Source organism: Triturus cristatus, chromosome 6 (genome assembly GCF_964204655.1).
Source record: "Triturus cristatus chromosome 6, aTriCri1.1, whole genome shotgun sequence".
Lineage (NCBI taxonomy): Eukaryota > Metazoa > Chordata > Amphibia > Caudata > Salamandridae > Triturus > Triturus cristatus.
The window spans coordinates 1167123771-1167267949 of record NC_140589.1 but is presented as its reverse complement, the minus strand read 5'-3'; positions in this window follow the sequence as shown (position 1 = coordinate 1167267949).

Here is a 144179-nt window from a genome sequence, read left to right as displayed (position 1 = left end):
GGATACATTTATGGCCAAACTGGAGTTTGATAACAATCATGTTTTTGTTGTGAAGGATGGGTTTATTTTATTATGCTTGGATGGTCAGGGGGACCTTAATATTATTCTGAATCCCAATCCTCCTGAACTAGTAATGACCAAAGACAAAATATTAGCTTCATGCTTGAATGCTGTTGCTTGGAAACAGGACGTTAAGAGGAAACAAGCATTTGCAATGCATCGATCTCGCCTTTGGGACCTTATATGTATTTAGCAATGCAGCATATTAGCCTGGGCATTGAAACATCTACTGTTCTTTAACCTAGAAGCTAACTTGCCTGCTGAGAGGGAAGGAGTGCACCACCCCTGCAGGATGTGTGAATGTTTAAGACGAGCCAGAAGCAGCTGACCACGGAGATGAGGGTCCATCTACCTAGAGAGAAATGTGCGCAGTCTTTTCTCTGAGCATCTGCACCACAGCACTTTTGTGAAGCAGGAGGGCGACACTTTTAAACACCCCTTTTTATTCGTGATTCAAAATAAGAAGCATTACCACTTTGACAAGTCGGAAAAGCTTTCCTGACTAGTAAAAGTGATTTAGCAGATAATAAAAGACTCTTTTGCACTTGAAAAACAAATTTATACATGATGGTTCCGACTACGAACGATGAACTGTTGAAATGCACCTATAAAATTAGCAAGAGTGTTTACTATCATAATATTCCTTGTAAATCTGTGTGGGCTCTAGCAATGCGTCCCTTCACCTTTTCCGGTTCCCAATTCACTCTCCTAGCACACAGCATCCATCCGATGTTGTCCTTCATGAATGCAGCCTCCCTCTCATTAGTTCAAAAGGACTATGTACTGTAGAAGCACATGATGCTAATCTGAATGCCCATATAGTCCAAAACATTTCTATTTCCCAATCCAGACCATTGCACTTAGCCAGCTGTATCGCTCCCTTTATCACTTGGTTAAAACATTCAACTGCCCCTTTTCCGGCCAGGGGTTAAAGTGAAGTGGAACCATGCTTAACTCCTATCGTGTTTCCAGAATTTCTCAAATGTGTCCGCTATAAATTGTGCTCTGTTATCGGTGATCACCAATTTAGGTAGCCCTTCCCGTTGAAAAATTCCATCTAACATTTTTATCATAGGGCCCGATTAACAGAACTAACTTAAGACAAAATCCTAACCTTACTACCATTTTGAAATTCACAGAAGGCACTTACTCATTTTGGTATTCACAGAAGGCACTTACTCATTTTGGTATTCACAGAAGTTAGGAGTCCTAACTTTAGGACTCCTAAATGCCTTCTGTGAATACCGAAAGTCTTAAAGTTAGGATTTTTCTCAGTTTAGGAGTAGTAAAGTTAGGACTCCTAACTTTAGGACTCCTAAATGCCTTCTGTGAATACCGAAAGTCTTAAAATTAAGATTTTTCTCAGTTTAGGAGTAGTAAAGTTAGGACTCCTAACTTAATGACTCCTAAATGCCTTCTGTGAATACCGAAAGTCTTAAAGTTAGGATTTTTCTCAGTTTAGGAGTAGTAAAGTTAGGAGTCCTAACTTTACTACTCCTAAACTGAGAAAAATCCTAAATTTAAGACTTGGGTATTCGCAGAAGGCATTTAGGAGTCCTAAAGTTAGGACTCCTAACTTCTGTGAATACCGAAATGAGTAAGTGCCTTCTGTGAATACCAAAATGAGTAAGTGCCTTCTGTGAATTCCAAAATGGTAGTAAGTTCAGGATTTTGTCTTAAGTTAGTTCTGTGAATCGGGCCCATAGTGCCTACATTAACATGCTCTATAACCACTACCTCCAGGCACTTCGAATAATGGTCCACAGCAACAAACAGGTACTTCTGCACTGGTCCATCCCTAATTTGACCTATAATATCCACGCTCAATTTCTCCTAAAACATACTTGGCCCACTAATGGGAAATAAAGGTGGTCTTAATGTAACCTTATTTTTATCAGCATTCTCACCTAACATACGCTCACAGACCTTCCGTTCAATAGATAGCCCCATACCAGGCCACCCATACAATTTCTTCAAACATTTTTTTGATTTTGCAATTCCTAAATGACCTTCATGACATAAGTCCATAATTCGGCTTCTTAGTTTTTCTGGTGGTACAACCCTGCCAATCCTCAGAATTTTATCATCCTCCACAGAAAGCTCCTGCCTCAATTCTGAAGGAACATTGCTCCTAGTAGGCCACCCTCCTGTGATCCCAGCTTTAACCTCTGCCAATCCTTGATCCTCTTCGTGTGCTTAACTTCATTCCTCTGGTAGGATTATTTTTGCACCTTCATTCAAACAGGCCACGCTAAAATGTTCAGTATCCTCATCATGTGTCTCTGTCAAAGGAAGAGGCAACCTACTCATAAAATCTGCCACCTTATTGCACACATTTAAAATCAAGGATAACTTCACTGACCTTGCTGGGAGTGCTGCTCCTGTTTGCCTGTCCGTTTTCTGGCCACTTCGCCACTTCGCCACGCCTCGCGGCCCCCGCTTCGCGGGAGCCGCTCGCAGGCAAGAGACCTTGTTGGGGATCCAGCCCTTGGTTTTCACTCGTGCATTGGAGCACCAACGCGCCTTCAGGGACATTACAGCTGACACCAAGGACAGAGGCGGGACTGCGAGGACCAGCGTGCTCAGCGGCGCTGATCGGCCGCAGCTGGTCCTCTTCCCGCCCCCTCGACCTGTTAAAATCACCGCGGAGTGGGAGCTGCTTGGGTAACTTCACTGACCTTGCTGGGAGTGCTGCTCCTGTTTGCCTGTCCGTTTTCTGGCCACTTCACCACGCCTCGCGGCCCCCGCTTCGCGGGAGCCGCTCGCAGGCAAGAGACCTTGTTGGGGATCCAGCCCTTGGTTTTCACTCGTGCATTGGAGCACCAACGCGCCTTCAGGGACATTACAGCTGACACCAAGGACAGAGGCGGGACTGCGAGGACCAGCCTGCTCAGCGGCGCTGATCGGCCGCAGCTGGTCCTCTTCCCGCCCCCTCCACCAGTTCTTCTCCCTGATAATCAGTGATAGCAACGCGCACGCGGGACGCGCGCGGGGCAAAGGCCGGGGCTAAGACTGGGCAAAGACAGGGCCGTTATAGACCGATTAAGACCGGACCGGGCCATCCCTCTTGGTTATATTTTTTTTATTTGCGTTGTTTAGTTGCGCTTGTGCTTTAATTTTAAACAACCTATAGTTTAAATAATGTCTGTCCGTGAAACTAGGAGTAAGTCTACCAAATCCGTGAAAAAGGCTACAGGGACCCTGGATGATTTTATCACAAGGACTACCCTTTCAATTGATAATGAGATTACTAAACTCCAGCACAGAGTATCCTTGGAGCTGGAGTCTGCAAGGAGGCTCTCTACCGAACTAGTATTAGGGAAAAAATCCTCTCTAGGTAGTATTGCCTCCTCAAAAACGCCTGAGCGCACTACTGGCCCCACACCAATTATCACCTTGGTCGAGGTTCACTCTACTGCTGAGGAAACAACTCCCTCTATTAATCAAGACTTTGTTCCCTCGGGCCCCTCTGTCAGTGTTGTATCTGAAAGCTTTCCATCTTCGGACCCACTGATAGGGAATATCGTGGGTAGTAAAAATGGTGAGAAGCAAAAGGTATTGGTGGAAACAGACCCGATTAAAAGCCAGGTGCCTGTTAAGACATCATTAAAACATAAGAGAAAACGGAAACATATATCTGCGTATGCTAGAAAAAAGGCGAAGGTAGCCTTTAGCCAAAATATTATAGGGGGGGCCCCGCAAACACTCAATGTAAGTATTGCTAATAATATGTCTGACCAAGCGCCTCTAATTGTTCAAAGCGTCAATGCTAGTACAGATGAGCAAAACTCGGTCATAATGACTGACCACTCTGTCAATGAGGGCCAGAGAAATTCTTTGAACATGGTAGGACAGGAAGAGGGAAGGGAAGAGTTTTTAAAATTGGTATGGGATACGCTTAAGAAACTACTCAGGCCATTAGAAGTGAGGTTAACTGGCATTGAGAATCAGTTGCTTGAGGTAGAAAAAAGTGTTATTACACTATCTAGCTTAAGTCTCAATTGCACTGATGTACCCATAGTGTCTATGCAAGCACCAGCTACTGCTCCTGTGATACCTCTAAATAAAAATCCAACTAGCATACAGCAGCAAAAAGAGGAAATAGTTAAAAGAACAAATAAAACATCGATAACAAATACATTAGTTACATCAAATATAATTCCCTCGACCTCGTCATCTGCAAATACCTCTAACAAATCTCTGCTGAAGGGTCATGTTCAAAGCAAAACGCCTCAATTACCAAATGTTGCTACTACCCATTCTGCTATCCCCAACACCCCTGTTCCACAGAAATCCACATCTAATCTACCTGTCAGCAATAAATCCTTGACTGATAGATCTTTTGCCAATGTTCCTAATAAGCAAAACAATCAATCTGGCCATGCTTATAACAACTTTAAAGGAGGGTATATAGATTTACCACCTGACGCAAGCCCATTTGTAATTGTTCTTACAGGGGTACCTGAATTAGAAAACCAATATGAGGAGAACTTTCAATCTCTAAAAAATAAAGTGATCTATTGGTTAAATTCGAATAAACCCATTCCGAATCATATGAAAAGTAAAATCCTCATGGTTCGTAGGGTGCCGTGGGTAGGACCCATGGCTAAATCAATTATGGGTGACTGCATAGTCATTTCTTTTGAGGAACCCCATAGTGTTGAACAGATTTGCAAATGGAAATCATATGGAGATACACCACCCATTGAAGCCAGGCCTCTATCGTTTTTTTACCCCCCACCTAGGCCCATACAATATGGGTCCAATTGGAACACTGTCAAACAGTGTCACGGCTATGTACCCAACTTGGCTAGACAGGCAGATCGAAATATGTGGTCTGGTATTCCCACCTTTAACAGGTTCAGTTGTCTAGATGCTGTCGATTGACTTGGGACTATGCCAGATTGTATTCCCAAGTTATATGACACCTACTGTACACTAGGTAATAAGTCTTATTACCACCAGAGCAAGGAAAGGTCTCTAGCAGCTGATAAAGTATGTCACGATCTGGATGTGGGTTGCCTAGATGGGGGAACCAATACTATAATAAGAGATGTGGTCATTGAGACAGAGAATCAAACTGCCGATATACAGTTAGGTAATGTTCATCATCAGCCGGTACTTATGCCGGCTTTTGATGATCAAACCTGTTCCAGTAATAGACTGACCCCACGTTTTCTCATTTTGTCTTGGAACATTGCTGGTGTTGGTAAAAATCTTAAGGATCCAGAATGGGCTGATTATGTTGATACTAGTGACCTTTGTTTATTGCAAGAAACATGGGCAATAGATGTTCCTCATAGAGTCGGATACAAAACCTATGGCACTGAGGCAGTTCAGTCTGATAGGGGGAGACCGTCAGGGGGGTTGATCATATGGCTTAAAATCACCTTGGTTATGAGGGTTGAAATTATAGAGACAGGAACACCCGATATTCTGGCCCTAAAAATTGTACCCCCAAATGGAAATGAATGTTACATTGTCAACGTCTATAATAGACCACTTGCCCATTCCAAGGTCTCACCTACTTTGGAAACACTGGATCTCTTTTTGAAAAAGGTAGTTGGAGATACCCCGGTAATTTTGGGAGGCGACCTAAACTGTAATTTCGAACCGGTTTCTGGTATTAATGACGTCTTTGAGGATGAGGACCAGGTGTACAAAATTCCCCAGCTTGAAACCTCAAACTTTGTTAAGTGTTCCCATTTGGCCGTTCAATTGCTTAGGCTAACGGCAGATCATGGTCTGAGAGCATGTAACGGCCGCCTTCCTTCGGACCTGACAAAACAACCAACTTTTGCGAAATCCAATAGTAATCTAGATTTCATACTTGTTTCACTTAACCTTTGGCATTATTTGATTGATTTAAAAGTGGCAAGTAGGGAGGAAAGTGATCACTACCCTTTAGAACTTTACATTGATGTGCAAATGTTTAGTGATATTACTACCAACCTAGCTACTCTATCATCTGAGACCACCAATGGCAAAATGTGTGAGGATGTACACATAAATAATAATAGACGTGCAGTAAAATGGCCCTATATTTTGTCTGATGGCAAGGCCCTAGCATCGGTGTACTCTCTCTTTGGGGAAATGTTTGGACCTATAGCTGGACAATCTTTTTTACCTGTCCACTTTGATCACTTTATCGAACTACACAATGTTTTCTTCAGTGAACTAAAAACTTGCTTGTCAAAAATGCCAAGGAAAAAGCAACAAAATATAAGAGTGGGAAGTCACGGAAAACTATGGTACGATCATTCATGCAGGTTGGCCAAGAGAAACCTCTTGCTTGCTATTAAAAGCAAATCAAAAGAAGGAGTCAAACTTGCAAGGGAGGCATATAAGTGTGCCCAAAAAACATCAAAAAAACTATGGGAAGAGTCGATTTGGTCAGAAATGCTAGTTGCTGCAAAAACTAATGATAATGTTGGGTTTTGGAGGTTGGTGGCAAATGAGGGGCATGCAGGCAGAGCTGTAAAAGACACGTTTTTGGATGAAATGACATGGGTGACCCATTTCACATCCCTTTATAAACAATATGATGGTGATGACAACAAGATATTATGGTGCCCCCCTCCTATTGAACCCCTTGACTTCACACTGGAGGAAACAATAAGGGCGATTAATGAACTAAAAAATAGCAAAGCACCAGGCCCTGACAAAATACCGGGGGATCTTTACAAACACGACATCGAAGTATGGGCTCCTTATGTAAATTGTTTATTTAATGTTCTGTCTACAAGCTGTTGCTTTCCAGATAGTTGGCGTGCAGCGGAAGTTGTGTTAATCTTTAAAAAGGGGAACAGATCGGTACCTTCAAACTATAGACCAATTAGTCTAATGGACACCCTGCAAAAACTCTATGCCAAACACTTACTGTTTCGGATTAATGATTGGCTGGAGGACTCAAAAATAATCTCTAAATTTCAAGCCGGCTTTAGGAGCAAGACTAGTACCATAGATCAAATATTCAGATTCTGTTGTTTGATCTGGAAGTACGTGCATATTAGGAAAGGTCATTTGTATGTAGCTTTCGTAGATCTGAGAGCCGCATTCGACCTTGTCCCTCGCAACTTGCTCTGGAGGACCTTAAGTGAAGTAGGCTTGCCAGGGTGTCTTTTGGCTCAAATAGTTGAGCTGCATGCTGGAAATTATGCAAACATCAGGTGGGGTCCAAATGGTGAACTGACACGTAACATCCCCATTGAACGTGGGGTTCGCCAAGGGTGTGTCTTGGCCCCTACCTTGTTTTCCTTGTTTGTTAATGATGCTCCCAACTATTTGAATGGTTGTACTAATGATTCCCCGCAGCTTAATGGAGAGAGGGTGCCTGCGTTGCTCTTTGCGGACGACACCATTCTTATATCCCAGACCAAGAAAGGACTCCAGGCACTCTTAAACTCCTTTAGCTGTTATTGCATGACCAAGGGTCTGGAAATAAACGCTGATAAAACGAAATGTATGGCATTAAACCCCAGCAAACCGGACAGAGGGTTTTTGACTTTGAATGGCCAGAAATTAGGAACTGTGGAAAACTTTTCCTATTTGGGCGTTGCACTTGATTCAAAACTAAGTTGGAAGGCCCAAGTTGAGAAAAGTAAGGTATCATATGCCCACAACGTTAAACCTATTATACGTAGACTGAACGCTAGCACAAGCAAGAGTGTAACCCCTGTCTTAGAGCTTTTTAAATTTAAAATTCAATCTGCTGTGTTGTATGGAGCAGAGATATGGGGACCTTGGGCTAGAGACAGCTTTCAGGGCTTGGATAATAAATTCATGAGAGCTATTGTTAGGGTCCCGAATAGTACACCTTTAATACCCCTCCAGCTCGATTTGAATTTTAAAAGAACAGATTACTTTGCCATTATAAGACCATTAATGTTTTGGGTTAGGTTATGGTCTACCCCAGAACTGCTCGAATACAGAAATGGCCTTCAAGAATTGTTGATTCTTGATTCTTTTAACTCTATTCAGTGGCTTGTGCATATTAAAAAATGGTTCATGCTTCTGGGATTGTACTCAATGTGGGAGAATCCTGACAATTTACCGGCCTTTTCTAAATCTATAGCAAAACGAGCCTTTTGGTCCTACATGAGTGACAGGCTCGTACATGAAAGTAGAGTTGGGTCTCTAATTCAAGGTTTTTTATCCTTTAAGGACGAACCCCGTTTCGAATCCTTTTTGGATGAAATTGAGCCACCTATTGCAAAGTCCCTTTACTTGAAGTTTAGATATGGGATCCTTATGCTGAACTATAATACAGAACGCTGGTCACAGAAAAGACTGGGAGGCCTGAATGACAAAAGCGGGTGTTGTCCTATGTGCTTAAACTCCTGTACGGAGAATGAGGTTCACATGTTGTTTGGTTGTAGTGCCTACCTGAAGGCTCGAAAGAAATGGCTAAAACCCATGTGTACTCTCCTAGGAACCAGATCCTGTTCTACAGCATACAGGATTATAAAAAGCAATACAACCCAGTTTATTGTATTTAGCATAAGCAGGTTCCTTTACTCTGTGTATATTATTCGCAGGAAACTTGGTCAGATACTCTGAGTAGGACCTCCGTATATGCTTATAAAAATCTGTTCCTAAAATGAAATGTGTTTTAAATTGAGGAGATGAAAATGTATTCCTGTATTACATTTTTAAACTTATTATTTTAAAGTGTTGCTGCATGTATGCTATTATGATTCTCTGTTTTTTTTTTATATACATGTGTCTTTTATGGCCAAATTGGCCGAAATAAAGAAATAAAATTGCAAAATCAAGGAGTTTGACTGATAACATTGCCAACCTAGGTGAGGCCTTAAACAACACTTTGGTAGATAACACCTTGGTGAGAGGTTTGTGGTCGCTCCTGAGCACTACATGACTACCCCAAATAAACGGCCTGTTATGCTATAAGCCCCACACACAAGCCAATGCCTCGCATTCTATTATGGGATATTTCTCTTCGTAGGTGTAAGAGAACGCAACCCAAAGGCCACCACACATTCTTCTCCCACTCCATTTATTTGTGTGATCACTGCACCAATACCTTTTCCACTCGCATCCATCGTAACAATTGATTTAAGTGTGTTGTCAAATCCGTGCAGGGGCATCGCCATACACATTTCATTCCTAATGAACACAAACTCTTCTTGACATTCTTTTGACTATACAAATTTACACTTATTTTTTAACAGCTGCATCATATCACAGGTTGTGCTAGAAACATTTTCAATGAATTTAGAATAAAATTCAACCAGGCCTATAAAAGTCCTTACTTCATCCTTACTACTCGGCACAGGAGATTTCTCTACTGCTTCCAGTAGTTCTCTTTTAGGCGTGATACCATCCATTGACACTGACCTAAGTATGTTACCTTTTGCTGGGAAAGTGTAAATTTTTTAAACTCTACTGTAAGTCCCTTATCCCTCAACACACTCAACACTTTCTCAACAGTTGCATAATGGACCGCTTTGGTTTTCCCCATCACAAGTTTGTTAACTTGAAAAAACATGACATTACGTTCATCCGTAATAGTTCAAACATAATGTGTTGAAACATTGCATTCGAATGCCAGCCCAATTGGCACCCTCCTAAATCTAGAACACCCAAAAGGTGTTACAAATGTGGTTAGGCTTCTACTTTTCTTATGTAAAGGAACCTGATAGTAGGCTGAAGTGAGATCTATTATCGTGAACCACTGTACACCCTTGGCAACCAAAAACCTCTCCCTTATTTTTGGTAACGGACCCTGATCCGCAACAATACTCCTGCTCAGATCCCTCAAGTCTACACACAACTTGAGCTTCCCATTGGTTTTCCTGACAATTACCAAAGGTCATACCCATTGTGCTACCTCTACTTTCTCTATCACACCTTCTGTACACAAATTATCTTATTCACTCTTGACTTCCTCCATCAAACCTAAAGGAATGCTCCTTACTTTGTGCACCTGTGGTACTGCATCAATCTTAAACACAATCTTATGATTGAATCCCTTCAATTCTCCAATCGCTCCAGTGAACACTTCAGGGTACTTCCTAAGGATATCCAGTTCAAGTTCACTATGCTGTACCACCATCACAGGTTCTTGGCTGTTTGGGTCGAAAATGATTGCTAACTCTCCCTGATCTCCCCAGCCTAGAATGGGGCAACAAACAATCTACATCTAGACTTCCTGCCCTTAAATGTGAACTTCAATATTTTCACCCCCGCCATTTTAATGTCCTCACCAGTGAAGGGCTTCGGGCAAACATCCGTAGGCTCCAATACATTCCCTAAGACAGGAACATACCTTTCTCTCCAAACCCTCTCATTAACAACCGTATAGGGTGACCCTGAGTCTGCTGTGACTATGATCAATACACCCCCTATATCAATGTCACATCTGGGTTTTTCCTCCTCTGCTTCCCCCATTGGGAGCCCCTTCCACGACATTCATTATACATAAATTGACATTGTCATCTGTAGACTCTTCCGAATCTGTTGAGGAATCCTGTGTATGAAGGTTCACGCCTTTGGTGTTCCCTTTCTGTTATCTGCACACATTCAGCAAGTGTCCCACTAAGCCACAACCTGAGCATTTTTGAATCTTGCAGGGCATTTCTTATCATTCGCTAGATGTCCTTTATTTGTACAACTATGGCATCTACCACTGAATGCAAAATGCTCAGCCTGTCCAAAGGTTCTCCCTTCTCTTATTTCTTTCTTTTGATTCTCGACTTTACCCATACTCTTGAATTTATCCTTTGTCTGCACCTGAGCTACGGCAACTTATTCCATGGCCTCTCGCATTTTATCTCCTTTCTGTGCAACTACCACTCTGGCACATCTCCCAGTCAGTTCAGCTTTTTTCACAGCATTTATCACTTCCAGTAGAGATGAGTCCCCCATAGTCCGTAATTTGTCTTGAATATTGGAATTCGCACAACACATGAAAATTTGACCCATCATGCAAATTTTCTGATCTACAAGTTAATGTTAAATTTTTTGAAGCAGCCACTTAATCTTCTTCTGACACTTCCTTCTCTTGCCATCTGCGAAACAATTTGTATCGATCTACCGATACACACACTGTGGGATTGAAGTGTTGAGTAGTTCCTATATTACCTATACACGATATGCGTGTTTTGGATAACATAAACTGTGAGATTGGTGACGGACTGATTCCGTGCACCCCCACCAGATACATTAGCCTGTCTGTATCAGCTAACTAACAATGCCACTAGGATCTCCCCTTATCGGGGAGAGAATAGTCTCTGGCAACCTCACAACATGAGAACCCTGATACCCCAGGATCGTGGAAACAATATACTATCTTTCGATCAGTCACTCATGCTCACTTAGTTTGTCTCAGAGACACACAGAATAAACAGTCTGGGCATTTCAATAAGAATTAATTGAACAGTTGTTATTCTAGTGTAGAATAGATGAGCTGCAACAACCATTAGACAGTAGCAGATATATATGATTAGCAGTACTACGAAAGTAAAGGAATGGTACAGTTCTACCATTTTGCAGTAATCATGAATATATCCAAGTACATAAAATACATGATAATAAGTGCATACTCCTACGATGCCTCCCTAACTAGTTGTACCTAAATGTACCTAGCATCTATGTAGGTGTTATGTCAAGAATCCCTCTAAGGTCTAGTCCACCCCATTACCTGAGAATTAGAGAATGTGGGACCCCATTCTGGTCTCGAGTTAGACACCCCACGAGGGATGTTAGACCACTGCTAGCTGCTGCGTCTGCATGCAGGAACCTCAGCGTCTCTGGTCAATGTGTCAGCTGTGAAGTCATTTTCTCCTCTGTCTCTCTAAGCAAGACATGATGTATACATACCCATAAGTCTCCCCAGGGGTCCTCCCTTGCTGTGTTACTGTGTCGGCCTAAAGGATGACGTCGGACCTGAACTTTATACTGAGATATTATACAGGAGATGTCAGTCCTGCTGTTAGTCTTGCTGTGCTTGCAAGAAGCCTCATACATAATGTATGAGATTCGAACTAGGGAAAAACCCGCGTTCTGAATGCAGTGTTGTATCTAGGTAAAAGGTCAGTGCCTAAGAACCGTTATGTATGTAATATAGGGAAGAATATAGGTGAAAGGTTGTGATGTTACATGCACCTAAATAAGGTACATATATGGAATATAACAGAAGTGGTAACCAACGTTTACCTCAAAACCTTTACCCCGCAGCAAATTGCAACACGGTCGTTACAACGACCGCGTTTTAATTCTGCATACCATTACTCCACAAGTCGGAACAATGACTTGCGGAGGGGGGAGAAGGTGTTGGATTTAAAATCCAACACCTTCCCTAATGTCCGCACAGACTGGAGTTGTAATAGTAAATTAGACTATTCCAACATCCAGCGCCCCTACCCTCCGCAAGTCGTTGTTATGACTTGAGGAGTAATGGTATGCGGAATTACAACGCGGTCGTTGTAAGTACCGTGTTGTAATTCCCTGCGGGAAAAAAGAATGCGGGATAACGAGGCATATTCAACAGAAGTACCTATCTAAATCCTCAAGGGCATGCTCATACTCATTACCCTGACCTTCTGGTCTGACCTTTTTAGGGCTCGAGCACTTTTGTATGGGGTTTCAAAACAGAGCCTGGAATCGCACACGCTCGTGCGTGTGCTTTTCCTTTTGGCTTCCGTGATTGGCCTTTGCGTGCGTGTTTTTCACAAATACGGCCTCCAATAGGCCAAAGGTGGGCGCATTGCTCCACCCATGGCCTATTGGTGTCTATTATGCGCACCGAAGGCCATGTGGTGTTAATTATCATGCCCAGACACGGGCGCGATAATTGAAAACACATGTTTCGCTGTGGCACGCACGCGCACCACTCGCGGGCGTGTATTTGTTTTACAATAGCGATCGCTTTCAGTGCCGCTTGTTTGTAGTTGAGAGGTGTTCAACGTAGGGCAGGAACAGAGCCAGATTTTTAGGGTACCCATGCAAGATAATAGCAAACTAAAAAAGGTGTGATAGACAAAAGACCTGTTCTGAGTGTCCCCTATGTTTGTATTAAAAAACATATTTTGTCACTAGTTTGAGGTAGGTATTGGGTAACATTGTTGACTTAATTTGTTTCCTAGTATGCAAGATCTTTTTGTAATTAAAGTGCTGTTATTTATAAGTTGATTAATGTATTGTTTGATAGCTTCCTTTCATTTCTAGTGCGCAGTGCTGAAAATGCACCATGTCTGATTTTACCTTCCACAAGAAAATGTCACTTGATTAAATCCGTTTGTCTTCAAAATAAAGCTACTGTTGTGTTGACAAGGACACGCAGCCGTCTTCAAAATGAAAATATTGAGGGTTTAGTAAACAATTTCACATCACCCATCATGTAATTGTGCAAACATAACACGGGTTGTGCTTTTTCAGTAGCAACCCTCTAAGGGCACAAATCAGTCGATAAATAATATTTGGCAGATTATAAACAAAACTGAAAGCCAGGGTTGTTGCCCAACACAGGAACGGAAGCTCTCTAGAGGAAGCAAGCGTGTCGTTGAAGAGAGAGATTGCAATGCGTCCTTGTGCGTTCACACGCGCGTGTCTGTACAAAGGCACGTGACCACTGCGCCCTCGGCCTGGTCGCCCCCACACCTCCCGCCTGCTCCATACCTGCTGAGCCTCCTGCTGCCACCTGCTGCCTGAGCCACCACAGGGCCGCCGAGCGCTGCCCCAGCCGCCACAGGGCCGCCGAGCGCCGCCCCAGCCGCCACAGGGCCGCCGAGCGGCGCCCCAGCCACCACAGGGCCGCCGAGCGGCGCCCCAGCCACCTCAGAGCCGCCGCCGAGCCCCCAGGTTTCCCGCCGCTACCAACGAGACCCCGCCCCCCGCCTGCCGATTGGGTCCCGCGCTCCCCGCCTCCCCGCAGACCCTCCCTCCCGGCTCCCCTCTTAAGGGGACACTCACCACTGCCCCAGGAGTGACCACTGTGCCCTCGGCCTGGTCGCCCCCACACCTCCCGCCTGCTAGTTACCTGCTGAGCCTCCTGCTGCCACCTGCTGCCTGAGCCACCACAGGGCCGCCGAGCGCCGCCCCAACCGCCACAGGGTCGCCGAGCGCCGCCCCAGCCGCCACAGGGCCGCCGAGCGGCGCCCCAGCCACCACAGGGCCGCCGAGCGGCGCCCCAGCCACCTCAGAGCCGCCGCCGAGCCCCCAGGTTTCCCGCCGCTACCAACGAGACCCTGCCCCCCCGCCCGCCGATTGGGTCCCGCGCTCCCCGCCTCCCCGCAGACCCTCCCTCCCGGCTCCCCTCTTAAGGGGACCCTCACCACTGCCCCAGGAGTGACCACTGCGCCCTCGGCCTGGTCGCCCCCACACCTCCCGCCTGCTCCTTACCTGCTGAGCCTCCTGCTGCCACCTGCTGCCTGAGCCACCACAGGTCCGCCGAGCGCCGCCCCAGCTGCCACAGCGCCGCCGAGCGCCGCCCCAGCCGCCACAGGGCCACCGAGCGGCGCCCCAGCCACCACAGGGCCGCGGAGCGGCACCCCAGACACCTCAGAGCCGCCGCCGAGCCCCCAGGTTTCCCGCCGCTACCAACAAGACCCCGCCCCCCGCCTGCCGATTGGGTCCCGCGCTCCCCGCCTCCCCGCAGACCCTCCCTCCCGGCTTCCCTCTAAAGGGGACCCTCACCACTGCCCCAGGATTGACCACTGCGCCCTCGGCCTGGTCGCCCCCACACCTCCCGCCTGCTCCTTACCTGCTGAGCCTCCTGCTGCCACCTGCTGCCTGAGCCACCACAGGGCCGCCGAGCGCTGCCCCAGCTGCCACAGGGCTGCCGAGCGCCGCCCCAGCCGCCACAGGGCCGCCGAGCGGTGCCCCAGCCACCACAGGGCCACCGAGCGGTGCCCCAGCCACCTCAGAGCCGCCGCCGAGCCCCCAGGTTTCCCGCCGCTACCAACGAGACCCCGCCCCCCGCCCGCCGATTGGGTCCCGCGCTCCCCGCCTCCCCGCAGACCCTCCCTCCCGGCTCCCCTCTTAAGGGGACCCTCACCACTGCCCCAGGAGTGACCACTGCGCCCTCGGCCTGGTCGCCCCCACACCTCCCGCCTGCTCCTTACCTGCTGAGCCTCCTGCTGCCACCTGCTGCCTGAGCCACCACAGGGCCGCCGAGCACCGCCCCAGCCACCACAGGGCCACCAAGCGCTGCCCCAGCCGCCACAGGGCCGCCGAGCGGCGCCCCAGCCACCACAGGGCTGCCGAGAGGCGCCCCAGCCACCTCAGAGCCGGTGCCGAGCCCCCAGGTTTCCCGCCGCTACCAACGAGACCCCGCCCCCCCGCCCGCCGATTGGGTCCCGCGCTCCCCGCCTCCCCGCAGACCCTCCCTCCCGGCTCCCCTCTTATGACGCCCCCAGAGTGACCGCACAGCGAACGCGCGCAGCGGGAGCACCGATTGAGTGCCGAAGGTGCGCCAAAGGTAAGCCCGTCTGCGCCCGTCCGCGCCTGGACCGCACCCAGCGCCAGAACCCCGGGCCCCCGCAGAGGCCACCCCACCCGCCGGACTTACGATGCCGCCACCCTCAACGCACTCAACACCGGCCGAACCCCCGGGTGCTACCGAGCCACTCCGAGACGCACCCACGGACCCTTCACCTGCCAGTCCTGCAAGTTCTCCTGCATCCGGACCTGCACTGCTTCAGCACCCACCAAACGGAACACCAGCAGCAACCACCTCAAGTGCATCCTGCTCAACACCCGCTCCGTCCACAGACACGCCGTTCAACTCTGGAACCTCCTCGACACCACAGCTCCTGACGTTGCCTTCCTCACGGAAACCTGGATGAACGACTCCTCAGCGCCCGACATCGCCATCGCCATCCCAGAGGGCTACAAGATCATCCGGAGAGACCGCGACAACCAGACTGGAGGAGGCATCGCCATCATCCACAGGGACACCATCCGTATCTCGACCAACGCCGACGACACACTGACAACCGCCGAACACCTGCACTTCCAGATCCACACCGACCCCAAGACCACCCTCAGAGGCACCCTGATCTACCGACCCCCGGGACCACGCACTCAATTCAGCGAAGACATCGCCGACTTCATCAGCCCGCACGCCCTCCCCTCCGCTGACTACATCCTCCTCGGGACATCAACTTCCACCTGGAGAACAACAACGACCGCAACACCACCACCCTGCTTGACAACCTCGCCACCCTCGGACTCAAGCAGCTGGTGACCACCCCCACCCACCTCGCCGGACACACACTCGACGCCGTCTTCTCGTCCAGCAAAGACATCTCCTTCAGCCACGCCACTGGACTCCACTGGACGGACCACAACTGCATCCACTTCACCTTCAAAAGAACCACGGTCCACCACCACCAGCAACAGGCTGCACGAAGAAGCTGGAACAAGATCACAGCCGAACAACTCGCCGCATCCCTGAGCCAGCACCCTCCCGCCAGCTCACCGAACCCCAGCCAAGCCGCCGACAACCTCACGAAATGGATCTCCACCTGCGCGGACGAGCTCGCCCCTCTGAGGACCCCGTCCAGCAGACCCGGAAGCAAGAAGGCCCCGTGGTTCACCTACGAACTCAAGAGCTCCAAGAAGAACTGCCGTGCCCTCGAGAAAGCCTGGAGAAGAGACCCAACGCCGGACAACATGACTACCCTCAAGTTTGCCACCCGAATGCACCATCAACTGATCCACGCCACCAAGAAAACAGCATTCAAGGACCGGCTGGACAACAACACACACAACAGCAAGGAACTCTTCAACATCGTCAGAGAGCTCTCCAACCCCAACGCCGGAACCAACGACATCACCCCATCGCAAGACCTCTGCAACTCCCTCGCCTCCTACTTCCACAACAAGATCGCTGACATACACAACAGCTTCAGAACACAAGCAACGCTCCCCACGACCAAACCAACGCCCCCCACCACCACCCTCAACGCCTGGACACCGATCAACCTCGAAGACACCATCAGCACGATGAACTCCATCCACTCCGGATCCCCAACCGACCCCTGCCCTCACCACATCTTCAACAAGGCCGACGCTGTCATCGCACCCCACCTGCGGGACATCATCAACACCTCCCTCGACACCGCCACCTTCCCTGAGAGCTGGAAGCATGCTGAACTCAGCGCTCTACTAAAGAAACCAACGGCGGACCCCACCGAACTCAAGAACTACCGCCCCATCTCGCTCCTCCCGTTTCCAGCCAAAGTCATCGAGAAGACCGTCAACAAGCAACTGGCAGCCTTCCTCGAGACGACTGGTTCCCTCGACCCATCCCAGTCAGGCTTCCGGGCCAACCACAGCACCGAGACCGCCCTCATCGCTGCCACCGACGACATCCGAACCCTGCTGGACAACGGAGAAACAGCGGCCCTCATCCTCCTGGACCTCTCCGCGGCATTCGACACTGTCTGCCACCGCACCCTAGTGCAGCGCCTCAGCAACGTCAGGATCGAGGAGAAGGCACTGGAATGGATCATCTCCTTCCTCACCGGAAGGACACAGAGAGTCCGCCTGCCCCCGTTCAGATCAGAAGCCACGGAAGTCATCTGCGGCGTCCCTCAGGGCTCCTCGCTCAGCCCCACCCTCTTCAATGTCTACATGAGCCCCCTTGCGGCCATCGCACGCCAACACAACCTGAACATCATCTCCTACGCCGATGACACCCAGCTGATCCTCTCCCTGACCAACGACCCCGCCACCGCCAGAGCCAACCTACACGAAGGGATGAAAAACGTGGCCGAGTGGATGACGACCAGCCGCCTGAAACTGAACACAGACAAGACGGAAGTCCTCATGCTGGGCTCCTCACCCTCCGCCTGGGACGACTCCTGGTGGCCCCCCGCCCTGGGCAACGCACCCAAACCGACAGACCACGCACGCAACCTGGGCTTCATCCTGGACTCCTCCCTCTCCATGACCAGACAAGTCAACGCCGTCTCCTCGTCCTGTTTCAACATCCTGCGCATGCTACGTAAGATCTTCCGGTGGATCCCCACCGAGACCAGGAAGACGGTCACCCAGGCCCTCGTCACCAGTCGACTGGACTACGGCAACGCCCTCTACGCCGGTACCACCGCCAAGCTCCAGAAGAGACTCCAGCGGATCCAGAACGCCTCGGCGAGACTCATCCTCGACGTCCCCAGACGAAGTCACATCTCCAGACACCTGAGAGACCTGCACTGGCTCCCGATCAACAAAAGAATCACCTTCCGACTCCTCACCCACGCGCACAAAGCCCTACACAACCAAGGCCCGACCCACCTCAACAGCCGCCTCAACTTCTACGCTCCCAAACGCCACCTCCTCTCGACCAGTCACGCCCTCGCCGCCGTCCCCCGCATCCACAGAGCGACAACAGGAGGAAGATCCTTCTCCCACCTGGCCGCCAAGACTTGGAACGCCCTCCCGACCGACCTACGCCTGACCCAAGACCACCTCTCCTTCAGGAAGAAGCTCAAGACCTGGTTGTTCGAGCAGTCGCGGACCCCCCCCAAGCGCCTTGAGACCCTCCGGGTGAGTAGTGCGTGTTATAAATGCCTATGATTGATTGATTGATTGAGGCAGGTTTAGACATCCTGAGCTCCGTCAGCCCAATATGGCGGTGTACCGTGGCCCGGTGCTGGCTGCGCTTTACTCAGGCACTCGAGGCAAAGGTTGGCCCGAAGAGCTCGCATATAAATAGTATATCTCTTCATATGCCATGTGATATTCTCTGTATCACTGCAGAATTAGTTAGCTTTGTCCTGTGTGGTGACAGGACATTGGAGCTCCCTCTGGGCCCTTAATCCCGATGTTTTCCGCTGTTGTGTTAGCGGTCACTGTTAAAAGGCAGCCCTGCTGCACTCCTGGCGGCCGTCCTGTTGTCTGTCCCGCCGAAACCTAACCTGCTTTTTAAGTTTCTCTGAGGTCTTTCCTAAGAAGGGCTCACGAGCGCCCGGTAACCTTTAGAGAAGCAGAAAGTGATACGTCCTGCTCCCCTTCTTAGCGTGACCTGTATTAGTTTAGGCAAAGGTTCGAGGGTTGACGTCTCTTCAAGGGGCTTACCTAAAGACACTGCAGCAGGTGTAGTTACACCGGGGCCCGGTGTGTGACATGCCTGCTGTATCTGATTTATTGTGCACCCCAAATAGTAATGCCACATTTCCCTTGCTAAACATTGGCCCCTTTAAAACTGCCAGGCACTCTGAAACAGAATGATTTTTCCTAATAGAGGATGACGCATATCCGTTCCGATGAGAGGCATGGCCCACAAACCTCAATTGCTTTTATAAAATTTGTTTTTGAAACTCGGTGCTCCAGTAGGTAACTCGCGCTCACATAGAGGACAATTTTTTTCTTCATGCACCTCACATTATTAGAGTGGATGGAAGAGTATATTTGAGTGTTAAGACTGTTACTGGTTGGTAAAGAATAGGAGCCATTGCCGTTTAAAACGAGCATTTGCAATGCAATAGGTCTTGCATTTGCGAGAGTTTAAGCTATTGGCATTGGAAATGGCAATGCCTTTTATTTATGTTTTAAAAACCAACATGTAAATAAAAGGCATCATCATTTACAATGCAAACAGCTCAAACTCTCGCAAATGTGAGACCTATTGCATTGCAAAGGTTTGTTTTGTATGCTGTTGTGAATTTTCAATCCACCTGCACCCAAACGATGCAGCCGAATTTTCTTCATTTTAGCCGGTGTCAAATCTTCATCAAATATAGTTCGCAAAATACTCCTTTCATTCATTCCACTTTAATATAGGTTCTCCTTTGCCTGCCAAGAACTCTTGCAGTGGAGATAAATTCCACACATTACCAGAATCCAGACTAATCAGTAGGAAGGATGGAAAAAAAATAATGAAGGGTTCCTAGAATGGGCAGCACGTATTTACCACCTTCACTAATTTATACATATGACAGATGACAGGCAATGTTCCCGCTCTAATTATCTAGAACTCTAGATTTCCCTTATTTAGTCACCTCTGAACTTCAAAAATGTGTCAGTCACTGCATGGAATGTAATTTGACAGGCAAACTAAAAGCGTGCATGTCGCTCGGTACACCACATACTTCACAGGCTATGCATCTCTTTTTTCAGGGTGCCCATCGCAGTGTTTACTTTATTTCAAATTCTTTTTATTAGAATCTTCCTTTGAGATTGAAACAAAAAGCAATATACATGCAACAGTGGTCAAGAAACAAAAAAACCGCCCAGAGTTACAGGTCTCACATGTGGGTTACAGCTTCTTCACAAGGTCTGTGGCGAAATCGTTTTATGAGCATTTATCTACCCTCCCAGGGGAGTAACAGGAAAAGGAAACTTAAACATATCTAAAAACCGAACAATACTGCGATGTCATGGTGCAAATTAAAGTAAGGTGATCATGGTGGTTGGGTTACTGGGGCCTCTACTCAGCTCTACTCAGGTGTCATGTGCCCTGCTCGGTGCCCCCATGGCTGCGGTGTGCTTAGATATGGAACAGATTGAGGGGCCTAAGTCGTGGGGCGCAGGCCGTCAATGGAAGCCCCTCTGAAAGGTAGCTCACCAGCGGAGACCAAATGTAATCGAAGCCTTTTCTGACGTCATCCACTATGTCAGCCATGCGCTCCAACGCCAATGCCCTCCTCAACCTCACATGCTATTGGTTTAAAGATGGTGCCTCTTGTTTTTTCCATGCAGCAGCAACTGCCATTTTGGCAGCCCCCAGACAGAGCCACATAACAGGCCTTTCACTCTGTGTTTTGCGTTTCAAGGAAGGGTCCCTTACCCCCAGCAACGTATGTTCCAGAGAGCTGGAAAGAGGATAGCCTAGGATAAGTTTAATTTGGGACAGAATTTCTTTCCAGAATGGTTGTATGGAGGGACAGTCACACCAGATGTGACGGAAGTCGCCTAACAGACCACAACCCCACCAGCACCTATCCGACGAGGTAGGGAAAATCTATTGAAGTTTCTGAGGGTATAGGTACCAATCATACATAATCTTATAGTGCGCCTCCCTTAGAAACACTGGAGCGAATGTGTTTCACTATATCCCTACTATATCCCTACTTAGATGCGTTAAGGTAGATGCGCTGTTTTTTATTCTCATTTTCCTGATATATACGAGCATTATTTGTGTTTATTAATTTTTGCTAATATGGGGAAACGTAAACCTACCCCGTACCCAAACCAAGTGATAGGACCTTAGATGGATTTTTACGAAAAGCGGTGGGAGCATTGAATAAAGAAATTGAATTGGCAGAACAGCAATTGTCTCTAGTGCCTACCCTGGTGTTGCCACTTATCCCTGATGCTACGGAAAATTTGCATGAGGTTAATAACGGGAATAACATTGGACCAGGAGCATCGCTTCCATAATCACCCCCTATTATTATTGCTAGCCAGGGCAATACACTTGCCTTATATGACAAAGATGAGATTGCCATACCAAGCATGGGTGAAACTGGGGGCCCCAGTGTGGTAGGTGGTAAAAGAAAGCGACCTGAAGTGGCAGGGGCTGATTTGAAAGTGGAAGGCCAGTCTCCAAGGGTTAAGCGTACTAAACAATCTCACCCACCATATGGCGGAAACAGAACTCGTAATGTAGGAGGAAAAAATACGCAGACTAATCAGGACACAATTTTGAAAAAAATCAATAAGCCATTTACAGTTGCCCTGGAACCCATTTTCTCTCGTTTGACGAAGATTGAAGAGCAATTTGTGTTACTTCAGCAGGAACAAAGGGCACATTTATCAGTTCAAGATGCGAATGTAACAAACTCCCTACCTAGTGAGAAAAATCAGAAGGGAAGGGAGGAAGACCCTCGCACCTACTCTGCGCCATCGGATAGACAACAAGTCCAACTTACTACAGACAGTTGGACCTCCTTACCCTGTTTTAGGAGCAAGTTAATTGATATGGAAGATAGGGAATTTGGGTCTTCTGGGTCTTCTAGTAGGAGTGGACGAGGGGGAGTGGACAATGGGCAAGGTGGACAAATTGACCCAAGAAGTGATTTGGATACAGGGTATAGAGGACTTGCGGGCCAAGGGGAGGGTATTATCTTAAACCTACTCCCTGACTGCACCCCCTATATAGTCGTCTTGACAGGTGTTCCTCATCTTCCTCCAGGGCAACAAGGAAGCTGCACGAGTCTGATTAAGACGGCAGCTCACTGGTGCTCAACGAGAATTCCATCCCCTTTTAATTGGCTCAATGTTATTATTATAGCTAGGAGGGTGGGTTGGTTGGGTTCTACAATTAAATCCCGTGAAGGGATTGCATTGTTCTTAATTTTAATGATGCAAGGTGTGCGTCTTTTGCCCTGAAACATGTTACAACCTCATTTAACAATACAATAAAAGTTTGCCCTCTGTTTTTTTTACCCCCCCCAACAGGAGCCAAATGGGTGGCAACATTCTCTGGGGCATGGCCCAAAAAGATACCCTCCTCCCCACCATTGTTCATTTATCCATCTGAATCGCTTTGGTGTTCTCTCTGGCTCAACAGAGATTGACTGACTGCGTGCTCAATCTGGCGGTCTATGAGATCGGGGAAGGATATGGTGAAGGCCTTATGTCTTAGAGAGAAACATAGGAAAAAAATGGTTGTAGGAGTAGGCATTTAAGGGATTTACCTGCTTCTTTGGTGCCAAATTCTACTATCCCCAGTATGGTTTCAAGGACATCAGACGCGTTTATTGGACATCGAAATCCTGTTCATCATATGAATAAGGGGAGGAGAGGTTTGTGGTGCCTTAATAAAGATGGTTTCATCACTAAAGCATTAAACTGGGGCAGGCACAGGGAGCCAGGTTACAATTGGGAACCAGGGTTATGTAGCTTCTTGCGATGCTGGGTGTAGTAATGTCCACGTTTTATCTCCAGTTGCGCCAAATAATACCTGTGATTCGAGCTCAAGGGAGTTAGTGTCCACTTATATGCCCCATGATTGGGTGGGCACTATTGATACAACAATTCAAGTTGGAAGACAGGGTTACATCAATGTATTCTCATTAATTCCATCCCCTTGTGATTTGGACAAGAATCCTATTGATACTAGGTGCAAGTATTCTTATGTTGCGAGTACTAATCCTAGAGAAAAACCTGACCAAGCAGAATTACTAGTCATTAAGTCTGGAAATGATTTGATCGGGCAGAATAGCATTTTCCCCTTCTTCAAGATATTCTCCTGGAATATTGCTGGCTTGGGACTAAAACTAGTCGATCCAGATTGTTTGTCATATATATCCAATTAAGATAATTTTTTGTGGTCGCGTGAGCAGGCTGTAGGGCACGCATGCCCTCTTCACCAGCCAAATAAATTTGGTAAGCATGTGTCGCAGCTCCCTGAAGAGACCTCTCTCCACAGAGATAGGCAACCTCTGAAAAAGGTAAAGCAAGCAAGGGAGTACATTCATCTTGAAGGCATTAATCCTGCTCAGCCAGGTGATGTATGCCATGCTCCATTTACCCAGCTCCATTTTCAGTTGGCGAAGAAGAGGGGGAGTTAGCCTTGTAGAGATCTCGTATACGGGGTGTGAGCTTAACTCCTAAATAGGTGATCTCCTTTGTGGTGCAGCAAAAAGGTGACGCATCTTCTACCCTCCGCCACTCTTCTTTGGGCAGGGTTAAATTCAGTAACAAGGATTTAGCCAGATTAACCTTAAATCCCGCTACTTGCTCAAACATCCCAAGCTCTTCCTCAGTTGCCGGTAGGGAGATCAGAGGTTCTTTGACTGGGAGAAGCACGTCGTCCGCAAACAATGAAATCTTATGCTTGTCTGTGCTGAAACGTATCCCCCGTATGTCCGGATTCCCCCTGATCCTGTGGGCTAGGGGTTCTATGCTCAGGGCGAAATGGAGGGGGGATAATGGGCATCCCTGTCTCTTCCTGCAGGCTAGGCCAAAGGGGAGAGAAGCAACTCCATTGACTAGGACCCGGGAGCTAGCAGTGTGATAATTGGCGCGAATCATCCCTATAAAGGTCTCACTAAAGCCTAAGCGCTGAAGCACCCTAAATAGAAAGGTCCATTCCACGCGATCCAATGCTTTCTCCACGTCCGGCGAGAGAAGCGCTGCTGTAATGTTTTTCTTCCGGGTCTTTCAATTAAATGGATGATGCGATGCAAACTATTGTGGGTCTGTCGTTCCTTAATAAATCCCGATTGGTCCGGGTCTATAAGACCGGGAAGTATTGATTCGAGACGGTGGGCAGAAGTTTGGAGTAAATCTTGGCATCGACGTTCAGAAGAGCTATCGGGCCATGGGAAGAGCAGGCCGTGGGGTCCTTACCTGACTTAGGATTCACTGTCACAATCTCCTCACCCCTTGAGGGGGTGACTTGTTGTGTAGAGGCAATGATGGAAAATAGAAGAGTTAAAAAGGGGACTAACCCCTGCACAAAGGCGCCATAAAAATGGGCTGAAAAGCCGTCTGGTCCCGGCGCTTTCTGGAGTTTAAGTTAGTCAATCGCATTCTGCACGTCCTCCATGGATATGGGTTTTGCCAAATCTTCATTGGAACTAGCCGCGACTTGGGGGAGATCCAAGGACTCTAAATACCCCGCTTGGTCTTGTGTCCTTGGGAGTTCCGAGATGTAAAGAGTTTGGTAAAATTTCTCTAAGGCCTGCACCTTCCCCTCTCTGTCTTATGGGAAATGCCCTTGCCCTCTACAATGATTTTGATGTATTCCCTTTCCTGTTTGGCCCTTAGTTGACGTGCTAGTAAGGAGCCTACTTTGTTACCTCCTTCATACCCCCTAATCTGTTGGTGCAAGATGGTTTTTTCAGCTCTATTGGTATAAATAGCCTGAAGTTTCTGCTTAAGGGCCGTTACCTTTCACATCGTCTGGACCAAGGGACTGGCCTTATGGGCCTACTCCGCCGAGATTAAGTCCCGTTCTAACTTGAGGCATTCCTCGCATTGCTTTGATCTCACGGTAGTGGCCAGCTCAATGGATTCACCTCGGACTACTGTTTGAGGGCGTCCTAGGTGATTGCATGGGAAGTGGCCTCAGGGTCATTCTGCTCGAGGAATTCCTTAATAGTTTTCCTGAGGTTGTCACGTAGAAGTCTATCCCTGCAGAAAAAGTTGGGGAAATACCACTGTGCATGCTTTGGTCGCGGATTCAGCCAAGTGGGCGTCATCTCCAGGGGGGCATGGTCTGACAGGCAAATCGGGTGAAAGTGTGTTTGCAGCATCGAGGGGAGCAGGCATTGGCTCACAAAAATGTGGTCAATGCGGGAGTAAGTTCTTTGGGAGTGGGAGAAGAAAGAATAGTCATGAACCGTGGGGTTGGCATCTCTCCATACATGTACCAACCCCAAGAGCTGGAGCTGTGACTTAAGTGCTGTACCAAAAACCCCACCTGGTGCTCTCTGTGGGGGTGTCGAGTCCAACCCCTGGTCCCAGATAAGATTGAAGTGTCCCAAGAGCAAAATATCCCCCTGTGCAAAATTATCCATAGTCATAAGGAAGGAGAGAATAAAATCCTGCTGGCCCGTGTTGGGTGCATAGATGACTGTAAATGTGCATTGGCAGCCCCTAAAGTCCCGCTGGACCATTATGAACCTCCTGTTTTTGTCTGATTTGGTATCCTGTGCTTGGAAGGGGACCCCTGTATGAAACAGCAGCACCACCCCATTCTGTTTCGAGGAGTGTGACAATTTCAATATAAGGGGATAGGCTTTATGGTGCAGCCGAAGTTCCTTTGATTTTTTGAAGTGCGTCTCTTGAAGAGCCGCCACTTGGACATTGTGATCAATGGTGCTTGTTAGGGGAGTTCGAACCCCGGGCATTCCAGGATATAGTCCTGACCGCCATTATTATCTGGATGGGATTTTACTCCCCTGTTGAGGGCCACTGTCTAAATGTCGCTCCTGAACCTCCCGCCACCACCCCCCGCCCATAAACTACATAAAAAGGGCACCATGACATCTAACTAAATAAACTAACCGGAACAAACTGTAAAAACGAGTGTGGAGAATCCTCCCTCCCAGAGGGGAATCTCCTTACCAAGATGCACTTGAGGAGCGTTACCATTCCCGTTCCCCCAGCCCCTATATTAGCAGAATGCAAGGCATATGCTTTGTATCAGTATAAACCTAATTAGCCATTAACATTGGGTTTAAGACTTCTGCAGTAGATAATCAGCTCAGAGAGTCCCGGAGGCACCACATGCGACTAGGGAAACGCAAGTCCGCTGCTTCCCCCCTCCCTCCAATTGGAAACCCCTTACTGCAGTGGAGATAGGTCAGACCCCACAACCTCTCATAGCAGGCATAGTGTCCCCATATGGCTCTGGTGTTAAGTTTCAAGACCGTGGCGTCGTGTAGCTCCCAGGCATCAGAGGCCCCCACAGGAACGTGGTTTGCAAGTCCTCACCTCCATCCAGCTCTCCACAGCTCCGCCATGTCACCCTCAGGGGAAGAGTCCTGTCGCGAGTTTGTCTCAGTCCAGAAAAATGCAAGTCCTTCGCTCCATCCGGTCTCAGTGTCAACTTAATGTTTTGGGATTTCTCCGTCCCCCAAAGGACTCGTGTTGTGCAGCATAGGGTTTAAAAGTCAGTAGCTTCACTCTGTGGTTTTCTTACCCCCTGAGCCCACTGTCCGCTACAGGCCCCGCCTTGTCGCCTGCGCCGCAGTTCACCTTGTATATCCTGTGGAGGGGTCTTGTCGTGGGAGGAGGAAATCACGATTTCCAGTAGGTCCACAGCCTCCTTTAGTTCCGTGCAATGGTGACATTTGTTGTCCCATTGAAAGGCTATTCCAAAGGGATATGTTCACTGACATCTGGCTCTTTTTTCTCTCAGGAAATTGGTAACCGGGTGGAACTGCTGGCGTAGCAGGAGCGTGGCCTGTGCCACGTCTTGGTAGAGTGCACATGTAGCATTTTGGAAGGTGATCTTATCGGTGACTCTCGCTTTTTGGAGGACCATTTCCTTGGTTTTGAACGAGCTAAACTTCACCAGCACATCACAAGGCCTTCGATTCTCACCCAGAAGGTGCAGACCCACTCTGTGGACTCTCTCTAGCCTAACCTCAGAGCGATCTTCCCCCAACACCGAGGAGAACAAAACCACTATGAACACCTCCAGATCTGGGCCCTCACAATCTTCCTCCAGCCCTCGTGCATGGATATTGTCGCGTCCAGAGCGATTTTCTAAGTTTTCGCACTTAAGCAGGGTGGCACGCAGTTGGTCACTTAGGTCCGCTGAGCCTTCTTCCAACGGCATGATATGGTCGGCCAGCTCTTGGCATTTTGCCTTAAGCTCCAGCATTCTGGTGCCCACCGAGTCCACATCTGCCTGCATGGATACCATTTTCTCCCTCATTTCTGCTCGGAATGACTCGAAGGACACATCCATATCAGCCTTGATGTCTGCCCAGAGTTCCTTTTTGAATTCCCGCAAAGAAGATAGGAGATCCTCTTTAGTGAGTGCCATGGTACCCGCCGGTGACAACGCCTCGCCTCCAGCCGCTCTGGCATTCGTGGTGGCAAACTAGTTGGAGACCTTGTTGTTGGGAGTTTTTTTGGTGGTATAAGGGGATCCGCTTACTGGTCAGCTCCTGGCCGCCACCTCCGTTTCTCAGAACCAACGCAGAGTGAGCTTGGTCACCGATGGGTCCCAAGCCCCCTCACCATTCTCGTAAGGGCTCCCCTCCAAATTCCAGCCCCGCTGTTGTGCAATTTGCCCCACGGGTCTCTGCATTGATTTCGCTGTGCACTTTGGTTGGGAAAGTACTGAGAGCACACTTCCCGTGGCAGGGAAACAGGGGGATCGGCTTATTGTTTCATGCAAGGCTGTTGGTGGTCAATTAGTGTTCTGTTTCCCCCAGCTCGGTAGCCATATTAGGGTCAGGCACCAGGAGTCTTGTAGTTCAACTGAATTGGGGCCTCTGGGTGTCTCTCCCACTGATTGCCTAGTGATTGCAGGGCCCCTTTTGCCAACACAACTCTGCACCCCTCATCTACTGTACTGGTCACACGAGCGTCATTGATTGAGTGTCCCCAAGACTCGCTCCAGTGTGGCTGCCGAGAGCCGAATTCTCCCCGCTGCCCTCTGTGGGCAACAAGTTTCTCAGTTGTGTCTCACGTGTGAGGGGATGCGGGGCCTGCAGTAGGGGAGTCGGCGCTTCTGCAGGCCAGTGGTCAGGTCCCTCGCTGAGTATTTCCTCTTTAGCAAGCCAAACCCGCCATTTTGCATGAAAGGGACTATACTCGCCACCTCTGCCTTCACTTTGGGGCTCCTGGACCACACAGGGAGCATACCGGGAGCGCCCTTACCTGCTCGTGGCCGCCTACCAGGCCATCCGATGGAGCCACCAGAGTCCCAGGCTCCTAGACAACATGCCGCCCGAAGTCCGTGGGTGCACAAGGTGCCAGTTTCTCTGTCAAGACGCCGAGCGCCATCAGCCCTCCAGCAGCAGCTTCTGCTCAGTTCAGAGAGGCTGCAAGGCTCCACCGATGATCTCTATCAGCCCCCCACGCGGGAGTGCTCTGCAGGTCCGCCAGGGTATGTCAAAGTTTTTATATGGGTACCTAGGCAACAAGGTGGTCGGGGTCCGCCGTTATGCAGAGCGCCGAACACCGTCGGCTCTGAAATATAATTTCCCGCAGAGATCAGTCGCACCTCCGGGCTCTGCAAGTGGTCTTTGTCATCTCCCGATCAAGGGTGCTGCAGAATGACTCCGGATTGTGTCATATATGCCAAATTTTAGAAGGTTTTGCGGTGCCTAGGACGGAGCCTATGTTGATTGGCCACACCCGCATTCAGTGTTTACTTTAAACTGACAGGTGTAATCGAAGCATGTCTGTTGCTGACTTTACTGTGTGTTATGTTCCTTTGTTCACTTCAGTGCACCTGAGCACGATGATGTGCACGTCACCCGCTACTGCTTGTGCCTCCAGAACTCCAACACTAAAGCCTGGTGCATACAGGCCCACTGCCTTGTAAAACCACCAATGTAAAACACAGTACTTTTTTTTTACCTTCAACAACGCGCAATTCCCAATACAGGCTTCCATTAGTCAAGGCTGAGATCCTTGCCTCACGAACACCACTTGCATCAAAGCCACAGTCTTTGAAATACGGTTCTAGAGCACACATCTGTACAGACTCTCCGCTGTCTTCATCCGCATGGGTAAACCGTGCCAGTAAGCTTCCGCTAGTCGCCAAATCGGTAAAGATTTGTCCAAATCTTGAGTTTCTTTACAATTATATTTATTAAAGTAAACTGACACGGTACAAACAGAAGATGCCCGCGCTTCAACTGGCTTCTCTTATCACACTCTCAGCCCCTGCCTACAACCGCACCAAATCACAAGAAACCTGTTTTCTGGACCAACATCTAGCTTTGTGCCAAATTTGGTGTAATTCCATTCAGCGGTTCAGGCTGTAGTCGTGTTCAAAAAATGAAAAAAATCCCCCTAGACATAACATGGGGAAAAAGCGTTTTGGTACCCCCTTTTTATCTCAAACCCTGCTTGACAGATCATCCCTGTCTTTAAACACAGCAACTGAACCAAAAAGGAAGTTTTGTGAAAATGTTGTGAAGATTCGTCGAGCGGCGTTAAAGTTATTGGCAAAAAGAAAACGCTTTTTCTATGGAAACTTTGGTCCTAACTATATAGATATATATATACATATATATATATTCACTGAAAAAACCATAGGTTTTACAGATGTTATAGTTAGGAATTAGCATTTAAAAAGCCATAGAAATTGACTGAAAAAAACATAGGTTTCAGGGACGTTGTAGTTAGTTGGACATTTGACTCATATAAAACCAGAGAAATTTGCCTGTTATAGTTAGTTGAGCTAACTATAACTCGCGCGCCTGCAATGCACTGCTGATGACGTCAGATATTACATCACTCATGACATGGTCAGTGACATCACTCATGACATCACTGATGACATCTCAAATGACATCACTGATGACATCATCCAGTGAATGTGTGTTTCTGTAAAGTTTAAATATTTTTCATATATATCTATGCCAAGGTCTATTCAAGAATAAGTCGATGTAAAAGTGCCTGAATACATTATTTAGTAGATGCATGACTGACTCTATAAGTCACTGATTGAATATATGCTACTGAATGCATGAATTAGTGACTAGACTGTGTGAATGTCTCTCTTACTCTCTCACTTGGTGTGTAAGCAGGTGCATGGCTTGGTGAGTAGCTACATCAGTCTGACTGTCTATGTGGGTGTGTGGGTGGTGTCTGACTCTGTGCATACATGTCTGAATGGCTGATTCACTGGTTCTATATATTCAAAAGTGCATCTCAGAAGGGCTATATAGATAGTAGGGGTTGGCAAAATTTGCGTAGTCGCGCTACGCAAAGCTCCGCGAAACGGTAAAAAATCTCCGCGAGCATGCAAAAGTTCCGCAAACACGCGGAATTGCTTGTACCGCCCTTTCGCAATGCTTTTTTCCTGTTCGCGAACGCTGTTTGCATGCTCGGGGAGAAATATTTTGAGAACACGCATTTTGAAAGCGCAAACAAGCAATAAATTCCACGAAGACGCGGATCGCGGAATTTTTGGCAATTCCGCATTCTCCGCGGAAGGCGAATTTGCAGCCCAGGCCTAATAGATAGCTGACTGTGTGAACAGGTGTGTTGATTAGTTAATTGATGTCTCAGTTGTATATATGTGAGTAACTATGTATGTTTTTACACCCTATATGTGAGTGTTGGGAAGAATATTTGACTACGTGAAAGACTGATTGCAAGAGTGTCTACATACACGAATGTGTACATGTATTAGTGATTGTATAAGAGAGTAAGTATGTGATAGTATCTATATAAATAAGGAAAGTGATGTATGTATAAATAAGGCAGGTGTTGTGTATATATCTGCATAGGTGAGTACATGGGTGTATGATTGATTTTTGGCATGACTGAATAGATGTGTGAGTAACTCTATGCATCAGTAGCACTGTGTAAATGTATATATACATGTATGAGTGGATATTATACTGATGTAATGATGAGTGACACCATGTGTGAGTGACTGTATCAGTGTATATCTGGCTCACATTATATAGATAGGAATCAGTGGATGAATATCTAGTATCTGGTATTGGTATGTCTATGCTTTTCAAAATGTTAGTCTGTATTTTAGAGTGTGTCTATCAAAGGTTATATTACAGTGTGAAGAGGTGTGTCAGAATATCACGTGGATGATGTCATCAGTGATGTCATTTGAGATGGCAACAGTGATGTCATGAGTGATGTCACTGTGTCAACAGTGATGTCATGAGTGATGTCACTGACCATGTCATGAGTGATGTCATATGTGATGTCATCAGCAGTGCATTGCAGGCGCTCGAGTTATAGTTAGCTCAACTAACTATAACAGGTGAATTTCTCTGGTTTTATATGAGTCAAATGTCCAACTAACTATAACGTCCATGAAACCTATGGTTTTTTCAGTGAATTTCGTAGTTTTTTTTAAATGTTAATTTCATATTTTAATATTTATAAAACCTATATTTTTTCAAATTGTTTTTTAATATTTTGCAACTCATCCTTTTTTAAACTTTACAAATTATGTAATCTTTTATATCTTCCCCACAAAATATGTATATCTTTATTTTTTTGGGGGAGAAAACTACAGTCCCGTACCGGTAGTCTACCAAGCTCGATCAACACGCAAATCCTATCCACCACATTTAAATGATGCGCATTTCGTATCCAATGGGTTTTTGGCACCGTGTCCCTCGTAACAACATGTACATATGTGGTCGGGCCAGCTGCTACTTTGGTATGCGATGGGTACGCACTACCAAGCCGCACGTTAAGTCATGTACGTATAGGGTCGCGCCCGCTGTGTGTTGCGTATGCGACGAGTGCACGCTGCCACGCCCTGTGTTACGTCATAGACGTACGATGTCGCGCCACATATGCCTTTCCCTCATTTTTTTATCTCAAAACTATATCAAAAAAACGTTAAAGTGTATATGAGAGCAAGCGATAATTAAAAATATTTTGAACAGTTACATATTTCTAACTCCAATAAACTTATATTATAATAAATATATTTTCTCAAAATCACATTGGGTGCGGTCTCATTGCGCACTGGCTGCGCGAGTGCCATGTAACCATAAAAAAAAGCATTTCATTAGTTCATAACATTTCCCATTGTAACAGTTCGAAAATGCCACCCATTTTAGTCAATATCTGTACTGCATTTCATGAGACACACCTCTTCTGCTTAGAGAGCTTTGTTCAAATCTTTATACAATATACACATATCTTACACTACACACAACATAAAACCATAATTTTCATCAATATTCATGCTCTGTATAGTAGCCTTCCACCTATGATACCCATACACCTAAAAGTTACATTACCAAAATGTTCTCCAATACCACAGGTAACATGGTTGCATACGCTGTCCACAACACAACGTAAAATAGTATGGCCCAGAGACAGTATCATACATAGATAATGAACACACGCACACAGATAGATAGTGGAAGTGGATATGGGCACGTACACTCGACTCCTTTTTATTACCATGATGACATATCCAGTGACGTCTGTGCTGGATGTGTGTGCGGTAAGTCTAAACCAGCCTTCAGACAAAGGTTGCTGCTAGCATCAACTACAACAGTAATCATTGGATCACACACAGAGATTCAATATTAAAAGAATCAATAATTTATGCTGCAGTAAGGTAGGGACAGCAGATGTGAAATAATAAAGAAATAATTCCATCGTAAAAGAACAACAACTTGTGGTATACTGACACACAATCAATAGATCTGAAATAATACGCAAAAAGATTATATCATAAACGCTCCATCAGTTCTAGTGCACTCTCATAACCACATCAAAAGCATTCAGCATGTGCACAGCCACCAATAATGCATGTGGGAGACAGGCCGTACTAGGAGCAATACCTGTTGCCATCAACACTGCATCATCTGCAATACCGACTCAATCTGAATTTTGAACACTGCTGTCTGCAGTCTAGGCCATAGAGAGCAGTCACAAAGGACCCACAGATACGTAAAGTGACTTCACCTACCCAGTTTGTCGTCAGCGAAGCAACAAAAAAGAGTGTGCAAAGCCTGCAATGATACATATGCATGGTGCAGACAGTACACACTGAAGCGATGTCTTTTCCTACAGGACTACCTCATCTACAATAGCAACTCAATCTCAATTGTGAACACTGCTGTCTGCAGTGTAGGCCAGAGTGAGCGGTCACAAGGGCCCACAGCCACATGGCATTCACTTGAGCTCTACAGTTTGCAATACACAAACTAAAAAAAAAACGAGTTCAGATCCTGCAATGATGCATATGAGTGGTGCAGACAGCGCGCACTGGAGCAATATCTTTTCCTACAGGACTGCATCATCTACAATACCGACTCAATGTCAAATGTGGACACAGAAGTCTGCAGTATAGGCCAGAGAGAGCGTTCAGCAAGGGCCACAGCCATGTGGCATTGACTTGATCTAAATGTGGTAAGTAATTCGGTAGAAATGACGCTGTAGTCTTCTGGAGGTTGTATGATAAGTTTATTATCATAGCATAGGTAAAGCATGCACCGCTCTCGCTGACCAGACACCAACTGTCAGGTCTCGAATCTCAACCACATTCGAGGCAGATGCTTTGGAATACATTAAGCATTCTAATACAAGAATCGGAACGGACACAAAGGAAGGGCTAAATCAAGAGGGGACAATTTGTGAATACATAAAGGAACATAACTATTTACAACACATCTTCTTCCATTACAATTACACAAATGAACTCGCCATAGACCCATTTGGACCTTTTATACATTAACATAAATAATCACTCAAATACACAGGAGGTCTACGAGATCTCACACTCCTTGTACTTTCAAATTGACTAGAAGAAGAACTGATACCTCATTGAGATTGCAAATCACAAATGTTAGGAGCATCACCACCACTAGCATCACCACCACCATCCTCCCTCTGATGAACTGCAACAGGAACAGGGTTACTAACCTCTGAGTTAGATAGCAAGTAACCACTACTGTGTTGCTCAACTTGCTTGTTGGACACACTAGAAGATGTGGATTTACTATACATTGCTACTCTGCGAAGATTCCACTTCTCATCATTGTCAAGTACATCATAATGTGGAAATATCTTTTTAACCACATGCGGCCCTCTAAATTTTGAAAGACCTTTTGTTATTCTGCCTGATTTAACCTTAACTAAATCACCTGCAGAAATTCTTTTAGAAACATTACTTGTTTCACCATTTACTTTTTCCCCTTGACAATCTTTAATCCAAGAGGGTGCAAGTTTAGTGCCTGGAAGTCTACCCTGCATTAATTCAAACAGAGATTTACCATCTTCTTTATGGACAGTGGTCCGGTAGGCCCATACCATATCCTTGACCAAATCACTGGCAAACCCTCCCGAGGCACAAGACATTTGAATGATCCCTTTAACAACCCTATTAGCCCTCTCACATACACCATTGGCTTGTGGGTTGTAAAGAGAAGTACGATGGTGACTCACTCCACACCCAGATAAAAACACTCTCATTTTTTGAGAAGTAAGTTTAGTCCCATTATCTGTGATTAGTACTGAAAGATAACCCTCATTAAGGAATATACTTTTAAGGAATTGAATTGTGCAATCTGTGGTGATGTCTTTGACAAATTCCACTGCCAACCATTTTGAATACAAATCAACAACCACTATGGCAAAGCGTTGACACACTGGTAATTCATCCATTGGACCAATGAAATCAAGACATACACTATGCCATGGTAAATCTGGAGTGACAATATGACTCTGAGGCATACTAGAACCAACTTTAAGTCTCTTCTCACTATCTCGACAAACGGAGCAATTTTCTACCCAAGATGCTACTTGAGCATCCATGGCTGGCCACCAAAAATCTACTTTCAGTCTCCGTTGTGTGAGGGTCTGTCCTAAATGCCCTTCATGAGCTATTTGCATAAGTTTCTTCCTCAAATTACATGGTGGGATGTATCTGTCACCCCTCATTAAAATACTATCTCCACATGTTGAAAGTTCATCTAACACTTTAAGATATGGACGTACTAAAGGTTGGACACAGCTTTCTCGCCTTGATCCCAATTTGACTAACTGAATGACGTTATTGAGGATTACATCTTTCCCCATTGCATCTAACCATTCATCCTTAGTAAAAGTTCCATCACTTAGAGCAACTACATCATTAATGATAGCAACAGCACCCTCAGAATCTACATCTGTTACCTCATTTGTGGTGTTCTCCACACTGATTGAAAGTCTTGAAAGACAATCAGCCTGTATGTTACGCCACCCTTGAATGTAAGAGATGTCATACTGATATTCCTGAAGTCTAGACGCTAATCTTGCTAGTCTTGGTGAACCTTTCCCAGCGCCACCTGGCAACAATACTTTTAACAAAGGTTTGTGATCAGTTTTCAGTTCAAATTTTGTACCCCACAAATAAGTTCTAAATTACTGCACCCCCCACGCAGCAGCCAATGCCTATTTCTCTATAACTGAGTAATTCAACTCAGAAGATGAAAGGGTGCGTGAGGCAAAAGCAATAGTCTTCTCACCTTCATGATGTTTTTACAATAACACAGCTCCTATGCCTGTGGCACTAGCATCAACCATCAACACTGAGGTGCACCTGATATCAAAAGGAGTTAGAAATTTAGCATCACACAATTCCTTTTTTATCAAATTAAAACATTCTGTGTGGTTGTCTTCCCAACAAAATTGTACCCCTTTTTTAAGCAACAACCTCAACATCAACGTTTTATCTGAGAAGTTCTTCACAAATTTTGAGTAAAACTCAATAAATTCCATGAATGACCGAAGCTGTTCTTTGTCGATGGGACATGGAGCTAAATTTATCACTTGTAAGAGATTTCTCTTTGGTTTGACTCCTTGGGCAGAGATCTCATAGCCCAAATACTCCATTTGCTGAACCAGAACACAACATTTCTCTTTGTGTAGAGTCAAACCAGCTTCATCTATTCTTCGTAACACATTCTTTAGGATAAGATTGTGTTCTAATACAGTATCTCCAAATACCAATATATCATCTTGAAAGAATACTACTTTCTTGATACCTCTAAAGAATTCTGTGACCATGCGTTGAAAAACACTTGCAGCAGAAATCAACCCAAAAGGAAGTCTTGTAAACTGAAATGTTCCTTCTGAGGTAATAAATGCTGTCAAATTCTTCGAATCATCATGGAGACGATTTTGATGGTATGTACTCTTCAAATCTAATTTTGTGAAGAACTTCGCTCCTTGTAACGTGGAGACTAGCTCTCCTATGTTGGGAAGAGGAAAAGTGTCTGCTACTACATATTTATTCAATGATCTCAAGTCCACACAGAATCTAATTTTGCCATTCGCCTTCTGCATGATAACAACCGGAGACACCCATGAAGAAACCTCAATAGGTTCAATGACACCACCCTGTAACATTTCTTCTATTACCTTTTTAACCTCCTCCTTGACTGATAGTGGAATTCTTCTTGCCTTGTGTTGTACTGGGATGGTGCTTGTCTTTATGAGAATCTTATGGACATACCCTTTCAATTCTCCTAATTCCTCTCTGAATACATTTCTGGCATCATACAATATGTTACTAAGATTGTGATCATCTAAAACCATTACTTGGTCAGGTGCTCTTGGATTGACTATTATATGTTAGTCATACTGATGAATCCGGCCCAGAATTGGTGGTCCATCTATGGCAACATATATTTTACCTTTGATTGACCTATCTTTGAAGTGGATATCCGCATCAAAATACCCTAGTAAATCTATTCTTTCACCTTGGTACCCCGTTGGAGAAATGTCACTCTCCTTCAATACTGTGTGGCCCCTCTTATCCTTGAATAATGATTCTGGAATGATAGTGTGTCTCGAACCAGTGTCTACCATCAAAGCTACTGTGCGGTCATTGACCAAAAATTCTGCCTTGGGTCTTATTTCTCTTTTTTCGTTGCAATACATTATGTCACATTCATTAACCATCAAAATCTTGTCTTTTTCACGTTTTATATCTATGGGTTTATCATCAACCATTGACACATTAGTAGTACCACCTTTACTCCTGCACATTCTCGAGAAGTGACCTAGCCTCCCACATTTGAGACATTCCTTATTGTTTGCAAAGCAAAACTTTGCATCTGAACTATGGGTATTGCTACCACATCTTGAGCAAATCCTGGTGTTGGGATATTTCTGAAAATTACTTTTCTTAAAAATGTTCTTCCCCATAGACCTTACTATACCTACAGTTTCTTCACTGCCAGACTCACTCTCATTCTTTGTCTTTTCAGACACAACCGAAACAGAAACTTGTTGGGAACTATACTTCTCTAACTCTTTCATACATTTTTCTGACTCTTCTACCACCTTGGCTAAGTGAATTGCTAATTTCAATGAAGGATTCTTAGCCTCCCATAATCGCTCTTGAATTTTCCTATTATTGCACTGTACTATTAGTTGATCACGTATCAACTCATCACTCATTGACCCAAACTTGCATCTTATTGATAGCTCTCTGAGACGTGCCACAAAGTCATCAATTGATTCTTCCACTCGCTGTTTATATGTGTAGAATTTGTATCTATTCATGACAAGATTCTCCTCTTTACCGAACCTTACTTCCAATCTTGTTATTGCTTCCTTGTACTCATTGGGTATGGGTTGACCACTGGCTTGCAGTGCCTGTGGAAGATACTGAAATTCACGCTGACCTTCTTTTCCCAAGGCACTTAACAGTAGAGCTTTTTTTCGTTTAGCAGAAAACTCTTCACCATCCAAGGCGTCTAAATAATTGTCAAACATAAGTATCCAGTCTTCCCAAGTAATTGATGGTGTACCTGGTTCACTCAAAAATTGTGGAGGTAAGGACACCGTAACTTGTTGATTAGATTGTTGAGCCATGTTGTGACTTAAAATAGATCAAAGTGTCCTGAAAAACTGAATTTAGTACACAAATCAATGTGAGTGAATTGTATTTAAACACGCAAAAGAACACAACAAACCAGTGCTTATATTAGAACATAACCCGAGTACTGTACTACCAAACAACCTTGTTGTAACTAGTTTTTGTCTCTTTTTTTTTTAATGGTGAAATTCTCACTGTGTGCAGTCAATTTCTCTAATATGACAAGCTGTGAATCTCCACTCAACAGTAAACTCTTTATTATTTTTTTTTCTTTGTTCTTCTCTCTCTTCTTTTCCTTAATGCTTCATACTACCATGAGGCAACAATTCCTATGTTCCCCTTGTGCGCACCACTCTATTACTTGTGTGGGCGTTAACACACCGATTCCAAGGCTCGATGCTGAAACGGATGTTTCATTTATTTCACAGCCATTCTCTTTACTACCATGGCTGTTTCGCTTCACTACGTAGGTAAGGAGCGTCTATGCGGGTTCACACGCTGACTTTAACTGTTGCCAGGCAACGCGCAACAATGCGGAAGTTCTCCGTACCTCGGCTAATGACGTTGCTTAGTCACGATGCCGCGTTAGAGGAATGTGCATGCACAGCTTAGAATACGCTGACTTTGACTGCTGCCAGGCAACGCGCAACAATGAGGAAGTCCCCCGTACCTTGACCAATGACGTTGCTTGGTAACGATGCAGCGTTAAAGTAATGCGCATGCACAGTGCTTGACTGACTCACGATTTGTTGAGTGACGTCAGCGCTCCTCGCAAAATCTCGTAGTCTCTTCTCACGCCTTCTTAAAATATCGCAATCACGAACTGGCTCGGTAACATCGATGTGGGAGCATTTCCGCGTGGATTCTTGTGGAGGGTGCCGCTTTACCCAAGATTGACTCGGTTGGTTCTGCTAGAGATGCACTCCCGTCAGGTCAGCACTGAAGATCGTCGCCAAAATATGGTAAGTAATTCGGTAGAAATGACGCTGTAGTCTTCTGGAGGTTGTATGATAAGTTTATTATAGCATAGGTAAAGCATGCACCGCTCTCGCCGACCAGACACCAACTGTCAGGTCTCGAATCTCAGCCACATTTGAGGCAGATGCTTTGGAATACATTAATCATTCTAATATAAGAATCGGAATGGACACAAAGGAAGGGCTAAATCAAGAGGGGACGATTTGTGAATACATAAAGGAACATAACTATTTACAACAGGCCCACAGCCACGTGGCATTGACTTGACCTCTACAGTTTGCAATACACAAAGCAAAAAAAATGTGTACAGAGCCTACAATGATGCGTATGAGTGCTGCAGACAGAGCACACTGGAGCAATGTCTTTTCCTACAAAACTACCTAATCTACAATAGTGACTCCATCTGAATTGTGAACACTGCTGTCTGCAGTGTAGGCCAGAGAGAGCAGTCAGCAAGGGCCCACAGCCACATGGCATTCACTTGAGCTCTACAGTTTGCAAACCACAAGCTAAAATAAAACGAGTGCAGAGCCTGCAATGATGCATATGAGTGGTGCAGAATGAGCGCACTGAAGCAATATCTTTTCCTACAGGACTGCATCATCTATAATACTGACTCAATGTCAAATGTGGACAGTGAAGTCTGCAGTATAGTCCAGAGAGAGCATTCAGCAAGGGCCCACAGCCACGTGGCATTGACTTGAGCTCTACAGTTTGCAATACACGAAGCAAAAAAAATGTGTGCAGAGCCCGCAATGATGCATATGAGTAGTGCAGACAGAGCACAATGGAGCAATGTCTTTACCTACAGGACTGCATCATCTACAATACCGACTCAATGTCAAATGTGAACACTGAAGTCTACAGTATAGGCCAGAGAGAGCGTTCAGCAAGGGCCCACAGTCACGTAGCATTGACTTGAACTCTACAGTTTGCAATACACAAAGCAAAGAAAACATGTGCAGAGCCTGCAATGATGCGTATGAGTGGTGCAGACAGAGCACACTACAGCAATCTTTTCTCTTGCAAGGCTGCATCATCTACAATAGCAACTCGATCTGAATTGTGAACACTACTGTCTGCATTGTTAATTAAAAGCAGTACTCACACATACAACCATCAATACTCTTTCTCACTCCCTCTTTACAAAATATATCAACATAAATTACAGAGGACAATACAATGAATAAATCAAAACAATTCGAATTGGGATTTCATCTCTCCACAGTCTACACTATTCACTTCCAAGATAAATTTGGTCATTTCACTAAACCTATAACTGATATAAAAAAACTTCTTGAAGCAAGTATACTAAATCAATATTGTGTATGTTGCAATAGACGTTCTAATTACTTAACTACTGGATTCTGTAATTAAACAATTAAACAATCACCACGCAATCTAAATTGTGAACCCTGCGAACTGCAGTCTACACCAAATCCAGTGGTCATTCACACCTCACAGCCACATACCGTTGGATTTGGAAGCACGGAGTTGGTTGCACCTGATCAGATGGGGTACACAAATATCATCACAGACTTTAACTTATGACATCCTCAATCATAGAATCAAGACCCATTTCACTGTTTGCACCTGTTGTACAGTACACAGTATACTCCACCGACTACTGTCAACCAAGCCCAATAATCATGTGCAGCAGTTAGCTATGGAATCAAAGACTGTGATGCACCTGAACACACGAACTTCTGAAAAAAGCAAGCAGCAGGTAATATCGGACATCATCCATTGTGGGATCAAGACACCGTTCCACAGTTGGGACCTAAAGTTGGATGAACCTGATCGAAGAGAGTACCTTCATCTCCACTTTCAAATGCAGTTCTAATATCATCCATTGTGGAGTCAACACACCGTTCTACATTTGGAACCTAGAGTTGGTTGCAGCTGGTAGAAGGGAATACCTCCATCTCCACTCTCAGATACAGTTCTAACATCATCCATTGTGGGATCAACACACCATTCCACTGTTGGGACCTAGAGTTGCTTGCACCTCATCGGAGGGGGTACACAGAAATCATCACAAACTGTAACTTCTAACATCCTCAATCATATAATTAACACCCCATTTCACTGTTTGGTCCTGCTCTACAGCGGTGTATTCCAGCAATACCAGTCAAATAAGCCCAATAACAATGTGTAGCACTTAGCTACAGAAGCACAGAATCTGATGCACCTCAACAGACGGAGTTCTGTAAAAAAAACAGCAACAGGTAATATCGGACTTCGTCCGTTGTGTGATCAAGACACCACTCCACTGCTGGTACCTAGAGTTGGTTGCACATCATCAAAAGCTATACACAAAAATCATGACACACTTTAACTTCTGACATCCTCAATCGTAGAATTAAGACCCCGTTTCATTGTTCGGACCTGCTGTATCGTGCTATAGTCCAGCAACTACAGTCAACAAAGCCCAATAATCCTGTACAGCAGTTAGCTACGGAAGCACAGAGTGTGATGCACCTCAACGGAGGGAGTTCTCTGAAAACTCAGCAGCAGGTAATATCGGACATCGTCCATTATGGGATCAAGACACCGTTCCACTTTTGGGACCTAGAGTTGATTGCAGCTGGTGAAAGGGAGTACCTTCATCTCCACTCTCAGATACAGTTCTAACATCGTCCACTATGGTATCAAAACACCGTTCCACTGTCGGTACCTGTCGGACTACTGTGTTACTATTATACAGAGCACTCCACGCTCCTGGGCCTCAGACTGGGCTCTGTGTGCCTGTGTCGCAGTAGCCAGCGTCAATCTTAGGAGCCTTCCGAGCTCGCAGACCTCGGCCCAGGACCTTCCGTCGGCAAGTGGTCGGCCCTCTTTCACATACAGCGGTGTCGAAAGGTGAACTGTGGGGCATATATGCGTCACAGCAGCCATGACGGTTTCTGAGTACCAGCAGGCTGAAAGAATCATTCATGCACCCACCTTCGCTCACAGCGTCAGCCTTGTGGCGGAGTAAGCTGCGCAGACCTGGCAGACAGGTTCGCCGATCCGGAAGAGAACCACACCCAAAGAAACGTGCCTTTTATTCATACCCCTATGCTAGCCTTGCGTACGGTGAGCCAGCCCACTTCCTTAAACATTTGGGGGGGAGGCACGTACGTGCTACCCTTCCGTAATATTCCCTACTGACTGTACTATCATGGTTGCATCCACTGTCCACTTCACTCAATAGACCATCAGTGTATGTTGACATGCACATGTCTGTGCTCTGCATACTCAAGTCTGTCCGGCACATCCCCTCAAGACTTTGCATTGTATAATTTTATAATCGAGAATTACTTGCCACCTTCGCACATACTTTTCTCTCATCTCTCCCCGCATTCTGCATAGTGAGGCAGAGGTGCCATGCCATGTTTAGTTTGTATACATGGCTAGCCACTGTTCCCACAGTATGTAGTGTCATTGAGTCTGCTACGTGCACACGTTGTTTGTCATGTTGAATGTCATTATATAAGGTAGCGCGTTTATTCACGAGCAGTGGCTTACTCCTTTTACATATCACTGTCTTAGAGAGCATACAAAAGTTTTTCTCACAGGTGAATAGTGCGACCACAATGGCAGTCATTCATTACTATGCAAGAATGTCCAACTACACGGCGCTTCTAAGCTTACAGCCAACAATCTTGCGCCCTTTCTTAAAAGGACGCCAACTCCCACAATCACACCAACATTCACACAGCTTTCTAACGATAATTATCTGCTTCTCAATAATATACACTCCTACGGAATATGAGCTGGCATACCACATGTCCTTACTGTTTAAAACACAGTAACTTCCTGTGGCAATATCTATTCCCACGCACACAAACTAGCTCACAAACTCCAACTTGACCTTCAATTCCTAGTTCGAAAACACATTTCAAGAAACAAACCAAACTAAAAGCACCTTTGTTCAGAACAGAAGTATCCCTCACTTCTGCAAAAAAAATGTATCGACTGCAGATACCACGAACTTCAAATAAAATACACTCCCTTTTAAATACGATCCGCCAATTACACTTTGTGAATTGTTACACAATTTTCAACACATGTCACACTCAAGGTCTGGCACACTTTTTTAACACGGTCTCCTACAGCCTTCTAACACGCTTTAAAACTGTTCTTCTTTTAATACCAGACTACATTCAGACATTCTTTCGATCATCTCTGGAATAACAGGAACAGTGCCCATAATTCTCACCCTCTTTGTGGCCATCCTACTACTAATTCTACTTCTAGAAATGGCCACGCTCTCTTTGGTAACAACTATGTCCGACAGAATATGCCTCGACGCCAAGCTACATCAATACTGTAAAAAAATAGAAAAACTTTTTGGCTGCCTGCCTCTATCTATTATCAGAGCTACCTACAACATAACATTTATCTACACTTATGTAATATGCGTACAACCATCGTTTGATTGCAAAACTTGCCCATTCTACTGGTGTATGGATGTATTCCTTGCCAACATCTCAACAATCGCTGCAGATATCCAGCAGGTAATGGTGTATCTTGAAAACCATGAACGTGATTGTTCTGGCAGCGGAGCAATGGCGAATGCAATGCAAAAATGAATCACAGCGCAATGGGATTCATGCGCAGCCATGAAAGATCTCCTGCAACGTGCGACCTTTCACAACATCGTAGATTGCCTGCCCATTCAAATTACCACTCCAACATTCGAGGAACATTACTGCCCCTTCGAGGATATGAATTGGATCGCTACGCTTTTCTCACACGATGGCAACAATAGCCTCTTGGAACATTAAGCATCTCAAGCAGCTGAAGAACTTCTGGACTGGAATCTCCAAGACTTGTAAGAAACTCACATTATTCTTGAATGGATATCTTTCCATCTTTTTTTACTTTTTCCTTTGATATAATAACTTTCTAAGTATACGCAGACATTTGAACTCTATCCTCATTATTCCTCCTTACGTCTCCAGTCTAAGCAAGAATCAGTGATGTATGGCCTATGCAAATACGCTATTTACTTCCAAAATTAACCTAAACCCGACACCCATTTAGAAACCACGTCTATTCTTTGTGCACACACCTCTCTGCCTGCCTGTTAGTCACAAAGTCCTTTCACACAATTTTACTCAAAGTCAGCCTCTGCTCAGAACCTCACGATAAAAATGTAAAAAGACGGCTTTGTTTAGGAACTGGTTGGAACAGTGTGGTAATCATAAACTACCTTTATTTTCATTATACAATGTATTTATTCATGTCTAATAGCTATTCTGTAGGTCACATAGAACTGTAACATATAATTTGCAATTTACTGATGCAGGAGCTTCGGTTTGACTACAGCAGAAGCAATTGGAGTTTGTCTAAGCTCGATTCCTTAGCTCTCTACACAAGAATGTTTTTTTGAAACAGCTGAAGACAATAATGTACGGTTTGACTACAAAGGTAACCAATGTACTTCTCAGAAGCTAAATGTTTGTATTCATCCTCAAAGTTCCAATGTGGGTAGAACTAGTACCAATTCTGACATGCACCACATTGAATCTACTGTACAATAGATTGCTAACTATTCTACTGTTGTTAATTTTCTGTTACAAAAAAGCACTGCCATGGTACATAAAAAGTTTGATGACTACATTTTGCAATTTCTTTTTTATTTATTTCTTTTCTTAAATGATACATGTGGTAATCGTATCCTACCTTTATTTTCTTTATAGAATGTAGAGTCATTCAAGTGTAATAGCTATTATTTATTTCACATGCAACTGTAACATGTAATATACAATTCACCGATGCCGGAGCTTACGTTTAAATACAGCAGAAGTGGTTCAACTTTGCATCAGCTGGATACCCTAGCTCTTACACCAGTGGGTCCAATAATGGCACTGAAATAAAGACACTTTCTATATAATTTTCAAACCCCATCCCTTTATTACACACAACCCCTTTCTTAGACACAACTCATTTTACCATTTTCCTTCTCTGGCATTGCAACATTCTGCATTATATTCTTCATGATTATTCCTTTATTCCTGCTTCCTAAAACACTACATTCGACTCTTCAGACCAATAGGGATGATTAGCTCGTTTCACACTCCCTGTATAGAATAAACGCACACTAACACTACTTACACAGGTATGCTACAGTGGCCAGTATCCTACAGCAGTCACAACACATCACTTCACAGCAATAAACTCATGTCTTACACTCACAGTTTCATCCCCGAGTCTTCATACCAATACCACTAAGTACTTTGCTTCCCACTCCCGCTATAATCTAAACGCATACTAACACCACCTACACAGATATGCTACAGCGCCCACTATGCTACAGCACCCAGAGCACATCACTTTACAGCACTCAGCTCACAGTTTAGACGCACGGTTTCATCCCAGAGTGTACCGGCACCTCACCTCAGCACCATCTCACAGCAGGCAAAACAGCACTTTCACACCAGTAGGGATAAATTATTCGCTTCACACTCACTCCATAGCACACCCTACAAACCTCACAGTGCTCCTATCCTCCTCTTTCCCACTTTTTTCTCCCTTTTTTCCCCTTACTCGCTTCAACGGAATCACAAAATGGCGGCCAACACTTCCTAGTTGCAACCGCTCGCACCGCTCGCAGCCAATCACCAGCAAGCTCGTGTTCGTAACGCCTTGGCCAATCAGATGGCAGAATTCCCAAATATCAATATCTGTAAATTTCGATATTTCTCAAAAACTACTGAATGGATTTACATCAAATAAACAAAAGCGTGCTTTCTAGACCAAGACCCTTCTCCCTTCCAAATTTGGGGTAATTCCGTTCACCCTTTCGACCTGTAGCCTTGTCTAAAGTTTCCTATGGAAATTGACATTGAAAAAATACGTTTTGGGACCCCCCTTTTTTCTCGGCCCCCCTTCATGAATCACCCCCAAACTTTCAACATAGGAGCTGATCACACCAAAGAATTAGTTTGGAAAAGTTCGCGAAGATTCGTCAATCCGCGCCAAAGTAATTGGGAATAGAATGTTGCCATTTTCCTATAGCAACTAGGTCCTAACTATAACTACCTACTGGCGACCGCCAGTAGGTAATACATATATATATATTCAATGAAAAAACCAAAGGTTTCACACATGTTATAGTTAGCTGGACATTTCACTCGTAAAAAACCAATAAAATTCCCCCGTTATAGTTAGTTCAGCTAACTATAACTCTCGCGCCCGCAATGCACTACTGATGACGTCACATATTACATCACTCATGACATGGTCAGTGACATCACTCATGACATCCCTGATGACATCTCAAATGACATCACTGATGACATCATCCAGTGAATGTGTGTTTTTCTGAAAATTAAATATGTTTTATATATGTATATCTCAAGGTCGATGGAAGAATAAATGAGTATATAAGTGTCTAAATTGATGATTTGTTTCTGAAAAATTGATTGTATAACTGACTGATTAAGTGTATCTTTTTGAATACATGACTTAGTGAGTAATGTTTACATGTGTAAATACCTGTATCAGTCTCTCACTTTGTATATAAGTGGCTGCATGGGTTGGTGAGTAGCTACATGAGTGTCTATATAGGTTAATAGTTGGTTTTTTGAGTATCAGTATGAGTGTCTGAGTGTCTTCATGGTGCGGTGGGGGGTATTACGTAGTGCATAGATGCATGAATGAGTGACTCACTGTTTGTATGTGTTGAAGACAGCATGTGTGCAGGACTGTATGGGTGGATGAGTGTGTGCATGGGTGTGTTAGTGAGTGAATGACTGTCTCAATAGTGTCTTCATAAGTAACTACATATGTTTTAAACTAGTATATGTGACTATTGTTTTTTATTAGTGAGTATATGTGAGAGTGAGAGATTGGAAGAGTTCCTGTATGAATAAGTATGTGTTTCTATAAGTGATTGTTAAAAAGACTAAGTATGTGTAAGTTTCTGTAAAAGTAAGTGTGCTGGTGTGTGTATAACTGTATATGCAAGTAAATGGATGTTTGATTCTTTATTAGCATGAGTGACTATGTGTGTGAGTAACTCTATGGATGAGTGGGATTGTGTTACAGGATGTTTAGGTGTATGAGTACATATGATGTGTGAGTACATGTATGAGTGACTGTATAGGATTGTTGGTGGATGAGTGGATGTGTATGTGGATCTTAGAATTACTGAATAGGTTGTTGTAACTGTTATTGGTATGTCCATTGTTTTGAAAATTTTAGTGTCTATTTTTGAATGTTTGTATCAAAGGTTATATTAGGGTGAGAGGAGGTCTACCACTCTGTCACAAGGATAATGTCATCAGTGATGTCATTTGAGATGTCATCAGTGATGTCATGAGTGATGTCACTGACCATGTCATGAGTGATGTAATATGTGACGTCATCAGTAGTGCATGGCGGGCGCGCGAGTTATAGTTAGCTGAACTAACTATAACAGGGAATTTCATTGGTTTTTTACGAGTGAAATGTCCAGCTAACTATAACATGTGTGAAACCTTTGGTTTTTTCATTGAATTTCTAAGGTTTTTTAAATGCTAATTCCTAACTATAACGTGTGTGAAACCCATGGTTTTTTCAGTGAATTTCAAAGGTTTTTTAAATGCTAATTCCTAACTATAACGTGTGTGAAACCCATGGTTTTTTCAGTGAATTTGCAAGGTTTTTTAAATGCAAATTTTTTTTTTTTCTTCTATTTTTTTTTACATATTTTTATTTTAATTTTCTATCCTTTTTTAAAGACTATGGTTAAATTTTTAAAATTCTATAATATGTTTTTTTTAATATATTTTATAAAATAAACAGGTAAAATTTATTAGCAATACATTTTTTCCTTTTTTTTTATTTTTTTTTTAGTACGCTTACGGTAAGCGTACGGTTTACGCAATGTCCGTAATTTATCTATGCTGTTTGCGTATAGTTACGCAATTTGCGTAGCCGCGCGTACTCCGCGTGGGACGCGTACGCGTGTACGCTACACGCGCACGTTACGCGGAAGTGTCGGGGAGTGACTGTTATGCGCATGCGCGCAAGCGCGTGTCTTTTTTACGCGCATGCGTACTTTTGCCGTAAGCGTACCGTAAGCGTACGGTAGGTCATGTGATCATGAAACACAACTTTTGATTGGTTGAAACTACTTTCAGTTCTAGAACTCTCCTACACCACACCCATTCCCCTCATTTCTGCTTGTGATCCCTTCGGAGAAGGAGCTGGGTTGTCTTTGTGATACGATGGCAGAACAGCAGAGCTCTTCTGAGAGTGAGGCTAGCAGCACTACCTTGAGGCAGAGAGCGAGGAAACAAAAGACCTCTTACGTATGGGAGTATTTTACTTTTCCAGAAGGCCAGCAAAAGGTAAATGCACCCTTAGTGACTTGCAAGCTGTGTAAGCGTGTACTTTCAAGAGGTAATCCTGACAGGAAGTATTCCTTTGGGAATCACACCATGATGAGACACCTTAAGGATGTACACAGAAGGACACATGCTCGACTTACTGAAGGTAACCCTTCAGTAAATCAACCAAGCACATCCACAGCAGCTCAGCCTGGACCATCATCTGCAGAGCCGAGTCCTTCTTCTGCAGGTCAGGTGAGCCCTTCATCTGTGGGGGGAGCATCTCCTTTTTCTGGTCCTCTGGAAATTAACCCTCGGTTTGCGAGGGTTGAAGTACGGTGCGCCCATTGTCACGATCTAATTACTTATAGGGAGACCAGTGTTTCCCTAGTGAACAGTAAAATAGATCAGCACACTTGTCGTACCGTCTAATATTCCCAATCTTTCTTTCCTCTGTCCCTGCATGAACACAACGGCTCTTTTAAGAGCCAACCTTACCTTTCATCTATTTTTTATATATTTTTTTTAAAACTTTTTTTTTTTTTGCTGTTTTCAGAAAATATTGCATTTCACTATAAATTGTGAAAGCAATTGCATTCATCATTTAACAGCAGGCAAAAAAAAATTAACAATCTCAAAGATTGTTTTTAAAAAAGCCCAGAATCTCTTTTTTCATAAACATAACTTTAAAGAAATGCATAATATTCTAAAAAAATATCATCTAATATCAATACTTATTTCTTTAAAATACCGTCTGATATTTTTGTTTCAGAAGTATAATCACAATAATATATGTCAAATAACTCCACAATACATCTGGTTCCATTTCCTTTAGGCCAAATAGTAATTTTAAAATTCTTTTTTTGTTTAATTTCCAATGGTAATCCAATAAAAAACAAAAGTTTAAATTGTACAGATGTCACCGTTTCTCTGTAACATTTTGGTTTCCGAAAGATTAATTAATAATTAAATAAGTCCACAATAGAATTGTTTACTTTTCCGCATGGCCAAATAGTAATTTTAAAAATCTTTTTTGAAAAAATTTCCAATGGCAATCCAATAACATTCCAAAATTTAAATTGTGCAGATGTTACCGATTTTTTCTAAATTTTTGGTTTTCCAAAGTTTCCTTAAAAAATGGAAAAATTCTACATTACAATTGGTTACCTTTCCATTAGGCCAAATGATAATTTGTTAAATCTTTTTATTTGTAAATTCCAAATGGTAATCCAATAAAATGGTAAAATTGTTTTCTCCAGATGTTGTCAAATCTCTCTAAAATTTAGGTTTCAGGAAGATTAGATAGGAATTTGCTAAATCAAAAGGCAAACGTTGCTTAAAAATCAATTGGGAATCATTACACAGTGTCCAGCCTTTTTCACATTTAAGATAAACTGTGTAATGACCAGAAGTTACAGTAGGTACATCATGGAAAATTATTGCAACTGTTACAAAAGTTTTTCCTGAAATTGATAATTGCTGTCCTGTAAACTTCTTTATTAAAGTATCCAATTTTGAACCATCAGCTCTACATCGTTGCATCATTAAAATTACATACTGTCTGTATTCCTTTAAAATTAATGTTGAAAACATGTCAGATTTACACTCACCGCATTGCATGCTATGATTAGCATCTTTAACTAATTTAGCAAAAGTGACTGTTTTACTCTCTGGCAATGTTAAATAAATAAACCTTTCAGAATCAACATTAGAGCCACATATATTATAACAGTTTTCACAACTATGTTCCCATTTATAAGAGAGACCAAATACATTTTCAATGTTAACCCCTTCTTCTTCCAGTACCTGAAGAAAATAAATCAAGAATTCCTGTGCGTCTTGCTGTACATTTTGAGAAAACTGTGTTCGTCCTGAACATACATCTAAAACTTTTCTAATTTCAGTAGCACTTTCTATTTGAGTTTTATCATTACTCAGCTTTTCAAAAAGGAGATTCAGCACAGTACAGAATCTTTTTCCCTGATTTACTATTATCTGCTCTTGCAAACTTTCCAGATAAAATGCAACATTCAGCACTACATTAGCGTAGCAGTTGACACCAGAGCTATTTTCAAAATAACATCCTACAACCTGTTCTTCATTTTCCTTATTCTTTTTGCTTGCAATTACATCACTCCTCTTTTTTTTCCTCCTCTCTACATCTTCATTACAGATACTCTCATTTCTCCTTTTACGAGAAACTACACGTTTCTCCAACACAGGATACTGACCTAAATGAGGAGCATAGCTTCTTCTTAATCTATTATACTCCTTTACACAGTTTGTATCAGCACTAACTTTTGAATCATCAAAGTCTATCATGAATTAACCTGATAATGTTTTCACTCGTGACAAAGCAACATATGCCATACCTTCTTTGAACACAGTTGAACCAATGTTCACAAATGCACAATCTACAGTCAATCCTTGAGACTTGTGAATAGTTACAGCATATGCTAGAGAAAACGGAAACTGCTTCCTACGTACATATAAGTCTTTCACAAGCATGAAACGAACTGTACAACGACAAATATCTTTAACTTCTTCTATCTGATCAAATTTTATTTTTAAACATTCAATTCCATCTTTTTTCTGATAATTAATAAAACCCACAACTCTTCCCATAGCTCCATTAACTAAACCTTTTTCAACATCCAAATTTCTCCTTAAAAATACTCTACAGTTCATGCAAACATATAGATTTTTTTCTAATCCAGCTGTTTTGGAAATCTTCTTCTCTAGTGAATCCAATTTATTTTTCAGTGTGCTTGTTAATGTGACAGTAATTCTTCCATCCTCAATTTTGTCCACTGCTTCCAATTTCCTGATATCTTCCTTTTCCAATTTCAAAAGCTCCTCATTGAATATTGAGCATTCACGTAGAGTTGGCATTAAGCAGATGACACTTTTGTTTTCTGCAATGTTCTTGTATATCTTCTCTGCAACTATTTCTTCCTTTGGAAATAAATTATGTAGCAGCCGAGTCTGTAATGCTTTTTTGCCAGCTTCTGTGAGTAGTCCAATCCTGATATCTTTCAGAATACTTCCATATTCTTCATCGTTTGCTTGCCTCATATTAGTTGTAAGTTCCTTGTACTCAAAGAAGGACCAAATATTTGTATTACCGATGCTTCCCAATGACTTCTTCGTGTCTTCATGTGTCACAGTATTAAACACTGGTTGTCCTTTAACTGGAGTAAGTTGCAAAAGATCTCCAAAAACTATGACGTGTTTTCCTCCAAATAACACGTCATAGTCTGACTTCAGAATTTGCTGCATTCTTAAATGCACAAAGGCAAGCATTAAGTTCGATACCATGCTCACCTCATCAATAATGAGAACTTGCATCTTCTTCAATACTCTTGAAACTTCCAAGCATGCTTCTCCAGTTAGCTTGTTGTATTGTATTTAGTTCTCATGCTCCGCTGGTAACATTAGCAAACGATGTAAAGTGATTCCTTTTATGTTATATGCTGCTAACCCAGTTGGAGCAGTAACCACACAAGACAAAGTAGAATCCGTTTTTTGCTGTAGGTAGCTTCTGATGACTTTTATTAGGAAACTTTTTCCAGTTCCAGCTTGTCCGCTTACATACATCCTGATTGGATGAAATGATGTGCATGAGCACTCTTTTTTTTCATGTAGAAATCCGTGATCAATTTTGTTTCTGATCTCTTCATAAATTTGTTGCTGCTCTTGATTCAGTTGTCTTTCCAAATTTTGTAAGTCTATAAATTCTTCTTGAGCTTGATTCATAGCTGTTTCCACTTCATTCATGGCTATTGATGCTTCATTTTCAACGATTGGTTGTCCTAGGGGATCTTGACTGAGTGTTCCTGAACTTTGGCTGTCCTGAGAACTGTCTCTAGCTATTTCTGCTGCAATTGTAGTTTCCTGTTCAATTTCTTCATTTAACATTTGCAGATAAGTTGTGAATGTTCTGCATTGTATGCTGTCTTTGCAAGCATTAAATGAATCTTCATAGCTTTGAAATTCTCCCAGTAGTTCATCCTCTGTACGCCATGGTTTAAACAGCTGTAAAAGAGGCAAGTAGTAAAATTCCTTTTTGTCAGTAGTGTCGCAACTCAGCTTCCGGTGATTTATCAAACTTCCTTTTGTTTGCTTCACCAAACATCCTTCCTCACCAATGACTTTATATTTTCCATTGTTGATGTCTTCTGCGGCTTTCCGTGAATAAATGTAGTTCTGCAGCACTTCATAGAGACACATGTTCTCCAGATGATGACTTCTCTTTGGGTAATATGTATCCAACATGTTTGATTTCAAAATATCTGTACTTTCTGGGTCATTCTCGGCCAAATATTCAATTTCTCCAACAGATTTCAGTACCCGATTTCTCATTGCTGCAAGGCCTAAACTTGCCCAAATTATTCTTCTTGATTTCGAGTAGAGACTTGCAGAAGATAACCTATCTGAACATTCGTAGGATCCAATTTCTCGATGCGATAACATCTTCAAACTGAAACTGTACAGCTTCTTACTGACAGTTTTCTCGTGAGAAATCTCTTCCCACATTTCCTTCAATTCTGTTTTTTCTGATTTCGTAATGTAAGACGTTACATATCGAGCAACAGCAATGGAATTGTCAGCTACATACTGTATATCCATGTTAGCGTTCCACATGGATAAAATCACTGGGTTGTAGTCATTTATATTTTTTGATTCTTCTTTTCTTTTAAGGTTGTAGGTATTCTTAGGTGATTTTCTTGTGATAGTATGTCTCACAGCTGACATAAAACTGTTAACTCTTCCATTTGAAAGAACAGGTCTAGGAAATCCAAATCGACATTTAGTGTAGTATTTATCTTTGCTCTTGTTTTTCCGTCGACAGTATTTTCCACACCGATGACTTTGGAAACGTAAAACTTGCTCCTTTAACTTTTTCTCTTCTGTGCTTTTTGGTATAGCACATGTTGCATATTCTTCAATGTCAGTATCTGTTCCAAACTTTGGGGCATCCTTGATCCACAACAGCATATGAATATGAGGAGCACCTCTTGCCTGGTACTCTTTTCTCCAAAAGAAATCCACTACTTCTCCTAGAGGTGGATTTTTTTTATTGCAGATGAAGGACATCATAGCCTCAAATCTATGATTGAAATATCTGCAAACATTAACCGGATCCAATGAGCACAGTTCTCCTGCTGTCTTGTATTCGATGTTTTTAATGTTTGAATTTGCCTCTCGTAGAAAATCCAGTAAATCATCCCAAGCGTACTCGGCACAGCTTAGGGTAAGGAACCATGTTGGAGTTCCTAAATTCCGTAACATGCATTTTAATTCACCATGGCGTCAGTACCAATATTCATTTGTCCCACGCTGACAAGCCATCAGATTGATCAGTTGTGTTTCCAAATGATCATCTCGGTGCTGCACTTTCTCCATAAAATCCTTAGCAGACACATTTTGTAAATGTACTCCACTTTTTAAAATGTGATTTACTGCATAAGACAGTGCAGACAAGTCGCTTTCAAATAAAAGATGGAACAAATAAGGAATACTTTGTCGAAATCTGGGATCTTCAGCATATAGTCTTGTAGTCCGATACTCAGAAGCTGGAATCTGTTCCGGACGTTCATCGTATCGTCCTCCTTTTCCTTTAGGAAACAGCTGGGGAAAACATCGAGCTTCCAAGCTCTCCTCCCATACACTCACGGGAGTTCCTTTTGCTTTCTTCATCTGAAATAGATCAATATTGTCTCCCATAACTTCTTTTGAATGAAGAGGATGTATGCTAAAATGTTCATAAATTTCTTCTTCCTTTGACTTGTCCACTTTTTCAATTTGTCCAGTTGGTGTTTCTGTGTCTTCTTGTAAATCTTCTTCTTCTTCTTCTTCTATATAAATTGATTCATACCATTTGTTATTCCTTTTCAAATACAAATTTGCTCTTTGTACTTTCCGTACATCTACCAGCTCCTGCCAAATCTTCTTATTCTTTGTAGGTACACCATTAACCAGAATAATTAATGGTTCAGTTTCCAAAGTATCCGCATCAATAGTTTCCATATTTTTTTTCAAATCCAAGGGCAAATACACCACTCTACCTTTTAAACCTCTCAGTAAATCTGAAGGAGGTAATTTACCAGTTTTGGGCTCCATACGTACTATGGTCTGGAACGGATGAACACATTGAATGAGTATAGACTCATATGTATTTAATTCAGAAAGTTCAGTAGGAATAGCATCCAATTCTAAATTATTATGTACAGCTCTGGTCGGCATTCTATTTTCCTCTAACTTGTTGTAACAGTATTTACAAATACGCTGAACTTCACCCAATTCAAAACAATTTTCAAGAAATATATAGGTGGCAAAATCCTTCCACTTATAATTATCTTCATTTTCACTCTTTCTGTAGAGATCAACATACCTGGTTTGTTTTCTATAATGAGTTCTGCGGCAACAAATACAAGTAATATTTGGTCTTTCATTAGAGATTATTGCAAATTTTGTTATGTGATCATTAAATGTCTTACTTACAGAGGGTTCTACATTTTCTTCCACTTCTTCCTCATTTACTGTGTCCTTCTTTGCACTGTTTTGTTCAGGACCAAAGTAACAAAACTGAATTTCATCAACAACCTTCTCTACATCTGATACCGTTCCACGGAACAGAGCCCTATTCAATTCATCTAACTTTATTGCTGGACTTTTAGCAAAATACAACCGTCTCACAAACTTTCTCATTTCAGTATGATGAACAGCCAGCATCCTAAAATGATGGAAAACACTATTACACACTTTTCTAGATAGACAAGCCAGAGAATGACCCTGCAAACCAATATTCTCTCTCACTCTGCATGGATCTAGACTTTGAAGCACCTTAATCTTCTGTTTCACACTTTTTTTGCTATATTCTCTTAGAAACTCACGAAATTTATCAATAGATTCCTGACGCACAGTGCAAATACTACTACAATTCCAAGTGTACACTGGGGCTTTAGGACGTCTCCCCATAGCCTCATCCGCCATCACTTGTACCTCATCTCTTGGAACCATTATCTCCTTCTCCATTATGCAACCATTTTTCACTTCATAAGCACGACCTCTGGTGTCAACTGCATGCAGCAAACTATTACTTTGAAAATAACTCTCTTCATTAAAAAAAGGTTCACTACTTGAACTATGCATCCATTTTCCTAAAAACACTTTACAAAAGTTTGTTCTGTTCACTACTCTTTTCCTTTTGCTATGTGATTTCAGCACATTAACCATTTTGTCTAATGTACGCATCCTATTCAAAATTAAAATGAATAGTTTCCTTTTTAATTCTAATGCCTTTGCTGCAATGGCTTCAATTTCTTTTTTTCTCTTATAAAACTTTGCCTTTTGCTTATATTTCTTCACATCCTTTATCAAATTGGACATAACTCTCCTCTGAAACATTTTTCTACGTATCTCTTTAAACGCTGTTTTTCTGTTTAAGTTTATCTTTTTAGTTGCAGAAGGTATATTTGCATTAACTAAATTCTCAATTTTTTCCTGTCCTTTTCGATTGAAATCATTCTTTCCAGTACAGACATTTTGTACATTTTTCCTTTTTTTGAATATGTTCCTTAGAAAATCTTTTGTTTGCTTACCAGAAGATTTTTTCTTCTTCCCAACATGAGCATCTTCAACTAACTTAGGTCCTCCAGTTGTCTTCAAATATAGGTTTTTTTTCTGCTCTTTTTTTACTCTGGATTTTGTAGGCATCTTAAATTTTGTTCACTGCTCTTCAGCAATACCTGAAAAAAACTAAAAAAAAATTCCTTTATTTTATTTAAATATATTACTACATTTGTTTTCACATTAGTCACAAAACGAAATTTCTTTGCCAATTTGAAAGCACACTTACTGCTCTTTTTTTTGGCAAGTGATAAACACTTTTACAGACTGACACATTATGAATCCACTTTTCAGATTTTTTAAAAAGCACATGTCCAAACTGCTTTTTCAGACCATCACCATTTGTAACCTGGGTGACTGCCTACACTCCAGCAAGGGCAACCAGCCTTAGTGATGCTGAATGTATTTGCATTACTGACTGAAACCTCAAATCCCACTCGCTTGTGAATACTGTGCATGATTCCACATGGTAAGCAGCTACCTGTGTGCTAAGAGTCAGCTTCTGCACCAAAAAAAGGCTCCCCCTTTCCATCTAATGCAACTGTGAAATCACCAGAGCAATACGCAATAAATCTCTGCCTGTAATTCCTATTTGCACACAGAGTCATGTTTTCACATTAGTCACAAAACGAAATTTCTTTGCCAATTTGAAAGCACACTTACTGCTCTTTTTTTTGGCAAGTGATAAACACTTTTACAGACTGACACATTATGAATCCACTTTTCAGATTTTTTACAAAGCACATGTCCAAACTGCTTTTTCAGACCAGCATCATTTGTAACCTGGGTGTCTGCCTACACTCCAGCAAGGGCAACCAGCCTTAGTGATGCTGAATGTATTTGCATTACTGACTGAAACCTCAAACCCCACTCGCTTGTGAATACTGTGCATGATTCCACATGGTAAGCAGCTACCTGTGTGCTAAGAGTCTGCTTCTGCACCAAAAAAAGGCTCCCCCTTTCCATCTAATACAACTGTGAAATCACCAGAGCAATAAGCAATAAATCTCTGCCTGTAATTCCTATTTGCACACAGAGTCATGTTTTCACATTAGTCACAAAACGAAATTTCTTTGCCAATTTGAAAGCACACTTATTGCTCTTTTTTTTGGCAAGTGATAAACACTTTTACAGACTGACACATTATGAATCCACTTTTCAGATTTTTTAAAAAGCACATGTCCAAACTGCTTTTTCAGACCAGCATCATTTGTAACCTGGGTGTCTGCCTACACTCCAGCAAGGGCAACCAGCCTTAGTGATGCTGAATGTATTTGCATTACTGACTGAAACCTCAAACCCCACTTGCTTGTGAATACTGTGCATGATTCCACATGGTAAGTAGCTGGCTGTGTGCTAAGAGTCTGCTTCTGCACCAAAAAATGGCTCCCCCTTTCCATCTAATGCAACTGTGAAATCACCAGAGCAATACGCAATAAATCTCTGCCTGTAATTCCTATTTGGACACAGAGTCATGTTTTCACATTAGTCACAAAACGAAATTTCTTTGCCAATTTGAAAGCACACTTACTGCTCTTTTTTTGGCAAGTAATAAACACTTTTACAGACTGACACATTATGAATCCACTTTTCAGATTTTTTACAAAGCACATGTCCAAACTGCTTTTTCAGACCAGCATCATTTGTAACCTGGGTGTCTGCCTACACTCCAGCAAGGGCAACCAGCCTTAGTGATGCTGAATGTATTTGCATTACTGACTGAAACCTCAAACCCCACTCGCTTGTGAATACTGTGCATGATTCCACATGGTAAGCAGCTACCTGTGTGCTAAGAGTCAGCTTCTGCACCAAAAAAAGGCTCCCCCTTGCCTTCTAATGCAACTGTGAAATCACCAGAGCAATACACAATAAATCTCTGCCGGTAATTCCTATTTGCACACAGAGTCATGTTTTCACATTAGTCACAAAACGAAATTTCTTTGCCAATTTGAAAGCACACTTACTGCTCTTTTTTTTGGCAAGTAATAAACACTTTTACAGACTGACACATTATGAATCCACTTTTCAGATTTTTTACAAAGCACATGTCCAAACTGCTTTTTCAGACCAGCATCATTTGTAACCTGGGTGTCTGCCTACACTCCAGCAAGGGCAACCAGCCTTAGTGATGCTGAATGTATTTGCATTACTGACTGAAACCTCAAACCCCACTCGCTTGTGAATACTGTGCATGATTCCACATAGTAAGCAGCTACCTGTGTGTTAAGAGTCAGCTTCTGCACCAAAAAAAGGCTCCCCCTTTCCATCTAATGCAACTGTGAAATCACCAGAGCAATACGCAATAAATCTCTGCCTGTAATTCCTATTTGCACACAGAGTCATGTTTTCACATTAGTCACAAAACGAAATTTCTTTGCCAATTTGAAAGCACACTTACTGCTCTTTTTTTTGGCAATTAATAAACACTTTTACAGACTGACACATTATGAATCCACTTTTCAGATTTTTTACAAAGCACATGTCCAAACTGCTTTTTCAGACCAGCATCATTTGTAACCTGGGTGTCTGCCTACACTCCAGCAAGGGCAACCAGCCTTAGTGATGCTGAATGTATTTGCATTACTGACTGAAACCTCAAACCCCACTCGCTTGTGAATACTGTGCATGATTCCACATGGTAAGCAGCTACCTGTGTACTAAGAGTCAGCTTCTGCACCAAAAAAAGGCTCCCCCTTTCCATCTAATGCAACTGTGAAATCACCAGAGCAATACGCAATAAATCTCTGCCTGTAATTCCAATTTGCACACAGAGTCATGTTTTCACATTAGCCACAAAACGAAATTTCTTTGCCAATTTGAAAGCACACTTACTGCTCTTTTTTTTGGCAATTAATAAACACTTTTACAGACTGACACATTATGAATCCACTTTTCAGATTTTTTACAAAGCACATGTCCAAACTGCTTTTTCAGACCAGCATCATTTGTAACCTGGGTGTCTGCCTACACTCCAGCAAGGGCAACCAGCCTTAGTGATGCTGAATGTATTTGCATTACTGACTGAAACCTCAAACCCCACTCGCTTGTGAATACTGTGCATGATTCCACATGGTAAGTAGCTGGCTGTGTGCTAAGAGTCTGCTTCTGCACCAAAAAATGGCTCCCCCTTTCCATCTAATGCAACTGTGAAATCACCAGAGCAATACGCAATAAATCTCTGCCTGTAATTCCTATTTGGACACAGAGTCATGTTTTCACATTAGTCACAAAACGAAATTTCTTTGCCAATTTGAAAGCACACTTACTGCTCTTTTTTTTGGCAAGTAATAAACACTTTTACAGACTGACACATTATGAATCCACTTTTCAGATTTTTTACAAAGCACATGTCCAAACTGCTTTTTCAGACCAGCATCATTTGTAACCTGGGTGTCTGCCTACACTCCAGCAAGGGCAACCAGCCTTAGTGATGCTGAATGTATGTGCATTACTGACTGAAACCTCAAACCCCACTCGCTTGTGAATACTGTGCATGATTCCACATGGTAAGCAGCTACCTGTGTGCTAAGAGTCAGCTTCTGCACCAAAAAAAGGCTCCCCCTTTCCTTCTAATGCAACTGTGAAATCACCAGAGCAATACGCAATAAATCTCTGCCTGTAATTCCTATTTGCACACAGAGTCATGTTTTCACATTAGTCACAAAACGACATTTCTTTGCCAATTTGAAAGCACACTTACTGCTCTTTTTTTTGGCAAGTAATAAACACTTTTACAGACTGACACATTATGAATCCACTTTTCAGATTTTTTACAAAGCAAATGTCCAAACTGCTTTTTCAGACCAGCATCATTTGTAACCTGGGTGTCTGCCTACACTCCAGCAAGGGCAACTAGCCTTAGTGATGCTGAATGTATTTGCATTACTGACTGAAACCTCAAACCCCACTCGCTTGTGAATACTGTGCATGATTCCACATGGTAAGCAGCTACCTGTGTGCTAAGAGTCTGCTTCTGCACCAAAAAATGTCTCCCCCTTTGCATCTAATGCAACTGTGAAATCACCAGAGCAATACGCAATAAATCTCTGCCTGTAATTCCTATTTGCACACAGAGTCATGTTTTCACATTAGTCACAAAACGAAATTTCTTTGCCAATTTGAAAGCACACTTACTGCTCTTTTTTTTGGCAAGTAATAAACACTTTTACAGACTGACACATTATGAATCCACTTTTCAGATTTTTTACAAAGCACATGTCCAAACTGCTTTTTCAGACCAGCATCATTTGTAACCTGGGTGTCTGCCTACACTCCAACAAGGGCAACCAGCCTTAGTGATGCTGAATGTATTTGCATTACTGACTGAAACCTCAAACCCCACTCGCTTGTGAATACTGTGCATGATTCCACATGGTAAGCAGCTACCTGTGTGCTAAGAGTCTGCTTCTGCACCAAAAAATGTCTCCCCCTTTCCATCTAATGCAACTGTGAAATCACCAGAGCAATACGCAATAAATCTCTGCCTGTAATTCCTATTTGCACACAGAGTCATGTTTTCACATTAGTCACAAAACGAAATTTCTTTGCCAATTTGAAAGCACACTTACTGCTCTTTTTTTTGGCAAGTAATAAACACTTTTACAGACTGACACATTATGAATCCACTTTTCAGATTTTTTACAAAGCACATGTCCAAACTGCTTTTTCAGACCAGCATCATTTGTAACCTGGGTGTCTGCCTACACTCCAGCAAGGGCAACCAGCCTTAGTGATGCTGAATGTATTTGCATTACTGACTGAAACCTCAAACCCCACTCGCTTGTGAATACTGTGCATGATTCCACATGGTAAGCAGCTACCTGTGTGCTAAGAGTCAGCTTCTGCACCAAAAAAAGGCTCCCCCTTGCCTTCTAATGCAACTGTGAAATCACCAGAGCAATACACAATAAATCTCTGCCGGTAATTCCTATTTGCACACAGAGTCATGTTTTCACATTAGTCACAAAACGAAATTTCTTTGCCAATTTGAAAGCACACTTACTGCTCTTTTTTTGGCAAGTAATAAACACTTTTACAGACTGACACATTATGAATCCACTTTTCAGATTTTTTACAAAGCACATGTCCAAACTGCTTTTTCAGACCAGCATCATTTGTAACCTGGGTGTCTGCCTACACTCCAGCAAGGGCAACCAGCCTTAGTGATGCTGAATGTATTTGCATTACTGACTGAAACCTCAAACCCCACTCGCTTGTGAATACTGTGCATGATTCCACATGGTAAGCAGCTACCTGTGTGCTAAGAGTCAGCTTCTGCACCAAAAAAAGGCCCCCCCTTTCCATCTAATGCAACTGTGAAATCACCAGAGCAATACGCAATAAATCTCTGCCTGTAATTCCTATTTGCACACAGAGTCATGTTTTCACATTAGTCACAAAACGAAATTTCTTTGCCAATTTGAAAGCACACTTACTGCTCTTTTTTTTGGCAATTAATAAACACTTTTACAGACTGACACATTATGAATCCACTTTTCAGATTTTTTACAAAGCACATGTCCAAACTGCTTTTTCAGACCAGCATCATTTGTAACCTGGGTGTCTGCCTACACTCCAGCAAGGGCAACCAGCCTTAGTGATGCTGAATGTATTTGCATTACTGACTGAAACCTCAAACCCCACTCGCTTGTGAATACTGTGCATGATTCCACATGGTAAGCAGCTACCTGTGTGCTAAGAGTCAGCTTCTGCACCAAAAAAAGGCTCCCCCTTTCCATCTAATGCAACTGTGAAATCACCAGAGCAATACGCAATAAATCTCTGCCTGTAATTCCTATTTGCACACAGAGTCATGTTTTCACATTAGTCACAAAACGAAATTTCTTTGCCAATTTGAAAGCACACTTACTGCTCTTTTTTTTGGCAATTAATAAACACTTTTACAGACTGACACATTATGAATCCACTTTTCAGATTTTTTACAAAGCACATGTCCAAACTGCTTTTTCAGACCAGCATCATTTGTAACCTGGGTGTCTGCCTACACTCCAGCAAGGGCAACCAGCCTTAGTGATGCTGAATGTATTTGCATTACTGACTGAAACCTCAAACCCCACTCGCTTGTGAATACTGTGCATGATTCCACATGGTAAGTAGCTGGCTGTGTGCTAAGAGTCAGCTTCTGCACCAAAAAATGGCTCCCCCTTTCCATCTAATGCAACTGTGAAATCACCAGAGCAATACGCAATAAATCTCTGCCTGTAATTCCTATTTGGACACAGAGTCATGTTTTCACATTAGTCACAAAACGAAATTTCTTTGCCAATTTGAAAGCACACTTACTGCTCTTTTTTTTGGCAAGTAATAAACACTTTCACAGACTGACACATTATGAATCCACTTTTCAGATTTTTTACAAAGCACATGTCCAAACTGCTTTTTCAGACCAGCATCATTTGTAACCTGGGTGTCTGCCTACACTCCAGCAAGGGCAACCAGCCTTAGTGATGCTGAATGTATTTGCATTACTGACTGAAACCTCAAACCCCACTCGCTTGTGAATACTGTGCATGATTCCACATGGTAAGCAGCTACCTGTGTGCTAAGAGTCAGCTTCTGCACCAAAAAAAGGCTCCCCCTTTCCATCTAATGCAACTGTGAAATCACCAGAGCAATACGCAATAAATCTCTGCCTGTAATTCCTATTTGCACACAGAGTCATGTTTTCACATTAGTCACAAAACGAAATTTCTTTGCCAATTTGAAAGCACACTTACTGCTCTTTTTTTTGGCAAGTAATAAACACTTTTACAGACTGACACATTATGAATCCACTTTTCAGATTTTTTACAAAGCACATGTCCAAACTGCTTTTTCAGACCAGCATCATTTGTAACCTGGGTGTCTGCCTACACTCTAGCAAGGGCAACCAGACTTAGTGATGCTGAATGTATTTGCATTACTGAGTCCAACCTCAAACCCTTAAACTATTCTTTTATTATACCAGTACACCTTAATTTATTGTGAAAACATAGTCCATATTATTTTACATGTTCCTCACATTTAAATTTCTCCCAAAACAGAAAATAATAAACACAACTTCAACAAAAAGAATTGCATTTCTATTATTCATTTCTTAATTTACCATATACATCCCCTCTCAGACTCTAAACTCACCTTTAAAATTAGTTAGTTGTGAAAGAAATGTGGCACTCAAACAGCAGATTATCAGAGCCAGGATCTCTGTTCTCTACACCTCTCTCCTCTCAGCAGAACCAGATAATGGCAAACTTTCCCTCTCTTTTTCCACACATATACATGTTAGTTTCAAATCTCAGTGCTTGCCCCTTTTTTTCAAATGTAATCACACATTTCTATTGGTTGAAAACCAACCCTTTTCCAAAAGTACCCTTCCCCCAACTTGACTTCTGCCTAGTACCCTTCCCCCAACTTGACTTATGCCTGCTACCATAGCAACAGCTCATGGAACACTGCTGTGTGGAGTCAGGTCAGAAGTTCGCCAAACAATGTTTCAATTCCACAGAGCAAGAGTGCTTGACTTTTCAAACCTAACAGCAAATCCATAGTACTGTTCTTTGGTAACACATTTTTCTGTACCAATACAAAACATGCTTCTATTAATTTACACATACAGCCTAGTTTTTATTCTAGAATGGTATGAAACAGCCAATCAGTTCTTTTTTTAAAAAAAAAATATGTATGCCTCCATTTCCAAACTGTCTTTCTTTTCATATTGCCATTCTACTGAAAGACACCTCCTGAGTGCATCCAGTTCTCCTTTGAAGATGTGTTCACAGTGTGGATTGTAGGGCACAGCTATGTCTTCTGGAGTGAAAAGTATGCAGAGAAAACAGATATGGTGAGAGACCTTGCTTTGCCAAATGTAGACATTAAATGGATTGGTCAGAGAGGGTTAAAGTGGCACCAATTAATGCCATTGGTGAAATCCTTCATGCACATCCAACACCCTGACCTCATAATAGTGCACTGTGGTGGCAATGACCTAGGCACTTTGACTGGGGTAGGTCTGGAAATGCTTATGAAGGAGACCTTTGCACAACTATTTTCACTTTTCCCTAAAACTGCCTTTGTGTTTTCTAACATATGCCAAAGGCAAAAATGGAACTGGTCCAATCATTTCTGTCCGCAGATTGACAAAGCAAGAAAGCACGTCAACAAATCTGTTTCTGCTTTCCTCCGTGACTATGGTATGGGTTCCATTTACCACAACAACTTGCGTTATGACATGCAAGACATTTATAGAGGAGATGGTGTACACTTCAATGATGAAGGGAACAGAGTCTTCCTCTTGAACCTTAGACTCTGCATCGGTACTTACTTGTAGGTACCACAAAAAAATCACTTCATAAACACAACGGCTCTTTTTAGAGCCCCCTAATATCTAAACACTTAAATCTGATTTTCATTTTTTTTTTTTTTTTTTTTTACCGTACGCTTACCGTACGCGTACCCCGTGATTTTTTTTAAAATCAATAAATGTTTTCTTTGTACTTTTCTGTCCTTCTTTGACCCCCTTACAAATGTTAGGGGGTCTGTAACTCTCCTCCTTGCCCCCTTTTCTTGTTATCACTCTTTTTTTTCTGAGTGAAACACACGAAATGGCGGCCGCCGCTTCCTGGTTTCGACCGATTCGAATGTTTACTAAGATCTAAGAGCCAATCAGAATCGCGCTCGCGCACGCCACCGTACGCGTACGGTAAGCGTACCGTAAGCTGGCTCAGATATATATATATTGATTTAAAGGCTATTTTCTCAGAATCTACTGAACAGATTTACACCAAACCTACAAAAGGCACTTCCTTGACCTGAGGACTACCTCTCTGCCAAATTTCTAGTAATTCTGTTCAGCCGTTCGGGCTGTAGCCCTGTCTAAACGTCCTATGGAAAAATGCATGGGAAAAACGTGTTTTGGGACCCCCCTTTTATCTCAGCCCCCGCTTGACGAATCCCCCGAGACTTTCAGGGAAGGAGCGGAGCGTAGCGCCCCACCTATTTTGAAAAATTCGCGAGGATTCGTCGACCGGCGCCAAAGTTATTCAAAATAGAATGTTGCGGATTTCCTATGGAAACGTGGTCCTAACTATAACTACCTACTGGCGACCACCAGTAGGTAATATTCCAAGACAGAGAGTCACTGCCACCGCACCTCACGTCGCTGGTGCGAATCTCCAGTGGTGGTGAGCCACTATATGTGCATCCACAATGGCAAACAATGCAATGTCGGCCGAAGAAGAGAGCACTCACGGGGGTTTGTAGCAAAGTGCTTTTAATGTGCAGAGCCTCCCAGCACTGACAGTACCCATTTCGGCACTATGCCTTTATCAATGTAATATATATATCTTTTTGAGCTGTGGATATTTTGTGAGTCCTACCATCACATCACAGTAGCACCCGCTGAGAGTTTAGCACCTATTTGGTGGGTTTTGGAGCAGAATGTGTTAAAAGGGTGCCTGAACCACCACAGAAAAAGAATGTCTGCACCTCAGCTGAATTATTTAATTCAAGGAGGTTCGGTTATTTAAACTGACCCCAGTAGGTACGAATTTTCAAGTTGTGGCAAGCGAGAGGTTTGTGCATGCAAAAGTGGCAGGACGGAGCCAATTTCACAACTTGGAGATTAATAAAATTGTCATGCCTGAAGTATTCTGTTGCATATTAAGGAACTAAAGGTGTATGGAGGCATTTATCCTACAATTGTGAACGATGAAGGAGGAATACTCAGGCTGCCATTTGGAATTTATGAAACAACATCAAGCAATCATGGAGACTATCATACTTGATGTTCAAAGTGAAACTGTAGTCCTTTGCCGCTGCCTATGATTTTTGAAACTACCAATAGGAGGGACATTGATGCATTTTCAATTACATTAATTTTGTATGCAAAGAGTTGCATTTAATTGGAGATCATTGAAAAAGGCATTGTTGCTGAAATGCGTCTGTTCAAATTAAAGTAGCAATGGACTTACCTCGTGAGTGCACCGTAACTTTTTGAGCTGTGGATGAATATATATATATATATATATATATATATATAGGAGCTTCAAATACCAGCATGCCTTGCCACAGCCCACATGGCCGGGACTTGTTAACGTGCAATAAAACAGGTGCGTGAAATGAAGTCTTGTCCTCCTTTTGTGTAGCCAGTGAACAAGGGCGGAATCCACGCCCGAAACACGTATGGCAAGTCAGAGGGCGGGTGTGGTCCACGCTGTTACACCACCGCCGGCAGCAAGTGTGTGTCAACCCTCTCGAGTGTGAGCCTCTCTTCTTGGGCAACCTGTTTCTACATATTACGCGACTCGACCGGTCGCTGGGAGGCCCCGCCGCTGCTTCTGGCGGATCAACACTGCTCAGCATTCAGAGCTGTGAATTGAATGAGAGGGGCCTGAGCTGTTGGTACATATTGGAGATGTTGCAGCAATGTGATCACATCACCCCACCCACTGGGGTAGACATTTGAACTTTGGGAGCATCAAGACACCCACTGGGGTTTGCACCTTGCAATGTTTGTGGGCAGGAACTTCAAATACCAGCATGCCTTGCCACAGCCCACATGGGCGGGACTTGTTAACGTGCAATAAAACAGGTGCGTGAAATGAAGTCTTGTCCTCCTTTTGAGCAGCCAGTGAACAAGGGCGGAATCCACGCCCGAAACGCGAATGGCAAGTCAGAGGGCGGGTGTGGTCCACGCTGTTACACCACCGCCGGCAGCAAGTGTGTGTCAACCCTCTCGAGTGTGAGCCTCTCTTCTTGGGCAACCTGTTTCTACATATATATATATATATATATATATAATTTTTTTGACTGGGCACCACGGACGCCTACGCCGATGTGGTGAGGTTTGTTTGGCGTTATCATTTTGTCCAATTGGTACCTCTCAATCCCCAGTCTGTGTCTCAGCACAACCGTATTCTATGCCGTTTGACCACTAAGACACTTTGACATTTGCCTTTGTCCTGACTGTATATACTTGGACATTGATTTCATATCAGACATTTATTTGCAAAATTTTGTATATTATTTTACCAACGAAAGGCATTATGGGAGTGGTAGTCTTCAGGAGGTTTCAAGCATGTGCTTGAAGACAAGCATTCATGTCGAGATTCCACACTTTGTCTAGATTAAGACCTAGGGTGCGGCCGCAATTATCCTGTCCCATGCCTATAGATGGTTGATGTTCGAGATCGTGACATTTGCAGCAAGGCAGTTGTCAGACTGATCCCACAGTACAAGGTGAAAGGTCATCAACCCGTGGACTTGGTTATCTGCTCCTGAAGAGCACTCGGGGACTGAGAATGTTTCAATCCCCGAATCCGAAGAGCCACCACAGGGGGACGGTCCTTCTCCTTCCTCGCCACCAGGACGTGGAACTCCCTCCCGACCCACCTCCGCCTGACCCAGGACCACCTCGCCTTCAGGAAGCAACTCAAGACCTGGCTGTTCGAGCAGTAGCGGACCCCCTCCCCTAGTGCCTTGAGACCCTCTGGGTGAGTAGTGCGCTATATAAATGCTTTGATTGATTGATTGATTGATTGAATTTAGGCACATTTGGTATAGCGGCTTGTTTCTTTTAAAATATATTCAATACATTTTACATTTTATATTCTGGCAACACAGGATGAGATGATTGGCGGTGCATTTAATACACCAACAGTGTACCAATTACGGCAGGTGATGTACATTTTGTGAACATACTGAATCATTTGCCCATGCAATTTGTAACAAAGAAATTTGATGTTAACTATTCACATGCACTGTGCAATTTATCTATATTTGAATATGCTGCACCTTAAACATTGCTGATACCCAGCTGTAGGAAACATGGATCTGTATGCTGCATACGGCCCACATTGTGGTAGCATTTTTAAGTATGTTTTATATGTTTAGTAATGTCGTAATTGGGAGGGGCTATATATTATGCTTTCGTAATGGCGCCAACTAGATTGATAAAGGCTTCTAGCAAGCCGCAACGCGTCTCTCTTTTACCTCTGGGATTGAGGGTGACCCAAGAAAATAAACAGATGCCGAATCCTAACTACCTCGAGTCCGTGCCTTCTTCCGTGGATGATTCTGTGGATGATTCTATGGGGGGCTGGATGGAGTGCATATATATTTCTATTTATATGTCCAAAGTTTCTCCGCTACTACACACAGCGGGAGGGTTCACAGCACCAAAACAAGAGGTAATATTTTTAAAAGAGTGTTTATTTAGCACACCATAGTGCAAGTCAAATGGTTAAGGACTGTCTACGCGTTTTGGCTCCCAGCCTTCTACTACACCAATATATATATATTTATTCATTGCAATAATTTCAGCATGACGCGTTTCAGTGTTTTTGCCTTCTTTGAATGTCATTCATTGAGTTCAACTTGAAACACTGCGTAATATTGGCTAAAATGCGTTGTTGACCATCATTATTGGTCGGCTCTCGGCCAATGACAGAACCTTGTGAACCCTGCACACCCTACCAGATACAGAGGTGTTATGACCATTCAGGTCCAATATAGAGGGGGTGCAACTAATATTTACAAAGTAATTAACCGCAATCCTTTCCTAGGCACCAGGTGACATTCATCCAAGGCCCATCGGCGCTGAAAGCCAATGAGGCATTGGGGCCCATATAAAAATTGATTGAAGCGTGAATGGGGTGACGAGGTCACAAGGGAAGGAGAGATGTGGTACTAAAACATTGGGAATTTGGTTCTCTCAGCTGACCAATGAAGATGTTTGACACAGCATGTTAGGCAATATTACGCAGTGTTTCAAGTTGAACTCAATGAACGGCATTTGAAGAAGTCAAAAACGCTGACACTCATCATGGCAAAATTTTTGCAATGACTAAAGATCTTGAAGGATCAAGCGAGTCCTCCAGAATCCTTTATGAAGTTGCTGTGTAGCACGCAAGTTTCCCTCTCACGTTTGGTAAAAAGCCTCCTCCCTGAGTGCAGAAGCCCAGTGGGGAATGTTTGATGAAAGAAGATAATCTCAGGCTGCTGGCACCGTCACTTGGCATTCTCCATCGACCACATGAGGGCTTGAGTTAGTCAAACTTAAGGATGTCGGGTCATTGGACTGACACCTACTGCTGTGTTCCCACATCAACATCCAGTGGCTGAGGCGAGGTGTCGCTTGAGAACACTGCTCGGCTTACCAAATACAGAGGTGCCATGACCATTCAGGTCCAATATTGAGGGGACCCAACCAATGTTACCTCTAATTTTGTTCCTCTGTATGCAGCAGAGTAAGGTCTCTTTGTGCTGCAGCCAAAATTGGGTGGTCTCTCCAAGGGGCATGACCGATGCAATTAAGGGTGTGGCTTAAAAGCAATTAAGCTAAAAATCTGTGCTTAGCATAGTGTGCCGCACAACTGATCTTTTGCTTCTTCTGTCATTGCAATCAAACACATAATACACGTAAAAATGTACCCCTACTACAAGCCTGGACTATTGGCTTTGTCAATGGTTGTTTGTTGCTTAAAGTTGTATATATTATTGAAAATGCTTGCGCTCATGTGGTAGAGGTGGTGGCTTAATGCTCAAGCTGTTGACTTAGGAGAAGGGTTTTGAGTATCGGGTAAGACTAACATCCTGTGATTCTCTGCAATCAATTAATCGCCCCATGCACACAAATAAGTAAATAAATCATGCAAATTGCTCCAATACTTTTGGGTTAAGTTAACACTATATATATATTGCTGCATTTCTTTTCTAAATGCATGGCTGATGGTTTGCCTTTTGAAAGAATTTATGTTAAATGCAGCCATGACGGACGCTGTGATCAGGGGAGAAACTAGACCCAAACTTTGGAGGTGGTGGTGAACACTCCCAGCTAGGGCTGGCCCTAGCACTGGTCGCACACTGTGCAACAGTCTTTCTTGGTGACTCCTCCCATATTCCATCCTTCTCCATGAATCCCCTCACTACCACTCACCAACAATGCACTTCATCTCTCTATAGCACCTTTCTGATAAACATTTCATTTTTTAATAGCGTTGCTCATAGTTTACTCACACTCAGTTCTGTGATCTGCATGGTACAGGTTCCTTGTCACAGGCACATTAACCCTTTGTGCTGTGTGGGTAGCAGGAGTGCCCATGTTAGTGCATGGTGAGTGATGCAACAGTGTGAGAGCAGGGTAAGAGGAGTGACTGCAGAGTGGGTGAGGAGACCATAAGATTTTGAGTGCAGATGTAAGTGCAGAGTGGGACGTATGAATGTGTGGTTAGTGATGAGCTTGTATGAGTGAGATTGCAGATTGAGCAGTGAGGGGGACAGGTGAGTGAAGTATCACATGAGTGCAAGGTGAGTGGTGTTTTTGTGTGACTGCAGGGTTAGGTAAAAGGTGAACAGCGCAAGTGTATTTTGGGCGCAGAGTGATAACTGTGAGTGCAGGGTGAGTGGGCGAATAATGTGAGTAAATGGTGATCAGTGTAAGTTAATTGTGATCACTGTGAGTGCAGGGTGAGTGGGAAAGTGAAGGGTGAGAATGAGGAGTGAGTTGTCTGAAAGCAGGGTAAATTCCCAAACACTTGAAGTAACTCAGCGCGTTATTGACAGCAGCGTAGGGTTTCAGATATACATTACACTATTGGTATTATGGCATTAATCAGAGATTGAGGGTGGAGGAAATAAATAATGTGCTGAACCTGCAACAAACTTCCAGTCTTATGATTAGGGTTGCCAGCTCATTCTTTTCATGTCCCAGACTGTACAAAAATAAGCAGTCACCTTAAGCCATATTTTCAGCACTTATCTGTGCATACTTTGAACAGTAAATATAAATAGGAAGCACTTTTATTTGTGTTCTAGGGCTGCCTGAATGATCTATGACTGATAATTAAATGGAACAAAGACGGAAAAGTTCCATTATACATGAATACATATTTTTTTCTTTTTAACCCTAATTAGTGTCAAGACTGGTCTTTGCAGGCTCCTTAAACAACAAATGACTGGCATTTTTCTTTGGCATCCCTACTTTATACTTCTTTTCATGAAAGCATTCTCACATTACTGGAGTAAATGTAAAATGCAAAAATGTAAGGAATAGGGAGAGTGGCGGCCCAGTGGGTATGGGAACCAGAATTTTAAAAAACTAAGCCTTGGTAACAAGTTTACAAAGATATGTAGATATGCAAATGGTCTTTAAAGAACTTTGAAAAACTCGGGTGTGCCGGAGTAAAGACTCCAGTCACCGCCCAGCTCGAGCCCCAGCAGCCTGGGCTGAGACACATGACGGGTGGAGGGGAGGGGGAGTTGAAGCGCTTTTAGCCCTATGGGCATTGAATCAAGTTTAAAAGCACAACATGTACTTTCAGGATCAAGGATCATCTTAAAGCACCGATATGTTTTTAAACTTGCTCTATTTCTTTTCCTAATGCAGCACAGCTGCGGGGCTGATTGTGGGCCTTTTAAAAGTATTTATGAAAATCAAAGTGCCCGTCAAGGGCTGCATTTAACATAAATACTTTAAAAAGGCAAACAATCAGCCGCGCTCTATTAAGAAAAGAAATACATCAAGTTTAAAGCACAAACGTGTGCTTTCAGATGATTCTGAAAGCACACCTCTCTTTTGAAGACTTGCTGCCTTTCGTTTCGAAAAAAGCATGGCTGTGGAGCTGAATGATTGCCATTTGAAAGTATTTATGTTAAATGCAGCACTTGATGGGAACTTTGATTACCATAAATCCTTTCTAAAGGCCCACAATCTGCCCGCAACCACACTCTAATTTGAAAAGCAAGGCAGCAAGTGCATGAGCACTTTCTGCCTTTCGGCCCATGAACACTCTCCCGGGATGTGCCTTGCTGTGTGTGCATGCTTCACACACAGCACTGTGCATTCGGGAGGACAAACATGCGTGCACGTGCAGGCAGGCACCTTGCAGGGAACAGTGGACCCAATTAATATTATGGCGTACATAATGGCAACCACTGTGCAGTTGCGCCTAAGGTAAGCCCGTCTGCGCCTGTCTACGACCCGACCGCGACCAGCGCCAGGGACCCTGGTCCCCCTTGTACCCACCGATACCACTCAGCAACCCTCCACGCTCACAACCCCGGAGGCCATGCCGACTGCGTAAGATCCTCGCCCAACACGACCCAGTTCTCAGACAGTTCTTGTGTCGACACTGCCGAAGATCTTTCACTGTCAACAAGATGCCCACAGCCACCGAAGGACCACCGACTGACCAACCCACTGAAACCCTGACTTGCATCCTCCTCAACGTGCACTCTCTACACCGACATGCCGTAGAGATTTGGAACCTGATCGACACCCTCTCGCCCGACGTCGCATTCTTCACGGAAACCTGGAGCAATGCCACCGCCGGCCCTGACATCGCCATAGCAATCCCTGACGGCTACAAAATCCAGAGAAAGGACCGCCCACACTGCCCGGAAGGAGGAATCACCATCGCGCACAAGACCCCTCTGTCACCCCTCATCCAGCACAAATGAACCCTCACTCCAACATAGAACACCTCCACTTCCAGATCCAGACCAGCCCCAGCATCACGCTATGTGGCACCCTCATCTACAGACCGCCGGGACCCCGCGCCAAGCATGCAACCACCATCGCCGAGCTCGCCGCACCCCACGCCATCACCTCCATGGTCTACATCCTGCTCAGGGACCTGAACTTCCACCTTGAAAACAGCCAGGACGCCGACTCCATCACACTCCTCGAGAACCTCTCCATCCTAGGACTGAAACAGCTCGTCAGTACTCCCACCCACAGAGCAGGCCACACCCTCAACCCCATCTTTGCAGGAGGATCTAACATCCACTTCAGCCACACTACCCAGCCCCTCTGGATAGACCACCACTGCGTCCACCTCACTTTCAACACCACCACCGCATCCAAGCCGCCCCCACGCCCACCGTGACAGAACTGGAGCAAGGTCACCGAGGAGCACCTGAACTCCGCCCTCCTCCAAGACCTCCCAAGGCCGCGGCCAACACCAACTCTGTAGCCAGGGAATTCCACCGCTGGGTCACCGGCTGCGCTGACAAGCTGGCCCCTCTCTGCCACACTGCCAAACAGCGCCCTCTGAGGGCCGCTTGGTTCGCCACCGACCTCCAAGCAGCCAGACGCACCTGCAGACGGCTGGAGAAAACATGGAGGAGTCAGAAGACCATGGAAGCATGGAACAACCACAAGAGCGCCCTGAAGGACTGCCATCAGCATATAAGGGACACAAAAAGGACCTTCATCAGAGACAAAGTCAAAACCAACTCATCCAACGTCAAGGAACTGTTCAACGACATTCAGCAGTTCGCAAAACCCACCTGCGAAGCAACCGACATCACACCCTCACAGGAACTCTGCAACAAACTCAGCTCCTACTTCCACCTGAAGATCAAAGCCCTTTACGACAACTTCAGCGAGCCAGCAGAGAACAGCACCACACCACCCACCACCGTTGAGAAACCGATCCTCACCTCCTGGGCACCCGCGTCCATCGAAGCCACGTCCTCAACCATGAATAAGAGGAACTCAGGAGCCCCAACGGACCCTTGCCCCCTCACATCTTCCACAGGGCTGCCGGAGACATTGCACCCGAACTAGGACAAACAATCAACTCCTCCCTCTTATCTGACATCTGCCCAGATGATTGGAAGCATGCAGAAGTGAAACCCCTCCTCAAGAAACCAACAGCCAACCCAACTGACCTGAAGAACTACCGGCCCATCGCTCTCCTCCCCTTCACAGCCAAAGTAACCGAAAGACTTGTGAACGCCCAGCTGACCGCCTTCATCAAAGAAAACTCCATCCTAGACCCATCCCAGTCTGGCTTCCGCAGCAGCCACAGCACCGAGACCACCCTCCTCGCCGCCACCGATGACATTCGCATGCTGCTAGACCAGGGACACACCACAGCCCTCATCCTCCTACACCTCGCCGCAGCCTTCGACACGTCTCAAATCGCACACTAGCTGCTAGACTCCACAACACAGGAATACAGGGATCCACCCTTGACTGGATCCAATCCTTCCTCTCCGGCTTAACCCAGAGGATCATACTCCCCCACTTCCTCTCCGACCCCACTGACATCATCTGCGGAGTACCTCAGGGATCTTCACTAAGCCTTGACGCTCTTCAGCATCTACATGGCCCCCATCACCGCCATCATCAGACAGCACGGGCTCCGCATTGTATCCTATGCCGACGACACACAACTCATCCTCTCCCTCACCAAGAACCCAGAAATCACCAGACTCAGCTTCCAGGAAGGAATGCGAAATGTAGCCGCCTGGATGAAGGACAGCTGCCTAAGGCTCAACTCCGAGAAGACCGAGGTCCTCATCCTTGGACCCTGCACCTCTGCCTGGGACAACACCTGGTGGCCCTCCACCCTCGGGACCCCACCCACCCCAACAGACCACGCTCAGAAGCTTGGCATAATCCTCGACTCCTCCCTCTCCATGAACCGCCAGATCAATGCCGTCGCGTCCACCAGCTTGAACTGCCTCTGCATCCTCCGCAAGACCTTCAAATGGATCCCACCCGACTACAGAAAGACCGTCACCCACACACCCATAACTAGCAGACTAGACTACGGCAACGCCCTCTACACCAGAATCAACAAAACTCTTCTACACAAACTCCAAACCTCCAGAACGCCGCAGCTAGGCTCATTCTAGGGACACCACGCCACAAACGTATGACCCAACACCTTCGAAGCCTCCACTGGCTCACTGTCGAGAAGAGGATCACCTTCAAACTCCTCACCCATGCCAACAAATCCCTCAACAACATCGAACCCAAATACCTCAATGACCGAGTTTGTTTCTACATACCCAAGAGGAACCTCCGCACTGCTGACCTCGCCCTGGCAGAGGTCCCCCGCATCCACAGAAACAGAACTGGCGGGAGAGCCTTCTCCTACATAGCAGCCAAATCCTGGAACAAGCTCCCGGTCAACATCAGATGCTCCCCAACCCTTCACATGTTCAGGAAGGACCTCAAGACCTGGCTCTTTGGCTGACCTGGAGATCTCGCCCTTCCCCCCAGCACCTTGAGACCCTCACGGGTGAGTAGCATGCTCTATAAACTACTGATTGATTGATTGAAAGTAGTTAACCGCAATTCTTTCCAAGGGACCACCTGACACACGTCCAAGGCCCATCGGGGCTGAAAGTCAATGGGGCATTGGAGCCTGTATACAAATTGATTGAAGCGTGGATGGGGTGACGAGGTCACAAGGGAAGGAGAGACGTGGTACTAAACATTGGGAATTTGGTTCTCTCAATGGCCGTGGGCCAACCAACGACCTCTGCAACTCCCTCGCTTCATACTTCCACAACAAGATCGCTGACATACACAACAGCTTCAACAACCAACAAACGCACACCAAGCCCGAACAACCACCCCTCACCACCACCCTCCACGCCTGGACCCCGATCAGCACCGAAGACACCATCCGCACGATGAACTCCATCCACTCCGGATCACCGACCGACCCCTGCCCTCACCACGTCTTCAACAAGGCTGACGCTGTCATCGCACCCCACCTGCGAGACATCATCAACACATCCTTCGACACCGCCACCTTCCCGGAAAGCTGGAAGCACGCCGAACTCAGCGCTCTACTCAAGAAACCCACAGCGGACCCCACCGAACTCAAGAACTACCGCCCCATCTCGCTCCTCCCGTTCCCAGCCAAAGTCATCGAGAAGACCGTCAACAAGCAGATGGCCGCCTTCCTCGAGACGAATGGATCCCTCGACCCCTCACAGTCCGGCTTCCGAGCAAATCACAGCACCGAGACCGCCCTCATCGCCGCCACCGATGACATTCGAGCCCTGATGGACAACGGAGAAACAGCGGCCCTCATCCTCCTAGACCTCTCCGCAGCATTCGACACTGTCTGCCACCGCACCCTAGTACAGCGCCTCAGCAACGTCGGAATCCAGGACAAGGCGCTGGAATGGATCATCTCCTTCCTCGACGGAAGAACACAGAGAGTCCGTCTACCACCGTACAAGTCAGAGGCCACCGAAGTCTTCTGCGGCGTCCCTCAAGGATCCTCACTGAGCCCCACCCTCTTCAACGTCTACATGAGCCCCCTCGTGGCCATCGCACGCCAACACAACCTCAACATAATCTCCTACGCCGACGACACCCAGCTGATCCTCTCCCTGACCAACGACCCCGCCGCCGCCAGAGCCAACCTGCACGAAGGGATGAAAGAGGTAGCCGAGTGGATGACGACCAGCCGCCTGAAACTGAACTCGGACAAGACGGAGGTCCTCATCCTGGGCTCCTCACCCTCCGCCTGGGACGACTCCTGGTGGCCTCCCGCCCTGGGCACCGCACCCAAACCGACAGACCATGCACGCAACCTGGGCTTCATCCTGGACTCCTCCCTCTCCATGACCAGGCAAGTCAACAACGTCTCCTCGGCGTGCTTCAACATCCTACGCATGCTACGGAAGATCTTCTGGTGGATCCCCACCGAGACCAGGAAGAACGTCACCCAGGCCCTCGTCACCAGCCGACTGGACTACGGCAACGCCCTCTACGCCGGTACCACCGCCAAGCTCCAGAAGAGACTCCAGCGGATCCAGAACGCCTCAGCCAGACTCATCCTCGACTTCCCACGAACCAGCCACATCTCCGGACATCTGAGAGACCTGCACTGGCTCCCCGTCAACAAAAGAATCACCTTCCGCCTCCTCACCCACGCACACAAAGCCCTACACGACCAAGGCCCGAGCTACCTTAACAGCCGAATCAACTTCTACGCTCCCAATCGCCACCTCCGATCAGCCAACCACGCCCTCGCCGCCGTCCCCCGCATCCGAAGAGCGACTACAGGAGGAAGGTCCTTCTCCTACCTGGCCGCCAAGACCTGGAACTCCCTCCCGACCAACCTGCGCCTGACCCAAGACCACCTCTCCTTCAGGAAGAAGCTGAAGACCTGGCTGTTCGAGCAGTAGCGGCACCCCCCCCACCCCCAGCGCCTTGAGACCCTACGGGTATGTAGTGCGCTCTATAAATGTCTTTGATTGATTGATTGAACACAGCATTTTAGCCAATATTATGATATTATGCAGTGTTTCAAGTTGAACTCATTGACCTGCATTTGAAGAAGGCAAAAACGCAGAAACCAATCATGTCGAAATTATTGCAATGAATAAATATCCTGAAGGGCCCCTCGAGTGCTCCAGAATCTTTTTTAAAGTTGCTGTGTAGCACGAGAGTTCCCCTCTCGCGTATGGTTAAAAGCACCCGTCCTGAGTGCAGCAGCCCAGTGGGGAAAGTTTGGCGAAAGAATATATATATATATATATTCCATTTAAAAACGTTCGAAAGCTTGAGGTGCCACACACAACGTCAATGATACCTTCTTTAATTGGAAGGACAGCAGCAAAACCAACATCGCCCTTCCAGCATCAAGTTCTTTTCCACTGCGCCAAACGCGTTTCAGGTCTGATTCCCTTGTTCACTGGCCTGGCAACGAAGGAAAAACAGCTGATCTCCAGTGAAATCGCACTCGCGATTTTATAGTCAGTCCCGCCTTTAGTGGGCGTGTTCATTAGATGCATCGTGGTCTTTGTAGTCATTAGGATGCTGCTGTATTCTTTCCTTTTGAATTGTTAAAATTACCTTGTTGGTTGCTCTTGCAGGCAAAGTGGAATTGCTGTTAGTTTGTGTCCTTTCAAACGGATGCATTGTTCCTCTTGTGAGCTGACACATTGAAAACCTCACAGACCTACTACTGTCTGCATTTGGGCTCCTTCGAGGCCGGAGCAGGCCGCCACATATTCCATTTGAAAACACTCGAAAGCATGAGGGGCCCCACACAACGTCAATGATACCTTCTTTAATTGTAAGGACAGCAGCAAAACCAACATCGCCCTCCCAGCATCAAGTTCTTTGCCACTGTGCCAAACGCGTATAGTATACCTATAGATTGGTGCCATGCTATGTCAGTGAATTATTGTGTGTTAATAGATGTGTCAGTGTATGTATCACTGTGTGCCTACCTGTGTAAATGTATGTGTAAGTGTGTCCCTGTTTGTATTAATGTAAGTGTAAGTGTGTGTTTCAGTCTGTCAGTACATGAATAAAGTGCATGGCCAGTGTGACAGTGAATGCGTCAGTGCGTGTTTCGGTCTCTTACTGAATGAATGATTGTGTCTATGGGTATATCAGTTTATATGTGGGTGTCCATCAGGGTGTGTCAGTGTATATGTAGGTGTGGCTTCCTATCTCAGTGGGTTTGTCAGTCTATGTATCATTGTATGCTTACCTGTGTCAGTGTTTGTTTTAGATGTCTCCCTCATTGTGTCAGAGTATGTCTAAGTGTATGTTTGGGGCTGCCAATACATAAATAACTGTATGCCTGGGTGTGTCAATGTATGCCTTTGTTTACACCTGGATGTGTCACTAGATAAAAAGGTGTGTGCATAGGTGTGTCAGTGTATGTTACAGTGAATGTCAGTGTTTTTAGTGCATGCATCAGTGAGTCTCTAGGTGTGTCAGTGTATGCATCTATGTGTTCATGCGTTTGTCAGTGTATGTATAAATGTGTAATGTGTAATAAATGAGTTAGATTGTCAATGCATCAGTGTGTGGTGGGGTGTTTTAGTATATCTATGAGTGTGTCATGGGGTGTTTGAGTTGATGTATGAGTAAGTAAGTAAGGAAGTCAATTAATGCATGAGTGTGTGCATGACTGTGTCAGTGTATGTATCACTCACATCTATGGTGTATCATGGTGTTTATGAATGAGTGTGAGCATGTGTTACCGAATTGATTGGTGTGTTTATGCTTGTACTAATGTATGTATGACTGAGTCCTAGAGTGTCTCACTGTGTGTATGTTGAGTATGTGAGTCAATGCATCAGTGTACATCTGGATGTATTTGTGTATGCTTCAATCAGTACTTGGGTGTGTTAGGGACCGATTCACAGAATTAACTTAAGACAAAATCCTAAACTTACTACTTCTGGTATTCACAGAATGCACTTACTACTTTTGGTATTCACAGAATGCACTTACTACTTTTGGTATTCACAGAATGGATTTATGACTACTAACTTTACGTCTGCACTCGGGCCGGAAATTCCGGCCAGGAGGCGGAGCTTCCGGCCCGGAGGCGGAGCTTCCGCCCCACAGGTGGAGATTTCAGCCATGGCTAAATCTCTGCCACCGGCCGGAATCCCCACCTCCAGGCCAGAAGCTCCGCCTCCGGGCTAGAAGCTCTGTTCCCGGGCTGGAAGCTCCGAGACCGGGCCGGAATTTCCGGCCCGAGTGCGGACATAAAGTTAGTAGTCGTAAATTCATTCTGTGAATACCAAAAGTAGTACGTGCATTCTGTGAATACCAAAAGTAGTAAGGGCATTCTGTGAATACCAAAAGTAGTACGTTTAGGATTTTGTCTTAAGTTAATTCTGTGAATCGGGCCCATTGTGTATACCTCAACTTTTAACTGGCTGTGTCAACATATACATCAGTGTTTACCTGAAAAGAAAAATCTATTAAACTTTTATAATTATGCATTATAAAGAATTGTAAATGTTACAATACAATAAGGTCAAAACAATGACAGTCATTAAAAAGGTAGAAAACAATCCAGTAGATAGACTTCAACAAACAAGTAACAATGACACCAAATATAAATAGAATAACAAATTTATTTGAACAAAACAATTAAACAACATTAATAATTTACATATAACTATTTTAACTGTATATACACATATATGCATATACATTTAAATTACATATATATATTATAACTATTATAACATATTTATAACTTTTTTAATGTGCAGTCAAATTCATGGAGTCACATAATAATAAAACTAAAATCTTCCTTTCTATCGGTTCTTGTTTAAACACAACCAAATTTTGAAAACACCTCACCCAAAAAGTCACTTTTATCCTGTGGAACTGTTTTATTTTACCTTCTAAAGAAAAGAAAGCCAGTGCTAGATACGTTGAATGTAAGCTGTGTGGGGAAACAGCGCGGCAGGTCTAGTATGGAAAAGTACAGTTACAGCACATTCTCAATGTGCAAGGCCATCAAGAGCAACTATGAATGTGCATATTTAAGAATGGTGAAGGAGAAAGCAATCTTCAAACAAATACGTGCTAATGCTATAGTTGGTAAAGACACCGGAAGTTCCTCAAGTGATGGAGTATCAGAAAAATGTACCATCAGCCAAAAATCTCCGAAAATTAAAATTCATCAGCCAGCATTGATGTTTAAATAGTAGTTCTCCCAAGACGTCATTTGAAAATATGAGGACATAATTTTCTTGTTGAAGTAACATAAGCTTCTCTATTGTTAATCTTTCACCTTTTTTGTTACTCTGATTTCGTGGAACATTTCCTACTTTGTGAAACGCATATTCCTTCCTTTTTTCCTCTTGATATGCAAATTCTATTTTTAGATAAGACTGTACTCTCATTCTACATTTTACAACACGTGTTTGGAGAATATCCTGAGTACTCTTACCACCTTCTCTTTTTTCCTCTGCACATTCTCCAACTTATTTTGTTTGTCTTTCTCACTTTGAATTTAATAATACTTTTTCCTCAGTTTCTTTCTTTTTTGTGTTTTGTCAGATATTGTAGTTGTTGTTCTTCTTCAAAACTGTATAACTGGAAAAGTAATAAACAATGCATTAAGGTCCAGATTAAATAATCTAAATATAAAGTCACTAAGTAACTACTTTATCAATAAAACAATACAACATAATAACTGAGGGGGTGAGCGCCTGTGTATAGGTATTTAAATGGGTATAACAGTATCTGTGCAGATATCTCAGAGGATGTGAGAATATCTCCATAGGTGTGTGAATGGTTGTGACAGAGTATATATAGCTATGTGAGAGGGACTCATGGTCTATGAATGGATATGTGACAGGCTGTAAAAAACAGTGTATGGGTATGTAAATGGATATAAGGGTCTCTACATGGGTATATCAGAGTGTTTGAGAGTATCTGCATGGCTATGTAAATGGTTGTGACACTGTCTATATAGCTATGTTACAGGTTGTGAAAGTCTCTGTGTGAGTATGTGACAGGGTGTGTGAATCTTTGTCTGGATATGTAAATGGGTGTAAGAGTGTCTACATGGGTATGTGAGAGGATGTAAGAGTCTCTATTTGGGTATGTGAAAGGATGTGAAAGTCTGCACAGGGGAATATAAATAGGTATGAGAGTCTATTTGCGTATTTGGATAGGAAAAAAAGGTTTTAATATGTATCTGACAAGCTGTAACAGTGTACATAAAAGTATGTAACAGGGTGTGACAATCTCTCTATTTTTTTTTAAAATATCTTTATTGGATTTTTCATTTTTTGGTTTGTCCCAATTTTATATGGGTCATTTGGAACCGCACAACTACATACATACACATGTATTACAATTGAAATCACATATTGTGGGATCCCGGTGTAATTATTATTGACAAGGAATATTAAAAATGTTCCTCATACATCATCATATGGTGAACAGTTGTATACAATGTCCATTATGTTCCATGTCACTTCGTAAGTCACGAGTTATGCTGCCATTGCGGCTCGTAATCACTCAGAGCATACATGTATTCCCAATATCAAAATGTAACACTTAATTCTGTGTCCCGTAGAAAAAGTCCACGAGAGGCCATCTCCATGTTCATACATGTGGATAATTGGGGATGCAAGTAAGACATATCTGTTTTCGTTTCAAGAATAAATTAACTAACTAAAAGTGCCATCTTTAATTCATTACACCCGGGTCAGGGTATCAATGACATGTGTGTGTTTAATCTGATAGCTCACTGGGATGGTTCGCAGGCTTGTCTGCACAGCTAGGGATCTGGTTCAACAGGTATTCGGTAGCTATCTTAGGTGTTGTGTACAGTCCATGGATACAGGTAGTGTACCCGCCTGGTCCTAGATTTGGGGGTGCAGTGTGCCTATGCATTTGAGGCCTCTTCACTCTCATTATTGTCCTGCGAGGAGGTGGCACCATCTTCCCTATTTCCATGTGTGAATTCAGTGAGGATCGTGTTCCAGTATTGTGCTATCGGGTATTTGCGTAACCCAGCTGTTTCCTCCTTATGTAATGTTGTGCACTCTGCTTGTGCCCACACCGAGAGAGACTTTTTCCAATTGTCCAATACTGGGGGAGCTGTGTGTTTCCATCTCTTGGTTATTAGTCGTTTTGCTACAATCAGTCCTAGGTCTCTAAATCTAGAGGTGACTCTGTTTTTTTTCGTTCTGAGATAAAGACCTAGAATACATACTTCCCATGTACATGCTAGCGGTTGCAAGTGCTGTGTTGACTGCATGCCAGTAGGCATTAAGAGAAGCGCAGAACCCTAGCATATGCAGGAGATCTGTGTTTTCTTGTTGTTATCGCGGACATGCTGAGGTGATAAGCTCAAAGTATCTGTTGATTTGGGCAGGTGAGAGGTATGCCCTCTGTATGATGTATGTTTGTATGAGTTTGAATTTTGAGCTTCTCAGTATTTGTGTAGAGCTGGCTAAAATCGCATTCCATTATTTCTCCATCCATGGTTGTCCTCTGTCTGTTTCCCATCGTTCACGGAGGGTCAACATGGGTTTTAGCGTGTGAGCGAGTAGCGCCTCTACTAGCCAGTGCACTATGTGTGATCCTTGTCCCATTGTATGTAGGTATTGTAACAGGAGATGTGTTTTCAGTTCCACTGTTAGGTCTCCCTATGCCAACGTCAGTGATCTCGTAATAGAATTATATAGGAGAAATTGTCCTGCCGGTAGTTCGTATTCCGTCGTCAGTCTCGAAAGAGAGCAGGGAACCGTCGGCATAGAGGTCACCCCGTGCATCTAATCCTGCCTTGTGCCAGCATGTGAGTGCCCCATCTGGGGTGCCTGACCCTCCTCTAGGCGTGCTCACAAGTGGTAGGGACGGGGCATAGGGGATCACTTCCCTGGTAAGATATAAACCTCTCTTATAGCATTTGTGTGCTAGTCCCACATGTATCTGGGAAGGGTGTGGGAGCTGGGCAATAGGGTAAAATAAATGGTATGACAATCTCTCTTTGGGTATGTGACAGGATGTCAGAGTCTGTGTATCAGTATGTGAATAAATATTAAGTGTCTGTATAAATATCTGACAGGGTGTAAGAGTAGGTGTGTGATTATGAGAATAGATGTTATACTGTCTGTATAAGTATGTGACTGGGAATAAAATTATTTCTCAATGTGTATGTGTAAGCATGTGAGAGAAACTGTGTGGGTATGGGAGAGGGTGGGAGAGTCTGTATGAATATGTGAATGGGTGTTCTCTGACTCAGTTCTCAATCTCAGTTACATTCTATTATCTTATTAGACTGGACACTGCAATCCTTGTGTGCAGGCTATGTGCCTTGGTGTTTTATCAACACGTCGGCTCTGTTTTCTGAATACAATCTCATGGATAAACAGATCAAACTGGCACAAAGTATACAGTGCTGAGCATTGAAAAATTGGAAAAAATGCCCTTTACGGTAGCAGAAAAACCAGCTACAGAATGGATCGTTCATGGCAAAATAACTCTGCCTGTCACAACTTTCTATTTTCAGTATTGCCTCAAACAAATGCAAGCAGGCAAATATGAAAGGTTGAGTAAAGAATACATTAAGACATCCTGGGATTTACCTTGCACACACAGATGTTGGAGTGGGGGGCTTGAAGTGTTTCTAAGCGGTACACACTGTGAAAATGCACTGAGCGGTTCACTCATATGTCGGGACATTTCTTTACACAGGGCTTGTAATAGGTCAGTGGCAAACTTGTCCTGCCACCTGCAAGGTTCACCAGCTGTTTTGATTAATCCAACGTTTGGCCAACTTTCAAATGGGAGTTACCTCATGTTGAATTAACAGAGTTGCTGTGGCATGTTGCCAGGAATCCCATATCTGGTAACGGTTAGCTCCTGGGTTACTTGTTGCATGCAAGTATTGTTCCCCCAAATAGACACAGTCAGGTAGTCGCCTCTATGGCCTTCATTGAATGTCTCTTTTATATGTTTTGATACTTTAAGCAGACTGAAAGCGATGCTTTTGAAACAAACCGTGCCTTTGACCTCGGCCAAAGAAACCTATGATCTGCAAGTTGCAAGGACTTCGGCGGAGATACAGGCTCTGTTACGTACAAACTGCACTATACATTCCGCAGAAACATGTGTGATACAAGCGGCATTGTACATGTATTTAAGACCATATGTTCAGGACTGTTAAGACCTTTTCAGGCAGTCCTCGGAATCATTCCAAACTTCATGCCCTCGGTGTTTGGTAGTCCGCCATTAATTCTAGCACTCGTTGCAGGAATCCTATTTTTATTCCTACTACTGCGCTATGGCAAGCCTATCCACCGGCATCACTCCCAGCAACTTGGAGAAAGCTCTCCTAGAACAGAAGTGCCTTGAGCATATATTGCATCTTTTGGGCATACCTCATCTACGAGAATTAAATACAACATGGTTTCTGTCATTCAGACCAATCTGACAAGATTGCATCTTACCTGTTCTACGCTGCCTGCTTTGCGGTGAAGAATGTGTGTTAGACATCTGTCTAACAATCCCATCAGTCATGCCAACGGATATCGATACTCTGCTGGACCCGATAACGGCCCATGCTCTGTGTTTTCCCCAGAGGTTACCAATCCTGATGACGGCATTCGTTGAGATCTCACAGACTCAACATGCTACTGCTGAGATACGAGATGGATCACCAGGCACACAGGTAACTATGGACGTGAACATTGCTGTAGCATCCAATGCTGAAGGCGATGCTTCACGTCTATGTGCAGTTAATCTTCTAAACAAGGTATTCCAACTATCACCGACATCGGTAGACGATCTTTTGTCTACAGGAATAGAGGGTTTAATGTTTTCACTAGACCCATACATTGACTGTTGATTCAGCTCACAGTGTACCAGGAAAGCTATGAATTTGGCCTCCATATTTTAAAAACAAAAACAAACCTTGGAACTTTTCCTAAAATTGATGGGGTTTTTTTTCTCTCTAAATTTGAATTTTCATGGCAATTAAATCTGCTTACAGTAGAACTATTCTTATAGACGGACGTCTTTGAATACTTCCAGAGACACATTATCACCTTTAATTACCACACTTTCATTTAAGTACCATGACATGAAATGGCTTTAAGTTTTGAATAATTGTGAACCATTTCGTCATATGTATATATTTATGTTCATTCATTTAGCATTACTGTCAAAATATGCTTAGAATGAAACATTGCTTTACTATATACAGTACCTTTGCATTTGATGTCTAGCAAAAGTTTGTTTTAATAGAGAAATTCTTTTAGTATGCGTTTACAAATGTTTTTAGCAACATGTGGTACTCAGTTTTAAATGTTTAGCATTTTATTGTTTAGCATTTAGTACTATCGTTCATTCCTTATATAGGCACAATTCGCATTGCCCTTATATAGGCATAAGATCCCAGTCCTTATTTAGGCATTAGCCATGCTATCCAAATACAGCCATGGTCACCTACATCCATCCACCCCAAAGTCACAACGAGTTCTTAGAAACAAGACCCATAAGCTCTTGGGAGTTTCCCCTGGCACAGGATTATTGATTTCTCCAAGAACTCATTTATTATGCATGAACCGCTATTCCTTAAGGGTTCATTCATGACGTCTTCCTCTGCCCGACTTTACGTCAATGCAAACATCCCTAAGCACCTTCCAGGTATAAATATACCTTCCCTTGTCACGGCAAGTACGGCAAGTATGGAGGAGACCTCATCTTTAGAGGAGCCCGTGTCTCGGCCTGACGCACTGACAAGAGACGCTGTCATCCCTGCTCCCAGAGAATCCAGCTTCCAGTGTTCTGACTCCCTTTGCGGGGTTTTAGAGTATGAGACCCGGAAAGAGATTCCCACCTTTCTCATTCTCAAGGTATGAAGCTGAATAGAACCTAGAGGAACTCTTGGCATACTATACTAAACTATAGAATACAGAACCTACTTCTTATATTGTACTACAATTAGGTTAGGTACACTGGGGTAGAACTAGTTGGAAAAGCATCTAATGAGTACTCACATTTTTAGCCTATGTTATTTATGTATATGAATATATGTGTCATAGATAAAAGATAATGCTAGCACAGTATTATTTCTTTCCACTGCTTACGCTGTACATAATTTATTTCACATACTGTCTTGTGATTATAACAACTCATAACTCTTACACGAGAAACAAGACTGTTCAATAAATCTTTTTCTTGAAATGCCCATCTATTCTTCCTGTGTAACTCTGAAGAAACTAAGCATGCACGATTAGCTGAGTGAAACTGTTATCTATTGTTTCCATGATTCTGAGACGTGTTCAGATTCTAAAGAGAAACAAAGTTGTCATGTTTATGCGGTTGCCAGAAACTACTCCCTTCTTGTTTACAAGGAGTTACTAGTGGCCTCTGACTTAGCTGGTACAACTTAATTAGGTTTAATATACTCAATAGGGGTATACTGACCTCAGTCCTTTGCCAAATCTATAGGGTATATTATTCCAATGCGCAGAGCCTATTAGGGAAATAGGAACTACTCTACAACACTATCTGTGTAAGTATATGAATAAGAATAAAGCAGATCGGAATCAGTATGTGAAAGAGTCTTGAAGTCTGTTTGTAGCTATATGAATGGATATAAGGGTGTCTGTATGGATATGTGAGAGGGTGTGAGAGTAGCTGTATAGGTATGTACATGGGTATAAGGGTGCCTGTATAGGTATGTAACAGGGTCTCACAGTGTACCTATGAATAGGTGAGAGGGTTTGACAGTCTGTGTATGGGTTGGCAATGAGCATAAAGCTCTGTACGTGGTATATGAAATATGTGTGAGGCAATGTGTGCATATGAGGATGATTATGACACTATCTGTTTGGGTTTGTGACAGGCTATGATAATTTTTGTATGGGTGTGTGAAAAGTTATGTGGGTATGTGAAAGGCTATGATAATGTATGCATGGGTATGTGAAAGATTGAGAGAGTCTCTCTATAGATATGTGACAGGATGTCAGAGTCACTGTATCAGTATCTGAATTGGTATTATAGTATCTGTATGGGTAAGTGAGACAGAGTTAGAGTCTCTCTCTGACTATGTGAATAGGTGTTACACTCTGCATACATATATTAATCAAAATAAAGAAGGTTTGTATGATTTTCTAAAAGGATGTCACTCTGAATATAAGTATATGAATGTGTATAAGGCTGCAGGTATGAATATGTGAGAGTGTGAGTATCTCTATAGATATGTGAATAGTTTTGACAGTGTCTGTTTAGATAAGTGACACCGTTTGACAGTTTATGAATGTATATTTGAGAGGGTATAAGATCTGTGTATATGTATGTAAATGGATATAACAGTCTTTATATGAGTATATGAGAGTGTGTAGAAGGGTGTGTAAATCTCTTTATGTATATCCCAATGGGTGTGAGGGTATCTAAATTAGTAAGTCAGAGGATATAAGAGTCCCTCTATGGGTATGTGAGATAGTGTCACTGTATCAGTGTGTGAATGTGTGTTCCAGTATATGTTATTGGTAAGTGAGATGGTGTAAGAGTCTCTCAATGAGGCTGTAAATGGGTGTCACAGTCTGTATACGTATTTCAATAAGAATAAAGAATATAGGAGGATCTGAAAGAATGTTACAGTCTAAATATAGGTATTTGAATATGTATAAAGGTGCATGTATAAATACGTAGGAGGGTGTGCAATTATATCTATAGATATGTGAATGGCTGTGACAGTGTCTGTATAGATATGCTAGAGGATCTGAAAGTCTACGAATGAATATGTGATAGAGTGTGGGAGCATATGTATAGGAATATAAATTGATATAAGGGTTTCTACATGGGCAGCTCGGAGTGTGTGAGAGTCTGTGTATGGCTATATGAATGGGTGTCATACTATCTCTGTGCCTATGTGTGCGGTGTGAAGGTCTATATATGTGTATGTGGCTGGAGGGTGGATCTCTCTATGCTTATGTTAATGGGTAAATAGGATGTTCACATAGGGATGTGAGAGGATTAATAGTCTTTTTATAGGTATGGGGAGACTGTGACAATATGTGTATGGGTATGTCTGAGAATGTCTGAATGGGTATGTGAATGGGTATGACGGTAACCCTGGGTGGTAAAATCCGCTCCGCTTACAGAATTTGCGGATTTTCGGCAATTTCGCGTTCCGCGGAGAACGCGAAATTACCCAAAAATCCGCGGCGTAGCTGAATTATTTCCTTGCTCACACTTTAAAAATGTGTGTCCGCGCTCGCAATATCGACTTACCGGGATCCTTGCATTCACCGACGAGTTTCCTGTCCGTTCCCGTGAGCCACGAGATTTTGGTACCCGGCTGCGCGATCCCGCAAGAGTGTGCAATCGCGAACATGTCATTCACTGCGCCAACAATACCGCGAGAGTGTGCAATCACAAACACGTCATTCGGGCTCGCCGGCGGCAGTTTGGTGAAGCTCGCGATGCCGAACATGCAAAATTTGCAATCTGGAGAAGAAGAATATCTCGAGCAGCATAAAATATTCTCTAAAATGAAGATTTGTATGAAAAAACTCCTCAGATGGACATTAGAATGTACTTTTTTCTGCAAGGAGTCCTTTTTTTAAAATAACCTTTTTTGGGGAGAGGAAGGAAGTGCCACAGATTCTCCAACTTTCTGTTCCTGCCCAGCAGGCTCCTCCTAGTGCTTTGTCCATCTCCTGTTCATTTTTCATTTGGAGTTGGAGCTGGAAGGATCACTCTTTGTGTCTGCTGCATCATATTTCATTGGATTTGAGGACTTTTGGATTTGAGATTTTAAGTAAGTTGTAGTTGTTTGTTTGATTGGGGCATTGCAGTTGCTGCAACTACAATTTTGGTACTTTTTAATCATCATTTTAAAACAATGTATTGTGGGTAGCCAGTAGGCCCAGAGCTAGTCATGGTGGGTGCATAATGAAACAACTGTTCCTTTGGTGTGTGTTGAATTGATTTTAAACATCATTTAGGGCATGGATGGCATTGAATTGAATTGCAACATGTGTTTTTGTGGGGTATCTCACTTTTTTTGTGTGTGTTAAATAAATGCCTTTGGTGTGTGTGGTGTGTTTGTTGTGTAACTTGCACATGTTGTTAAGCCCTGTGGGTTTTCGTTTTTGCATTTTATTGCATTAAAGCTGTATAGTTTAGCATGCCTCCTTTGCCTGGCTTTTATAGGCCTGTTTCAGTTCATTGTTTTCCAGGCCTCCTGCTTGTGACTGTGAGAGTGTCCATGTGGCTGGTGGCCATTTTGTGGTGGTACTTTAGTAGTGTGCTGCTTTTGCCATATATGCCTGCATGTCTTTCCTATGTTCCTCTTGGCTTACTGCTTCCATCCATACCCTTTGCCAGCTGCAGCTCCCTCAATGACGTGATGAGCAAAAAATGCAATGCCAAACAAACAGGTGCCACTTCCATTAAATTTGTATTTTTGTTTTTGTTCTTCTTCTTTCCTATCCTTCCTGAGTGTACACAGTATACCATGAAAACCCTTGTTGTCAAAGTCTCACAAATGGCTACAAGGTTATGTTTTTTTTTAACTTAAACAGAGTTAATAACATTTAATAATATAACACTAACAAGTGTGACCACAACACACTAAGCTATATATTATATATGTTTGTTTGTAGTAGTAGTAATTGAACCACAACAACAAATGCAACATTTTACTGATGTTCTTCTCCTGGCTTCTTTGCTTTTAGGTGCACAAAAAGACAGAGGAGGAGGTGTCATCATCACCCGTTGTACTGCCAGACAGAAGTCCTGCTGCGCACAACGTCACGTGACGTGTGGACACAGACATCTCTGCAACTTGTGCAACAGTGTCCTGCTGACATCTGAAGATGATGGCCCCAAAGAAAGTTACCAGGTCCTCCAGTACCAAGAAATTGCCAGTGAGAAGAAGGAAGTGGCACTTACCAAGACTGGTGTGCCGCCCACGATGTTTTTTGGGAAACAAAAAAGTACTCCTGCAGCAGCGGTGTCCAGGGGCCAAGCTGGGAGCAGCACCTCCACATCAGCGGGGCCACCCCACCAACCTAGGCCCAAGCCCATGAGTGTCGCAGAGGTTGCCAGTCTACTAACGAGCAGTGATGTTGAAATGTCATTATCGCAAAGTAGTACCCAATTAACGCAGAGGAATCTCAGCAGATTAGTGGGCAACAACAGTCACCACAACAGCCGCCAAGACAGCCACCACAACAGCTGCCACAACAGCCGCCACAACAGCCGTCACAACAGCCGCCACAACAGCCGCATAAACAGTCGCAACAACAGTCGCAACAACAGCCGCAACAACAGCCGCAACATCAGTCCACAATAGTAGTTGTTCCTCCTGAAGTAGGGGCAGTTCAGGAAATCGAGCTTCCTCCAGACAAAGAGGAGCAAGCCACTCTTTCAGAAGATCCATTGTCTTTCAGATCCCCAGAAAGGAAAAGGAGGGTTAGTCCATCAACTTCTTCTTCAAGCCCCGCTTCTGATGATCTAGATGCCACTTGGAATCCACCAGCTCAGTCTGAGAGTGATGCATGCCACAAGACAAGGCTAGTGAAAAGGAAGGTTCCAGAAAGCCTTAGAGTTATGGAGGTAGATGTAGAAGAGGGGGATGATGATGACGAGCCAGTCATCATGAACATCACTCCCGGCCCAGTGGAGATGGAGACCAACATTATTACCCTCTCCAAAATCGCTGCGGGGGATGTAGCACGGACACCACCATGACAGGTATCACCAGCTCCAGCTTCCATATTTGCATTTTCTAAGGGCCGGTAGGGACCTACATCAAGCTCAACCACCACCTCAGTAGATAGTGGTACTGTAAGTGCACAGAGTCAAATTCCACGCCCACCCTTCAGTTCATCTGGCATTGAAAGTTGCACCTCCAGCAGCACCAGAAAGTACACCTCCCCAGTTTGGGACTTTTTTCGGTTACCAATACAAAGGAGAACATTGCTATATGCTCACTTTTTCGGCACGCTGTTAGGAGGGGTAAGCTTGGTACAAACTATGGTACTGGAGGCCAAACAAATCATCAGGTGGGAGGCTCACCTACCTCGCTTACAAAAAAGTAAAACTGCACCCATTGCTGTTGGTGGGGATGAAAAATTAAAAGCAGATATGATCGCGGTGGAAGGTGAACAAGAGGGAGACATTTCGAGCCCTGTCCCCAGCAGTCTAGTAGTACCGCCAACATCCTCCGCAACATCTCAGTGGCACCGTAGTAAGAGTCAGGCTGAGACAACAAGGCAACAGAGTACTGCAATGAAAAAAAGTGTGTTGTTGAGACCAAGTGGGTTCAAGAAGACAGCTGCACCACAAAGGAAAATATTACAGCTTACCATTGACAGCATGCTTAGGTTGGATGGGCAGTACGAACGCAACCACCGAACTGCATGTTTGTACAATGCGAAGCGCTGGACCTTCTACTTTTTTCTTTTGTGGAAGGGATGGGTTTCCTTGAATTTGTGTCAGCCATCTGCCCTAAATGGATGGTCCCCAGCTGCTCCTATTTCGCCAGAGTTTCTGTTCCAGCACTATATCACGATGTGCTGGAATTGCTTGGACAAGCTTTGCAGCAGAATGCTGTTCACAATATCCACCTGACAACAGAAATGTGGACCAGTTGCCAAACCACTGATTACATGTGCATCACTACACACTGGATCTCTTTTGTGGGGGTTAGAGAAAAGATATCTGAAGCAGGTCTTGTTGACAGTGCTAAGATTTTTAATGCTACTCGGAAACATGCAACTGTAGCCATGTCCACCATGGAGAAATCTCATACTGCTGCAAACATTTTGGAAGAGATTAACAGCAAGGTCTTTGAATGGCTGTGCCCAGGAGGGCTTAACATTAGTTTTGTTGCCACGGATAATGGCAGTAATATACTTAAGGCCATGGAGGATGGTCCCTATTTCAGGGTCCTGTGTTTGGCGCACTGCATTATCATTATTGTTCAAGACTTTCTGAAAAAAGAAGCCATAGTCAACAACTTACTGACCACCTGCCGAAGAATATGCACACATTTCAGCCTTTCATTTAAAGCCCAGAAGCAGCTGAGGATCATTCAACGTGAATTTAGAATGCCAGTCAAAGCACTCATCCAGGAGGTGGCAACACGTTGGAACTCAGCTTATTACATGCTTGACCGTCTGATTGAGCAGTACAGACCAATCAATGAATATGTCATGCAAAGAGGGTATGCTACTGTGAGAGGCATGACCCTTCAGATGGACCAATGGTGCCTAGTTAAATGCCTGACAGAGATGCTTCTTCCTTTCGAGGTCTTCACACATGAAGTCAGCAAGGAGGACTCTACTATGGGCCAAGCTATCCCATTGTTGCACATGCTACAGCAACAGCTGAAGGAGGTGTCTGAAGCGTACATAGGTGTGGAGGAAAAAAAGGAAGCATATGAGTTGGTGGAGAGCTTATCCCGTCGCTTAGCTGGAAATACAAGGGTGCAAACTAAGATTGTGTCAGGACAATATTACATTTGTGCCACAATTCTGGATCCACGGTACAAATCGGCACTGAACAGTAAGACATTAATTTCTTTTTCAGAAGTGGACGTTGCTAGGTACAAATGTTGGATAGCTGAGGTAGCCGGTCACTTTAAAAATGAACGGCTGGTAATTAAAGGTCTGCTACTCAAACCCACAGCAAGTACTGCAGCAGGGCATCGGCGTCAAGTTGCACTTCAGAGCCTAAGGAAAGTACGTTTGGCTCAGAGCGGTCTCTGAGCCAAACGTACTCTATCGACAAAAACAGCAAGAACCGGATCATCAGCCCCAGTAAAACCTACACAGGATTGGTATTTACAGCAAGGGCTTGTGAGGCCCAGTGCTGATGCAAAGACAAAAGAGGCCAAACAAACTGTACCACCAATGAACATGGAGCGGATGGTCCAGGCCTATCTGGATGACCCAACAGAGGTCTACATGATCAAAACCCATTGCGGTATTGGTATGGAAAAAGGAACCAATGGCCAGTGCTGAGCAGGCTGGCGATAAACTATCTGGCTTGCCCTGTCCCAAGTATCTCTTCTGAACGTGTTTTCAGTGCTGCTGGTGCCATTGTAACAGTGAAAAGGACCAGTCTCTCACTAAAAAACGTGGAGAGGTTAACCAAGACCAAAATGAATCAGCACTTTATATCACCGAATTACACAATACATGAATCAACGCAGGAAGATGAGGACAGCAACTTAGGTGATGGAAGTAGTGTGTTAGATGATGATTACCTACTTCTGGTTGAACCCCTGAGTTTGAGGACGAGCTATACTTCCCTGACAACTAGGCTTGAATTTCTTACTTTCTTCCTCCCATATTTACTTTTATTTGTGTGTGTCTGTCTTTCTGGTTAGAAACTTTGAATCACAACAAATCCATCTCCACCGTCTTCTAGTCTTTTTATTGCCATAATGCAGTTGCAGCTTTCTGCATTTCACTGAAGTCCACTTCTCCGAGTCCTGCTCCTCCATCCTCTTGACTCGCCCTAAATCAATTTTCCTCAAGACAGACGATGATTGGATGTATAATACAAGAAAAAAGAAAATGTTGCCTCGTTGAGTGAATCCCTCTAAAATAACTAAGTGGAACATGATGACTACTATAGCTATCCTCCTTTCCGAGCCGAGAGAGACTGCCTCTTAACTTAAGGTGAGAAGAAACAGGTAATGAATGATGGCATGCATTGGATGCTGACTGAGTGATTTGTGTTGTTGTTGTTTGTTGTGCATGAAGTGAATTAATTGTGTACTATTATTTAATCTACACACTATAAGTAACTCAAGTCAATGTTTCCCTTCTTGTTTTTTAATAACAAAATTGTACTTCTACTGCAAGCCGATCCATTGCATTTTCAATATGGAATGTGGACTCACTCTGTACACTGCACACTGAGTTGGACAACACCATGATGATGACCACAGTGACATATATCTTCGCAGTCACTCACTCGGACCGGAGTTGATTGATGGAATAAGTCAGGGCATTTTATGAGTGGCATAAAAGGTAAACAACAAGTCAACAACAACCACACCAGACTTATATGTCTGTGTAGTGGTCGAGTCCTGTGTAGTGGTATGGCTGACAGCGGTGCATTGATTTAGTCACTTAATTTGGAAAATGCTATGTTGCTAAATATGTGCTTTGTCTGCCTCTGTCAAAAAATGTACGCTAAATGGAGAATGGGTCACGGGTGCCGTTGGCCTGCTCTGTCCTGTTGTTGTTGTTGTAGGTTAATGCTGGAAACAGAGTAGACATGATGTATCCTATCCATGCCGCCACTGAAAGTGTTCATGTTGCACTCCACCGTAATTTATGCATTTATTTTCTCCTTGATTTTTCAATGTCCCTTTTGTTTTTCCATCTACAATTACAGGCCGGACCTTACCCTGTGCTATACTGGGAAAAACAACTCAAACTTACCTTACCACTCCACATCCACCAAGCAGGCAGTGGCGTCACCCAAGATTGATGGACGGAGCGTCCATGGAAGGGAGGACCAGGAGGAATGCTGAGATGCAACTCCCCAATTTGACCAGGATAACAACATACAGTAACAGCATCAACATTCATCATCTTTTAAATAATTTGACTCATTTTTTATCTTCAATCATTACGACTGTATGTTGTTGTTATTATGTTTGCTCTCTGCTTATAATTCATCCCTAGAGCTATTTTTTAATTTTCTTTGCTATCTTTAAAAGTAAGCCTGGTACAACAGAACAAAAACTGTATGTAATTTGGGTCTCTCTGAGGGCAGACAGGCAAGGCACATTGCATATATACTGCTGCCCTGTACTGTGTAATTGTCTGGTAGTAGTTTGTAAGTACTACTTATCGTTAACCATCAAGTTATCAATATCATCATCATGCATGCATTTCCTTTTTCTCCCTTAACAGATTTATGGATATGGTCGTCTGCCAAGATTGTGTTTTGTTATTTGTCCATGCGTAGTGTTTTTTTTGTCAAACCTTCCCTCAAACCCCCCTTCCCAACCATTCATCAAACCTTAATCCTCTTACCCTGTGTGATTTATTGAGGTGTGACTAAATTAAATGTACACCAATAATTGATTACATGCTTGCTGGGGCAGATGTGGCTAAAGCAACACTAATTCAATTGCAAGGCAGGGCGAGTATCTTCTTCTGCTTGACCACCCATGCTCAGTATATTTAATTTGCAAGTCAATTTTCCAAAGGAACCTAATCCATCATAATTAATTTCCGGCATCGATTGGATTCATTAACATCCCCCTACACAGCACTAAAGGTTATGCTTCTGTCGAGTGACTCGACACAACTACAGTTTGTAACTTGTTGTACTAGGCTCTCCCCGCCACCATTATGTTTTATTTACTTTGTTCTACTACTCCTCCCAGGGTCTCTCTCAGGTGACTGACCGTCTCATTTTCTTTTTTTTCAAATGCTACTGCCAGTGTCTACTACTACCACCACAACCATGGCATCTCCATTCTTTTGGGAAACCCTGAAACCATCATCGTCATGCAGCCATCGCTGTGCCTAACTTAAACATCAATCACAGGTAAGAAAAGAAGTTTGGGGGAGGTATAATAATGTACTAGGAGGAGAGACTGACAGTACTAGTAGGACAAGTCACTCAGTGAGGGGTACTGCATCTATTTGTTTGTGTGTTGCAAAATCGTCAGATTATTTAAATCAAACACTGGCTGCGGCCCTGCAGCAGCAAGGAAGGAAACCATGTGACGTAAAACAGTAACCCACCCCACAAAACATTAACAATGTATGCTATGCTGAAGTATAAATAATATAATTTAATTCCCTAACAAAAAAACTATGTAAAAAAAAAAAACACCTGACCCACCCCTCTCTCTAACCCCAACCAATGTCCAAAATGAGAAAGTCCAACGGTGACCAATCCAATGTCCAAAATGTCCAAAGCCCAATGCCCAATTCCCACCCACCAAAAAAAGGATTAAAAAAGGGGCAATCAAACAGGGTCTTTATTAGCGGTGGGCTCTTTGGTTTTCCCTCTCCAGGACCTTGACCCTCTTATTCAGCTCCTCTACCTCCACCTCTAAACGCGCCTTCCGGAGGAGCATGCGGTGCGCATATGCCCTGCAGTCGCATCCATGGGGGGCAGCAGTGCTAGATGCTGAAGTGCGGCTGCGGGTGGCTGCCTGACCGTGGTGCCGTACCACTGGAGGGGCCTGGCCGGGGACCCGGAGCATTGGATGAGGCTGCAGCTGCTGCCGCCTCCTCCTCCTCCTCCGCCAGAACCACCGGCCACCGGTATTCATTACAGATAGCCTCCAGCTTTCGGCGCCGGCCATGGCTGCCAACTCCTTTCTGGTCTGTATTGCTTGGGTAGGAGGAGCTATATGAAGAAAGAAAAAAGGACTATTAACAATACTGTTAGCAAAACAGTAACACAAAATTAATTCAACACATAGTGACACAGTAGCACTAGCAAGCACATGCATAACATTTGTGGTATGTATCTGTCCTCCCACTTACCCGGTCTCTAACATTTTTGGGAGTTTCAGGCATTATACTAGCACTATGGCCTCGAGTACACAGTACACCAGTCTTCTTCTTCTCTCTTGTTTAACGAAATTACATAACCTTGGCATGCCAGCTCAGTCAGCTTGTGCCCAAGACAAACATACTCGAGCCCTGATGCAGACTCAAGTTAGTTTTATTTACTACTTTCTGCAGGTGGGGAAGGTAGTATGTTTCTATTACGGGTGGCACTGGCCAAACTCTCTCTGTTGCATCAAGGGCAACTGCTCAATTGCACTTTAACCCTGCCCCGACTACTGCAAAAAGGCAGATGATATCTGATCCAATGATCATTGCCTATATATGGGACGACATGAGGTACTTTGTTTTGTATGATTGTGCAACCAGCCGATAGGCCACCCATGGCAGGCTGGCTGACACAGTCGAAAATAAATTAACATAGGTAGGGAGTGGTCCTCTGACTACACTACATACATGCACAAAATATATATTTATGCTGTGCTTGCAAACTCCTGTGAGTCAAGGGTGTATTCTGAAAATACAACTTATATTCTCCTCGGCTTTGCTACTCTGGCGTGGTTTCTTTTACATTCTCTTCAAACTAAGACTCTTCATCCAGTGACAGTCTCCACCTATGCTATCTATGATGAATACATCCAGGCATCCATCCATTCAAAGTAACCATCTATCATTCTTCTCAATCTCTCTACAAACTTTAGTTTGTTTCACCAGCCACAAACATTTATTATTTTTTTTAACCACCACCCATGCGTCCTTCCTTGCTTGCCTTGGCTTTGAGTTTGACCCGAACACCACTGACAATTCTTGCTATCCACCCATACGGTTTCACCCACCTAGGCAGGCATCTTTTCTTTCACCTTCCACCCATCCTTCAACCACCCATGCATATGATTCCTATCAGCCACCTATGCATGCTTCCCACGTATCCTTCTCTGCCAGTCATATTACATCTCGCCCGTCCTTTCTCCTTCCACCCTTCTTTGCCTTTTTGTTCAACACATCCATCAAGGTCATTTGATCTGACTTTTAGACTTCTCCATAAAACATTCACAGCTGAATGGAAGTCAGATAGAAGAGGCCATTGGTTACTCAACTCCCGCAGCTAATGCTATTGCTAATGCTAAGTAAAGGGTGTCTTCTTCAACCGTTGTTCACTACAACTTCATACTTGCTAAGTCTCGACAGTACAGTGAGTATACACCCTTGCAGCAAGTGTAATGTCAATAAGTAAGGAATATAACTTACCACCACCCGCCACTGCTGCTGGCTAACCCCCTGTAGCTCCTGCAGGTGCCGCATCTCCTGCTCCCAGCGAAATGGCCACGTCGCCATCGCCGCTGGCCCCAGCACTGGTGGTCAGTAGTACGGCTAGAAAAAACATTACACATTTTTTAGATGCCATATACACCCCCCCATATTTATTATTTTTCACTAGCAAGATTGAAAAAAAAGTTAATACAAACATGTACAACATACATCTCTAGTAAAAATCGGGTACTAGAGTAGAGTAGACACTAGTAGTGTTATATGGTCCCTAGGGTCATTCTAGTTTACTCTTTGCTAAGTTAGGCTGAGCCATGCAACCATTTTAGCTCTGTGTCTTTTGCGCACATTACCTCGCAGCTTGTTGTGTAAGACGATTTTGAGCCCACATGAGCTCATACTGCTACTGTCTGAGTGCAGCATACAAGAGGTCGAAAAACAAGCCACTTTGTTATGGAGTTCTGGTCATTCCGTATTGCTTAGCCATAACATGCTACACTTTTTGGCATGACTGAGAAATGCTTGCATTATACTGTCTAACGCCCACCTTTTTTTTCATAACAGGCGGAAGATTCCCTTCTACGAACCAGAGCTTTGCAGAGCTTATGATGTAACCAGTACTTTTAGGTTCTAAGGTGAGGGGTCCCCCAGAATTCGCTCAGAGATTTTTTGTCTTCTATGGACTTGTAGTTGTAACAATGTTTATTGTTTTAATCTTATGCATTTTGCTGTTGGTGCTGGCTCGTATTATTATACTGCATTATAGAACAATGTACATAGCTTGTTAGTTGAAAATAAACCTTTTGAACTTACATAGACTCTGTGGTATTTGGTGTGGACTTACATGAGTGAGTGAGTGAAAGGGTGTGCATTGCTTCCTCAACTCTGAGAGGTCGGGAGTATTATGTTCTGGGTTGTCTAATCATTGGATATCTTTGGGGGGTTCGGGGAGCCAATGAGACACTATGGCTAGTGGGTCAGGGGATTGTGTGGGTTCAACTTCTGACTAAGGTGTGAGAAAGATCCAACCTCCCATCACCAACATCCTATTTTATTGTGCATATTTCTGTATGTGCAGAATCTCTGCAACAGCAGTAGTATGTACTATCCTATCAAAAATAGTAAAATATCTGGTTGGGCATTTTGTTGGTGGGAATTGTCGAAAAGCCTCAAGATTAAGAAGATTAGAAGAAGACAACCCAAAGGACTGAACTCAGTGGCTAGAGCTATTGGTGAATCTGAGTTTTATTTAAAACCTTTTAAATAAAGAGTGGGCAAATGGGCAAGCTTAGCTACAGACAGACAGTCAGAGAGTACAGTACACAGAGTTATAGCAGAGGCAGTTAGAGGCAGGGATAACAAGAATTTAGAAACAGATAGTCTAGATCGAAGAAGATTTTGTAAAAAATAAAATTAGGAAACAGAAATAATAGTTCGGAAAAAATAAGGTGCAGTAAAAGTTAGGGAAATATAATTATTAATATTAACCACTGGAGGGCTTACTGGGGCCAGCAGCAGAGCTCTCGGTAGAGGAGTGGTCCTGGCCCTAGGAGGTATCTTGTTCTTAATCTTGTCCCGCCGACTCTGACCCCGTCTTCTTGCCCCAGGGTGCAGATCATGTAAGATATAATAAAGAAAGAGAAAAACATTAATGATTGGTGTGAAACAAATAAAATATTTTTAAAAATGCTCAAAAAACATTTTAGGAAACAACAATTGCAATAAAATTGACCTATCTAATCTGATCGACTAGTAGTATTGCGAGATTCAGGGACCGTCATACCTATCATTTATGAACATTTACTCAGTGTTCCATTCTGATTCGAGATTACTAACTAAGCCCAAGTGCCACCTGACCTAGCCCACCTATTCCAGACGGGCCAATTGTTCATTAAGTCTGCATTTCCATTTATTTTAGCCCTCAAAAATGCATAGATGGAAGACACATTCATACGTTTTTGCATACACCAAATTGTTGGTTGGTTGCTACTGATTTGCTGCTAGTGATAAGCCAAACACACACACTCTCTGTATAAAATTTAGTGTACCTTTGATAAACACTGTACCTGATCTTTCGTGCCCCCAATCGTTGCAGATTCCAAGGTCATCTTTCCAGTTTACAAATTCAAATGGTATTACAGACTTATTTTATGCCTTTTTTCATACTAATATAAATTCTTAGGCTTTTCAGCAAATCATCTAAAAATTTTAATGTAAGGATTGTTAAAATGATTGTATATTAATTTTATATACCGATATTTTGTATTTTTTAATGGTAGGTCGGGTGCCTTTTTTTATTGTAAAATGTCTTTTATGATCTTAATTGATCAAAATAAAGATTGAATTGATATTCCTATTACCACTCACTAAACAAACTACAAAAGATTCTACTAAGGACTGGAGTAAGCAGCACTCTACTGTGACAGAGGAGGCGTAACTAAACCTATCAATCCACCACTATCTCTTCTTAGTGGCAGGAGGGCAAAGAAAGGACTAGAGTCTCTCTAGCATTACCTAACTTAAGTTCAATAAAGTAAACTCTTACATAATCAGGCCAAGCGAGCGCAAAGTTGCAAACAAGTAAGATTAGTAGCGACGAGCACCAGTGTCATAACAATCACAGAAGATTTTTAAATGCAATTTACCTGCAATGTAAGCAGCAGCATTCTTGCTGTTCAGAAAAAATATATATTCACAATATATATCACAGAGCATAAGAACACAAAGTAGTAATAATAAATAGCTACTCACCAATCCCCGGGACCTCCACTCCTAGCAGGTCCAGCAGGTCCTGCTCCCGGTCCAGGATATCGGACCACCGGTGCGTCAGCTGGGTATTGGTGTGCCGGACACCAGAGCAGTGAATCACTGCCTGGTGCACCTTTCTCCACCTCTGGCGACGCTCCCGGAGCCCGGACCAGGACCCAGGCCTGCCACCTGCTGCTAGGGTTGAGGGGAGGTGGCGCTGCACAAAAAACACAAGTGCGGCCAACTCCGCCTCACCAAATAAGGCCCGTGCCTGCACCCCTTGTGGGTGCCGCCTTCCTCAGGGAAGGCAGTCACGACTGCGGCTACTGGCAGCCTTGCCCTTTCCCTTGTTGTTGCCCCTGCTCTGTCCCTTGGGCATGGTTTTGGGACTCGGGGGGGGGATGAAAAGAAAAGTGAGGAATTAGAAAAGTAAGGAAATTAAATTAAAAAAGCAAGTTATAGAAAAAGAGTGAAAAAGTAGTAGAAAAAGTAAAAAAAGTAAATAAAACTTAAAGTATAGATTCAGGGAAATAGAGAGATAGATAATAAATAAAAAAGATTTTTTTGAAAGTGTACAGAAACAAAGGATTGCAAAGATAGAGGGAGGATAGAAAAGCAGGCCCAGAACCATAGCAAGAGAGTGAAAAACAAGATGGCCATGCACATTGCAACCGCAAGGGCAATTTTGCGCGATATTTGCTCCCCGAACAGGGAAAACTCATCGCGAATGGGTGAGAGCACGCAATAAGGGACCCGCAACAGGCAATAAGCATCGCGAGCGGGCGGGACAAGTGAAAAACAAGATGACCACGCCCATTAGCAACCACATGTGTAAGTTAGCGATATATTTCCCCGCGACCACCCAAAACACATCGTGAACAGGCAGAACTGTCCCTCCCGTTCGCGAAATTTCCACGTGGTCGCGGAGACTTTTTACAATTTTGCGACAATTTGCGGAACGTGACTACGCAAATTCCACCCACCCTTATATGACGAGATCTACATGACTATATGGGAGGGTGTGAGAGTCTCTATATCAGTATGTAAATGGGTGTAAGGATATCTACATGGGTATGTGAGAATCTATTTATGGGTATGTGAAAGGCTGCGACTCTCTGTATGGGTTTGTAAATAGGTGTTAGACTGTATAGATATGTGAATGGGAATAGAGGAAGTATAACTGGGTATGAGAGAGGGTGTGACAATACATGTATGGGTACATGAGAGGATGTCAGAGTCTCTGTATCAGTATGAGAATAGGTATATCAATATCTGTATAAGTATGAGAATAAAGGAGGTCTAAATTAGTACAGGAAAGCATGCACATATCAGCTTACTTCTGACTATCTAAATATATGCATCAATGTACCTTTTCAATTGTAAATATATGCATAGATATATTATTATAAACCAAAATCCAACTTGTCAGAAGCTTTTTGATGTACTGAAACTTCTAAAGCAGGAAACAGACACCAGTTAGTGCTGTTGCTGTTTATTCACGTGCAAGAAATGCCGCCATGACGCGTTTCGGGCTCACAAGCCCTTGATCACATGACATGCCATTTGCTTTTTTTCCCCATTTTAAAGTGCTAGTGCAATGGTTAACCATGAAGACAGACTATGTGTCTGTCTTCCAACATATCGATTCACGACATAATGCCAAGTGTCACAGGATTAATTTACACGCTATTGCAATTTATAAACAACTACATGCACTGTTTGAATACATTGAAATATATAGCGTAATTAATCTATTATTCCCAAATAACAAAACATTAAAGACAGATTATGGATATCTGTCTTTGTATTGTTCGGTTTGCGGCTTAATGCCAAAGGCAATAGTTGCTTATATCGCTGTATAAATGTAAACAATTTCACTCTCTGTATAAATACCATAAAAACAGTAAAAAAGTACAGCGGTATAAATGTGCTGATATCGTGATCCTATGGCATAAACACGGGGCAGGAAATAAATAAGCAGGCGTACAATTTATGGGTGTTAAAAACATTTTAGCACTCAAAACCTATTGAATGTTATTTGAAATTGCACTTCCTTACTATATCTTACAATAATTTCTTGATCCATGTTAAAAAATTCAGCGATATGTTGGGCTAAATCATATATTATACAGTGCTAAAGATATGTGCAACACCTGAATAGATAAAGTGCTTAAAAATTGATTTTGAATAGACTAATTATAATTCGGTGCTTAAAAGAAACATATTCCTTTTTTATCAAGAAAAGGAAAAAAATGTGATTTAAAATTGGATTATTAGGGAATCAGCTAGGATGTTTTGGGGATACCACAATTATTGTAACTGGAGTGATGTATATAGGCCATGTGGCTAATGCTGGCTGCCAATTGTCCGGATTGAAAAAATCCATTTAAAGGCAAATAAGACAATATGTTTTGCTTGATTCTTCTAGAGCCAAGTATATAAGTCTTCCGTTGTATCGAGGCCATTCGGATACTTGCTATAAAACTCTAAAATATATTTGGTCTCCAGTTTCCTCAATTGGGCCTCTCTGTTGTCCCCTCTCCTTAATGGTGGTATAGAATCCACAACATAGTACTTGAGATCTTGTACTAGGCTGTTGTGGACTTCCTTTATGTGTCGGGCCACAGGATAGCTTGGATCTGCGTTTGCTATAGCTCTGGTGTATTGAAGAATTCGCTTGTGGACTTGTAGCTTAGTTCTACCGATGTACTTCAGTCCACAAGCGCATTCCAACACATAAATTCCATACTCTGATTTGCATGTCAAAGATTTGGAGATTGTAGTTGGGGCTGATTTGAATGGGGTTGAAAAGGAGTTTTTATTTAAACCCAATTTACAGGCTTTGCAAGAGAAGCATTTTTTAAACCCTCTGGAGCTCATTAGCCAGTTTTTGTTAGCAGAGATTTCCGGACTGCTTTTGACTAAGTAATAACTGGACGATGGAGCCTTTCTATATGTGATAACTGGATTGGCCGACAGGTGTTCGCCAATTATAGGATCTGTGCGCACAATGTGCCAGTTTATCCTTATAACACGGCTAATAATATCTCTTTGCTTGTTATAGGTCATTATTAGTCTGGGATCGGAAGGCTCTTTTGTAATTTGACTAGAAGTTGTGAACGTTTCTATGTTAGGAAGGGGGAAAAGCAATTCCTCTCTGCTTAGTTCATTGGTTTTATTTATAGCCGCAGAGATTGTACGTATAGAATAACCACTTGCTAAGAAACGATTTTTACATTCTTCTTGTGCTTGAGTCAAATCCTCATCTCTACTGCATATCCTGTAACCGCAGCATTTCTCCATACGGAATGCTGTGTATAGTGTGTTTCGGGTGGAAACTAGAGGCATGTAGAATGGTATTGCCCGCTGTAGGCTTGCGATATAATCTGGTTTCCGAATTTGTCATTACGTGTAAAAATTAAGTCTATTTAACTAAACCTTGCTCCCTTACTAAAAGCATCAGTGTGAACCTTCTCATCTTAAACTACATATCTAAGTATATGTTATTCCATAAATGTATGCACAGTAAAATATCTTCATATTTCATTGCATACATTAGCATTTCACTCCTTCTGTCACTTCCTTCATTGCTGTATACATCTCTGTTTTCTTTTTCTGCATCAGCTTTTATTTATAATTCCTGATTAATACACTTTACTATATTTTCATATTCTACTCCCTCTGAACATTTCCTTTTACTATTGTCAAACATTTCACTTTCATCCATGTTGCTCACACTCAGTCCTTCTGTATCAATGTTTGTGTGATACAGCTTAATACACATACCTGTTGAATGTGATTGTTGTTGAGTGCTTTTCTTTCTCAATATCAGGTTGTAAAACTTGTTTCAAGAAAGCACAGAAAACCCGAGCAGAAGAATGGTAAACCACTCGCATACAAGGCAACCAGTAATGGCACTCTATTCACCTTCGCTTTCAAGGTTACAAAGAATGCAAACAAATAAAAACAGTGATTTCATTGTATTTTTCCTCCGTACTGATCACACAGCTCTTCTGAATGGTCACATTTCTTAACCCTTTGTTTAACTCCTCTAGAGAGAGCAACATTCAGTAGTAAGTTTGGGCAGGATCTGCGGATTTACGAAGGAATCTGGGCATGCCAGTGTGGCCCTCCATGTACTTTGAGGAGAATCCACAGATCCACTCAGTAAATCGAGAACTTTTTTAAAAAGTATTCCCAAACACTACAATCAATCAATCAATCACTGCATTTGTAAAGCGCCCTACATACCCGAGAGGGTCTCAAGGCGTTGGGGAGGGGGGGTGCTTCTGGTCAAAGAGCCAGGTCTTGAGGAGTCTTTCGAAGGCCAGCAGGTCCTGGGTCTGTCGTAGGATGGTGGGGAGAGTGTTCCAGGTCTTGGCGGCAAGGTAGGAGAAGGATCTGCCACCGGCGGTGGTTTTTCGGATGCGAGGGACTGTGGCGAGGGCGAGGTTGGCTGAGCGGAGGCTTCGGGGGGGGTGTGGAAGCTGAGTCGGTTGTTGAAGTAGGTGGGTCCGGTGTTGTGCAGTGCTTTGTGTGCGTGGATCAGGAGCTTGAGGTGATCCTTTTGTTGACGGGGAGCCAGTGCAGGCCTCTTAGGTGGAGTGTGATGTGGCTGCGGTGGGGGACGTCGAGGATGAGTTGGGCCGAGGCGTTCTGGATGCGATGGAGTCGTCTCAGGAGCTTGTTTGTAGTTCCTGAGTAGAGGGCGTTCCCGTAGTGGAGTCTGTTGGTGATGAGGGCCTGGGTAACGGTTTTTCTCGTATCGAGGGGGATCCATTTGAAGATCCTGTGGAGCATACGGAGGGTGTTGAAGCAGGAAGCGGAGACGGCGTTAACTTGCCTGGTCATGGAGAGAGTGGAGTCGAGGATGACCCCCAGGTTGCGTGCGTGGTCCGTTGGTTCCGGGGCTGTGCCTAGTGACGTGGGCCACCAATAGTCGTCCCAGGCTGATGGGGTGGGTCCGAGAATGAGGACCTCTGTCTTGTCTGAGTTCAGCTTCAGTCTGCTGTCCTTCATCCAGTCGGCTACGGCCTTCATTCCTCTGTGGCCACTTACAGATCACTTCATAGCAAACCCTAAATTTAGACCCAAACAAATCTTATTCACTATTTCTCGTATAAACAATGAATCCTCACATTAACATTCTAGCCTTTTTTCTTCCTTCCCCCATAGTCCTGTAGCTCTGTTTCCATGGTAACTGTTAGACCCGGGATCCCTGGTTGGCCACTGGGCAGGCCCAGGGGCTGCTGGATGGCTCAATCACCCCTAGCGCCAGCACCTTGGAAACCTCCTCCTTGATGCTGGCCCCGACCTTATCAGCTACTCTGTAAAATGTTTGTTTTACAGGTAGACTGTCTCCAGTGTCCACATCATGGATGCAAAAAACACAGAAGTCCCTACACAGTGTCTACTCTATTTTTAGTTATAATGTTATACACTAAATTAATGTCCGTGAAAAACTCAAAAAACCATATAGGTATACAATTCATTAAACAACAATTGATCAGTGTAACACAAAGAGCGAATAACAAGCTTATTATAAAATCAATATAGAATTTATTCAATGATAATATACAATAAAAAGAAAGCAATTCATAAAATCACAATACACAATTTAAAATTAAAAGGAACATTTCATTAATTAAAATACACGATTACATTATCGTTAAAAAACAGGAAAGTAGACGCTGCGTTTCGGTGAGTCTTTAGTTTGTCACCTTCCTCAGGACAGTTTTCTAAGTAACAGAAACATTTTATTATTATTCATCTCAAGTGTTGCTACTGAAATTATTATATACAAAAACCTAAATCCAAAGATTTCATGGCATTTTAAGTTCTTAGTTAAGACATACATATTTCATATTTATGTCACATCATGAATATATTTTATTTTAAAACTAGACAATCTATTTCACATCATGAATATATTTTATTTAAAAATTAGACAATCTAAAATCTCATGGTATTTAGCACCCTGGCAGTATAACATTCTAATGAGTAAACATCAAAAATATGTTGACACATACCTAAATAATAGTTACATTTTTGATTTGTAGAAGTGATCTTCTTGCAATAAGGGGCTGGAAATGTGCCACTTTATGAAAAGCCTCTAGATTGAAGAGAACCAGATCAATAAGGAGTATCTATCAACAATAGCTCCAAAAATAATTTATACATCTCATCAACAGCAATAGTCTGTACCTATTATATTAGAGGCCAGATTTAGGAAGTTGTGTTTGCTGTGGCCACCATTATATGATATTTTTCTTCGGAGAGGTCCATTGGTTCTGTATATATATGTAGGGCCTGATTCACAAAAGTAACTTAAGACAAAATCCTAAACTTACTACCATGTTGGTATTCACAGAAGGCACTTTTCTCATTTCGGTATTCACAGAAGTTAGGAGTCCAAACTTTAGGACTCCTAAATGCCTTCTGTGAATACCGAAAGTCTTAAAGTTAGGATTTTTCTCAGTTTAGGAGTAGTAAAGTTAGGACTCCTAACTTTAGGACTCCTAAATGCCTTCTGTGAATACCGAAAGTCTTAAAGTTAGGATTTTTCTCAATTTAGGAGTCCTAAAGTTAGGAGTCCTGAAGTCCTAACTTTAGTACTCCTAAACTGAGAAAAATCCTATCTTTCGGTATTCACAGAAGGCATTTAGCAGTCCTAAAGTTAGGACTCCTAACTTCTGTGAATACCAAAATCAGTAAGTGCCTTCTGTGAATACCAAAATGGTAGTAAGTTTAGGATTTTGTCTTAAGTTAGTTCTGTGAATCGGACCCGTAGAGTCAACCCTGAATCAATATAGTACAAATAGACCAGTGAAAGTGTTAAAAAATATTAATAGGCTTACCAGCAGACAAGGAAAAGGATGAAATAGTGCTAATGACTGATCCGCAGTGATAAACGGCACTATATTTATATTACCAAATTTCGCCGTTTGTGTTATATGTTTTTTTGCAGTGAGGATACTTTTCTAATAGAAACAGAGAAATTTTTATTTTATATAGCTCTAAAAGAAAAAGGTTATGATTACCATCCAGTTATTAATACATAAATGTTGATGCATCAATGGTTTTTCAATTTATTACCTACTTATTACACCGTCATGGTCATCAAAACGGATTGATTAAAAACCTATAAAAAGAAATATGTTTCACTTGTGAGCCTTATCTCAATAGTTTATAGTATAATTATAATTATAAGGCTCCATTTGTCGAGTTTAGTAGTCGCTTGGATATACTAAGAAATATCGGAGATTTTAAAACTATGGGCTATATGTGCAGTATTTAAAAGGGGCCATCTATCTTTCACAAGATTTATATGTATTTGTAGAACATCATAAAAACCCATAACGTTTCTTATGAATTATTCTGCAATATTTTTTTTAATTATGATGATGGTTTTTACGAAAAACGCCCGGGATCCGTTGCCATATATTTACTCGAGACCACCCAGGGTCCTTGGCCATATATTTTACTAATCGGCAACATCTCAAACAAAAGTATCGAGATATATAGGCGTTAAAAGTATGCAGCGTAAGTGAGTAAACTCATGTGAGGTAAAAAAAGTCTCATGTATACGATGTCTGCCTCTTGAAAATAGTATTACTTTATTTAGAAAAGTGCACCAAACATGCCGCGATTGATATCTAGCTATCGCTTACCTAAGACGAGCAAAATGGCCTCCTTGCCAGCAACAGAACGACAACTTCCAGATCAAGATGCGTATTTGTCATTGACCGGGAGTTCCTTTTTATGCATAGGTGTTGGCAGTCACGTGATATACAAGTAAACAATATATGTCTTATATCATTTAAAGAGCCACATCACATTTATCCAATCCAATCCAAAAACAGCTTTATTCGACGAAAGTCATAAAAGCGATACAAAACAGGTACAGGTACATAATACACAATTAAATTAACAAAGAGATGATGTAAAATTGATACTGTTTAAGATATTTACAGGTTTTAAAAATACATATAATACAAGAAAAATTATTATAGGTAACATCCAAGGCAGCTAACAGTTTTCTAGCTATTACTCTTAATTCTTATAACCCATGCCCACCCCAGGAATTTAGCAACGGCCACAACAATCACTGGGTCAGTGCAGGTACGAAGGAGTCTTCCTGCTTCAGCACTCCGTCTAGTACCTAATAGTTGGCAAACAGGTCTCAACCATACACGCCTCGGGGCCGCATAGGCGGGGCAAACAAAAAACATGTGAGCTAAAGTTTCCACCTGGGATTTGCAGAGAAAACACTAAGTATCATTTAAAGAGCCACATCACATTTATCGTAATATGGCATATGATTTCCCTAATGTCTACAATCAGACGGGAGTTTTTATATGAACGAATAATATCAGTTAAGACATTTTTCTACAAGAAAAGCCGTCGAGGATGTTGGCTATCTTGGAAAAGGTTCTAGAAAGGGTGAATGCTCTAAACTAAGTGAATGCATATCAGATTCGTCATCATTACAATAGATACGGATATTGTATACGAGTAATGCTACATGCCTCTATAAATATGATCTATCTCCTGCCACAAACTTCCTGAATTAATACTAGAGTTTATATAGACAGTATAACATGAAAATATAGGACGAATAGAAACATCGGTCATTTTAGAACGGGATCCATAAGAATAAAAATAAAACAAATCCCATTATTTCAGATAGTCACAGAGTTAGATGAAGCTACAGCAGTAAATAAACGGCAGCAAGTAAACCTCATGAATAAATTCTGATTTAAGGCATCATAAAAAAGGAGCTTAATTATTGATTCACAGGACTAAGATTTTAATATAATATTCGCTTATTTTTTATTTTTTATTATTATTGTCTCTGAGTTCAGAAAATGTGAAGACAGATATAAGTCTCATGCAGGACGAGGCTTATTGATTAAATGAGAGGGGTTGGAATACAACCCAGAATCACAATGCCTTATAACTCTAGATATCGAGGCCTTATCAATGAATATTCCTCAAAATAGCACCATAAAAATGATTAAGAATATCGTCAGTTCAAATGAGGAAGATTTATCCCCACATTCTACTTTTATAGTGGAATGTGTGACCATTATATTAAAAAACAATATTTTCCTGTTTGATAAAGATTTCTATAGACAAATCAAAGGTACCAGCATGGAAGCAACCTGTGCTCCCAGTCTGGCCTGTCTATATGTGGCTCAATTTGAGGAAAAACACATCTTCAATGTATCGGCACCTTTCTTAGAGAACATCTCGCATTGGTCCCGATACATTGACGATGTGTTTTTTATCTGGACAGGAAATACAGAAACTCTTGTTGAGATTGTAGAATGGCTTAATTTAGGAGACAATAACCTCAATTTCACCTCCTCTATCAACAAACATCACTGAGTTATTAGTGAGTTTTTAGACATCAGAATTAAACATGTAGATGTGCTACTCAATATGGAATTATTCACAAAACCAAAAGATCGCAACACCATGCTTCATTATAACAGCAATCACCCTGCATGTCAAAAAGACAATATTCCCATTAGACAATTTTTACAGTTAAAACGTAATTGTACAACTATTAAAGATTATGACAAATATGCAGATATCTTGACCAAGAAATTTCTGAATAGAGGTTATCCGTGGAGAATAGTAAGACACGCATATAAAAGAGCAAACTATTTTAATGGATGCTCTTTCTTTGAGAATAAGATCGAAAAAGTGATCCCAAAAGCTACACCTTTGATTTTTATTTAGGAAGGGCATAGTCCCGAAATGCATAGGGAATTGTAACCCATAAATGTACATGTACTCTACATTTACCACTGCACGGATGTAAAGAAATTGGAAAGATGAACACTGATATAACCCATGTTGATGGAACCATTGTGATGCAACAATGTTGAAGAATTAAACCATGAGACATTCGAATTGAGAAGTGTACATAGTTATTGAATTTTAAGAAAGGAAGAATTTCGGGGACATTGTCCCAAAGGAGTGCCGGTTGGGGACAATGTTATTTATTTAACAGCGCCACCAATATTTTTTCATAAAGTGCCACATTTCCAGCTCCTTATTGCAAGAAGATCACTTCAACAAATCAAAAATGTAACTATTATTTAGGTATGTGTCAACATATTTTTGATGTTTACTCATTAGAATGTTAGCCAGGGTGCTAAAGATCATGAGATTTTAGAGTGTCTAGTTTTTAAATAAAATATATTCATGATGTGACATAGATTGTCTAGTTTTAAAATAAAATATATTCATGATCTGATATAAATATGAAATATGTATGTCTTAACTAAGAACTTAAAATGCCATGAAATCTTTGGATTTAGGATTTTGTATATAATAATTGCAGTAGCAACACTTGAGATTAATAATAATAAAATGTTTCTGTTACTTAGAAAACCGTCCTGAAGAAGGTGACAAACTAAAGACTCACCGAAATGCAGAGTCGACTTTCATGTTTTCTAACAATACTGGAATCGTGTATTTTAATTAATGAAATGCTCCTTTTAAATTTGAATTGTGTATTGTGATTTTATGAATTGCTTCCTTTTTATTGTATATTATCATTGAATAAATTCTATATTGATTTTATAATAAGCTTGTTATTCGCTCTTTGTGTTGCACTGATCAATTGTTGTTTAATGAATTGTATATCTATATGGTTTTTTGAGTTTTTCATGGACATTAATTTAGTGTATAACATTATAACTAAAAATAGAGTAGACACTGTGTAGGGACTTCTGTGTTTTTTGTCTATACTTACCCTGTCCCTATCAACAATATTAGGGTACCTCCGTTCTGTGTTTATAACACATCATGAATGCACCAATGGGTGACTCCTGGGGTCAGGGAGAACAGGGAGGTGAACTGACCCAGTATCTGGCGACAGTCCCTCTGCTGTTCCGGGGTCAGGGTAGGAGAGAGGTTCATCCCATCCACTGACTCATCCTTCTCCTTGGCTGACAGGAGGTCAGGAAGAGGTTCACTCTCTTCCTCAGCCACGTCATCGGTAGCCAAGAGCATGGTCACCTCCGATCTCTCAATGTGTGGTTTGAGGTGGTTCACATGGAGGACCCTCAAAGGGTTCCTAGGAGACTGGAAGTCAACCAGGAAGGTCACTTCACTCCTATGCTCAACCACCTCGTAAGGCCCAGTCCACTTGTCATGGAGCGAGCAAGGCTCCACTGGCACCATGACCCACACTTTTAGCCCAGGTTGAAACTCGACCAGAGTGGCATTCTGGTCGTACCACCATTTCATCTCTTTCTGGATGGCTTCCAGATTCACCTGAGCGAGTTGCCTGAAACACCTAGTTTGGTTCCTGAAGGCCAGCATGTAACTATATACATCCTGGGGGGGGGGGGGGGTTAACTGGGAGCATTCTCCCAGCCCTCCTTTACCAAACTCAAGGGTCCTCTTCCAGGGTGCCCATACAGGAGCTCAAAGGGACTGAACCCTAAGGACTTCTGTGGCACCTAACCTGTAAGCAAACAGCAGGCATGGTAAGAGGACATCCCACTTATGCCTCATGGGTTCCTCAAGACCCATAATCATGCCCTTCAGCATCGGGTTAAATCTCTCAACCAGACCATTACCCTGGGGGTGGTAAAGCGTGGTGAACTTGTAGGTTACACTGTACTCCTTCCAGAGAGATTTCATATACCTAGGTATGAAATTAGTACCCCTGTCAGACACCACCTCTCTGGGGAACCCCACGTGGGAGAAAATCCCCATCAGTACACGGACCACCACGGGGGCTATCACTGTCCGGAGAGGGATGGCTTCTGGGTACCGGGTGGCATGGTCCACCAAGACCAGGATGAACCTCTTGCCCATGGCTGTCTTGGGATCCAGCAGCCCCACAATGTCAATGCCCACCCTCTCAAAGGGGGTGCTGACCACCAGGAAAGGTTGGAGGGGAGCCTTGCGCTTCCTTCCATTCTTCCCACTTGCCTGGCAAGTCTGACAGGTCCTGCAATGAGTATCAGAACTCTTACGCATTTGAGGCCAGTAAAAGTGAGCGACAAGCCTCTCAAAGGTCTTGTACCGCCCCAAATGTCCTGCTAAAGGTACATCATGAGCCAACCCCAGTAGGAAGGCTCTGAAGTGCTGGGGTACCCCCAGTGCACAGGCTGACCCAGGCTCAGCAACCTTAGGCTCACTGTACAGGAGATCATTCTCCCAGAAAATCAAGTGTGATCCAGACTGATCACCTGCTACCTGGTTTGCTGCCTGTTGCCACAAATCTACAAGAGAGGGGCACTTCTTCAGCTCCTCACAGAATTCCTCCCTGGAGGGCCCGCCTTCCTGCTGCCATTCAGTCAGCTCAGTTCAGCCACTTATTCCCCCGTAGGTGCCAGGACATCCCCCTCAAAGGATGCCTCCACCTGGACCATGGGAACTGTGGGGGCCGGTTTCCCACGCCCCCTGCCTCTTCTCTATACGGCAGGCACGTGGGCCACTATTTCAGGCTCCAGGTCCTCTTGAATATCTCTACTGGCTGCCATAGACCGAGTGGTTACACAAGCCCACTCACGCAGACCCAACATCTCCAAATGCGCCTGGCACTCCACCTCCTTCCAGGGGGAACTCTCCAGGTCATTTCCCAGCAGACATTCTAAAGGCATGGACGGACTTACAACGACCTTCAAAGAAACTGAGACTCCCCCACTCAAAGGCAACCAGCGCCATCTTGCAGAGGCGCACTGAGTTGTCTGCTGCAACTACAGGATGAAGCACATCAGGAATTACATGCTCTTCGGACACCCACTGACACTTGACAGATGTCAAACTAGCTCTGGTGTCCCTCCACCCTCTTTCCATTGATGGTCACCCACTGCCTGTATTTTTTAGTATTTTCAGGCAGAGAGATTTCATGGACCATCTCTAGATCTCCCAATGAGACCAGGGTCACAACTGCTTGCTCCTCCCCATTCCAAGGACTCAACTCCTCCCCCAATGCTACACTCACTGATCTTGGTTTTGGATCACCAGTGTGTGTAGATGACTTCTTGGGGCATCTAGGGGAAATACGACCCACTTCTTTACAGAAGTAACTAGTAGGAGGACCTCGGTTGTCCCGCTTGCCCTTATGGAACCAGGCCCTCTTAGCCTTTGGGGACTGGGACCCTTTCACCTGGGAACTACTTTGGGGCCCTTTAGAGAACCCCTTGTGGTTACCCTTGTCCTCCCCCACCTTCTGCTTGGGCATAAGTTACTTCAGGACACAGCACACAGCAAAGTCCTTTCATGTAGGGGGACACAGCACTCGGCAAAGTCCCTTTAGCCTTTCCTTGGTTAATACAGCAAACTGCAGGCCAGCCCCAAAACACACAGCAAGGGTCAGACCTATCCTTCAGTCTCTTCAGTTGTTTCTTCCTTAGCAAAGGTCCTCTTGACCACGAAGTAGCTCCAGTCTTGTTCACACTTGATCAAGCCATTCTCCAAAGTTCAGGAGTTTCAGTTCTCATATGACTTTGAAGTCTTTGTCTGATGTGCATAGAAGGGGAAGGGGAGGTCTGGCAAGTGAGTGCACTTGTCAGAACAACATGGCAGTTTAACAAACTGTGCGCAGGCCATGCAATGGCAGGCCTGAGTTCCCTTTTTAAGGCTACTTGTGTGTGTGGCTCAAATAGTGCTGCATGCCCACTAGTAGCATTTGCATTACCGGCCCTGGCACACATAGTGCAATTTACTAGGGACTATACTAGTAAGGCAAACATACCAATCATGGACAACCAATTACCATTATACTTTATACAGGGAGCACTTGCACCTTGACACTGCTTAGCAGTGGCAAAGTGTCCAAAGCATCCAAGTTAGTCAAAAATAGAGAAGGTAGAGGCAAAACATCAGGGGTAATCAGGCCAAGAATTGCCAGGTCTAATAGTAACCAACAATATAATACTCTGTTAGCAGTAATTCAGAAGTTCACAACTGTCTCTACAACAGCATGCTAACTTCCAAGGCAAATTTCAGAGGTGTGTTTGAGTGTATACAATTACAAGTATATTCCTCATAACCAATGACACATGCTCTTATTTTAAATGTATTGCACAACCTAGATTTAATCACTACTTCACATACACCATCCAATGAACTGTGTTCCATTAAACTTTACTTGCTAGAGTTATATGTAACTGAAATCAATTTGAAAACTGCCTCATTGAGCTGCAGACTTCTGTGTGGTACTTCTCCATCCTTCAAAACATTAGCACGTGGATTGTGGGTCACAGGTTTGTCTTCTGGGTGAGATAGTTTGCTAGAAACAGAGGTATTGAAAGGGACCTAGGTTTGTCTAATGTGGATATTAATTGGTTTGGCCAGAGAGCATTAAAGTGGCATCAATTGCTTCCATTGGTTCAAAGCATTATGGAGAGGCAACATCCAGACCTCATTATTGTGCACTGTGGTGAAAAAGACCTGGGCGAACTGACTGTGGTAGGACTAGAAATCCTTATGAAGAATACATTTGACCTATTAATGCAACTTTTCCTTCACACCGCCTTGGACAGAGACAGAAATGGAACTGGTCATCTGATTTTTGTCCACAGATAGAAAAAGCCAACAAACATGTTAATAAAACTGTTTCAGCATTCCTTTTTTTAAATAAATTTGTCAACTCCGCAGATCCCTTGCGCATTCGCAAACCAAAAGCACACATTCAATGCAAAAGAGCACATTTAATATTTCTAGCTAATGTTTATGAATGCATATCGCAGTGGCGATAACAGAGTCGAAATGGGCATCAGTTTAGGTGCATAAGTCAGCTTCTCAATAGGTGTAGTAGTAAGCTTATGAGAAATAAATGGCTGTGACAATATCTGTTTGGTTATGTAATTGTGTGTTACAGTAGCTCTATCAGTATGTGAATGGGTGTGTCAAAGTCTTTATGGGGTTTCCAATGGGTGTCACAGTGTCTGTATGAGTTTGTAAATGAGTGTGACAGTAACTTTTCTATGGATGTGAATGAGTGTCGCAGTGTATGTATGGCTTTGTCAATCCATGTCACAGTGTCTGTATGGGTTTGTAAATGGGTGTAACACTGTCTATAAGGGTAGTTCAACAGGTGTGATAGTGCCTCTGCAGGTTTGTAAATGGGTGTGACAAGAGTCACTATGGGTATATGAATAAATGTGACAGAGGTACATGAATGGATGTAACAGTGTCTGTTTAGGTAGGTAAATGGGTGTGGCAGTGTCTCTATGGGATTGTGAATGGGTATGACAATGACTGTATGGATTTTTGAATAGGTATAACAGTGACTGCAAAGGTTTGTGAATGGGCGTGGCAGTGTCTCTATGAGTATGTAAAAGGAAGTGAAATTGTCTGTATGGATTTCACAATAGATGTAACGATGACTATGTAGATTTGTGAATGGGTGTGACATTGTCTGCATGGTTATAAGAGTGGGTATGAAAGTTTCTGTATAGGTATGTAACTGGATGTGACGGTATCTCAATGGGTGTGAGAGTTAGCCTGAGTGTAAAAATTAATATATATTATTTTTTCCTTCCCAGTTGTGCTAAATCCGCGGATCCCCACAAAGTTACACGGGCCACCCTGAGCCCCATGAGGAATCCGTAGATTTTGCGAGTGGCCCAAAAAAAATGTTTTTAGATTTCAGACCCCTAGATACATCCTCACCTCCATTTTATAATATGTACAAGGGGTCAGGAAACCTCTCACCTAATCCCTTCATTGAGTTTGCCAAGAAATTTTCCGCTCCGGAGACCATTTCTCTTACAAACTAAATGGTGGCCACAGCTTTTTTGTGATGGTGCAGACAGCCAATCAGAAGGTCGACAGTGTGTGTGAATCTGCGAGTAATCCGTATCGACAGATATACAAATTTGTTCTCTAGTTAATATCTAAAAAAATACTGAACAGATTTACAACACAAAAAGCACAATCTGCATATCAACATCGACCTTCCTGCCAAGTTTGGTGTAATTCCGTTCAGCAGTTCGTGCTGTAGGCTTGTTCAATGGTACTATGGGAAATAACATGGGGAAAACTCGTTTTGGGATCTCCTTTTTCCTCCGCCACCTATTAATGGGTCACACCAAAACTTTCCACATTCCATCTGAAGTTCCGAGCAAATGTTTTAGGAAAACTTCATGGAGATTCATTAAGCGGTGCCAAAGATATAGGCACCTGAAAATGACCTCTTCCCATGGAAATTAGGTCCTAACTATAAATACCTACATGTATATGTGTATAGATAGATAGATAGATAGATAGATAGATAGATAGATAGATAGATAGATAGATAGATAGATAGATAGATAGATAGATAGATAGATAGATAGATAGATAGATAGATAGATAGATAGATAGATAGATAGATAGATAGATAGATAGATAGATAGATAGATAGATAGATAGATAGATAGGATAGATAGAGATATAGAGCTACTTACAATCAATAAAAATCATCCTGAGCTGCTAATATCATTAGTGTTGTTATAGTGACAGCATCAGACAAGACTACATTAGCAGCCACCATATGTAAAAGTATCCACAGTGATTACCTGAGGGCATCAGGCAGGATTTCAAGCAGTATTGTTTTTTAAAAAAGCTGTGGAATGTCTTATCGCATGTCATACATAACGGTGACAGCTGAAATGCCCCTGGCACCAAGGTCATAATATTAATAATAAACCTCCAACAACATATGATTTATCACACAAACATCAGTTTTAAATAGATTTTGGAAATTCAAGCCTCAGCTTATCAGTTCTGAAAATGCACACATTTTCATCTCTAATACACACTTTTCAATTTTGGTATGCATATATTCAGTCAAGCAAAAGCTTCTAATTTACTTGGCTGAACTGGACACAGGAGAGCTACTTACAGGTAGCTGGACAGCTACCAGTAACTAATGAGCTACTTGTTGGAGAAGCCTGACATAGATAAATATTACCTACTGGCGGTCACAAGTAGGTAGTTATAGTTAGGACCAAAGTGTCCATAGTTTGTTGTTACAGTTAGGACCAAAGTTTCCATAGTTTTTTGTTTTACCAATAAGTCTAGCACCACATGACGAATCTCCACAAAGTTTTCAGTTCCTGTATAAAAGGTTTTGGGATGATCCAACAAGCGGGGGCCGAGAAAAAGGGGGGTCTATGTTAAGTTTTTTCCGCCCATTAATTGAACACGACTCCAGCCCGAACTGCTGCATGGAATTACACCAAATTTGGCAGAAAAGTATATATGTTGGTTCAAAAAGCATGCTTTTTGTGGTTTTGTATAAATCAGTTCAGCAGTTTTTAAGACATTGAACTTAAAAAAAAATAGATATCTGGGAACGCGAGTCCTTGCAATGGACTCACGGATCCTACTAAAATTGGATTGTCTGCAAACACTTCAACAAAGGAAGTGTTGGAAGTCATCTTGGGACTCGTCTTTAAACCGAGTTCCAGAAAAAAGGAAAAAATAAAGAAAAGGGGGCAGGGTAGGAATACCCTGACCCCTCATATTTTGCCATAGACTCACAGATGAGTCTGTGAATCTGCAGCAATATCTTTTCAAAAAGCAAGAGCTGGCTCCCACATTTGCTATAGAATAACCCCCGGATGGGCCCGGTTCCGGGGGATCTGAAAACATAGGACGGGGGCGCTTGGGCCCCCCTCCTAGGGCTTATCAAAGTCCCGGGGACTGCCACCTTCCAGTGACACTTTTAATTGTGTATGCCCTAAGCCCCAGTGACCACCACCTTTCCGTGTGTAACTAGAGTAATATGGGGGGCCTCGCAGAGCTCCCTGCCTGGGGACCGCCAACCCCCGGGGCCAACTAGAAAAATAGGGGGCCTCGCAGAAGGGGCCTTATGGACCCCCCAAGCCCGGAGACCACCACTTCTCCAGGGCTCATTGCAGTTTGCTATGGCCTGGTGGGAGTACTGCTGCTGCCAAGCCATAGCAAATTCTACTTTCAGCTAGGGAGAGCAGAAAAATGCTCTCGCTTGCTGAAAGCAGAGCATGTCTATTTCCCTGCCCCCTGTGAGCAGGGAAACAGATATTTCTTTGAGCTTCAAGGATCTGCATGTTAGCTCCCTGTGTCTCAAAGCAATGCTGGCTCCTGCAAGAGGTTATAGTGGGGTGTGAATGGGTGTGACAGAGATGTGGATGATGTCATCCGTGATGTCATCAGTGATGTAATTTAGATGTCATCAGTGATGTCACTGACCATATCATGAGTGATGTGATATGTGAGGTCATAAGTGGTGCATTGCGAAGGCGCATGTTATGGTTAGGTCAGCTAACAATAACTGCTGAATTTCTCTGGTTTTGTACAAGTGAATAGAACACTACAAACTTTCAATGTTATTTTAATCCCAAGAAAGGGGGTGGTTTTGTTATATATCCAACTGTAGGTCAGGCTCCGCAGTTCCAATTAAGATGGGCTAAACAGGCCTTTCTTTTTAATCTGAATGCGGTCACTGTGGAAAGTAAAGTATGTATAACTAAAAGTGAGCCACAACTCATTTTAGCTTGGAAAAGTGTTTTTTTTCTGCATGTTACTGGGTCAAAATGGCTGATGATATAATCATCAACACCTTACTTTTCTTCACCTTTTCTCACACAATCTTAAGATTTGGGCATACATTTTTCATTTTCCCCTTTCTGTTTTGGTCATGGGAGTTACTGATGTTCACAATGCGAGCCAACTGGTGAGTATCAACCAGTAGCTTCTCTGGTGATGCTTACGTGAGGTACTTTCTTACCTCTCGCACCTTTTTTTCTTCTCTATTTTTGATGTAAGTATGTGCGTGGTTGTTTGACAAATTCTAAACATTTAAAACGCAGAACACTTGGAGTTGGGCACGACTGATAAAAAAGAGGAGCCTGACCTAGGGTTAGATATATTGCAAAACCGCCCCCTTTCTTGGGATTAAAATAACATTGAACGTTTGTAGTGTTCTATGTAATTAGGTCATTTGTGTATGGATCAGTGAGTGGAGGGCGACCTGGCTACTATACCTCTGTTGCTCCCCTTTATTTAATGTTTGTACAAGTGAAATCTGAGCCTCACCATAATGTCTCTGTAACCTTTGTTTTTTTCAGTGAATATCTAAGGTTTTTTTAAATTCTATTTCCTAAGGATAACGTCCCTGTAACCTTTGTTTTTTTCAGTGAATTTCTAAGGTTTTTTAGTTGCTAAATTCTACCTATAAATTCCATGGACCTGTTGCTTTTTTGTGAATTACTAAGATTTTTTTTCAATTCTATTTCTTAATTGTAACATCCTTTTTTTTAAAGTGAGCTTCTAAGATTTTCATATTTTCTTTTTATAATTGGATATTGAACATTAGAAATATATTATACACCACTAATTTTTTTATTTGGTATGTGTTTATCAGAAAGTACATTAATAACAGTTTTTAATCTTAACAATGTTTTGAGCCGGCACTACATTGTCGCCTTTACGGTGCAGAATCTGTGATCAGCAAATATGTTTCACATGCTAAAATACACTTTAAGAAAGGTTTTAAATAATGTTTTACTAGATATTTAGTAAGATACTGTTTTAACTTTTCTTTTTGTGATCAATTTGTGGAGAAAACCATCTTTACACAGAAAATGTTAGACTCGCGAAACCAACATCGTTGCGGTGACTTCGGTAGTCGCGAAGAGCACGTGTTTTGTGCACATTGTGTACAACATATGTTGACACATTATAAAGTACATTTAACAGTAGAACTTTATTAGTCTACATTTCAAAGGGGTATTTTTGTAGTGAGTTTCAAGAAAAGTTGTCTTCCAAGACTTTTTTCCGTGTTCGCGGTGACGCCGGCCATCGTGATAATGTCGGTACTCGTGAAGGCTGCGTGTTTTGTTTCAAAGGAAAAAACACAGAAATGCACATAATATATGGGATATTTGTGCAAAGGTACATAATTACAAACTATAAACATATTGTTTCTATATTTATTTTACTGTAAATTAATTTGTATTTCTATTTCTGACTCCGGTCATCGTGAACATCATGTGATCGGAACATACAGTAATCTCATTGGATAACACACTTTCATCTATCCTAACAGGAAGACTCCACCCATATCTTTTTTCTGGAACATTCATTTCATTGCAGCAGCATTGAGAGCTGGTGACTAAAGTTGGTGAGAGAGGAAAGTTGCAGTTTCAGAAGTTTTGAAGTTGTACATGGCTACAGAAGATGCAGAATATGAGCAGGAGGTTGGAGGCTCAAGAGGACGTGCAATAAATCCATGGAGATCATTCAGATGATGAAGAACCTCCCCAAAAGAAGACCAGCATTGCAGTTACAGAAGTTTTGAAGTTGTACATGACTACAGAAGATTCAGAAGAGGAGCAGGTGGTGCAGGAGGCACAAGAGGACGTGCAGGAAATCCATGGTGAAGATTCAGATAATGAAGAACCTCCCCAAAAGTAGTGCCTGGGTGATTGCATAACTGCATGGGTAATGCCAGAGTGAATGGATGAGTGCATGGGTAGTGCCTGGGTGACTGGATGAGTGCATGGGTACTGCTTGAATGATTGGATGAGTGCATGGGTTGTGCCTTGGTGATTGGATGAGTGCATGGGTAGTACCTAAGTGAATGGATGACTACAAGGGTAGTGCTTGGTGATTCAGTGAGTGCATGAGTAGTTTGTGGGTGATTGGATGAGTGCATAAGTAGTGCCTGGTTGATTGGTTGAGTGCATGGATAATGCCCGGTTGAATGGATGAGTGCATGGCTAGTGCCTGAGTGAATGGATGAGTGCATGGGTATTGCCTGAGTGAATGGAGGAGTGTATGGGTAGTGCCTATTTGATTGCCTGAGTGCATGAGTAATGCCTGACTGAATGTATGAGTGGAAGGGTAGTACCTGAGTGAATGGATGAGTGCATGATTAGTGCCATTTTTATTGCATGAGTGTATAGGTAATGCCTGAGTGAATGGATGAGTGGAAGGGTAGTGACTGGGTGATTAGATGGATGCATGGGTAGTGCCTTTGTGATTGGTTGACTGCATACGTAGTGTCTGAGGGAATGCATGAGTGGATGAGTACATTGGTACTGCCTGGGTAATTGGAAAAGTGCATGGGTAGAGCCTGATTGATTCAATGAGTGCCTGAGGGAATGGATGATTGCATGGGTATTGCCTGAGTGAATGGAGGAGTGTATGACTAGTGCCTATTTTATTGCATGACTGCATGGGTAATGCCTGACTGAATGGATGAGTGGATCGGTAGTACCTGATTGATTGGATGAGTGCATGGGTATTGCCTTGATGATTGAATGAGTGCATGAGTAGTGCCTAAGTGATTGGATGAGTGCAAGGGTAGTGCCTGAGTGAATGGATTAGTGCATGCGCAGTGCCTGGGTTATTGGATGAATGCATGGGTAGTGCCTGGGTGAAAGGATGAGTACATCAGTACTGCCTGAGTGAATGGATGAGTGCAAGGATAGTGCCTGGGTGATTAGTCAGCGTTTGGATATTGTGTGAGTGAATGGATGAGACTATGGATAGTACCTGAGTGAATGTATGAGTGCTTGATTGAGTGGATGAGTGCAACAGTACTGCCTGTGTTATTGGATAAGTACATGGGTAGTGCCTGAGTGAATGGATTATTGCATGACTAGTGCCTGAGCAAATGGATGCGATAATGGGTAGTGCCTGAGTGAATGTATGGGTAGTTGCTTGGTGATTGGATAAGTGCATAAGTAGTGTATCAGTGAATGGATGAGTGTAAGGGTACTGCCTGAGTCATTTTATAAGTGCATGGGTAATGCCTGAGTGAATGGATGAGTGCATCAGTTGTGTCTGAGTGAATGGATGAGTGTATGGGTAGTGACTGGGTGACTGGATGAGAGCATGAGTAGTGGCTGTGTAGATGGATAAATGCATGGGTAGTGCATGGATGATTGGATGTATAGAGCCTGGGTGAATGGACAAGTGCATGAGTAGTGCCTAAGTGAATGGATGAGTACAAGGGTAGTTCCTTGGTCATTGTAAAAATGCATGGGTAGTGCCTGAGTGGATGGATGAATGCATAGTTTGTGCCTGAGTGAAGGGATGAGTGTGTAAGTGGTGTCTGAGTGAATGGGTGACTGCTTGAGTAGTACCTGAGTGAATGGATGAAGGCACGGGTAGTGCCTGAGTGAATCAATTAGTGCATGAGTAATGCCTGGGTGATCAGATGAATGCATGGGTACACCACTCTCAAACAACGCAACTCTAAAATGACAATCTCTTCAACCTTCCACTCTATCATATTGAGAAAGGCAGCAAATGAAATCATGTCTTTCATTTTAGACTACTCTAACTCCACTTGTGAATGTTTGCATCTGTTAACCCTTTCCCTCTCTTTCAAAACGACATTCCTGTTGACTCATTTTTGCGATGTATTCGCGATGATTGCAGAGAAATCGCAGGAACAAAAACGGAGTTCAAACCTATATCTAGTAAAAAAAAAAATTATGGAACTGGTGCACAACATTTTATTACATTATACCTATTAAGAAATTAAAGCTTACTGTTACTTAAATTGTGTAATCACTACTCAACTTTAAAAAAATGTTTTGTCTCTTTAACACCCTTCCTCCCAGCCCAATACACTCAGCCCAGTGTACCTAGCAACCAGTAGATCACAAGTTCACAGCACGTTCTAGAAGGAACATGCTACTTCCAAATTAGATTTGCTGCTGGTGTGCTTTACTCCACAGATTCAAAAGCATATCCATGTCTTTATTACATTTCTTTTCTTAAACAACAGCCAATAATAGGAGTTCTTCCTAAGGCATCTGACACACTACCTAATTTTATTCACTTTCATGCTGACAGAATCCAATGAAATATATCTTTTTTTTTTTAAACTCAATTTTAACAGTTTTTCCTTTCAAAACTACCTCATTCACCTCCAGCCTTCTGATTACTGTTGCACTTTCACTTCTAAATTCGTATAGTATGGATTGTGGGCCACAGCTATATCTATTGGGCTCAAGAGGCTGCAAAAAAGAGAAGTGTTGACAGGGACTTGGATTTTTCAAATGTCGAGATTACTTGGTTTGGTCAGAGAGGGTTAATTTTTCATCAGTTGCTTGCTTTGGTTAAATCCATTGTCAATTTCCTAGTTCCTCACCTATTGATTATGCACTTTGGTGGCAATGACCTAGGCACATTGACTGGGGTAGGACTGGAAATCCTAATGAAAGAATCCTTTGCAGAACTGATGCCCCGTTTCCCTCATTCTGTTTGGTGTACTCTAATATATGCCAAGGCAGAAATGGAAGTGGCCAAATCAATTCTGTTCACAGATTGACAAAGCCAAGAAACATTAATAAAACTGTTTCTGCATTCCTCAGAGACCATTGCATCAGCTATATCTATTACAACAATCTGCATTTTGACATGCATAGAGATGATGGAGTGCACTTTACAGATGAAGGCAACAGGGTGTTTCTTAATACCTAAACAGTGCATCCGGTCTTATGTGCAGCAGCCATGCACACACAATGAACACAACGGCTCTTGTCGAAGCCACTCTAGTACCCAAAATATTGTGAAGTTTTTTTTTATAGTGTGATTGATGTAGATACTTCTGGAGGAGCAAGCAGGACTATGCAAAGCAGGCCTTACTTGAAGTGAATAATGCAGTTGCAGCATCTGCTTGAGAGGGCTGTCGCAATGGAGCAGCATGCAGCTGTGAAGGAGAAGCAAGCCATTATCCATGGAAAAAGAGCAATATTCAACTACCCAACAATCCAGGCGGAGCCAAGACCTGCTACATGATTTTTCTGTGCTTCGCCGGGCTGTATACATGTGCCAGGGTACTCCAAATCTCTACTCCAGCGAGAGCAGGTAAGACTGAATACTGGGCATCAGGCCTTGGGGGTAACTTGCTTTGAGTAACACGCTACGAGGCGGAAGCACTTTGACTTACAAAGAATTCTTTCTGAGACCTTCTCTCACTATCAGGGCCCAGCTAGAATGTCACCTCATAAAAATGACGAACAACTATGATCCTTTGACAGGGAAGCGGGACTCAAGAGCTGACCCATGGAAAGGAAGTGTCTGTGCCTTAAGAAGTCTATATATATTATTTGTAAACAAAATACATGGGTGGATGTACGGGAAGTCCCACGTACTCCCTATCTGACACACGGTAACACAAGGTAGTGCAATGTGCTGCCTTGCATGATTTTTTCTTTTTTTTTTAACAAAGCTATGATAAAATTATCCAATGAGGCTATTTACTTTTTGCATGTGTGCTGCAGAATGCAGCATACATGCAAAGAGGAAATGAGGAAAAATAAAGATATTTCTCCTTGTTACGACAGCCTCCTGTAGACTCACCAGTTTGATGCAAACCTATGTTTACAGGTCTTTGTAAATATGGACTTGCATGGGTAGATGCACGGGAATGCCCAAGCACCACCCAAGTAATGCCTACATGGCGCATGGTAATTGCGAGGCAGGGCAATGTGCTGACTTGTGTTAGTTTTTGTTTTTTACAAAGCCACATAAACGGTATTTGTGTAGCACTGTAGATCCTAGAAAAGATTTTGCATCAAGGTTGTGCAAGAAAAATGACACAATTCCGACGCAAAATCTGGGCCTCAACTTAAACATGTATTTTTTTTTATTCTGCCACAAAGAAATTGACAACAAGGAGAAACGTGACTGTAAATCTGTTCTGCTTAATTGGTTGCAAAGTTTGAATTGCAGCATATCTTTTGGGGTTCAGGCACCTGCTCCAGAGAGCTTGTAGATAAGAGATAATGTAACTCTGGTGATTAACACATTTGCTGGAAAGATCTCTGTTTTGTCTAGTCAGAGTAGAATACAGTCTTAATGCAGCTTCTGAAAAGCACATCATGTAACATGCAGTTCACAGATTATCATTTTATGTAGATAGGTAAGTAGGTAACTGCTTTTAACACAGAGATGTTTTTGTTCCTTGCAGTTGCATTGTAATCCTCTAATATAGCACATTGAGCTATGATTGATGATATTTGACTCCTACACCTTGTAGCCCTCACCCTCTTATGTAACATATCCTCCACACTGATTTACTAACTTGTATGATTTATTGTAAATATAATGTGTGCATATTAAGTAAAGCGCCCTGACACCCTGCATTGGGATGAATAGCACTATAAAAGAAAGTGAAATTACTGCTATTGAAATGTTTATTTTTTACTGGGACAGAACAACACATCTACCATTTTTACAGTGCATGCCTATCTATTATATACGGGTCTGAACAAAGTCAAAATCATGCCTCGCTTAAGTACCTGTGAAGTGCTGACAAGCTGTGTACTTCTGTTTCCCTTCCACTGCCTTCCCATCTAGATGTGAGGCAGCAGGCAGCAGGCAGCTCCCAGCCTGGACAGCCCAACAAAAGGAGGCCAAATGGCCCCTTAGGTTCGGCCTTGGTTACGGCCCAGCTGGAGTCTGAAATAATAAAGTCTCCTCCCTGCCAGCGCATTGCTGGTCATAATGAAAGCAGACAACGAGTTCAACATGTTATGCAGTGGGGCTGAACTTCTTGGCAGAGTGGACAGCGTCCACCCTGTGAAAATAGTGAGTGGACGCCATCAACCCACGTGTGGCATCCACCCGTGTGTATCCCTGACTTGTGCCCTATGTCCGTTAGAGTCAGGGTCGGACTGACCTATAGGGCAATCAGGCAGTGCCCAATGGGCTGGTCTGACAAATCAGTGGGTGGGCTGTTTTTTTTTATCAGTTGTAAGCTGGTTTTATGGCAAGGGGACCCGGTTTTTACTAATGATTTACCTGATATTACAATTTTTTTGCTATCTGCTAAGAGGGGCCACTTTCATGTTGGTGCCCGGTCTGTTTGTTGTCACACTCCAACCCTGAGCTGAGTAGTAGGCATATCACGTGCCATTCGGCCCCCACACTTTGCCCCGCCCCCTTTTTCCCACCACAAAGGCACCATACAAGTAGCTGGTCTTCACTGCGTAGTCTTTATTAATTCTAAGATAACGCCATTCTTTATGCTGATAAACAGACATCATTAGACCAACTTTTATTACAACCCAACCAACACACATTGATAAACATAGGGTTGTGCAGTATTCATTTTACCATTGTATTTACAAATCTGCATCTCCAGAGCCACACTTGATGCGGGTTGTACCAGCAGGCCACAACGCCACACTTGATGCGGGTTGTACCAGCAGGCCACAACCCATCTCCATTGCTTCCAATGTGAGGTAATTACCCGTCGTCTACCTCTAGCAACTGCCACCAGGGCACTGCTTTGCGCCTTTCTTGCGCACCGGAGCTCACCAATTTGCTTCCTACCAAGCACCGGCATCTCGGGTAGGGCCGCAGAGTCCAGGACCACCAGCAGCCCGGCTCCCTCTCCCGCCAGCCCGGAGCCCCATTGACTGCCCTCCCTGCTCAAGGATCAGACAGTCCCCGCCAAAAAGAAGGCCCCGCCATTTTCTTGCCCGGGACCCTGCCAATTCTACCTTAAAAATTAGGGTTGGGTGGGTGGGCAACTCGTTACCAGCTGCCACACGCTGGGCACCCGAGGCAAGAGGACAAAGAGGGCTTCACCCTTGTGTCCATTGTTTTTATCTCTTTTTCTGGAGGGGCCGGCTTCCGCATCCTAATGACGCGCTAGGTGAGTCCCTGAGTCCTTAAATTTCCTGACGACCCCTCCTACTCTCCATGCTTGCCTCTCGCACGAAAATGCCACTAAAGGCGCCCGACCCCCTAGGCGTGGGGGGCACCTCTCATTAGTAACACTAAATGACCTGAGGTTTGGCACTTTGATAAAACGCAATATGTGGCCTCTTACAACAGCAGAGTGTTAGAAATCAGAACATTTATTCTGGCTATGAAGTGAAGTCTTCTGATCTTCTTTCTTTAGCTTTTTCAGAGTTGACAATTTGGGTGGCATCAGTGAGCTCTTGAAGTTTACCCAAAAGGCAGTGGATCCTAATGAATGATATATCTTAGCATACAGTAACCAAGCCGGACAAAACTGTTGGATGAACAATTGGTATTTCAACTATATAAAGCACACAACTACCCAAAGGGATGCTGGCACTATGATTAGCAGCAGTAACACAAAATATGTTAAGCTATTATAAGAAGGTGTTCAAAAGCGTCCTACAGCCAAATGGTCTGGAGTGAGATACGTGGGGCAGATTTACAAGCCCCTTGAGCCACTTTTGCGTCACTTTTATGGGAAAAGTGACGCAAAAGTGGCGCAAGGGGCTTGTAAATCTGCTCCCAAATATATATTTTTTTATATGCTAAATGAAACCAGCTATATATATTTTTCCCAATCGGGTTATAACCTCTACCCCACTTTCATTCTGGGGTTCTGCATTCGCGTTTATCCTCCCTAAGCGAGTCAGTATACCTAGGGGTTGACTGGTCTTAACAAAAAGATTGGTATATTTTATAAAGAGCATTATGGTCAAGAGCGTCATAAAGCATTTCCCATCGAGATTTGGACCGCCAACTAATAACATAGGGATTATATTGCTTGAAGACATTTTGTAGAAACTCAGTTTGGTAGAAGGCTCGTGACCATTATTAGAGGGACCAGTCATTTGGTAAGTCTATTTTTTTTAAAAAAGAGATCAAATAATGATCCAGCCTGCTAACAGGCTTGATGTCAGACAAAATGATGAATTTCAATTGTAAAATATGTGGTCAGTGCAATGTCTTGCTGATTGCATAGCTGAATTATTAACTTGACCTAAGTTCCAAGAGGTCTTTATTTTCTGAGAAAGCTCTATTTTAAATGTATATAAGTAAACCACCCAATAGGAATAAGTGAGGAGCAGAGCGAGCCAGCGAAGAAAAGAAATTGACTAAATTCCATTCAGATATTAGAAGCAATTCCTGGTGGGTAAAACACTAGAGCACAAGTTACGAATGTATAACGTTACAACTTATACATTTACAATCCATGCCTTTACAATGTAGTTTTTACATCGCAACATCATTTACAACGCATTATTTTACATCGCATGCCATTACATCGCATTTTCATAAACTACCTTTACAACGCATACCATTACAATGCATACCATTACATCGCATTTAAGGTAAGTGTTGGATAGTATAGGGGTAATAATTACTATTCTAACTCCAGTGAGTGCAACAGTAGGGTAAGTGTTGGATAGTGTAAGGGTACTATGCGTTGTACTGGTATGCATTGTAATGACTTGCGATGTAATGCCTACGTTGTAGTGACATGCATTGTACTGACATGCGTTGTAGTGACATGCGATGTAATGGCTGCGTTGTAATGACATGCGATCTAAAGGATGTTGCGATGTAATGACTGCTATGCAAAGGTAGTGCGATGTAATGACTGCTATGCAAAGGTAGTGCGATGTAATGACTGCTATGCAGAGGTAGTGCGATGTAATGACTGCATTGTAAAGGTTGTTTCTCTAAGTTAGTGAGTTCAGAGACGTTATAAACAGATTCGACGCCAATACTTCAGCTAGTGTAGTAGGACCGAGAGAGATTCTGGCTATTTCCAAATCCTGATAATAAACAATGGCCACCCCACTTCCCATTTTCATAACCGTATCAGTACGGCAGATTTTTAATGAATCTAACAATGCAACTGCGTCTGGAGTAGACAAGTCTCTGAGCCATGTTTTTTTCACAGACTATAGTGAGCTTATTATCATAATAAAATCCTACATTTTCGGGCTATGTTTGAAGAAAGCTCCAACATTTAGAAGGTTTTACCTTTGTCCTTAGCTGAACTGTTAGTTGTTGCACGCGCAGGCCTGGGATTAAATATTTGTATAGCACAAGAAAAATTATGAAAAATTAAAAACATACAATAGTTTAGTTGGTTTTACTGCAATTAGCTGGTCAATGGAATATTGCATTCTGCACTGTAAGGTTACCTTTGTGGATCAGGCCCTGAATGGATCGCTTGGCAGGTATCCACGTAGGTAAGAAATAAGAATGGAAACAAGGTGGTTCCTTGCAGAGCTGCCACAGTGGGAATGTGTGGTACGAGCAAGATCCCTGCCTGAATGCCTACTCATTTTACTCAGCTACACATATAATGCTGTAATTCAGTAAATGAAAATGTCATCTGCAATTCCAAGGTAAAACCCTGCGTCTGAAAGTTATCTAATGTGCTGCAACGCATGAGGGCTGCATCTTCAGGTCAGCTGAAGATTTGTAGTCTGAAAGCTCCCTAGAAAGGTGGTTTCTTAGTGAGTATCTTCACGCAAGATCCGCGACCCAACTAACAACATTTACAGGCACCCCTATGCTATTTGAACACCACTGTTGGTGCACCGTTTGGAAACTATGGAGCAGATTTACAAGCCCCTTGCGACACTTTTATGCCGCCGTTGCGTCACTTTTGTGACGCAGCAGCGGTGTAAACAATGCGCCACCATGTTACATATTTGCAACGTGACGCATCTAGTGAGATGCGTCGCGTTGTAAAGCCCTGCTCTACATTATACCTGCGTCAGGTATAATGTATGCAGGGTGGGCGTTCCATCGCAAGAAAGCCCCGTAAAAGTGACGCAGTGAAATCTACAAGATTTCACTGAGTCACTTTTACGTCCCTGCTGCGTCAACTCCTTACACCTGCTTGGAGTGATGCAGCATATTAGGTATAGGGCACCCCTGAGCAGTGCTGGAGTTGTGTCGCGCTTGCGACACAACTCCAGTACTGCATCACTCTTACGCCAACAGATACGCCACGCATCTGTCTATCCTTGCACCACGATGCGGCGCATCCATGGTGGCGCAAGGGTTTTTTTGAGTCACGCAAAATAACTAGCGCATCCCTGCTAATATGCAGCCAGTTATTGTAAATCTGCCCCATAGTTCTATCAAGCAATCGGTTGCATAGTTTTGTGAGGATCCCAAATACCACTATAAACATTTTCTGTTCAGGAGATAGCGGACATCCTCTCTACTGTATCCCTTACCACGCTTCTGCCAGCCAGCCAAACAGGGCCATGAGAGGTGAGGTAGCGCACATCTTCACCTATGGTTTAACTGAGCATAAATGAGAAATCTGACAGACACACTTTAGATTCCTGGGTCACATACGAAGACTGTCTACTCTGCAGCCTTATGTGCCCAATTGTAATTGGTTGCTGCGTGTTGCCCAGTGTTTCACTATGTTAGGCTGTCACTTTCACCCGAGTTCTGAGCTGCATTATTGCCAATTTCCTGCTGCCATGGTTTAGCAAAAGCTAAGACGTCGAAATGAATGGGTTGGAGGGTAGATTTTCATGTGAGTTCCTAAGTGCGATAGGTTCTGGCCCTTGACCAGCTTCTGGATCAATAAACGGCTATTTCATCATGTTACTGGACCGCCTACACACTGCCCTGCATGTTCATGGACTTCGTGTTAATGTGTATGTTTAAGGGATTTATAGAGCGCCTTGCTGCTCAAGGGCTTCCCAGCGCTGGAACTCAGCTATGGCTGTAAAAGTGTACGCTAAAAGAGACAAAGTACATCCCAGCTTACTGTTTCATTGGCGTCTGACTGCTGCAAACATCCGCTCTTTCACATTTCAATCATTACTAGAGATGTGTGACCTTTCAAAACAAAGCACTTGGCTGTGCAGTTCCTGCAATTATTTCCAAGACTGCAAAACGGACTCTATTTGGCTGAGGGAATGGTTCCTGCTGCCCCTCACGGATATAAGTGGGCCTCACAGAAATGGACACTTACGGCCGCTTCCTGGGCTCGGATGACCCTTGTACATCCCACGTCTCCCTGCCAGAATGTCCAAAGATGAACTTAGAGCAGCTGGAAATGAGAACTATGTAGCTTGTTGAGTTGAGTGGCAGCTGTTTTGTTTCCATGCTGCCAGGAGAGGCCATGGGCATCTGGAGTGAAAGCGGGAAAACAAGTCACTGCAGCCGGATGTTCCGTGGATTTTCAGGTCAAAATGAATCATGTGACACTTTGCCTTAAGCAAAGTGAAGAAAAGTTGCCAATCTTTTCCAAGGGTAAACGCTCCCGACTTTGCAAAGATTTATTAATTCGGGTCCAGTAGAGGTCAGCAATATTGCTTATTGTCGCGTGTTATAGCATTTAAAGGGTCGATTGATAGATCATGCTATATGTGAGTCTAAGCCAGACGAGAGACCTAAACTTTAAAAAAAATGTACCCAGAGAACAGAGACAATGTACATGATTCAAAGTACAACACATGAAGGTGTTAAAATATAAGAGTCACTAAAGAAGACAAAAGGGCATTGGTTAGTCAAATCAAATAAAAAAGCAAAAAATTGCAAATATATGAAAAATATAATTGCCAGCAAAAACTAAGCCCTAAACGTTTTAGTCGCCCGCCCTGAATACAGTCCAGCGTGTGGAGTGCGGCACCAGGTAGGTATATGAGCCTGGTCACACTCGGCTGAATAAGGAGGCACACGGTCAGTGCTTTGGTTCGGCCTCGGCCAAGAGTGGTCATGTGCAACCACGGCCCCTTTATTTATCTCCTCGGGCCGAGCCCGGCCAGAAGGGGTAAAAAGAATACATTGTAGGGGAGAGGCCGGATGGCTCTCTACATCCCTCCCATCTTTTAATCTAGACAAACCAAACGGACAAAATACTCAACCTCCTTAGCACACGAAGTCTCTCAGTTTCTGACTGGGAGCTGGATTCTGTCGCAGTTGGTATTGCTGATTCCTTGGCACTGCACCTGGCTCCTGATCACTGCCAGAGCCTCCGCTGGATGCATCTCTGGATATTGTCAATGGAGAGTCTTGTGAATGGTCGCCAGGCACTCTGCTTCTGTGTGTTTTCACTGTTGCTGGCTGGGGGGAACGTAGTGCACATACACCGTCCGCCATCCTTCATCTTCCGGACCGCTCCCTTCGCTCCTTCGGCCACCTACAGACACAGTGTATGGATGTACTTCTTTGAACCATGTCACCACAGTGTGCCGGCCGTGTCTGGCTGTTATCATGGTTCCCTTGACCTGAACAACGGTCCATATGTCTGGTACATACGGGGTGCGGAACGTCCAGCCCGGGTTGTGATCCTTAATCACTACTCGGGACCCTACACTCAGAGTTGGGTTCCTCTTGTGTCAGTCTTTGGAGACCATTTCATTGGTAGCCTGATGTTTTTGCTGCACCTTTGCCGCAACCAGGCTTGGTGGCTCCCACTTAGAGCCCTCAGGGATAAAATCACTTGGCGGCCGCCCGAACTGTAGGGTTGTGGGGCACTCCCTGGGGGTAATGAGATGTTTGTCGGTATGCCCGGAGGAACTGGTGGAGACATACTTCGGCGTCTTGATGTTGGAGCTTGCATCCAACAGGGTAGTGATCCTTCGTGTATGACCGTTTTCGGTGCCAGACAGTCCTGGAATTCTTGTCTTTGGAAGGGGGGCCAACGTCACTTCCTCAGTTAAGCCAAAATCGCGAAGGTCTTCTCCAGTGCAGAGCGCATATGGATGAACACAGTAGAGGATACCAATTCGACCACGGGGAACTTGGAGAATGGATCCATGATCACTAGAGTATTCCGCCTGTCTGCAAAACTCCCAAAGTCAATGCTGACTTTGCCGATGGAGTGAGGCATGGCGCTTCCGTTATCACAGGCACTGGAGTAGAGTCTTTGCTAGTGATGGTGCAGGGGTGAAATCGTACAAGTTCTTCATCCACGAGATCATCTATGCATGGAAACCAGACCTTCGCTAGGAACCTCACTTTGGTCTTGGCTGCCCCTTGGTGTCCATGGTGTGTGATCGTGAGCATCTGTTCCTGGAGGCTCTTGGGAATGAAGATTTTTGTCCCTCACAATACCAGGCCTGAGTCACTTCTGCTCAGCTCATGTCGCACTCTCCAGAGTTGATGATGCATGTTCTGCTTGTCTGCTACAATCAGTTTGGATCCTTCGAGAAAGTGGTGCTTCCACCTACATGCCACAGCCCATGGCTTCTTTCACCTTCTGGAGGGTGTCATCGGCCTATGTGGACTCTTTCATGTCTTCTTGGGTGACGGCCACTGGGCAGGCGTGTGTCAATATCATAACATAAAAACCAAGGTTGCACCACACATAAATAGTCGGTAAACTCAACTGCTGATAGCAAACAAGTAATAATAACTCCTGCACAATTCAGTATTCTTCTTCTGTTATTTATGCTTTTTGAGATTGTTCTTAAAACAGCCAACGGGTTTCATCCTCTAAATAATGGAGTTCTTCAGGGCAAAAAATTGTTATGTATATTTTCCGATATGAGGGGAATCCAGTTTTAGTGAAATGTCAAAAGACAAAAAAAATTATTTGGGAGAAACTTACCATCCCAAGTTACGCCATCTATGCAAAATGTTTGTCAATGCGCATAAAAAGCCAGTAGAGGATGAAGAGTCCCATCCATGTGTAAGTCACATACATTCGTGTCTCATGTCTATGTTGTAAGCAGTGTACAAGGGTCCCTGAAGAAGGTACTTGAATCCTAGAAATCGGAATTCCCCCAGTCCGTATCTCCGGTATTGCATCTGATAACATGTGTCTCAATCATGTTCATGAAACACTCAGTGCGTTCTTGTCAAGGGTTTTCCCATTCGGGGCCCGTGGTGAGGGGTGGCATGACAGTAAGTTGGCTGGGTTGTTGATCCCAGGTCTGTAGACCAACTGGAAGGAATATGCTTGGAGTTGTATGGCCCAATCACTCTATCGGTGGGGGGGGCAGGCCGGATGATAAGTTGAACTGCGACAGGAGTGGTTTGTGATCTGTCACCACCCTGAACTGGTGACTGCAAAGATAAAGGTGGAAGAACTGGCACGCCCACCTGATGGCCAGAGCCTCATGTTCTATTCGTGAATAGTGGGTTTCCGTCAGTGACAACGCCCGGCTTGCGTAAGTCATGGGACACATTCTAATCGGTCATTTTCCTGTAGGAAGATATCGCCAAGTCCCACCGGGCTGTCGTCTACGACTAGTTTGGTTATTTTCCGGGCATGGAAGCAGTCCATGGTGGTCTGGTCCAACAGTGCATTCTTTATGTTACGGAACTCAATTTGTTCCTTGGGGGCCCAGGACCATGGCACGTTGGTTTTCATGAGTAAGTGCAGTGGGTTCCGACAGCATTGCAAGGCTGTGAATGAACCTCCTGCAGTATGTCACCATTCCAAGGAAACCGCGCAATTCCGTTGGGTTCTGTGGTACTGGGGCACTGCAAATTGCCACTGCTTTTCTGGGGTTGACTTGGAGGCCGTCGTGGGAGAACATGTATCCAAAGATGTCAATGGAGTTCTTGTAAAAGGAGCATTTTTTCAGGTGGAGGGTGAGGCCACAGTCTACCAGGCATTGTACGGTGGCCCACAGTCACACGTGGTGTTGTTCCAGGCTCTGAGAATATATGAGGATATCATCACTCAGGGTTATTACATCTACCAGCCCTGAGAGGGTTTCTTTGATGGCATTCAGAAACACCTCAGCTGCTGAGGAGTCGCTGAGCTGGGTGTACCGCAGAAGTCCCACGTTCATGGAAAATGTTGTGATGTAGTGACTTTGTGGTCCTAACTCCAGCTGGTGGTATCTTGAGTTTAGGTCTAGCTTCAAGAACCATTGAGTGCCGTTTAGGTTTGGTACAATGTCGTCCTTGGTAGGGGTCGCATTTATTTCTCTCCAGATGGCTTGGTTGGGGAGTCTCATGTCCACACAGAGTCGAATAGCTCCAGGTTGCTTGGGCTTTGGCGCAATAATCAACAGAGACACCCAGGGGGTGGGATCTGATACCTTCTTGATGGCTCCTTGGCTTTTGAGGTCTTGTAGCTCTTTCTCTACCAATGGGCGGAGATGAAACAGGATGCGCCTGTGTCTAAGCACTGTGGGCTTGATGGATTTGTCAATGTGCAGAGTGACCTGGTGGCCATTAAACTTCCCAAGCCCTTGGAACAGCTGAGGGACGTTTTTCAGTATGTCTTCCATGTGTGTGTCGTGGTTTTGTTTCACAAAGTACACCAGCTCCAAGTCTTCTGTGGTGTGGCATCCGAGCAGTGTGCCCTTCTGTCCTTGAGCAATGTGGAATTTGGTCTTGGCGGTGTGGTCAGTTCTGGCGACATCAACTTCGATCGTGCACATGAGTGGTAGGGTCTCTGTGCCCCATTTGTGTGTATTCTTGCTGATCTGGGGGTGAGCGGCAGACAGGAGTTAGCTTCTAATATTGGCTCAAGTCCATCACTTTCACTGATGCCCCCGTGTCGATTAGGGCCTGTATTGGGGTATCGTTGAGGCACACAGTGCAAAGGGGTGGGGTACGTCTTTTGCAAGCAGGGTGTCCAGTGAAGGAAATTACAAAGATGTCATCATCATTTTTGAAGTGCCCAGCGGCCCCCTGCATGGGCTGTACCTCTGCATTGGTGGGATCTTATAATGTCAGTTGAAGTAGGGTCATGGCACATCTTCTGTTTCACCACCTCTGGGTTGCCCTCTTCCACCACGGCAGACACTTTGTGTAGTGATTGATCTTGCTGCATTTGGAGCACATTCACCCTCTTGCCCTGGCACTGTTCTGATGGCTTGGGGTCAAAACCGCAGTATCCACACTTTTCATGGTGCTTCCCAGGGGCATTCAATGGTGAGGCCATCCCGGGGTGTCTTTGTATCACATCCACCATATCCTCTTTGATGGGGGTTGTCTTCAGAATCGTTGGGGCGGAGTTGTTCCTGACCCTGTCAGCTTCCATTTTGTCTGCCCGGCTATTGGAGAGCTCAGCCGAGCTTGCGAGGATTAATATTTCATCTAGGGTCATTCCTGGTGGACGGATTATTTAACACCCAAGCGCGACAGACTGCATTCCTGTATGATTTGTGCGCAGATCTCCTATCGTTGCTCAATGTTTACGCATGTGCCTACGTGCTTCCCCACTCTAGCGTAGAACATGTCCACAGACTCCTCGTCTGTCTGTTTGGCTTGACGCAGATTGAAACGCTCGTAGTCGGGATTCATCTGGGGTCGAAATGCCTGTTGAGGGCAGCAATCGCTGCATCATAATTGTCATCTTCTCCTGTGTTCAGCAGGGTCTCAAAGAGTTCGTAAAGCTCATCGCTCCCAAAGTACATCAACAGGGAGCACTTCACCGCTCCATCAGTCTCTCTTGTACCGCAAAAGTAATGGTTGAGGCGTCCTAGCCATAACCTTTACCGAGGGGCGGCCATTGCAGGATTGGCGAACTGGCTGAATGGTGGCAGCAGAGTGGCAGAGGCATGAGAGTACAGCACAGGTTGCACCTGGGCAGGCTGTGGTGGCTAAGGAGGAGGTGGGGCTCCCATTGGTGTTGTGGTGTGGGCTGTGGGCACAATTGTGACAGCAGACAGTGAGGGTGAGCTCTGGGCACAGATGCTTGGTTTGCTGCTGAGGGCACCCCCCTTGATGTTACCTGGACACTGCGGGTCTACGTGGTGGGCAGTGCCTGCAAACAGATGGCAGTCTCTGTGGCTTGACAGGGTATAAATATGCTGGGGGGGCTCTTCTCTGCACTTTCTGTGGACTGGTAGCACCCTCTTTATCCCCTTCGGTGCAGAGGTGAGCACATGGTTGAGCTGGGGGGGAAGGTGTGCTGTGCATCAGGGGACACTCTTACACCAATCCTCCTCTCACCTGCACTCTCCGACTCACTTCAGTGCTGTCACCTGGGAGGCATTGGTGCCGTCTCCTTTGAAATGCTGCAGCGGTCTCTCCAAGCACGACTCCCTTGCTGACACAGGCATAGCACAGGTAGCAGGGGAATCTGTCTACCGGTGTGGGCTGGAGCACTGAGTCTCTGACATTGGGTGTGTGCACTGCCACGTCCCTCAGTGGCACTGGAGGCACTGGGAGCATCAGGCAGGTGGGGCCATTGGGTCAGAATGACCAAAGCCTCCAGCTGCTGAACCGCCAAGCAGCATTGCGGTTAGGCGGCAGGCTGACGAAGCGAGGGATCATTACCCACTCGTCGCTAGTGTGGAGTGCATCACCAGGTAGGCAAATGGGCCTGGTCACACTCTGCTGAATAAAGAGGAGCACACTCAGTCCTTTGGTTTGGTCAAGAGTGATCATGTGCAACCACGGCCCCTTTATCCCCTCGGGCCGAGCCCAGTCACGAGGGGACAAAAGGATGCATTTTAGGCGAGAGGCCAGATGGCTCTATACATATCAAAAGGCAAATTAGAATCAAAGAGAATTTGCCATATGGACTGCTCAGTAGGGCAGGAGAGAACTTGAAAACTATTTTAAGTACAGAGGGCCTTTTTTATCATTAATTCATCTTTAATTGAAAGCAACTCAGTAAGTCACCATGCTGTGCTGCATAAAAGGGAGAGGGCAGGAATGCACAGTAGATATATATAGATACAGTGCATTCCTGGTTTCTGCCAGCGCTAGTGCCCAAACTGATGCCTGAGTTACAGGCAGGATTGTTTTTGGCAGAAAGGGACACCTTTCTGCACAAAAAGAATCCTCTGAGACGTTTTCTCTTTCTACATGGTCTGCAGAATGCAGCCCACATAGAAGGAGGAAAAAAGAAGGAAAAATAAAGGCATTCCTCCTCGATAAGACTCCCCTGGGAAGGAGTAGCATTTTGACCATTCCCAGGTCAACCAAATTTGTTAAATCTGGGAGTGCTTCAAAATCCATGACGGGGTGAATGGTACCACCGATGCTCCAACCATGGAACACCTTCCTGGGGCAAAATCTGGAATGCTTCAGAATCCATGACTGGAAGCGTGGTACCACCCACGCTCCAACCATGGAACACCTTCCTGGGCAGAGTATCTCAAGAAAGCAACTTGCACTGCCTTGTATTACTTTAACAAATGTATCTTTCTACATCTTTCTTAAAGATGAAATTTATTTAGGAAATACTCATGACCGCTGTTCTTTATTAATGGCTTAGTCCGGGGTAGGGCCAGGAGAGGAGACAACCATCAACTCCCCTCTCACAACTTCGATGTGATGAACTTTTTAAAAACAAAAGTGACAGCTATTCAGGCAGCTTTCCCTATTGTAGGTTAGGCGAGCAGTCAAACATCCCCCCTCAAAGTAGACAGCATGCTAGATAGGTTTCTGCTTTTAGATGTGCTTTCTCTTAAGGCCATCCTTGCATCTGTTAAATCAGGATCCCCATTGGACCCGTGTCGCCTAGCAGTTCTTGGTAAGCTCTCTTATCCTGCCTTGGAGCAGCTTACCCATTTACTGAACTCTGTATTTGTTGGAGGGCACGGTCCCTAAAACCTGGAAGGTGGCTTTAGTTAACCCCCTATGAGAAAACCCCAAATGGATCCTTTTAATTGGTCTATATCTTTGTTACCCATCTTTGCTAAGGTGTCGGAGAAACATGTGAACTAACAACTCATGGTGTTCACAGAACTTAATGGCTTACTCCACCCTTCGCAATCTAGGTTTCAAGTGGACCATAGAGAATTGGATCTTCTTGGTGTAATTGATTTCCTGAGACATCAACTGGACAATAGTGGAGCTGCTGCACTGATGTTACTTGATCTCAGTGCAGCATTTGGCACTGTAAATCACAGCACGCTCCTACAAATAGAGGGTATGGGAATACTGGGTACTGCTCTAGGTTGGCTGAGATTTTCTTGCATGGCTACCTTTAAGGTCCACACTAACCAACAAAGGTCAAAATCTTACCTGTTAGTCTCAGGTGTGCCCCAGGGCTCTACTTTGAGTCCATTACTGTTTAACCTATACGTCAATGCACTGGCAGAGCTATTGGAGAATTGTGGACTTAGACTTTTTTTGTATACAGATGATAGGTAAATTGTTGCATCTGCCAGCTAAGGACCATCACACTGTAAAGGCCCTTAATTCTTGTCTCACTCAAGTTTCATCATGGATGTGCACTAAGTCCTTGAAATTAAATGTTGATAAGACCGCAGTGTTGCTTGTGGGTATTGTCCTTACCCCTTGGAGAATCCCACTTGTGGCCTTCAACCAGGTGCAGTCCTCCAAGCCCAATGTCAGCCGTGAAGAACCTGGGAGTGTGGTTTGATGACAAACTTATTATGAGTCATCAGATTACTAAGGTGGCCGCTACTTGTTTCGGAATCTTGAAGTAACTCAGGAAGATTCTTTACTGTCTTCCTACTTCTGCCCAGAGAACCATGGTCCAGGCCTTGGTCATTTCCAGACTGGACTATGGGAATGTGTCAAATTTGGGGGCAGCAAAAGCACTACTTAAATGCCTTCAGATCGTTCAAAATGCAGCTGTACAGCTTTTGCTGTGCAGCTTATGCTACAGACCTTACATTGGTTACCCATTGAGTGCCATGTGAATTTTAAGGCATTGTATTATATGCACGAATGCCTTTCAAATTCCAAACCTGCTTATCTAGAACTTTGTTGTTTCTGTATTCCCCTGCACGCTTGTTATGCTCTAGCCATATGAGGTTGGCAGTAATTCCTAGAGCTAGAAAATCCCACCTAAGAGGTCGAGCATTCTTTTTCCTTGCACCAAGACTCTGGAATGATCTACCTTCAAGACTGAGGGAGTGTCAGTCACTCTCTCTGTTTCTCAAATCTTTAAAAATATGGCTGTTTCAACATATGGAATCTTCCTAACTCTCCTTTTTCTATTGATGCCAATCAGGCTTGTTCTATTTTTTCCATAATTGAGCCTAGCACTGGGAAACCGTTTTTAGGTATCCATGCATTTAAAAAAAGTATTATTATTAATTATAATAATAATAGTCAAGATGGTGCTGACTTGAGTTGCCCGAGACCTGGCTGTCATTTTCTTAGTGGTCAGTTCAATGCTGCAAAATGGCACAATGCAAATGGCAACCTTAGAGGCTCCCAGTGGGATGGACAATTCTGCCAGTTGACTGCTTGGATTGCAGCTTGTGAGGGAGGCATGGCGTGATAAACAACCATACATTTGTAGGAGCAAAGGATGGTTGTGAATCTTCCAGCAGCCTTCCAGAGCTTCAAGGTTGTGAGAGAGGTGAAAGGGAGTAGCCTATTAGTGAACCATTAGAGTTTCATAAATGTGGTGTTCAAATAGGAGCGACAGGAACAGGACAAAGGTAAGGCTGGGAATTGGGTTACCTCAGCCTTATCTTTGTCCTGGTCTTGTCAGTCCCACTTGAGCTGGGGCTAGAGTGTGTAGTAGTGACAAAAAGTTCAACTTTGCCTTTTGATCTTCTCGTTATTTAAAGACTCAGTGGGGGTTCTCTACTAAGGGTTGCTCTTGCTAGTTTGGTGCTCCACAGTTTTGCGTTGCACCCACATGATGGTAAGCTGATTGACAGCATTATGTGCGTCGTCTTGCATTACGTTGACCCACAGAAGCTGCTGCACAAAACCCTAGTAAATAACCCAAGAGTGAAGCTTTTGTTTGCATTTCAGTAGACCCATAATTACAGTATTGCTTGACCTCGGAGGTACAGTATGGCAGGGTGAATTTTACTTAACAACTCAGCTCATACTGAGTATTACCCGATGTATCACTGTATGCTGACCCTCAGAATAAGGAAAACCTCACAGGAAAGGCTTTTTATACAGAGCTGAATTGCAGCACCAGCAGGGTAATAGAGGGTGGATGGAGAGAGAGTGACAGAAATCAAGAGGTAGAGCTGCATGCCAAACCCCAAATTGAGGATTTTCCTTGCGGATTTTCCCCATTTAGTTGCCTCGCCTGTTGAGTTTGACATGTAACAATAGGCTTTTACTTCCTGCCTGCAGGGCCTAGTACAATTGTGTGTGGTTGCAATTGTATGGCAAATCAATGAGAGAGAAAGGGGTAATATTATTTGGGACAATCTAGAAAACCACTTACTAATATCTGGCAAGGGATAGCCCTTGACACAAGAGCTCCTCTCCATAACTGTCGCTCACTACTTCCTCTATCCTGGATTGTTTGGGGCCATGGGACTTCCTAGATCATTGGAGCCCTCTCATATTCGGTTCTTATTGTGGAGCAAAAGTTAAATACATACTTAAAGCTCTGGTTACCAAAGGTTACTGCATCACAAGACACACACCATTAATATTGGGGCCTTGAAGAAGTTCCTGTGTGGAACCAAACGCGTTGGCTGAGTCTTTTAAAGAAAATAAAAGGGAATACTTAAAGATACCTATTTGGATTTGGACTTCTTTTGACTGGTGCACCTTCCTCTTTTGTTCTCCTCCTCTCCATAACCCACTCCAAGCCTTGAATCCAAGAATAAACCGACCACAGCCAAGCTGAGAACTGGTTTGAAATCAAGGTGGACTATGTCTCAACCATTAGTAAGAACCTCAGAGTCTACTGCTGAATTCGAATCAAAGAGATGAAGAGAAGCATTCTGAAACAAAGTCCATGCCTTGTACAGAAAAGGACATACTTTTGCAATGGGTCCTCCACTTCTATTTTTAGAACACTGTGCACAATCACACTCCCAAACAGCTTAACGGTGCATGTTTTTTTCCCCACTAAAACAGATACTGTAAATTGGTCTCACCATAATATCTTATTTGACTTATAAAGAAGTCATTAGTAAGTTGTTGCAGAATTTACACAAATTTCAAGGAAGTTAAATGTCATACATGGGTTGAAGTGTCTATATACACCACCCTCATATCCTCATGTATGATCAGCGAATATCATTGTTTTGTCAGAATTGTGGTTTAAAAACACTATGATTTCACGTTGCATGACAAATGGTTGTTCATGTCAAAAGCATGATACCTAAAGAATGCCTTGCAAGTCATCCTCTGTGTTTCAGGGAACTTCGCAAAATTCCTTGAAAGTTATATTAAATTATGGCTAATTCTATGAAATGCCTGAATTTGTTGGTGGTTCTTTATGTAAACAATCATTACCAAAGCCAGTAGGTCTGTCCTTGGCATGCTGGTGCCATAGTCATTTAAAAAAAAAACTTTTGAATGCTTGTATAGTCCACAAATAAAAAAAGAAACATTACCACTGCCTAAACATGGTGGCAAATGCTTGAAATAAAAAATGTTAATTTTTAAAAAAAATATTAACCATCACATACAATTTTAGTGAGACACTAAGGGTGCTTCTTAGCAGGAACTGAGAACAAGTATAAAAATCCTTTTTAGTTTGAATGAACATCACAGAAAATATTATTTCAATGAGCACTAACAAAGGCTAGTATTGGCTTTGAGTTGCTTTAGCCTGGAAACATAGGGGCCGATTACGATTGCGGAAGGCCCGTCACCGCCGGCCATGCGGAGGCGGTCCTTCTGCAATCTTACTGAGCTTTTCCCCCACCACTTTATGATGGCGGAGGGAATTGTGCTAGGACCGTGGTGGACGCAAAGACCGTCTGCCACCGGCCTGCCAAAAGCATTCTCACAGATTTCCTGGCGGACGGTCTTCAAGGCCAGATATGGAGGCGGTGCCTAGCAGGCACCGTCCACCAAATCATGGTGCGTGCTACAGACGGCATTTCCATGGCGGCGATGTCGCCATGGAAAGGCTGCTGGGGATTGGTGATGGAGGCCCATTGCGGGCCCCCCATGTGTAGGGTGAGGTGAGGGTACACTTGAGGGGTACCCATGGTACCCCCTACATTTCACAGCACCACGTGGCAGGCACTGTGTGGTGCTTGCCACGAAGTGCTGCAAAATGCAACACCTGGAATTTGCGCATCACGGCGGCTGCTGCTGTCAGCAGCACCCGCCACAATGTTAAAATACAGGATCCGTCAGCCATGATTGCAGACGCTTCCTGATCCGGTGTGCGGGACCGCCACATGCATCGGAGACAGTCCCGGTTTACTCCAAGATGTAGTCCGTCTACCATCCTAATGAGCCACATAGTGTAAGAGTGGCAACATTTTTCTTTTTTTTAAAGGATAAAAAATGGGACGAAAAAAAGGGTAAGGAAGGTAACATATTGCCCACCAGCTCTGCCACTTATTTTTAGGCAGATGTGCACATGTGAGCAAGCAGAATTCTGTCGCTCACAGAAAAGAGAGCCAATGGCTGACGGGGGTTTACACATTGTTCCTTGGTGCATAACGTTGTGTATGAACGCAGAATGTGTATGGCAGTGATACAGTGAGTGCGACTGGAGTCAGCTTGATTATGTCAGTATGACAGTGCACATGCTGTGTGGTGAGGGTGATGGAGCGAGTGCAACACCAGTCTGTGTTGGTATGTGTCTATGATCGTGCAATTGCAAGTGTGATGTGGTGAGTCTAATACATTGAGTGAGATGCAAGACCGGTGACGCAGCGAGTGAGACTAGTGTTAATGTGATGTTTGGCGAGTGCAATGGAAGTCGATGTGGTAGGGTCATATGAATGTGAGTCTGAGTGTAAGAGTGGATGTGATGAGTATGTAGCAGTGAGTGTGACTGTCTGCTGTTACAGTGTAAGGTAAGGGTAATGGGTGATATGATGAGCAAGTGGCTGAAAACACTGTTCCCACAGGACAATGTGCACAGCTGAAATGCCTAGAGAGCTCTAATACTAATATTTGCGTAAATTTTGTTCCCAAATAATGTGGTTTGAACTTTTGAGAGTAAGGAAATCCCTAATTGTGAAACAGCAAGTTCCCATTGCCCTGATGCAAAATTTATAAAGTTACAGCTATTCAAATAAAACTGCTGGAAATATAATGTAAAGGGCGTCTTTGCTAAATAAAAAAAGCAAAGCAAATGTAACATTGGGTCTGATGCATTTATGTTCGGCTGTTTATTTTGTGTAGTGTTTAATTCAGGACTCAAAGGTGCAATAATTATAAATCAAGTCTGGTGGCTGTCAACAGGGAACACCTGCATACAG